The sequence below is a fragment of the Danio rerio genome, chromosome 1, assembly GCF_049306965.1.
Source record: "Danio rerio strain Tuebingen ecotype United States chromosome 1, GRCz12tu, whole genome shotgun sequence".
NCBI classification, from domain to species: domain Eukaryota; kingdom Metazoa; phylum Chordata; class Actinopteri; order Cypriniformes; family Danionidae; genus Danio; species Danio rerio.
Window position 1 is genome coordinate 61,393,545 of NC_133176.1, and position 140,578 is coordinate 61,534,122.

Here is a 140,578-nt window from a genome sequence, read left to right on the forward strand (position 1 = left end):
AGACTATAGGGAAAAAAAATATAGTTTAAAGGGCTAATATTGTCCTTAGAATGCTTATTAAAAAAAAATTAAAAACTGCTTTTATTCTAGCCGAAATAAATTAAATAAGACTTACTGCAGAAGAAAAAATATTATCAGACATACTGTGAACATTGAATCTGCTGAACATCATTTGGGAAATATAAAAAAAAGAAAATTCAAAGGGGGGCGAATAATTCTCACTATATATATATATTTGTGTGTTGTTGAACCTGTGATGATGTTCTGCACCACTAGAGGCAGCACAGGCTAGGTTTCATTTTGCATATCCTGTTAGAAATATAAATAAGGCACACCTTACACCAGGTAGAACTGAAAGTGAAAAGATCGCAGCATATGTACGCATGTATCCTCAATTAACCTGAACGTACATACATTTTGTGGTAAGTTCAAATAGCATATTCTTCATGTAACTACGCCATGTAAAAATGTGATGTTGCTGTTATTGTTTTACGTGGGATTATCCGAGTTAAAACGCGGATCATACGCTGAGTTACTACGCAACGCTACTAAACCAATAATGCGGAAGTGTTGACGTTCGTCGTCAGGCTTATGTATTCTAGTTTTTTTATGCCGCTCTCTTAGTTTTATATTTGAAGCATAATGAAATACTTCTAGCGTATTATACTATAGAGTACTAGACATTTCCAAGGTATGTAATGCACACAAAACTAGGAAGGTTTCATGGTAAGAATCGTGAATTGGAACGCATTTAAGATGATATATATGAAGGAGCACAATCAAAATAATATCACTATTTTGTATGTGTAAGAACACATCATAGCGAGTTTAATGAATCTGTTGTGATTTAATGTTTTCCTATTCCAAACGAGATTGGGGCTTAACATGAATTCTTCATTAACAAAGTGCAAAGTCAATGTTAAAATGGATTCAAATGACCAGTTTTAACTCCAATAAGCAATTTAAAACGTGTAATTATATATATATATATATATATATATATATATATATATATATATATATATATATATATATATATATATATATATAAACTACAATTTTCATGTATAATTTTTCACACATTATAGACTTGTGAACTTTAGCTCTAACATTGTAAATATATAAAATGTATTTTCTGTTAAACGGAAAAAGAGAACTATATGTCTCTTTATAATGTTGTTGCACCAATTTAATGATTATTTTGTTAGTGTCATTTAGTTTTTAATCACGTTTTATTAGTTCTAATAATAATAAGGATGATGAGCTCTCTTCTATGATGTCTTCACCATTCATTATTATGCATGTATTTTACTGTGGATTTGTCTCTGAGGTTTGGCATGTGACCCTGTTTGTTTTTGTTCTTTTTTTATATTATTGGTAGCCATTATTAATGTTTACCATGACCAAACAAAGTTGTTATGAATGAACAGCTCCTTATATAATGAAAATGTAAAACATATGATATTTATTTTTAATGATTTGTGGATAGACGTTCAGCTGTTTGTGGATAAACCTAAGAGTTAAAGTAAAAGGCGTGAATAAAAAAAACTCAAACAAACAACCATTTCAGCAACAAATGTGTTTAAAATACAACTATTATCATCAAAGTTTTAAATATATAATTAAAAAATATATTACCTATATTTCTTTGGGTGACACGGTGGATCAGTGGTTTGCACTGTCTCGTCACAGCAAGAAGGACGCTGGTTCGAGTCATATGGCTTTCTTTGTGGAGTTTGCACGTTCTCCCCATGTTGGTGTGGGTTTCCTCCGGGTGCTCCGGTTTCCCCCACAGTCCAAACACATGCGCTATAGGCGAACTGATCAACTACATTGACTGTAGTGTATGAGTTTGTGAATGAGTGTATATGGGGTGTGGATTGTAGCTGGAAGGGCATCCGCTGTGGCGACCTCTGAAATAGAGACTAAGTCAAAGCAAAATTAATGAATGAATATTTCTTTGCTGTTGTTCACATTGACTAAGGAAATCTTGTGTTTCCACACAAAATGTCTTAAATTACCACCTCAATACTTTTTCAGTAAATGAAAGAAGGTGAACATTAAAATGAGTAAAAGGAAGAGAGAAGATGAGGATGCTGCCTCTGAAATAAGTTCTGCATCTCCCGGATCAAGCTGTGTGTCTGTGAAGAGTGATCAGTCCATGAAAAAAAATCTTCCTGACTTCAGCGATGCATCAGTGACCTCTGACCTCAGGTAAGACACTGGTCAATTTTTTTTCCAAAGAGTAAAAAGACAACAAATTTCAATTACAGTTTTTTCCCAATTGTTTACACACAATTACTTGCACTTCAGACACAATGACTACAACATGTAACTGATGCACCAACCCCCTGAACCAATTCTGCTCTGCTAAACTACAAGCACAATTCCTGCTTTACACTCAAATTGCAGGTTAAAAACACACTATTTTTCAAAACACTACACACAATTCTATGCATTTTGCACAATGTTCATGCAAAAAATCTTTTGTTTTCGCAAGGAACGCACTTTCATTCACAATTGTAAAGTCAGTTGTCCTACTTTACATACTAACTCATCACATAGGTAAACATCTGTCACACAGAATTGCAATTTAGAAATCAGAGCTCATCTGGTTCACAACTAGTTTACTGCCCACCCATGTTTTTAGTTGTGTATCTCCCCCTTCATATTCTCCATTCCTCAAACCTTTTGAGGAATTGTTTTTCTGCCTGGAGATGGAAAGTGTATGACCGAAATCCACACACACATATACTCCTTCTCCAAGCTATAGCAGTTGATGCTTTTCGTGGCTGGGTTCGCCATGCACGGTGACATTTCCCCCACTGCTTGGCCCGACCAAAACAAAAAAGAGGATGCAGTATAGCTGTTTTTTTTTTACTGTGACTGTATTTTAAATACTTCTGTTGATGTTATGTAGACCACGTTATCTGCAACTTTGTGTTGGTTGGGATGAACACTGTGTACACTGTATTTGTGAGGAAAATACAGTAAAATATATTTGATATTTGTTTGTTTTGTATAAAAACAATACTCTAAAATATTTTACAGTGCACTTCTGTAGGCCTACTGTCTAGTAAAGTGTAACATTGAACAAAAAAAGGCTTACAGAAAGTCATAATGATTAATGGAGAAGAAGTGGTCATAGTGTTTTACATTAAGCAAATCAGTGTTAAACTGATCTTATGAATGTCTATTGATGTGATGGTTTGTGTGTGTCATTTGAAAACAAAAGAGTATTTTGAGAAGAAATCACATTGTTTTGAACGTTGAGTTTCATTTTGCAGAAGAATTGAAAAGTTTCGCCCAATGTGTGTGTTTTGTGATTTGTGTGTAGAGTTCTGACAATACGAGACCTGCTCTTAGAAAATGTGTGTAAACAATTGGAAGAACTGTAATGTAGCTATTGTCTCTTTAATAATATTAATAACAAATATCTGTATTTATCTCTGCAATCCGTCAACCAATGCTTGAATTCATTTCGGTTCTAGCATGTACATTACTATTTTAGCTTGGTATTTCAGCACTTATCACTTGATTTTGCTCTGTTCATTATTTGTTAATAAATAAATGTAAATTTTTAGAGGATTGAAGATTTTTGCGGTCAGACTGTGTAAAAAATATCTTTTAATTCTGTCAGCATTAGCAAGACAATAAATCAAAGATCAGCGTCTCCAGAGTTCAGCGTTCTGTCAATGACGAGTAACAGATCCATCGGGCAACCTGAAAACTTCAGTGATGAACCAGTGACATTTGACTCAGTGCTGAGTGATGCATTGGACAAACCAGATTATGAGAAATTACACCGAATTAAAGACCAGCACAAAACCAGCATGAAAAACAAATATGAGAGATTATTTGAGGGACTCAAACTAGATGAGACTGGAACCCACCTGAACCGGATCTACACCCAGCTGTACATCCTAGAGGGAGAGAGTGAAGGAGTGAATGAAGAACATGAGGTTTTACAGATGGAGAAAACAGCCAGAACAAAACACTCCCAACACACTCCAATCTACTGCAATGACATCTTTAAAGAGGAGAAAGAGCAAATCAAGACTGTTCTTACTAAAGGCATCGCTGGAATCGGAAAAACCGTCTCTGTGCAGAAGTTCATTCTGGACTGGGCCGAGGGAAAAGCCAATCAGGATGTAGATTTCATGTTTGTGCTTCCATTTCGAGAGCTGAACTTGATCAGAGATCATCAGTACAGTCTTCACAGACTTCTGCTGGACTTTCATCCTGAACTTGAAGATCTGGAGCCCAAGATTTATGAGGAGTGTAAAGTTGTGTTCATCTTTGATGGTCTGGATGAAAGCAGAATCACACTGATGTTTTCAGACGCTCAGAAAGTTTGTGATGTGACTGAGACTTCATCAGTGGCTGTGTTGATGTCAAAGCTGATGAAAGGAGAGCTGCTTCCCTCTGCTCTCATCTGGATCACCTCCAGACCAGCAGCAGCCAATCAGATCCCCTCCAAATACATCAAGCGTCTGACAGAAATTCAGGGATTCACTGAGCCTCAGAAGGAGGAATATTTCAGGAAGAGAATCAGTGAGCAGCATCGAGCCAGCAGAATCATCTCACACATCAGAAGAGCAAGAAGCCTCCACATCATGTGCCACATACCCGTCTTCTGCTGGATCTCATCCACTGTGCTTCAGAAGCTCCTGGAAGAAGATCTGAGTGCAGAAATCCCTCAAACTCTGACTGAAATGTACATCCACTTCCTGCTGATTCAGATCAACATGAGGAATCAGAAGTATGAAGAGAGAGATCCAGAGAAACTCCTGCAGTCCAACAGAGAAGTGATTGTCAAACTTGCTGAAGTGGCTTTCAGACAGCTGATGAAGGGCAATGTGATGTTCTATGAGGAGGACCTGATTGAGAGCGGCGTAGACGTCTCTGACGCCTCAGTGTATTCTGGGATTTGCACTGAGATCTTTAAGGAGGAATCTGTGATTCAGCAGAGGAAAGTCTACAGCTTCATCCATCTGAGCGTTCAGGAGTTCCTCGCTGCTTTCCATGTGTTTTACTACCATGTGAACACAACTATGGATGGACTGAGGAATTTTGCCTCAGTAGAAAACCTGATTAAAGGTGCAGTAGATAAAGCCATTGAGAGTGAGAATGGTCATCTGGATCTGTTCCTGCGGTTCCTGCTGGGCGTCTCACTGGAGTCCAATCAGAGACTCTTCCAGGATCTACTGACACACACAGAGAAGAGCTCAGAGAGCATCAGGAGAAGCACACAGTACATTAAAGAGAAGATCAGAGATGGACATGGACTCTCCACTGAAAGATCCATCAATCTGTTCCTCTGTCTGCTGGAAGTGAAAGATCAGACTCTGTTCAGAGAGATTCAGGAGTTTGTGAAATCAGACAAACAGTCAGAGAAGAAACTCTCTCCTGCTCACTGCTCAACAATCGCCTACATGCTTCAGATGTCAGAGGAGGTGCTGGATGAGCTGGAGCTCCAGAAATACAACACATCAGATGAGGGCAGGAGAAGACTGATACCAGCCGTCAGCAACTGCACAAGAGCTCTGTGAGTGTCGAATCCAGTGTTACAGTGAAGAAACTTTTCTGAATGGAAATTCTTTCGTATAAATAGATCTTGTGTTTATTTTTGGTAAAATTTTATTTTCATTTGTTCTCCTCTTCTTCCAGTCTTGCTGGCTGTAATCTCTCTGCTCAGGATTGTGGAATTGTGTCGTCAGTTCTTCAATCCTCAAACTGTGTCCTGAGAGAGCTGGACCTGAGTAACAATGACCTGCAGGATTCAGGAGTGAAGCTGCTCTCTGATGGACTGAAGAGTCCAAACTGTCAGCTGGAGATACTGAGGTAATAAGAACATGTGAAGGAAAATGTACAGTCAGGTGGACATAATGTTGATCTTTAGATAATCAAACTGTCATCTAGAGATACTGCGGCATGTTAGAATTGATATTTGATACAACTTATTTTTTGATCAGTACTTTGTATTTTTAAGTTTGGATATTTAACGGCAAACATATTTTTAAGGATTTAAACCAAAATTATCACAAATGCCATTAATTCAAATTGAATGACCTAGAAGTTTAACAAGTTAAAGCAATTAAAAATGTCACACACCGCCTTCAGCATTGATTATGGCATGCATTCCTCATAGCATCGTTTTAATATGATTTTTAAGTGTCACAACATTTATCCACATCCCGAGTTTCATATATTTTTTGCTATAACCTTTTTTTTTTTTTTTTTGATGGGAGAGATGGGCCACTGTACAACATGTACTCCAGCACATTCTAAAGATTCTCAATAAGGTTAAGGACTTTGTGGTGGCCAATCCATTGTATGTCTAATAATTAAATAGTAAAAAAGTATGTCTAATTGCTCCTTAAACCATCTTTAAGCTGTCTTTCACAACTTGAGCCACATGAATCTTGACATTGGCATCTATGATTATGCCCATGCCATCAGGGAATAAAAAAATCCATTGATTCAATAGCTTGGTCATTTAGTATATCCAAGAGGTATTAAATAGGATTGGGCATCATTAAAATGTTATCTTGTTATCAATGTCGATTCCAATTTTGATTCCCAGTTTTGATTGCATTCTAGTAAAACAAATCAGGCCCTGTTGACACTAGTATTCGGATGCATTTGTCAATCTGGTCTCAAGTGTAAAAATGTTAACAATAAAACCCCTTAAATTCGAGTGGCACGATGGCTTAGTGGTTAGCACTGCCGCCTCACAGCAAGAAGGTTGGTGGTTCAAGTCCCAGCTGGGCCATTTGGTATTTCTGTGTGGAGTTTGCATATTGGGTGTTCCGGTTTTCCCCACAGTCCAAACACATACTGTATAAGTAAGTTGGGTTGACAAAATTGGCTGTTGTGTGTGTGTCTGCTACAATCTTGTCTATCATAACGATAACAAAAAAAAGTGCTCTGTACTACAGGACAAAGTCTGACAGTATTCTGGATTTTGGCTTCGCTTTTATGGTGGCTTTGAATTGTCAAAACACTTCACAAATGCCTTGCTATGCATGCAAAATCAAACCTGATGAATATTTTAAAATGAAAAATGACTATTTCTAAGGTGTATAAACATCAAAAATGTTTACTATGTTTACGATGTTTATTTTAAAAAATCTGTACCCCAAAAAAAAATAAAAAATAAATACTAATACTACTAATACTTTCCTTCTTAGACTATACAGACCTGAAACTTGCCTACAGCACTTGTTCATTGTTGCTCTTATAGTTGTGTAAATTGCATCCTTGTCCTCATTTATAAGTCGCTTTGAATAAAAGCGTCTGCTAAATGACTAAATGTAAATGTAAATGTAAAAATGGATATCAGAGCAGAACCGCTGCTTTTACAACATCAAAATAAGTATTCATACCAACAACCTTAAATTGTATAGCTGGAACATTTGGAGAAAGAAACTAAAGTGCAAAATAAATTAAAATTCTTTCATACTTTCATATGTTTTATTCTATCAATAAAATAAAAAAATGGAAGAATATCTCTCGGTTGTTAGAGAAGATACTTACCAAGTATAGGCTCAATGAGCATAGTCTAGCCAAGACTCAATATAGTTAACCTAAATTTATGTATGAATACAGTTTAGCTAATGGAAATTAGTGGTGTTCACTGGAAATGTAGACACCAAGAGACACTATTTTTTAGACATTAGTAGATGTTCAAGTTATCTGGCTCATTAAACATACAATTTTCAATATGTGTGTCTGCAGGTTGTCTGGCTGTATGGTGACAGAGGAAGGCTGTGGTTTTCTATCTTCAGCTCTGAGTTCAAACCCCTCACACCTGAGAGAGCTGAATCTGAGCTACAATCACCCAGGACAATCAGGAGTCCAGCTGCTCCAACACACACTGGAGGATCCACACTACACACGGCAGAAACTCAAGTATGTGTTGCAGTCATGAGATATTATACTAGAAATGTCCAATGCTCACTCACCCTAGATAAGCAGCTGCATCGCTTTCCCACCAAGAGGTCAAATATTGCTTTTCTCTGCATTGCATGTTGTCTCTGCTTACAGGTTGAGTGCTGTAATGCACTGAAACACTTTGTCTGGAAAATGTGTCTTGTCATTTAGTCCCTCTATGCCTTCATCATTCAATTTCATTGGGTTTTGGCAGAACATCTGGGTTTTCATCTATTTGTGACAATTGTATCATCTGTACTAAGGCAAGAAATCCATTCAGGGTTATGTTCTTGAATTTCATCCATTTTGTACATCTAGGACTTGAAGGCTATCTCTGACTACATCACTCAGCCTATGATGACACCAACTTTCTATCCATATCACTAAATAAATTAAGGGATATGTGGAAAGCTCTTTATACCATGGCGAGCCCATACAGGTTCACCACTCCATTCTTCTCTGGACTGAGCATCATTGTCAGCTGATCCAAGGATTATGGTTATATTGTAGTCAAAAAAGGCATGTCACCTAGATGTTCCCCTATCTGTCCTTCATGTCCTTTGGTGAGAGTAGTTTCATACTCTACTGCAAAATTGCATCATCCCACTATTATTGTGCAGCTTATTAATCCATATCGCTTTGTTACAGTTTATGCCCTTCTTAACTCGGGCAGCAAATATTTTTCCAAAGACCTCTGCAAGCATCACTGTTTCAAAAAAAGGGAAAAAAAATTCCACTCGTCAAGGAAAAGTATTGTGTGTTCCTAACCTAGCTTTAGGACTGTCAGTTCTACACTGAAGATAACTCCACCACTGGGAGGAAATCTGAATGTCTAGAAAGACTGCTTTTCCTGATGTTTCCCTTTCCTACCACTTTGCACCACAGCCACTTCATTGTTCCATGTCTAATCCACATCAATTGAGAGCCCTATTGGTAAGCAGTCCATGGAAATCCCAGCTGCTATGCCCATGATGTCTTCGGCCTGAAACAAAGCTTTCAATTACAACCTCATGGACCATGGGAATGTGCTATAGACCTGCTTCTTAGTGAACCAAGGCTCAGAGGTTTACTTTCTGTCCGTTTCAGAGCTGATGCAATGGAGGAGTACATCAAGGAGTATATGATATTATATATTAACCCACTCTAGCAGGTTTATATCTTTACATTTTATCCCCTGCTGCTTCCAGTTTCTTCTTTGTCTGCAAAATGGACAGGGCCTTTTTTGCCAAATTGCCATTCTATTCCATGTCTATAACATAAGCTCCAAGGGTATCTGCATTCATGAGAGGAAGGTAGAAGTGATCACTGTACAACAACTGTAAAAGAAACCTAATTACCGTGGCCTTTAGAACCTCCTAAGAAAGCTGTGTTGATATATCAACCAGAATTGTCTTTCTAATTGAATATTCTCCCAACCTCACCTACATGCACAAATGAATTTGCCTTAACCTCATGCACTCCATCCACGCTGCCATGGTCACTGGTCACCCTTGGACCAATCAAATCTTTGGGGTTGTAACACAAGAGTGAGAGTATACCTCAACATCTACCTTCATTAAAAATGCTATTTCTTTCTACTTCTCAGTTTCCTTGGTCACATGTAGGATTGGACTTTGTGATAGTTCTGCGTTTCTCCAATGGATTCACTTGCATCCTAGTTGCAATCTATCGATTTTTTAAAAGTCTTTTTACTCGGACCCCTAAAGGCCTGCATTGAAGACTGAACATATTTGTTCCAACACATATTGCCTAAGTTTGGTATATCAGAGGGTAAGGTTTCTGACAAAGTCCTCAATTCATCTAGATCTTTTTTTCTCAATCCAAGGTGTGACTATCAGCCTGTCTTTTGAATACAATTTCCAAAACAATTGCCAAACTGAAAGAAAAATCTGTGAGATTCCTGGAATCACTACACCACATGGGCTGAGTACATACAGAACTCCGTCTGTCAACCGTTTATGGATCTAACAATCATCTATTGCTTTATTGGCTACCAACCTCCTTGGGAAGATCAGGAAAACCATCAGAGTTTCCATCTATGACTCATTGGTTCCAGGTGACTGAGAGGTTCTGGAACACTGCCCACCAAAATGTTTGGTGGATAGCATGAGAAGCAAGACATCACTATGATAGCTGGAGAACCTCCACTCTTGTCTTCTAACCAGAACATAAAGTTTAACTCTCCACCATGGACATCTGGCTGCACATCCCTGTAGGAAGTTGAGCTTCATTAGCCCCCCAACTCCATCACCACTACATAAATAATTCTATATTTCAAATTTTACTCCTCAACCCATACCACTCACCTGCTCCTCCTTTGATGACTGATTTTATCCAATGGAGGATCCCCCTCTTCCCAAACTGTAATAAGGAAGATACTGTAAGATACTGTACTGTATGATGGAATTGCCTGCACAGTAAAGATTCTGAGCTGTTGTCGCTGTGGAACGTTTACGGCCCAGAGGAAAGATCATTGAATTCTAGAGATGACATTGTAGGTACTAATCTTAACTTTAAATTCCACACAACCATCCTCAGTGTTCAGCACCCCATTATCCACCACCACACAGGTTAGCGGCCCTTTGGAGTGAGCCATGAAAGTTCTGTCATTGGTAAACCAGTCTCCATCATCATCATACTCGTACTCCACTGGCTTCTGGCAATGTTCATACCCTCCCTTATTGTACCCCTCAGACCAGTAACAAAAATATATTCTCCATCAGTCTATTGGATTTTCATTAAGTCTATTGGATATCATTTATCCTTTTTGATACTCGCCATATTTTAAAGGGTCATGAAACCCCCGACTCAGCAGGGTGTTTTTACACCTTTAGTTTGAAAAAAAGTCTAAAAGGTGAGTGTATCCAGCTTTGTTTAGGTGAGAGTGTAAAGTGGTCCCAGGTAAAAGAAAAAAAAAAGTGCACTAAAATGCACTTTATTTAAGTATACTTAGTACACTTTTCAGTAATGTACTAAAAGTGCTCTATTTTCGCACACTAATTTTGTACTTAATGTACTAAAAGATGGTATTAAGTATATGTTAAGATAAACTTAATACCATCTAAGTGTACTCAACTGCTATTATGCTATTATGCATTTTTATCACTAACACTTAAGAAGATTTTGAGTTTAAGTTTACATTAAATTGACTTTATTAAAAATCATATCAATATCATACTACAATCAATAATGCATTGTAGTAGAAGAAAATTTTCCCAAAATGTCTTTACATTTCATATATGTGCTGTAATGTTGCATCTTATTTATATTCTTGTGTTCTCAGTTTTTGTTCCCTCCCATAAGGTATTTTTGGACTTGTGGTTTATTGCACTAAAAGATTAAAGTGTTTTGATGAAGCACAGATTTTTATTTTTTTTTACACACAGTATCCCTTCAAAATATATTCTTTAATTAAATGTTTAGTATGTTAAAAGCACATTTTAGTTCAATTTCAGGATGTCTCATAATAGCAGTTGAGTACACTTAGATGGTATTAAGCTTATCTTAACATATACTTACTACTATCTTTTAGTACATTAAGTACAAAATTAGTGTGCGAAAATAGAGCACTTTTAGTACATTACTGAAAAGTGTACTAAGTATACTTAAATAAAGTGCATTTTAGCACACTTTTTTTTCACCTGGGATACTGTGTGTACAAAGAAAACAGCATCTGTGCTTCATCAAAACACTTTAATCTCTTTGTGCAATAAACCACAAGCCAAAAATACCTTATGGGAGGGAACAAAAACTTAGCAAAAACTGAGAACACAAAAATATAAATAAGATGCAACATTACAGCACATGTATGAAAAGTAAAGACATTTTGGGTAAATGTTCTTCTACTACAATACATTACTAATAGATTTTTAATAAAGTCAATTTAATGTAAACTTAAATTACCACACTCAAAATAAATTTAAGTTTTAGTGATAATATTGCATTCACATTAAGTGTACTTAAGTACAACTTTTGGGAAAATGTACTTCTACTACAATACATTACTAATAGATTTTTTATATATTAACTTATTTTAAACTTAGGATTAGTATGTAAACAGTGTACTAAAAATCAACTTATGTTTAAAGCATTTAAAGTACACTTTTGAAAAACACTAATAAAAGTCTTTTGGATGTTTTTTTTCTGTAGTGTACTTTATTGTAGTACACTAAAAATTATTTAAGTATTACTGGTATTTGGTATACTTTTGTCAAGTGTACTAAAGTCCTACTGAAGTATAAACATACTTTTAATTAGTATATTTATAGTGTAAAATCATCAAACTTTTATTTAACACAAAAACATAACAATGTACTAAAAATGTATTTGCGGTTATTTAAGTGTATTTTAAATGCATTTAATTATATATTTTTTTCACCTGGGGTGAAAGAGGGAATGGTTTGTGTAAAAAGGGGATTATTGTTACATGTGTAAAAATAGCTGATTTGCAAACACCGATGCAGGGGATATGGACAGTGATTGGGTGAGCAACATTTACAGCAGACCTGAGAATTAGGTCCATCTAGCTTTGCACAGAATGAATGCACAGACATGCTGAAAACTCAGTGACGTCACTGTGTAATTGCCAGTAGTGATGACCAATGACAATTTACACAATGACCTTATCATCGAGACATTGCTTCAAAAAGTGTTTTTAGCAACGTGGCACCTACCACTTTATTAGGTACACCTGTCCAAATGTTTGTTAATGCAAATGTCTGATCAGCTAATCACATGGCAGCAACTTAAGGCATTTAGGCATGTAGACATGGTCAAGATGATCTGCTGCAGTTTAAAGCGAGCATCAGAATAGGAAAGAAAAGGGATTTAAGAGACTTTGAACGTGGCATGGTTGTTGCTGCCAGACGGGCTGCTCTGAGTATTTCAGAAACTGCTGATCTACTGGGATTTTCACGCACAACCATCTCTAGGCTTTACAGAGAATGCTCCGACAAAGAGGAAATATCCAGTGAGCGGCAGTTCTATGGACGCAAATGCCTTGTTGGTGAGGTCAGAGGAGAATGGCCAGACTGGTTCCAGCTGATAGAAAGGCAACAGTAACTCAAATAAGCACTCGTTACAACCGAGCTCTGCAGAAGAGCATCTCTGAACACACAACACGTCCAACCTTGAGGCGGATGGGCTACAGCAGCAGAAGAGCACACCGGGTGCCGCTCCTGTCAGCTAAGAACAGGAAACTGAGGCTACAATTCACACAGACTCACCAAAACTGGACAATAGAAGATTGGAGAAACGTTGCTGCTCTGATGAGTCTCCATTTCTGCTGACACATTCGGATGCTCGGCTCACAATTTGGCCTCAACAACATGAAAGCATGGATCATCCTGCCTTGTATCAGCGGTTCAGGCTGGTGGTGGTGGTGTAATGGTGTGGGGGAGATTTTCTTTGGGTCCATTAGTACCAATTGAGCATCAACGCCACAGCCTACCTGAGTATTGCTGCTGACCATGTCCATCCCTTTATGAGCACAGTGTCTCCATCTTCTGATGGCTACTTCCAGCAGGATAACACTTTGTTTGGGTTAACTGCCACCTTTTCTTCAGTCTACTGTTTCATTAAACTAAGTAATGGTGTTTTTTCTATGTAATATGTAAATCTGTGTTTAGTTTCTGCATTTTTTATTTCTAATTGCCTTTTTTTAAATATACATATACATATTGTATATTTACATATTTGGTTACATATTTACATATTTACATATTTAATAGTCAATCTTTCATCATTTATGTTTTATATTTATCTCTTCTAGTTGGGATCATGGAGGCCATTTCAGAATCACACCAGGACTGAGAAAATGTAGGTCTTTTCTGTCTTACACACACTCTCACACTCTGTTCACACTCTCACAGAAACTGTCCTTTGTAGAGTTTTCATCTCTCTTCTTGTGTTCAGATGCATGTTTTCTGACACTGGATCCAAACACAGCACACAATCAACTCATCCTGTCTGAGGATAAAAGAAAGGTGACACATGTCAAAGACCCTCAGCAATATACTGATTATCCTGAGAAATTTGTGCACCAAGAGCAGGTTCTGTGTAAAGAGACTCTGACTGGACGCTGTTACTGGGAGGTTGAATGGAGTGGTGAGGGCACTGATATAGCCGTGGCCTATAAAGGAATTCGGAGGAAAGCAGGAAGTGACTGTTGGTTTGGATACAGTGAAAAGTCCTGGAGTCTCTTCTACACTGGCAATGGGTTCAATGTCTGGCACAATAATAAGAGCCAAATCATACCAGCCCCTTCACCTCTGTCTAATAGAGTAGGAGTGTATCTGGACACTGAGTCTGGCTCTCTGTCCTTCTACAGTGTCTCTGACACACACACACTCACACACTTACACACATTCAACACCACATTCACTGAACCCCTCTATGCTGGATTCAGAGTGTTTGATTCCTCACTGTCTTTGTGCAACATTTAGAAGCCTGATGTGAGAAATATCTGAGATGTCACAAACATATGTCTTCAATCTCCAGCTGTTTTGTAGGGTAAAGTATGTTAAAGTAGTATAGACCAAATCAGTGTAGTAATGTGAATATATTTGAGAGTACTTGAGGAAGAAGAAACAATGAAAGAAGGTCATTGTTGTCAGGAGTGCTCCTGTCCTTATTGCAGGGTTACCTTCTCCTAGGCTGTGTTTGAAATTCAATAATATCACACTACTCACTATTTCATAGTATGCACATTTCTGCATGCATGGAATATGCGGATGACCAACAATATTTGCCAGTATCTGCTAAATGTAATTCAAATTAGTACTGTATTTGAATTGCATACTGCTAACCAACTTGTACTATATTGACAGATGTCTGGATACCTTTTCTATTAGTTTCTTAATGTATAATGTCAATGTTGGTAACCTGTTACAACAAACTCTGAGTAGACTATAATCTTATATAAATATATATGTGTGTGTGTGTGTGTTTGTGTTGTGTTTAAAAAAAAATTTCTCCAATAAACAGAACTTGAGGAAACTATGTGAAGTTTATTCATAAACTAATTTCGAGAGGATCACGTGCTTATGACTGACACGGCTGACTCCGAGTCAAGCTAATGTACGAACCACCAATCAGACTACTCCTAACCAAGTATAAATAACCAAACACCTTACCTTTAGTCATCTTTGTCTTGAAGAATCCCCCCTTCCACCCCTTCGCCTCCTCCTTTGTCTACAGGGCAGCAAGGTGGCCCAGTGGCTAGCACTGCAGCCTCACAGCAAAATGCCTCCAGTTCGGGCATCTACCCAAACGGTCAGCATTTTCGTGTGGAGTTCATGTTCTCCCCGTGCTTGCGTGGGTTTTCCCCGGGTCCTCCGGTTTCCTCCCACACTCCCAAAAACATGACACTTAAGTACATTGACTAATCCAAATTAGCACCAAATTTGATTTAATTCTGTCAGCAACCCTCACGCAGCAGGAGGGAGGGGGGTTCTCGAGATCTACCCGAGCTCAAACTCCCCTCTCGCCCTGCAACGGGAGGGAGCCCCGGGCTCGAGGCTCTCATGAGCTCGGGGCTCTCTCTCTGGACAGCATGCCAAACTAGCTTATTACCAATCATCAGCTAAGTGTGAACTCTTGAAAAAGGGATTAAAATTTAACAGAAGGGTTAATAATTCTGACTTCAACTGAATTTCTAAGGTCACGATTTAGCAGCTCTGCTGCATTAACAATGCGCAGGCTTGTCATGTGACAACATTATAGCACACTACCCTTTGAAAAATGTTTGCATATTGTATATACTGCTTTATGCACTATTCTTAAAAATGTAGTACAGAGTTCTTTTGTATACTGGGGCAGTAAGCAAGTATGCCATTTCGAACACAACCTCTGTGATCTTAGAGTAGGAGTTCATTCAATTGCATGTAGCTTCAGATAGTCTTGACTACTGGAGATAAATGTTCATTTTTGGAGTAACAAGAAGTTTAATTATCTACATTTTCAATGACCTTTTTTATATTCCTGACCATGATTGACAAGACAGATAAAACTGGTCTTTGCATCTTACCAGGTATAATCCCATTGGACTGTTATTCTTTAGTTTAGAGTCAGAGTGTAAAATCTGTGGCAGTGGTGTGTAGACATTTCTAAAGCCAGTTTAATTTAATTGGTGAAAGTCAATCTTGTTAATGTCATATGTGTAAAGTGTAATACACTGTTTTAGTCTACGGTTCACTCACATATCATATGAGAAGCACTTCTCACAAAAAAGAGGCCTCATACACATAAATACTGTATGAATGTTTATTCCTAACCTTTCTACCAATATGATTTGATTATAACTGCAGATCAATGATGTGAAATAACCTACGGTAATGTCTGCAATCATATAAAATAAATAAAAAATTGCAGCATACATGAACCCACAATGAGCATTGCAGTTTCTCATATCCTTCCCAATCATCCCCGTCCACTGATCTGGCTCTATCACAGTCTCTCCACTCCCCTTGTAGCTGTTGTGTGGTGAACCACTGGTGCTGTTGTCCTGTGGCTGTCGTCGCATCATGCAAGTGGAGCTGCACACTAGCATGATTGTGAAGCACTTTGGGTGTATGGCCATACACGATAAATGCGCTATATAAATACACATTACATTACATTACGTTACAATACATAACCAATTACAGAAAAAACGACACACAGCATACATTTAGTCCTTACTTAGGTTCAAAAACAGCACACAACATATAGCCACCATCTTCAGCAGCACATGTAGCCTCTGTTAGAGAGTAATTCTGTAATTCACAGTTCATAATAGTTCAAAACACGATGATAAACATGGCAGTTTATTCATGGTTTAGGTTGGTTTTTTCAGGCTTCTCCTTTGTTAATTTTTTTTTGCGCTTCACTCTCACTTTTATTTGTTTCTGAAAGGATCGGATTTTAGAGCGCTTCAATAATCATGCGCACGTTATTATCATCAGCTCAAGAAGTTTGTTATTTCAAATACAGACATTCACATGAGCAATCGCAAGCGTCCTGGAGAAAGTGAAACCACTCGCACTTTTAGTCGGCCTCGTGAAACAAAAACAGAACACTGCAGGTTTTGTTCTTCTTGGCTTTGTGGCTGTTCATCAAGACATGGTTTGTTTGAGCTTGGGTCGACTATAGAACGTTATTATATGCATATAGTATTGCGATTTAATGTCTCGGCTGTGTTTTTAAAAATGGTGGTTTCTTTGTCTTCATTATTCTGCTTGTGTATGTACGAGTGACGTTTCTCTGTAAACCAATAGCGTTCAGCTGCGCGTCTAGCTCCACTTTTTGGTACCCTTTTCCTGTGCTAGGTACCCTTTGCAAAGGATACACACAAAGTGGTAGGGCACAGTTCGCTTTTTGGTACCTTTCTACAGTGAAAACGGCCATAAAGCGTACCAAATCACACTGTACCACTCAGGCCATATGAGGACTCCACATAGCTGTAATAATGTTTCTATGGCTGTATATTCTCTCCCCCTACCCAAGCTCTACCCCTAAACCCAACCCCTCACAGAAAACACTCAAAGTACTCCATTCTGTGTGATTTATTAGATATTTTCCTCATAGGGTTAAAAAAACAAAGTTAAAAATGACTGGTATTACTATGTTTGTGGGGACATTTTTGTTCATTCATTCATTCATTTTCTTGTTGGCTTAGTCCCTTTATTAATCCGGGGTCGCCACAGCGGAATGAACCACCAACTTATCCAGCAAGTTTTTACGCAGCGGATGCCCTTCCAGTCACAACCCATCTTGAGGAAACATCCACATTCACACACACACTCATACACTCATAGGGTATATATATTGTTTGGGTAGAGATTTGTGCTCTTGTAAAAAGCTCTTTTAGATGTCTTCAATGTTTCAGGGGATCCACAGACTAATATTAATCCACATGGGCTGCATGAACTGTTACATTTTGCTCAGTTTATGCTGCTCATAATATTAAACAAAAGGTTTTCTCCATACCTGATATTTTGCTTTATTGTACAGTCCTTGTCATTCATTCATTCATTTTCTTTTTGGCTTAGTCCCATTATTAATCAGGGATTGCCAAAGCAGAAGGAACTGCTGTAACATAATGCCAGATTATTAATTGTAGATTAATGAATTTTAAACTACAACTAATTTTAAAATTAATTTTGAATACAACTAAAAATGATAAATATATATTTTTCAAATTTGACTGCTGGTCCATGATTGATATTTTATTTGGTAATATTATTATTATTACATAAAATTACATTATTATGATTATATAATATTTGGTTGCATTCTAAATGATATTTAATCATGTTAAAATTGTATTTGTTTAATCGCGTACTCACACTATGTACAGTTGCCTTGAACCTGGCCAAAGCACACTTGTCCCCACTCCCGTCTCCCCCGACGGCCCGGACTCACATGATGTAAGCGAGCCTGGGCATGCTTACATCACCGATGATGCGCTGTTCAGTAAGCGCTCTAGTTCAGCACAGTGGACATTACTTTAGTTATATCGTTTAGTGGTTTGGGATGCGATGACATCCAGTGAAATATTTCGCAGAACAGATCCTCCACTTTTGCTGCTCATAAACTGACATAAAGTCCTCGTGCTGCAAGAATGAGGAGGTTTGCTGAAGGTGCAGCTGTCGTGCAGTGAGGGGTTTGCGTCATAAATAAGCTACGACAATTTGCTTTGATAGAACAGTAAGATTGATTAATAAATCCATATCAAACAGTCCCTTAAAAGTCACGTCTCATCTTCAGTTTCGGGCTCAGGTGCGTTTTACACTCACACTACAAGCGTACCCCACCAAAGCCGCACTCTGGCACACCTCTTCCAACCAGGCCAGGGCCGGCCAAGTGAACCACGCCTGAGCCAGATTCAGCGCACACACTTCTGAAACAATCTAGGAAACGGACCTTGGCACGGTTCGGATAGCATAGTGTGAGTACGCCCTAAATCTCACCATAAAAAATAGTGTAGAAAATAACATTATATATAGTTTATAGGTATAATTTATATATTTAGATATTTATTGTGGCCCCCCAGATTTCCTGGGGCCCTAAGCGACCGCTTACCTCGCTAACTGGTTAAATCCGCCCCTGCTGATTGGGTGGGGTGAATGATCATAATCTTACAAAAAAGTCAAACGGCCCTTCTCTGTAAAGTTGATTCAGGCCTGAGAGATTTAGAGGACTGTGTTTGAGTCCATTAAACACTATGGTGAAGCAGTGAGAGAGTTTTTGGTATAAGCTTTTGGTATAAGCAGAGTTTACACATCTTACTTTGAACAGCCACAAGTTAACGCACACACATTAATGAGTCTTGCTCTGCACTAGAGGAAGTAAAACCTGTGTTGATGTGGGTGGAGTAAAAGGAAACAAGACTAGAACTAATATAGTGAAGCACAAGGAAGAGTCTTTCACATTTTTAACATTTTGTTTTGTAACGTAATCAGATAAAGATGAGCTGCTGTTTTACTCTTGGCCTTCTATATGTGTATTGCCAAACTGGAAACACAACATGTCAACAGCTGTTACAGAGCAAAATGGCATATTTTTAATGTATGATGTGTACTTTACATGAAAGTACAAAATAAAAACACAAACTAAATTATATTGTGAAATGTTCTGTGAAAATATTTGACTTCCCATTTTTTATGCAGTTTACTAATAAAAAAAAAAGAAGTTTACATATGTGTTCATCAAGTACTGCTATTAAGAATTCTCTACCTGAGCATCTGCTGTGTAAAATATATGCTGGATAAGTTAGCGGTTCATTCTGTTGGGGCGACCATTGATTAATAAAGGGACTAAGCTGTAAAAAAAAAAAAAAAAAATTAATGATTTTTTTTTATAATCATGAAGAGAAGTGTACACTGAGTGAACAGTCAAAGGAAGATGTATGGAATCATTGTCTTTTGCATTGTTGTCCTTGTTCCAAAAGCAGTTTAGTTTTTTATATGTGTTTGTTGTAAATAAATGATGTAGATTTGACCTATGCAGTGCTGTTCAACAGCTTTGCTTGTTGCAGTGTAGTAGCCTAGTTTGATTTGCATATCCTGCTTAAAAAATGAAGATGACACACCTTAACCAGGTGAAGAAGTGAAAGAGAAAAGGGTAGAGGACGACATTCTGTGGCTTTCCCTGTATTATTACCCTCAGTGAACCTGTATGGACACACATTTTGGGGTAAGTTCAAAAAGCCTTTCTTCATGTAACCACATCACAAAAGTGTGCTGATGCTTCATTTGTTGTCTTCTCATGGGATTTAAATTGTGAATAATAACCTTAGTTATTCCTTAGTGCAAGTTAAATCAAAGTGGCTTGATTGTGAGCTGTGATTGTGAAAGTGTTGCGCTCGACATGTTTATATAGTATGTTTTATCACACTCTCTTTGTTTTATATAAGTACCTATAGTGTGTTGTAATTTAGAATTATTCCAAGCTGTGAGGTTTATATTTATCATTTTATATAGCCTTTCATGCACCGTATAGACTTTAGAACTTAAGCTGTAATATTGAAAATATATAAAGAAATGTATTTCCTACATAAACATAATAAATAAATAAAAAAATAGATTTGATCTTTATTTTTAGACGTTATCTCTGAGGTTTTTGCATTTCTTACAGGTTTGTTTATTTCAATATAAATAATAATGATGGCCATTAATGTTTGCGATGACCAGCAGAAGATTGGAGTAGACAGCTTCTTTTACTGTGTTTTGTTAAATATTTAAAAAGGTACAGGATAATCAATTGGAAAGAAAAGAGCAGGAAGTAAAAAACCCTCAACACACCAACAATTTTGGTGCAAACGTGTTCTAAATTAAACTAATCAGAAATAATTTTTAATTATTATAAAAACTATTATTATACAACCCCAAATGAGAAAAAGTTGGAACCATGTGGAAAATGCAAATACAAAAGAAAGAAATGTTTTCTAAATATACTTTGATTGTGTTTCATTGCAGACAGTACAACAGACATTATTTAATGTGTTTTTATTTTAATTTAGGTTATTGCAGCACAATTATACACAGTTGTATCAGCAAAGCATTTACCACTTTGTAATGTTGTCATTCCTCTTCACAACACTTAAAAGACGTTTAGAGACTCTTCCTCCACAGCAGGACTCTGTAATGTGTGCAGAATGTGGTTTAGCATTGTCGTGATGAAATATTCACAGGCGTCCATGGAAAATAAGGCAGCATATTGTGCTCCAAAATCTTTGTGTACTTTTCAGCAATAATAGTGCCATACACAGAGGTGCAGGTTACCTTTACCAAGGTCACAGACACAACCCCAGAACATGACAGAGCCTGGCTTTTGGACTTGTTGCTAGGAACAGTCTGGATGATCCTTTTCTTCTTTGTTCCAGAGCACACACTGTCCATTTCTCCCAAAAAATACCTGATATACTGATTAATCTGAGCACAGTACATGTTTCCACTGTGTGATGGTCCATCCCAGATACCTCCGAGTCCAGAGAAGTCAACAACGCTTTGGGACACTGTTAACATAGGGCTTCTTTTTGGCATAGTACAGTTTTAATTGGCATTTGTGGATGTAACTCTGTACTGTGGTACTTATGATCTGCCACGGTAGTCCTGAACCCATGTGCTGATCTGGCTTATAGATGAATTAGGTCTCTTGATGCAGCGCCCCCTGAGGGGTCGAAGATCACGGTTGTTCAGCTTAGGCTTGTGCTCTTGTCCTTTACGCACTGAAACTCCTCCAGATTCCTTCAATCTTGTGATGATGTTCTGCACTGTTGAAGGTGAAATATCCACGTCTTCCTCTCTTTCTTTGAGGAACATTGTGTTTTAACATTTCAGTCATTTTCTCATATAGGAACTAAAGGACTAGACCTTTCTTGGAAGCAAGTAAATCTAAAAAATCACCTTTTTTGATTTGAGTTTTCCACACTGTCCCAACCCTTTCTGATTTGAGAAATTAATTAACCTGTTCATATGTCCTTGTTATTATGGGGTTGGTAATTATTAAACTGTAAACTGTCATTCACATTAAGTTGTACCTTGGTACCAAGAGAACTCATGTGTTTCCAAATATATTGTCTAACATCAGTGTCTCAATACTCTTTCAGTAAATGACAGCAGGTGAACACTAAAATGAGTCTAAAGAAGAGAGAAGATGAGGACTCTGACTCTGAAATGAGTTCTGCATCTCCTGGATCAATCTGTGGATCTGTAGAGAGTGATGGGTCCATTGAGAAAACTCCTCCTGCCCTCAATAATGCATCAGTGACCTCTGACCTCAGGTAGTTTGAAGTAATTTTTGTCAGAGAATGGAAAAAAAACAGTGATATGAAAAACGGGTTTTGCATGTTTGTGGCAGTCATCAGGCCTGGGTGTGACTAAAAAATGTAACTCTGGTATGATAACACTTTTACACACACAATTTTGTTCCCCCCTTTAACGATGAATCATGTGTAAAAGGTTGTTTGTTTGGAAAATATTTGGGTTGTCAGATGCTTTAGATGAGTCTAAAACGTATTATTTCTTTTGTCAGTGTAATCAGGAGGAAGAGACCGAGATCAGAGTCTCCAAAGCCCAGTGGTGTTTCTCTGAAGAGTGACAGATCTATGAATTTTCCTCCGCTATTAAGTGTTGAACCAGTGACCTCTGACCCGCAGTTAGTATTACTTATTATAATATTTCTTACACACTGTAGGATAAATCAGACTAATAACTGTTTTAAAACAATAAACCCTTAATACACCTCAAAATGTTTATTAATTAAAAATTCCTCTTCCTTAAAGGAGAAAAAAGATACGTAAGCTGATCACACCAGTTCCAAACTCAACACCCAACTATCAGACTCCCATTATACAGGACAACACTGATGCACACATGCTAGAGACTGGAGACCTGCAGAGAGTCAAAGACCAGCACAAAACCAACATGAAGAATAAATATGAGAGATTATTTGAGGGAATCAAACTCCAAGAGAATCAAACCCTCCTGAACCGCATCTACACCCAGCTGTACATCATAGAGGGAGAGAGTGAAGGAGTGAATGAAGAACATGAGGTTTTACAGATGGAGAAAACAGCCAGAACAAAACACTCCCAACACACTCCAATCTACTGCAATGACATCTTTAAAGAGGAGAAAGAGCAAATCAAGACTGTTCTTACTAAAGGCATCGCTGGAATCGGAAAAACCGTCTCTGTGCAGAAGTTCATTCTGGACTGGGCCGAGGGAAAAGCCAATCAGGATGTAGATTTCATGTTTGTGCTTCCATTTCGAGAGCTGAACTTGATCAGAGATCATCAGTACAGTCTTCACAGACTTCTGCTGGACTTTCATCCTGAACTTGAAGATCTGGAGCCCAAGATTTATGAGGAGTGTAAAGTTGTGTTCATCTTTGATGGTCTGGATGAAAGCAGAATCACACTGATGTTTTCAGACGCTCAGAAAGTTTGTGATGTGACTGAGACTTCATCAGTGGCTGTGTTGATGTCAAAGCTGATGAAAGGAGAGCTGCTTCCCTCTGCTCTCATCTGGATCACCTCCAGACCAGCAGCAGCCAATCAGATCCCCTCCAAATACATCAAGCGTCTGACAGAAATTCAGGGATTCACTGAGCCTCAGAAGGAGGAATATTTCAGGAAGAGAATCAGTGAGCAGCATCAAGCCAGCAGAATCATCTCACACATCAGAAGAGCAAGAAGCCTCCACATCATGTGCCACATACCCGTCTTCTGCTGGATCTCATCCACTGTGCTTCAGAAGCTTCTGGAAGAAGATCTGAGTGCAGAAATCCCTCAAACTCTGACTGAAATGTACATCCACTTCCTGCTGATTCAGATCAACATGAGGAATCAGAAGTATGAAGAGAGAGATCCAGAGAAACTCCTGCAGTCCAACAGAGAAGTGATTGTCAAACTTGCTGAAGTGGCTTTCAGACAGCTGATGAAGGGCAATGTGATGTTCTATGAGGAGGACCTGATTGAGAGCGGCGTAAATGTCACTTATGCCTCAGTGTATTCTGGGATTTGCACTGAGATCTTAAGGGAAGAATCTGTGTATCAGCAGAGGAAAGTCTACAGCTTCATCCATCTGAGTGTTCAGGAGTTCCTCGCTGCTTTCTATGTGTTTTACCACAACATAAGCAACACCACAGAGGCATGTTTAGATTCACTGCATGATTTACAGAGAAGAGCAGTAGATAAAGCCACTGAGGGTAAGAGTGGTCATCTGGATCTGTTCCTGCGGTTCCTGCTGGGCGTCTCACTGGAGTCCAATCAGAGACTCTTCCAGGATCTACTGACACACACAGAGAAGAGCTCAGAGAGCATCAGGAGAAGCACACAGTACATTAAAGAGAAGATCAGAGATGGACATGGACTCTCCACTGAAAGATCCATCAATCTGTTCCTCTGTCTGCTGGAAGTGAAAGATCAGACTCTGTCCAGAGAGATTCAGGAGTTTGTGAAATCAGACAAACAGTCAGAGAAGAAACTCTCTCCTGCTCACTGCTCAACAATCGCCTACATGCTTCAGATGTCAGAGGAGGTGCTGGATGAGCTGGAGCTCCAGAAATACAACACATCAGATGAGGGCAGAAGAAGACTGATACCAGCCGTCAGCAACTGCACAAGAGCTCTGTGAGTGTTTAATGATGTGTTACTTCTTTAGTTTCTTGTGTATATTTATCTTGTTTTCAATTCTCTTGTTCTTCTCTCTTCCAGTCTTGCTGGCTGTAATCTCTCTGCTCAGGATTGTGAAATTGTGTCGTCAGTTCTTCAATCCTCAAACTGTGTCCTGAGAGAGCTGGACCTGAGTAACAATGACCTGCAGGATTCAGGAGTGAAGCTGCTCTCTGATGGACTGAAGAGTCCAAACTGTCAGCTGGAGATACTGAGGTGCGACTTTCCGGCCGGGTCATTAATATTTAAAGTTATGGATTCTATACTATATTATAATTTGCACTCTGGTCTGTGTCTGCAGGTTGTCTGGCTGTATGGTGACAGAGGAAGGCTGTGGTTTTCTATCTTCAGCTCTGAGTTCAAACCCCTCACACCTGAGAGAGCTGGATCTGAGCTACAATCACCCAGGACAATCAGGAGTCCAGCTGCTCCAACACACACTGGAGGATCCACACTACACACTGCAGAAACTCAAGTATGAAACTAAACTAAAGTAAACTACTTAACTCTCAGTAGTCTGTAATTTTCAAGTAATCCTAAAGAAGCGATATATTCTGCTGGAATAATTAAAATGGGTGATTATCATAGTGTAGCACTACAATTCAGTAGGTCTATAAGTGAAGTTTATGTATAAACTAATGTCGAGAGGATCACGTGCTTATGATTGCTAGAGGCTGGATCTGCATTATCCAATTCACAATGCTCCAATCAGACGATTCCTAAACTCCTAAATACCCTGGGTTTCATTCCACAGCTATCTTCATTTTGAAGAGTCCCTTCTTCCACCCCTACTCCTCCTCCATCCTAGATGGGTGACATGGTAGCCCAGTGGTTAGCACTATTACCTCACAGCAAGAATGTCTCTGGTTCTAGGCTTTACCGAACCAGCAGACATTTCTGTGTAGAGTTTGCACTTTCTCCCCGAGATCACGTTGGTTTCCCCCGGGTTCCCCGGTTTCCTCCCACCGTCCAAAAACATGCAAATTAAGTTAATTGGCTAATCCAAATCGGCACCATAGACATGCTCCTAGTATATAGTTATCTCCAAGAACAATCACTTACTGTTTATTGGTTACTACAGCAGGGGAGTTCTTGAGATCTACCTGAGCTCAAACTCCCCTCTCGCCTTGCAACGGGAGGGAGCCCTGGGCTTGAGGATCTCATGAGCTCAGGGCTCTCTCCCGGGACAGCATGCCAAACAAGCTTTATAATCAATCATCAGCTAAGTGTCGACTCTTGAATTAGAATTTAATACTTTCTGTGAACAAAGATATGTGGTCTGGAGTAGGGATGAATAGAAAATTTAAAATACATGTGAATGCAGAAAATGTGCATTAAGATATTTAGTGTTTTAAGAGGCAGGTGATACATAATGATGATGATGTAACTGCAGTGGTTTGTCTTTGTTAACTAGTATGTGAATTAGCTTATACTTTAACTAACTTCCTATGTGGAAAGAATAAACAAAGAACCTCAACATCAGTGACACCTATTAATTGAAAATACTTTACAGATGATGGCTAGTTCTGTGATGCCGCGTTTCAGCAAGTCTTTTGTGGCAATTAAAGCAGTGAGATGACCCACTTCTGACCTCAGAGCATTCCATTTCCATGCCTGTTTAGCACTGATTCTTCTATGAGTGTTTATTTAATCGTGACAGTATCATTTTAAATCAAAAAAAGATTAAAAACAAACACTGTGTGTTTATACAATCATTTTACACTTTATTAGGTACACCTTACTAGTACTGGGTTGGACCCCCTTTAGCCTTAATCCTTTGTGGCGTAGATTCAACAAGCTACTGGAAATATTCCTCAGAGATATTCCTCCATATTGTCATGATAGCATCACACAGTTGCTGCAGATTTGTCGGCTGCACATCCATGATGCCAATCTCCCGTCCCACCACATCCCAAAGCTGCTCTATTGCATTGAGCTCTGGGGACTGTGGAGGATTTGAGTACAGTGAACTCATCGTCATGTTCACCAGTCTGAGATGATTGAGCTTTTTGACATGCTGCGTTATCCTGCTGGAAGTAGCCATCAGAAGATGGAGACACTGTGCTCATAAAGGGATGGACATGGTCAGCAGCAATACTCAGGTAGGCTGTGGCGTTGATGCTCAATTGGTACTAATGGACCCAAAGAAAATCTCCCCCACACCATTACACCACCACCACCAGCCTGAACCGCTGATACAAGGCAGGATGATCCATGCTTTCATGTTGTTGAGGCCAAATTGTGAGCCGAGCATCTGAATGTGTCAGCAGAAATGGAGACTCATCAGAGCAGCAACGTTTCTCCAATCTTCTATTGTCCAGTTTTGGTGAGTCTGTGTGAATTGTAGCCTCAGTTTCCTGTTCTTAGCTGACAGGAGTGGCACCCGGTGTGCTCTTCTGCTGCTGTAGCCCATCCGCCTCAAGGTTGGCCGTGTTGTGTGTTCAGAGATGCTCTTCTGCAGAGCTCGGTTGTAACGAGTGCTTATTTGAGTTACTGTTGCCTTTCTATCAGCTTGAACCAGTCTGGCCATTCTCCTCTGACCTGTGGCCTCATCAATAAGGCTTTTGCGCCCACAGAACTGCCGCTCACTGGATATTTCCTCTTTGCCGGAGCATTCTCTGTAAAGCCTAGAGATGGTTGTGCGTGAACATCCCAGTAGATCAACAGTTTCTGAAATACTCAGAGCAGCCCGTCTGGCAGCAACAACAAAAACCATTTTGCTAGTAATAATGCTGTTCAACATTCTTTGCTGTTTGTGTCCCCATTTAGTTTAGAGAGTGGAGGAGACTTCAGAATCACATCAGGATTAAGAAAATGTAAGTCAAAAACACATGCATGCTTTTGCATTTCCATCATTAGTTTCTAAAGCAGTACTTCTGAAAGTGTTTCAAAATGTAACATGGGGCAACATAGAAACATAGTTGTTGTAACTCGCCTTACTGTTAGCTCTTTAAGAAAGACATAATTGTTGGCATAGAGCACATAATCTAAATTGGATTTCAGCAGAACCAGAAACACACACCATCTATAATGCTTATATAAAAATGTTAAGCTTACCATTGATTCCCTCTGCAATTCCTTTTCAGCGAACCATTTTGTCTATGTTAAATCAGGCTGATGGAAACTTATCGACTTGTTTTCGCCTTTTTGTGTTCAGATGCTTGTCGCCTCTCACTGGATCCAAATACTACACATAGTCGTCTCATCTTGTCTGAAGGGAACAGAAGAACATCACGTGTGAAAGATCATCAAATTTATCCTGATTATCCAGAGAGATTCGAGCACTATGAGCAGGTTCTGTGTAAAGAGACTCTGACTGGACGCTGTTACTGGGAGGCTGAATGGAGCGGCTGGGGTCATGTTGCATTGTCATATAAAGGAATCTGCAGGAAAGGAGGAAGCGACTGTCGGTTTGGACTCAATGAAAAGTCCTGGAGTCTCTATTGTTGTGATGATAGTTACACTTTTTGGCACAAAAATAAGAGCACAAACATCCCTGCTCCATCATCTCGTACTAATAGAGTAGGAGTGTATGTGGACGTGCCGTCCGGTTCTATGTCTTTCTACAGCATCTCTGACACAAACACACTCACACACTTACACACATTCAACACCACATTCACTGAAGACCTCTATGCAGGATTCAGAGTTCATCCTGATTCTTCAGTGACTCTGTGTGAGCTTTAAAAAACACTTTAAAGACATGAAGAAGTAGAAACAAAGAAATGTTTGTATAGAGTAGTAGTTCTTAGCATGTTCAATTCAATGGGTAGCATGCAACTCATGATTAATTAATTTAATAACCCTACACCCTTGTGGAATAACTGAAAACACAGCAATCAGTGCTATAGCGCAAATACATTTTTTTAATGTGCAGCATGTAGGATTGACCATGTGGTTGAAGTAGGTATTGCAGTCCAAATTCAATGTATTGGAGAGGGTTCTTTTCCAGGTTTTTTTTGCCAGGTAGACAACATAAACATGATCGAGCATGCCTGACAACCAAGTCTTACATTGTAAGCTGCTCAGCTAATGTTTACATTTGTAATTTTTGAATTGTTTGCTAAATAAAAAAAACACCTCATGTGGATTTAAATAACTGAATCTCATTTCGGAGACTGCTACTGCCTTCTGAAGGTGGGCATTTTCGGCTGCGTCTGCATACATTGATGCATCCTTAATGACTGAAATGTAATACGGTGCGTTTTCCATCAGGGCAACCCAGGGTGCTTAAAGGTGCTGTAAGTTTTTGACTCTTCTAAAGCATGCTCAGTGAACTTTCTTGTTTGTCTGAAAACTGTGCTGAAGTCTTTTTTCTGTGCCAGAACGTTGTCTTTGTTTTGGTCATTTTAACCTGCCCAATGATTGTTTAGCCAGTTATACTTCAGCACCCCGGGTTGCCTTGGTGGAAAACTGCATATTTAATTAATTAATTAATTATTCATTCATTCATTCATTCATTCATTCAATAATTAATTCATTCATTCATTCATTCATTCAGAAAGGCTCTGAAACCATGCGTCCGTGATCGAAATGTGACCTCCGGTGGACAATAGCAGACTCCAAAATGAGACAGATTCTGTCCATGTGAGGTTATTATTTAGCAAATTATATAAATATTATGACTGTAAACATTAAGTGAGCAGGTTACATTGTAATCTCGTGTCCTAACAGCACGCTACACTACAAGATACACAGTGAGCAGCAATTTGACTGTTTGCACAAGACGAAACATGACAGAAATGTAAATACAGTCATTCAGAAGCACAGAATACTGCACCTAAAAAAAAATAGTAAGATTTATAATCTATTTAGTACATATTCATCCTCTTTATCATTGTTAAATGTAGATGCAGAATCACGGATGTGTTTAGTTCTAAAGTTGAATTTCAGATGTTTTTTTTTTTTTTCCAGATCTGAGGTGAACTATCTGCTGCTGTTTTCAGTAGTCTGACTCTATTATGACTCTAAATTATTAGCTAACACTTTTTGTAAGCACTTAATATTGTTTTATTCAATTTCTACATAGCTGTCTTAAAGTAAATAAAAAGATATATATTTCTGTATAACAGAGATTTTTTTCAACACATTTAATAACTCATCTCTAATTACTGATTTATTTTCTCTTTGTCATGATGACAGTAAATAATATTAGGCTAGATATTCTTCAAGACACTTCTATACAGCTTAAAGTGACATTTAAAGGCTTAACTGGGTTAATTAGGGTAACTAGGCAGGTTAGGGTAATTAGGCAAGTTATTGTATAATGTGGCTAGCACTGTTGCCTCACAGCAAGAACACCGCCGGTCCAACCTATCGGGCCGGTTGGTGTTTCTGTGTGGAGTTTGCATGTTATCCCCGTGTTTGCGTGAGTTTTCCCCGGTTTCCCCCCACCGTCCAAAAACATAAACCATAGCCAATCGACTAAAACAAATTATCACCCAATACAACCTGAGTTTACACTTCTCACGGTGACCAGCAGGGGAGTTCTCGAGACCTACCTGACCTCGAATTCCCCTCTCGCCCTTCTAACGGGAGGGAGCCCCGGGCTCGAGGATATTACGAGCTCAGGGCTCTCTCCCAGGACAGCATGCCAAATACGCTTTATTGAGTATCAGCTAAGTTTGAACTCTTGAAAGGGGCTAAAAATATTGACCTTAAAATGATGATTAAAAAAATGTAAACGGCTTTTATTCTAGCCTAAATAAATCAAATAAGACTTACTGCAGAAGAAAAAATATTATCAGGCATACTGTGAAAATTTCTTTGCTCTGCTAAACATCATTTGAAAAATATTTAAAAATATTCAAAGGGGCTAATAATTCTGACTTCAACTGTGTATATATATATATATATATCAGGAACTAAAGGAGAATGAATGAATGACTTTCTGAATGTTGCTTTTGGTTATTAAGATTTTATAATTTTTTAATGAGAAATGATGATGATGAAAGCAATACTACTACTACTACTACTACTAATAATAATAATAAAGAAAACAAAAACTCCAGTCTTCTGTTATGTCTTCATTATTCCTCTTTTTACATTATCTCTATTAATATCTTTTGGTATGTGACCGATCGTGTTTGTTTCTCACATGACCAAAACAGGTTGTTGTGAATGGACTTTTTTTTTTTTTTTTTTACAAAGACTGATGAAAAACACAGAATATTTAGCTTTAATGATTTGTGTCCCAACACAAATAATCATTTTGCAAAAACTGGTTCTAAATATATATATACAAATATTACAGTACTTACACACTTCTTGTGTTCAGATGCCTTTCTCACAATGGATCCAAACACAGCACACACTCCTGTCTGATGGGAACAAAACAGCATGTCTGAAAGTTCTTCAGTCGTATCCTGATCATCCAGACAGGTTTAATCAACAGGAGCAGGTTCTGTGTAGAGAGACTCTGACTGGACGCTGTTACTGGGAGGCTGAATGGAGTGGATTGGTTCATGTAGCAGTGGCTTATAAGAGCATCCAGAGGAAAGGTGGAAGTGACTGCAGGTTTGGACTCTGAAAAATGCTGAAATATTTACTGCTGTGATTCAAATTACTTTGTCTGGCACAATAATATGAGCACAAACATTCACATTTAGGATACATGTGAATGCAGATAATGTGCATTAAGGTGTTTGGTGTTTTAAGAGGCAGGTGATTCATAGTGATGATGTACCTGTAGTGGTTTGTCTTTGTTAAGTTACTCCCATGATTTGACAAGTATGTGCTGAAAAGTTGACCATCAGTTTAGTTATGGAAGGCAGAAGCTCTAATGAGGACATTAAACAAGGCAGACTCCCTGTCAAGTTTATAGAGCACATTTCATACACAATGTTAATTCAAAGTGCTTTACATAAACAAGAATAAACAAAACAAGCTGTATGCCTTCTAGTAAAAACCTAGCAAAACATCTTGGCGAAGAAACGCAAACACTCAAAAACTTTATTTTTCCTTGCACCCAGTATTTTACCCATTATCACGCCTCTTCCGGGTCTCTGTAAAGCAGGGGTCATCAATCTCGGGCCAGGAGGGCCGGTGTCCTTGCAGGTTTTAGCTCTAGCTTGCCTCAACACACCTGCCTGGGTGTTTCAAGTATATCTAGTAAGAGCTTGATTAGCTTGTTCAGGTATGTTTGATTAGGGTTGGAGCTAAAATCTGCAGGACACCTGCGCTCCAGGAACAGGTTTGGTGACCCCTGCTTTAAAGTGTAAACCTGTGATGATGCTCTGAGCCACTAGAGGGAGCAGTTTAGTTTGATTTCAGCCTGTTTAAAAAAAGATGACACACCTCAACCAGGTGAAGTAAAGTGAGAGGAAGATTACATTCCGTGTCTTTACATGAAATATTAACCTCCGTGAACATGAACGGACACACATTTTGAGGTAAGTTTAAATAGCCTATTATTTACGTAACCACGTCAGATAAAACGTGCTGATGCTTTATTTTTCGCATTTTCATTAGATTTAAAATGCAAATCATATCTGTGTAGTTATTCCTTGGTGCAAACTAAATCAAAATGGCTGAAGTGCTGGCGCTCGACATGTTTATATAATGTGTTTTTATTCCACTCTCTTTGCATTATATTGAAAACATCAAGAAGTGCCAACAGCGTGTTGTAATATAGAAATATTCCAAGGTAACAGTTATGTGGTTTACCTTTGCCATTTGTGTAGCCTTTCATGCACTGTATTTTGAACTTTAGCTCTATAATTGTAAATATATAAAGAAATGTATTTTCCATATTTAGAAAAATGTGTTTTCTGTATTTATAATGCTGCTGTAAGATTAGTGTAATTAAGTTTTTAGCACTTTTTATATGTACTAATAATAATGATAATATTAAAAAGTAAGTTAAAAAACCCTCTTTCACGATTCAATATTATGCATGTATTTTAGTGCATATTATCTGTTGACTTTTTTATTATTTATTTATTTATTTTTTTATTTTTTTATTTATTTTTTGCATTTGTGACCAGAAGATGCTTTATATTGACAGCTTATTTTATAATGTTTGGTTTATTATAAAACACTTGAAAAGAGAAAAATGCTACAGTATAATCAATTGTAAAGAAAAGAGCAGGAATGAAAAACCCCTCAACAAACCAACCATTTTGGTGCAAATGGATTTTAAATGGAACTTTAATCAGAAATCAGTTTTATTTTTAATTTTTATTATTATTTTTATTCTTATTATATTAACCTTTTAAAATGTCCTTGTTAATATGGGGTTGGTAATTATTAAATGGTAGTGTCATTCACATTAAGTTGTACTATTGTGCCAAGAAATAGTGTTTCCAAATAAAAGAAATTATTTTTTTCCTAATATAATGTCTAAAATCAGTGTCTCAACATTCTTTCAGTAACGGAGAAAAGGTGAAAGCTGAAATGAGTCAAAACAAGAGAGAAGATGTGGACCCCACTTTTGAAATGAGTTCTGCATCTCCTGGATCAGGCTGTGTGTCTCTGAAGAGTGATCGGTCCATGGAGAAAGCTCCTCTTGCCCTCAATGATGAATCGGTGACTTCTGAACTCAGGTAAGACACACTAGTCATTTCAGCATTGACAGAGGAGAACTTGTATAATTTGTATAATCTGCATTAAATGTGTTTCAGAGGGCATTTACACTTGTACATATTATTATTGGATAGCTATTCCATAGCTTGGTTGAATGTGGTGTGAAAAAAGGGCTAATCGATAGCGTTTTTCAACCCCTTCTTCCCTTTTATGCCAGTAAGGGCCCACATCATGTTTAAATATGATGTCACTGCTTATTTAAATTATGAGTGTGAAGTGAGTGACACTTAGCATCTGGTTAGGATTCAGTGTTTTAGTCATTCATCTTGGTGAACATACTATTAAAATATAACACATTAGAGATTTCTGTCAATCTGATGACTGGGCCGAATTTTATTTATAATCCATCCGAGTAATAAATGCATGCTGAGAATGATCTAATTCATTATTTAAACTAGCTTTAATTTAAGCTTGTGTAAGATATTTGTTCTGTATTTATTAGGTTTTGGGGATGTGGGCTTTTAAAGGAGGAACGTAATCATTAACTTGTACTTCAAACATGTGTAATAGGCCATTTGTTTAGCAGATATTTGGGAAACCAAATGCTTAGATGTGTCTAAAATGCTGTTTTATTTCTTTTGTCAGTGTAATCAGGAGGAAGACACCGAGATCAGAGTCTCCAAAACCCAGTTGTGTTTCCCTGAAGAGTGACAGATCTGTCAGGCATCCTCCTGAATTCAGTGATGAACCAGTGACCCCTGACCCTCAGTTAGTATCACTTAGTATAATATTTCTTACACACTGTAGGACAACGGAATATTTAAATATTTATAAACAATTAACACTTAATACAATTTAAATATTAACAAATATAAAATAGTGTAAACATTTTGCTTTTTTACTTCTTAAAGGAGGAAAAAGACACATAAACCCATTACATCCAACTATCAGACTCACATTATACAGGACAATACTGAAGCACACACACTGGAGACTGGAGACCTACAGAGAGTCAAAGACCAGCACAAAACCAGCATGAAGAACAAATATGAGAGACTATTTGAGGGAAACAAACTACAAGAAACCCAAACCCTCCTGAACCGTATCTACACCCAGCTGTACATCCTAGAGGGAGAGAGTGAAGGAGTGAATGAAGAACATGAGGTTTTACAGATGGAGAAAACAGCCAGAACAAAACACTCCCAACACACTCCAATCTACTGCAATGACATCTTTAAAGAGGAGAAAGAGCAAATCAAAACTGTTCTTACTAAAGGCATCGCTGGAATCGGAAAAACCGTCTCTGTGCAGAAGTTCATTCTGGACTGGGCCGAGGGAAAAGCCAATCAGGATGTAGATTTCATGTTTGTGCTTCCATTTCGAGAGCTGAACTTGATCAGAGATCATCAGTACAGTCTTCACACACTTCTGCTGGACTTTCATCCTGAACTTGAAGATCTGGAGCCCAAGATTTATGAGGAGTGTAAAGTTGTGTTCATCTTTGATGGTCTGGATGAAAGCAGAATCACACTGATGTTTTCAGACGCTCAGAAAGTTTGTGATGTGACTGAGACTTCATCAGTGGCTGTGTTGATGTCAAAGCTGATGAAAGGAGAGCTGCTTCCCTCTGCTCTCATCTGGATCACCTCCAGACCAGCAGCAGCCAATCAGATCCCCTCCAAATACATCAAGCGTCTGACAGAAATTCAGGGATTCACTGAGCCTCAGAAGGAGGAATATTTCAGGAAGAGAATCAGTGAGCAGCATCAAGCCAGCAGAATCATCTCACACATCAGAAGAGCAAGAAGCCTCCACATCATGTGCCACATACCCGTCTTCTGCTGGATCTCATCCACTGTGCTTCAGAAGCTCCTGGAAGAAGATCTGAGTGCAGAAATCCCTCAAACTCTGACTGAAATGTACATCCACTTCCTGCTGATTCAGATCAACATGAGGAATCAGAAGTATGAAGAGAGAGATCCAGAGAAACTCCTGCAGTCCAACAGAGAAGTGATTGTCAAACTTGCTGAAGTGGCTTTCAGACAGCTGATGAAGGGCAATGTGATGTTCTATGAGGAGGACCTGATTGAGAGCGGCGTAGACGTCTCTGACGCCTCAGTGTATTCTGGGATTTGCACTGAGATCTTTAAGGAGGAATCTGTGATTCAGCAGAGGAAAGTCTACAGCTTCATCCATCTGAGTGTTCAGGAGTTCCTCGCTGCTTTCTATGTGTTTTATTATTATGTAATGAAAAATGTGGACACGTTGCAATTTTGTGATGTGATGCATGATCTGCATAAGAATGCAGTAGATAAAGCCATTGAGAGTGAGAATGGGCATCTGGATCTGTTCCTGCGGTTCCTGCTGGGCGTCTCACTGGAGTCCAATCAGAGACTCTTCCAGGATCTACTGACACACACAGAGAAGAGCTCAGAGAGCATCAGGAGAAGCACACAGTACATTAAAGAGAAGATCAGAGATGGACATGGACTCTCCACTGAAAGATCCATCAATCTGTTCCTCTGTCTGCTGGAAGTGAAAGATCAGACTCTGTCCAGAGAGATTCAGGAGTTTGTGAAATCAGACAAACAGTCAGAGAAGAAACTCTCTCCTGCTCACTGCTCAACAATCGCCTACATGCTTCAGATGTCAGAGGAGGTGCTGGATGAGCTGGAGCTCCAGAAATACAACACATCAGATGAGGGCAGAAGAAGACTGATACCAGCCGTCAGCAACTGCACAAGAGCTCTGTGAGTGTCTAATCCAGTGTTACTTCTTTAGTTTCTTGTGCATATTTAGTTTGTTTTCAATTCTCTTGTTCTCCTCTTCTTTCAGTCTTGCTGGCTGTAATCTCTCTGCTCAGGATTGTGAAATTGTGTCGTCAGTTCTTCAATCCTCAAACTGTGTCCTGAGAGAGCTGGACCTGAGTAACAATGACCTGCAGGATTCAGGAGTGAAGCTGCTCTCTGATGGACTGAAGAGTCCAAACTGTCAGCTGGAGATACTGAGGTGTGTAGTAATATCTGTCAGTGTCTAATATCTTGAGGAGTATTATAAGATACTAAGGTGAGTCATGTCTATGTGTCTGCAGGTTGTCTGGCTGTATGGTGACAGAGGAAGGCTGTGGTTTTCTATCTTCAGCTCTGAGTTCAAACCCCTCACACCTGAGAGAGCTGGATCTGAGCTACAATCACCCAGGACAATCAGGAGTCCAGCTGCTCCAACACACACTGGAGGATCCACACTACACACTGCAGAAACTCAAGTATGTGGGGCAGTAAACACTTAAAAAACACTTATTAGCTCCAGTTCAGTGAGCATGATCTGTCTTTTTTCAGTTTGGATCATGGTGGACATTTCAGGAATACACCAGGGCTGAGAAAATGTGAGTCTTTTAAACACACAAACACACACACACACACACACACACACACACACACACACACACACACACACACACACACACACACACACACATCAATGTAGTTTAATGTTTCTACTGTTCCACTGTATTTTCTCTTCCCCTGCCCCAATTCCACTACTTAAACCAACCCTTTGCTAATATTATTTATGATTTTAATTTATTATTTGTGAATGATTTATGAGGTTTTATCATGAGGACCAAAAACAAAATTCCCACAAATTCAAAAGTATGGGTATTAGTATACTTGTGGGAATTTTTTTTTGTTAAAGTATAAAAATACCAGAAACCAGGAGAAGATAAAGTATCCAAAATTTGTACTCAAATAAAAGTACACGAACTTAAGAAAATATATACTCAGGTAAAAGTATAAATCTTAAAAAAAAGTCTTAAAAGTTGCTTAAGAACAACAACAAAAAAAACAACTCAAAGAGCTAGTTACCAGCTTAAAGATCCCTCGTGTAGAATGTTGTCACATTAATTGCTCAGGTGTGATTCCAAAAAAGAGTAAAAAATCTGGATGATTCTGTGGGTCTCATCAATCTTTATTCTGTATTCTCTATTGGATCTGGGTCAGGTGATTGGCTGGGCCATTCTACAGCTTAATTTTCTTTCTCTTACTTAAAGCATCTGAGAGTCTCCTTGGCTGTGTTTTGGATCATTGCCTTGCTGAAATGTCCACCCTGGTTTCATCTTCATCCTCCTGCTAATGTAGATGTTAAAGATTTGTTTTCTTTGCCTATTTGGATTTCTTTGGTTGTTATCAACATCTAGTGAAAATTCCAAGTCAAAGACACCTTTTAGAAATGTTTTTTTAAATGGTTACTTATTCAATACTTAATTCCATCATTGTAAAATCTATCTATCTGTCTGTCTGTCCGTCCGTCCGTCCGTCCGTCCGTCCGTCCGTCCGTCCGTCCGTCCGTCCGTCCGTCCGTCTGTCTATCCGTCTGTCTGTATTATTATTATTATTAGGAAGGTTGCTGGTTCGAGCCTCAGTTGGCATTTCTGTGTGGAGTTTGCATGTTCTCCCTGTGTTGGTGAGGGTTTCCACCGGGTGCTCCGGTTTCCCTCATAGTCCAAAGACATGTGGTACAGATGAATTGGGTAGGCTAAATTATCTGTAGTATATGAGTGTGAATGGATTTTTCCCAGTGATGGGTTGCAGCTGGAAGGGCATCAAAAACGTGCTGGATAAGTTGGCGGTTCCTTAACCCCAGATTAATAAAGGGACTAAGCCGAAACGAAAATGAATGAATGCAAGTCCTCGTACTGGGCGTGTTTAGCAACGTCACAACAAACCGAATGGAGTTGCTGCACACACTTGGGTTTTATTTAAAAACATAACCTATAAACAACTTTTTGAACCTGCTAAACCGATTCCAAATCCACCCAAATGTTGTCAACACACCTAACATTTGTTTGCCCACACAATTCAAAACTGCCCAGTCTTGCAGTAAGGAGGACACCTGCTGGTTACAAGGGGAAATGCAGAATGACAAGCATGAAAAGTGAACTTTTTTCTGTCATTTGTTCTTTGATATCGGTATTATGCTTGGTGTGCATTTATTATCAATTGACAGTAATAAAGAAACACTGCAAAATGTGGCTAAATAAAAGTTTGTTTGTTTTTTCCTACAAAATGTACTAGTAATAATAAACATCTTTAAATGTACTCTAAACTGAAAAGTTACCCAAACATTGTAATAAGTAATTGTTATGAATTATTAGCCATCTCTGTAGCAAACTCATGCACAACAGATCAATCAGTGGATGTTTAATGATGTCAGTGTTATTCAGATTCTCATCTCTCTTCTTGTGTTCAGATGCCTGTTTACTCACACTGGATCCAAACACGGCTCACACTCAACTCCAGCTGTCTGAGGAGAACAGAAAAGCAACACGAGGTGAACACAGTCAGCCGTATCTTGATCATCCAGACAGATTTGAGAACATTGAGCAGGTTCTGTGTAAAGCGACTCTGACTGGACGCTGTTACTGGGAGTCTGAATGGAGCGGTTTGGTTCATGTAGCAGTGTCCTATAAGAGCATTGAGAGGAAAGGTGGGAGTGACTGCAGGTTTGGTCTCAATGATAAATCCTGGAATATTTACTGCTGTGAGTCAAATTACTCTGTCTGGCACAATAATAAGAGCACAAACATTCCCACACCTTCACCACAGTCTAATAGAGTAGGAGTGTATGTGGACGTGCCGTCCGGCTCTCTGTCCTTCTACAGTGTCTCTGACACAAACACACTCACACACATACACACATTCAACACCATATTCACTGAACCCCTCTATGCTGGATTTTTGGTCTATCCTGACTCCTCTGTGTCTCTGTGTCAGATTTAACATCCTCCTGTGAGGAACCACAAACACATCAATGTAAAGACAGACTGAACATATAAACTACTTGGAGCTTAATGTAGTAGCTGTTAGGATTTAAACCGTTTAGATAGACTTATTATTTAATTCAATTCAAGTTCATCTGTATAGCGCTTTTTACAATGATTATAGTTTTAAAGCAGCTTTAAAACAGGAGCACATTAGTGTATTACTACCAATCTAAGTTAAAGTTACAATCAAATATAAATTATTGTGTATAAAAATAGTTAAACTACCGTTATATAATATATTAGATTTAATGCAACTTTATTAAATTTACTGCTAATCAAGCTCGTACTAGGCTTTCTAGAAACATCCTCGCAGGTGAAGAAGACTGACAGAACAGCTCTGTGAGAGTTTATTAGTGTTAAAAATAGTTTTGAATAGAAAAGACCTCTCATTAGTGTGTTAAAACAAATTAGCATAAAACAAATGTCTTGTATGGCGACACAGTGGCTCAGTGGTTAGCATTGTGGCCTTTCAGCAAGAAGGTCGCTGGTTCGAGCCTTGGCTGGGTTAGTTGGCATTTCCGTGTGGAGTTTGCATGTTATCCCTGTGTTGGTGTGGGTTTACTCCTGGTTTCCCCCATAGTCCAAACACATGCGCTATAGGGGAACTGATCAACTAAATTGTCCATAGTGTATGTGTGTGTGTGAATGAATGAAAGTTACAATCAAATATAAATTATAATGTAGAAAAATAGTTAAAGTGCCGTTATATAATATATTAGATTAGATTTGATGCAACTTTATTATATTTACAGCTAATCAAGCTCGTACTAGGCTTACTAGAAACATCCTCGCAGGTGTGTTGAGACAAGTTGGAGCTAAAATCTGCAGGACACCAGCCCTCCAGCAGCGAGTTTGCACACCCCTGGTCTAGAAACAGCCCTACTCTGTAAAGATAAGATTCACGCCTGAGAGATTGAAAGGACTGTGTTTGATGAGTCCATTAAACACTGAGGCGAACAATGAGAGAGTTTTTGGTATAAGCTTTTGGTATAAGCAGAGTTTACACATCATACTTTGAACAAGTTAACACACACACATTATGAAAGTGTCTTGCTCTGCAATAGAGGAAGTAAAACTTGTGTTGATGTGGGTGGAGTAAAAGGAAACAAGACTAACAATTATAGTAACACACAAGGAAGAGGCACATTTTTAACATTTTGTTTTGTAACGTAATCAGATAAAGATGAGCCGCTGTTTTGATTTTGGCCTTCTCTGTGTGTATTGCCAAACTGGAAACACAACATGTCAACAGCTGTCAGAGCAAAATGTTAACGTATGATGTGTACTTTACATAAAAGTACAAAATAAAAACACAAACTACTTTATATTGTGAAATATTCTGTGAAAATATTTGACTTGCCATTTTTAAATGCAGTTTACTAATAAACAAAATTAAAGTCTACATATGTGTTCATCAAGTACTGCTATTAAGAATTCTGTACAAATGAGGTGCTGGATGAGCTCCAGAAATACAACACGTCAGACGAGGGAAGAAGAAGACTGACAGAACAGCTCTGTGAGAGTTTATTAGTGTTAAAAAATAGTTTTGAATAGAAAAGACCTCTCATTAGTGTGTTAAAACAAATTAGCATAAAACAAAAGTTTTGCATGGCAACACAGTGGCTCAGTTGTTAGCATTGTGGCCTTTCAGCAAGAAGGTCGCTGGTTCGAGCCTCGGCTGGGTCAGTTGGTGTTTCTGTGTGGAGTTTGCATGTTCTCCCCGTGTTGGCGTAGGTTTACTCCAGGGTGCTCTGGTTTCCCCCACAGTCCAAACACATGTGCTATAGGGGAATTGATCAACTAAATTGTCCATAATGTATGAGTGTGTATGGGTTTCCCAGTACTGGGTTGCAGCTGGAAGGGCATCCACTGTGTAAAACGTATGCTGGAATGATTGGCGGTTCACTCTGCTGTGGCAACCCCTTATGAATAAAGGAACTAAGCTGAAAGAAAATTAATTAATGAAATTTCTTATAATCATGAGGAGAAGTGTACGCTGAGTGAACAGTCTAAAAAAAGAAAGGAATCATTGTCTTTTGTATTGTTGTCCATGTTCCAATCACAGTTTAGTTTTTATATGTGTTTGTTGTAAATAAATGATGTAGATTTGAGCTATGCAGTGCTGTTCAACAGCTTCATTTGTTGCAGTGTAGTAGCCTAGTTTGATTTGCATATCCTGCTTAAAAATGAAGATGACACACCTTAACCAGGTGAAGAAGTGAAAGAGAAAAGGGTAGAGGACGACATTCTGTGGCTTTACCTGTATTATTACCCTCAGTGAACATGAACAGACACACATTTTGAGGTAAGTTTAAATAGCCAATTCTTCATGTAATCATCAGATAAAAGTGTGCTGATGCTTCATTTCTTGTATTAATAATAACCTTAGTTATTCCTTACTGCAAGTTAAATCAAAGTGGCTTGATTGTGAGCTGTGATTGTGAAAGTGCTGCGCTCGACATGTTTATATAGTATGTTTAATCACACTGTCTTTGTTTTATATTGAAAATGTGAAGTACCTATAGTGTGTTGTAATATAGAATTATTCCAAGCTGTGAGGTTTATATTTACCATTTTATGTAGCCTTTCATGAACCGTATAGACTTTAGAACTTAAGCTGTAATATTAAAAATATATAAAGAAATGTATTTCCTACATAAACATAATAAATTGTAAAAAAATAAATAGATTTTATCTTTACTTTTAGATGTTATCTTTGAGGTTTTTTTTTTTTTTTTTTTTTTTTTTTTGCATTTGTTACTGGTTTGTTTCAATATAAATAATTGTTTTAAATATTGATGGCCATTAATGTTTGCAATGACCAGCAGAAGATTGGAGTGGACAGCTTCTTTTACAGTGTTTTGTTAAATATAAAACACCTAATAGGAGGAAAAAAAAAGGTACAGGATAATCAATTAGTAAAAGAAAAGAGCAGGAAGTAAAAAATCCTCAACACACCAACCATTTTGGTGCAAACATGTTCTAAATTAAACTAATCAGAAATAATTTTTTAATTATAATAACTATTATTATACAACCCAAATGATAAAAAGCTGGAACCATGTGGAAAATGCAAATACAAAAGAAAGAAAAGTTTTGTAAATATACTTTGATTGTATTTCATTACAGACAGTACAACAGACATTATTTAATGTGTGCAGAATGTGGTTTAACATTATCGTGATAAAATATTCACAGGCGTCCATGGAAAATAAGGCAGCATATTGTGCTCCAAAATCTCTGTGTTCTTTTCAGCAATAATAGTACATCACAGAAGTGCAGGTTACCTTTACCAAGCACACTGACACAACCCCAGAACATGACAAAGCCTGGCTTTTGCACTTGTTGCTGGGAACAGTCTGGATGATCCTTTTCTTCTTTGGTCCAGTCCATTTCTCCCCAAAAAATACCTGATATACTGATTTATCTGAGCACAGTACATGTTTCCACTGTGTGATGGTCCATCCCAGATGCCTCCGAGCCCAGAAAAGTCAACAACGCTTTGGGACACTGTTAACATAGGGCTTCTTTTTGGCATAGTACAGTTTTAATTGGCATTTGTGGATGTAACTCTGTACTGTGGTACTTATGGTCTGCCACGGTAGTCCTGAACCCATGTGGTGATCTGGCTTATAGATGAATTAGGTCTCTTGATGCAGCGCCCCCTGAGGGATCGGAGATCACCATTGTTCAGCTTAGGCTTGCGCTCTTGTCCTTTACGCACTGAAACTCCTCCAGATTCCTTCAATCTTGTGATGATGTTCTGCACTGTTGAAGGTGAAATATCCACATGTCTTCCTCTCTTTCTTTGAGGAACATTGTGTTTTAACATTTCAGTCATTTTCTCATATAGGAACTAAAGGACTAGACCTTTCTTGGAAGCAAGTAAATCTAAAAAATCACCTTTTTTTGATTTGAGTTTCCCACACTGTCCCAACCCTTTCTGATTTGAGAATTTATTAACCTGTTCAAATGTCCTTGTTAATATGGGGTTGGTAATTATTAAACTGTAAACTGTCATTCACATTAAGTTGTACCTTGGTACCAAGAGAACTCGTTTGTTTCTAAATATAATGTCTAACATCAGTGTCTTAATACTCTTTCAGTAAATGACAGCAGGTGAACACTAAAATGAGTCTAAAGAAGAGAGAAGATGAGGACTCTGACTCTGAAATGTGTTGTGCATCTCCTGGATCAGGCTATGTGTCTCCAAAGAGTGATCGGTCCATGGAGAAAGCTCCTCCTGCCCTCAATAATGCATCAGTGACCTCTGACCTCAGGTAGTTTGAAGTAATTTTTGTCAGAGAATGGAAAAAAAAATCAGTGATATGAAAAACGGGTTTTGCATGTTTGTGGCAGTAATCAGGCCAAGGTGTGACTAAAAAATGTAACTCTGGTATGATAACACTTTTACAAACACACACACACACACAAACACACACACACACACACACACACACAAACACACACATTGTTAAAGTCAGAATTATTAGCCCTTTTGAATTATTCGCCCCCGTTTATTTTTTCCCCCAGTTTCTGTTTTATCGGAGAGCAGATTTCTCCAGCACATTTGTAATCATAATAGTGTTAATAACTCATCTCTAATAACTGATTTATTTTATCTTTGTCATGATGACAGTAAATAATATTAGACTAGATATTCTTCAAGACACTTCTATACAGCCTAAAGTGACATTTAAAGGCTTCACTAGGGTAATTAGATTAACTAGGCTGGTTAGGGTAATTAGGCAAGTTATTGTATAATGATTGATCTGTAGACTATCAGGAAAAAATCGCCTAAAGGGGCTAATCATTTTGTCCAAAAAATGGTGTTTAAAAATTAAAAACGGCTTTTATTCTAGCCGAAATAAAACAAATACGACTTTCTCCAGAAGAAAAAATATTATCAGACATACTGTGAACATTTCCAGAATCTGTTCAACATAATTTGGGAAATATTTAGCAAAGAAAAAAATTCAAAGGGGGGCGAATAATGCTGACTTCAACTATATAATTTTCATTTTCATATTAATGATTCAATGACTCTCTTATAATGTTTGCACGCTTCATCAGATTCATCATTTTTAAAGGATTAATGAAGTGACACATTTGGAAAATTGTCGCCACCTATATGTTCTTTCTAAAACCTAAAACATTTTGACGGTTAATGCTGCAAAATGAAGCAAACAACTGTCAGCTGTGTCCTGCCATTGCTTTTATGCTTGTGAAAACAGTAGTTGTACCGAGTATCATGTATATATAGATATTATTATTTATCTATTAAATTACCCAATAATTTGTATTTTAACGCCTACCCCCACCCCACCCCAACCCTAAACCCAACCACCACAGTACTGTTAAAATATGAATTATTGTTATACAGTATCATAAAAATGCTGTTATATTAATATGCATATCGCAAGTCTGGCCGGCCACATATCCAATCTAGACTTTAGCGCCCCTAGTGGCATTGCTTGCAGCAGAAGTTGGGACTTTCAAGCGCAGACGGAAGCATCAACCAATCAGATCGCTGTATACAAACACACCAGCTCAGACAGTAGTCAATTGCTAATTAATTTCATTGGCTGACGATGCTATGACGATCGCAGTTCCAACTTCAGACACGCCCTCTGTCAAGCGTTGACGCTGAAGCCCCGTGTGAATGGGGCATAGTGGCCACATCATATTAAATATGACGCTACTGCTTGAAGAAAGTATGAGCCTGGAGCAAGTGACACTTAGCATCTGGTTAAGATTCAGTGTTACACTTACTAATCTTCCATCAAGATTTCCATCAATTTTTTGGTCACACTTTATTTTGATGGTGTGTTTGTTGAATTTGAGTTACACTGCATCTACATGCCGACTAATTCTCATTGGATTATTATAATTAGTAGATTGTTGGGGTTTGTGTAATTGACATTCACTTGCAAAGTTTCTTATAGTCAGTTAAATGTCTGTTGGAGCAGAATCAGCAGATATTAAGCAGACAGTCTACTAATACTCAGATGGACCAACAAAATAAAGTGAAATCATTTTTTCTATAGGAGTAAAAATGCATCCTAAAAATAATGTAATCGGTTGTTTAATTTAGCTTTAATAAGGATTTATGGACATTTTACTGTATTTATTTATTAGGTTTTGGGAATGTTGACTTTGAAGTACAAGTTAGCAATTTTGTTCCCCCCTTTAAAGATGAATCATGTGTAAAAGGTTGCTTGTTTGGAAAAATTTGGCATGTCAGATGCCTTAGATGAGTCTAAAATGTATTATTTCTTTTGTCAGTGTAATCAGGAGGAAGAGACCGAGATCAGAGTCTCCAAAGCCCAGTGGTGTTTCTCTGAAGAGTGGCAATTCTATGAATTTTCCTCCGCTATTGAGTGATGAACCAGTGACCTCTGACCCGCAGTTAGTATTACTTAGTATAATATTTCTTACACACTGTAGGACAAATCAGACTAATAACTGTTTTTAAACAATAAACCCTTAATACACCTCAAATTGTTTACTAATTTAAAATTCCTGCTCCTTTAAGGAGGACAAAGATACTTAAGCTGATCACACCAGTGCCAAACTCGACACCCAACTATCAGACTCACAATATACAGGACAACACTGATGCACACATGCTAGAGACTGGAGACCTGCAGAGAGTCAAAGACCAGCACAAAACCAGCATGAAGATCAAATATGAGAGATTATTTGAGGGAAACACACTCCAAGAGAACCAAACCCTCCTGAACCAGATCTACACCCAGCTGTACATCATAGAGGGAGAGAGTGAAGGAGTGAATGAAGAACATGAGGTTTTACAGATGGAGAAAACAGCCAGAACAAAACACTCCCAACACACTCCAATCTACTGCAATGACATCTTTAAAGAGGAGAAAGAGCAAATCAAGACTGTTCTTACTAAAGGCATCGCTGGAATCGGAAAAACCGTCTCTGTGCAGAAGTTCATTCTGGACTGGGCCGAGGGAAAAGCCAATCAGGATGTAGATTTCATGTTTGTGCTTCCATTTCGAGAGCTGAACTTGATCAGAGATCATCAGTACAGTCTTCACACACTTCTGCTGGACTTTCATCCTGAACTTGAAGATCTGGAGCCCAAGATTTATGAGGAGTGTAAAGTTGTGTTCATCTTTGATGGTCTGGATGAAAGCAGAATCACACTGATGTTTTCAGACGCTCAGAAAGTTTGTGATGTGACTGAGACTTCATCAGTGGCTGTGTTGATGTCAAAGCTGATGAAAGGAGAGCTGCTTCCCTCTGCTCTCATCTGGATCACCTCCAGACCAGCAGCAGCCAATCAGATCCCCTCCAAATACATCAAGCGTCTGACAGAAATTCAGGGATTCACTGAGCCTCAGAAGGAGGAATATTTCAGGAAGAGAATCAGTGAGCAGCATCAAGCCAGCAGAATCATCTCACACATCAGAAGAGCAAGAAGCCTCCACATCATGTGCCACATACCCGTCTTCTGCTGGATCTCATCCACTGTGCTTCAGAAGCTCCTGGAAGAAGATCTGAGTGCAGAAATCCCTCAAACTCTGACTGAAATGTACATCCACTTCCTGCTGATTCAGATCAACATGAGGAATCAGAAGTATGAAGAGAGAGAACCAGAGAAACTCCTGCAGTCCAACAGAGAAGTGATTGTCAAACTTGCTGAAGTGGCTTTCAGACAGCTGATGAAGGGCAATGTGATGTTCTATGAGGAGGACCTGATTGAGAGCGGCGTAGACGTCTCTGACGCCTCAGTGTATTCTGGGATTTGCACTGAGATCTTTAAGGAGGAATCTGTGATTCAGCAGAGGAAAGTCTACAGCTTCATCCATCTGAGTGTTCAGGAGTTCCTCGCTGCTTTCTATGTGTTTTATGTTCATGTAAGCAGCACTACAGAAGCATCTTTTGATTCACTAGAAAATCTCCATAAAAGAATCATTGATAAAGCTACTGAGGGTAAGAGTGCTCATCTGGATCTGTTCCTGCGGTTCCTGCTGGGCGTCTCACTGGAGTCCAATCAGAGACTCTTGCAGGATCTACTGACACACACAGAGAAGAGCTCAGAGAGCATCAGCAGAAGCACACAGTACATTAAAGAGAAGATCAGAGATGGACATGGACTCTCCACTGAAAGATCCATCAATCTGTTCCTCTGTCTGCTGGAAGTGAAAGATCAGACTCTGTCCAGAGAGATTCAGGAGTTTGTGAAATCAGACAAACAGTCAGAGAAGAAACTCTCTCCTGCTCACTGCTCAACAATCGCCTACATGCTTCAGATGTCAGAGGAAGTGCTGGATGAGCTGAAGCTTCAGAAATACAACACATCAGATGAGGGCAGAAGAAGACTGATACCAGCCGTCAGCAACTGCACAAGAGCTCTGTGAGGGTTTGACCAAGTTTTTAGTGTTGAAACTTGTTTTGGGAGAAATTTATTTACTGTGTGTTCTCCTCTTTTTTCAGTCTTGCTGGCTGTAATCTCTCTGCTCAGGATTGTGAAATTGTGTCGTCAGTTCTTCAATCCTCAAACTGTGTCCTGAGAGAGCTGGACCTGAGTAACAATGACCTGCAGGATTCAGGAGTGAAGCTGCTCTCTGATGGACTGAAGAGTCCAAACTGTCAGCTGGAGATACTGAGGTTCGAGTTTCATATTATGTCATGATCATTTCATGCTTCAGATTCAATACTGTCTTTAAAATTGACCTGCAGTGTGCATTTCTGCAGGTTGTCTGGCTGTATGGTGACAGAGGAAGGCTGTGGTTTTCTATCTTCAGCTCTGAGTTCTATAGGAGCCATATTACTTTTCATTTAATTATAATGTTTATTTGTATACTGATTGGTTTGGGTTTCACAGTGACGTTTTATGTTTTGGTCACGTGGGCATAATTGGCACCTGCTCAAACATAAAGCGCGTGCACAATCACACAGGTGATGAGGAGAGAAGGAGAGTGGGGTAGCCGTATTTTTTGTTGACCGCAAACAGCCACGCAAACAGCAGCGCAAACAGCCACGCAAACAGCCACGCAAACAGCAGCGCAAACCAAGCAACGCAAAACTGTATCACAACGGCACACGCAACAATCATCACACCAACGCAATAATCGGCACCATACAGGTATTCAAAGACACAAATTGCTGTATTGTTTTTTCATGCTTCAAGTTACATAAAGTCTTTCCATATAACATCTTGGGCTCAGTGTCTCTGTCTAAAGCCACCAGCGCGTCACAAATATAAAGGACCCTCACTGCCTCTCGAGCGACTTATAGGAGGCATCAGGAAGTCGCAATATTTTGTCAACAAAAAACGGCATCTTATCAGGAAAATCATCGCTCGCAAAATCAGCGCACAGACGAATCAGGAAGACGCCAAGTAAGTGATGCGATTGCAAACCAAATGGGCCACGTCATGTGTTCGTTTTCATAGGACAGATAAGTTTATCTGGATATATGTGTGGATGAGGAATCTGGTTGGCATTGGTGCATGTTAAAGTTGTTTGGAATGCAAATCGGATGCGCGAGGTCGCGCGACTTACTTTGGTGTCTGTAGGAAGTCTGCACTTTGCGGCTTGTTTGTGTGATGCCGTGATGTTGTTTGGAAGGAAAATGAACTGCTGTTGAATTGAATCGAATCGTTTGAGCGTGTTCAAACGTTGCATTGTGTTTGGATGTTGTGATTCACTGAACACTGAATCAAAAGAGTCACTATGAGTCAAACTGGTGGTACCCCGTGCTCGGTTGAAGAGATGGGAAAGAAAAGGGAAAGCAAACTCACTCAAAAGGCCTTGCTGAATAAAATTGAGAGATTGCAATGTGAACGTAAACGTGCTGTTGATAAAATCAAAGGGTTGATACCAAAAATGAAAGAATATATGAAACAAAAGGCAAACATCCTTCAAATAAAGCAATGTTTAATGACTTTAAACACAATGTGTGAGAGTGCTGTTAATGCACATGATGAACTTATGCCATTACTTCCTGAGGATGAATTTCTTAAACAAAAGGAATGGTTTTTAAGCATAATGAATTACAGCAGTGTGTTTCAAAACCAAACCGAGCAATGGATCAGTGAAACTGAGCAAACCCAGGGTGTTTCACAGAATGCAACAGAAATGAACGAAAATGTGATTTCTGCAAAATCAAATGAAGTTGAAAATGAGGATGAAATTAATCCACGTGATAGTGTCTCAAACATAAGCTGTAACAAATCATCACTGTCAAAACATTCTTCAACCTCATCTGCACGTTTAAAAGCCCAAGCCGAGTTGGCTGCTTTAGCCATGAAGAAAAAATTATTAGAAGAAAGACATGCACTGGAAGAAGAGGAGGAAAAGTTGCGTAAAAGGAAAGAAAGATTGCAACTGGATGCTGAAATTGCAGGAGAACAGGCAAAACTTGAGGTTCTCAAAACACACAGTACAACAACAAGCGTGATACTGACATCAAATGTTTCAGATGGGATGAACTCTTATGTGGCAAAACAGTCTAAACAACCACTTAATGTTGATGCAGGTGAATTTATTCCATCAGATTCAAATAAGGAGAGATATTTAGGAGCTAAACCCAAAGTCAAGCTTGTGTTGGACAATATAACTCCATCAAACATCATTGACCCACCATTTTCGCAAAACCACCTGAATTCTTTCGACATGCAAGATTCACAAGGACCACATGATTTCAATACAGATATTTTCATGGATTCGGAAACCAAAAATTGTGTTCTTGGTCTCATGAAGAAACAGAATGAGGTAACAACACTGTTGATGCAGCAACAGGGGCTTTCAGCTTTACCAAAAAGAGAAATACCCATATTTGATGGTGACCCACTGAAATACCACTCTTTTATTAGAGCTTTTGAGAATGGTATTGAGAAAAATATAAATGACAACTGTGACCGTTTGTATTTCTTGGAGCAATATACAAGGGGCCATGCTAAAGCACTTGTGGGGAGCTGTCATTATATGAATCTAGATCGAGGATATTTGAAAGCAAAAACTTTGTTGAAGGAACAGTTTGGGGACGAACAGAAAGTGGCCTCTGCTTATATGGACAAAGCCCTTTTATGGTCTCCAATTAAAACCGAGGATGTGAAGGCTCTGCAGGATTTCAGTTTCTTTCTCAGAGGCTGTTGTAATGCAATGGAGGATGTGCAGTATCTTCATGACTTAGACATGCCTTCTAATATGTTGTGTATTATTAAAAAACTTCCATATAAACTCAGAGATCGATGGAGGAGCCAGGTTTGTGAGCTGCAGGAAAGAAATAAACAGAGAGTTAAGTTCAAAGACATTGCTGATTTCATTGAGAAGCAAGTGAAAATACTCACAGATCCGGTGTTTGGTAACATACAAGACACTACATCAGTAAGTGGAAATAAAGGAATGAACAAACTTAAGTCACAATATCGATCAGGAAACAAAGGAATCAGCTTTGCGACCAGTGTGGGCACTGTGGAAAGTAAATGTCAGTCTGAAAAGAAAAGGAAGGAAATTATAAAAACAGATAAGAAAGTGTGTATGTGCTGTGGAGGAGGACACACCCTAGATATGTGTGTACAGCTGGGGAAGATGGTACACGAGAAGAAGATAGGCTTCTTGAGGGAAAATGGTATATGTTTTGGCTGTTTGTGTACAGGAGGACACATCAGTAAAAATTGCCGTAAAAGGATTTCCTGTTCAAAGTGTAACCTTAAGCATCCTACAGTACTTCATAGGGAACCTGCACATGTTACTGAGCAGACTGAGAGGAACACAGTGGTGCCTGTTGACAACATGCTGGTGTCAAGTGGTCTTACAGGGGCTGGAGATGAGGACTGCAAGCTACCCATAGTACCGGTTCAGGTAAAATCTAATAAAGGAAGCAAAATTATTAATACCTATGCATTTTTGGACCAAGGGAGCACTGCAGTGTTTTGTACAGAGAACTTGATGCACAAGCTTCACCTTACAGGAAGGAAGGGGCGTATTCTTCTACGAACCATGGGGCAGGAGAAGGTTGTGAGTAGCAACATTATATCTGGTTTGGAGGTTGCAGCTCTGGAAGGAGATCGTTTTCTTGAGCTGCCAAAAGTTTATACACAAGAGTCCATGCCAGTGCACCGAGGAAATATTCCAACTAATAGGGATATTAAAAGATGGTCTTACTTAAAACACATTCATTTACCTCAGATCGATTCCGAAATAGAACTCCTGATAGGAACCAATGTCCCTAAAGCACTGGAACCATTACAAGTGGTATGCAGTGTAAATGATGGACCATATGCCATTAGAACCATGTTGGGCTGGACTGTTAATGGACCACTGATGGGAGACAGTGGAGAAAGGGTTAACTGGAAACAGCCCCTGGTAATGGTTAATAGAGTGTCAGCTGTAAATCTGGATGAGATTTGGCACCAACAGTTTAAAACTGACTTCCCTGAAAACCGTCTCGATGATTATGCTGGTATGTCAAGAGAAGATCAAAAATTCCTAGAACTAGTGAGTAATTCAGTAAAACATGTGAATGGGCACTACCAAATTGCATTACCATTAAGGAGCATTGACGTCAGCATGCCAAAAAACAAGAACATTGTCGAACAGCGTTTGCATCATCTGAAAAGGAGGTTTCAGAAAGATTCATTATTTCATGCTGAATATAACAACTTTATGAATGATCTGCTTCTTAAAGATTATGCTGAGAAGGTGCCTGTAGAGGAACTAGACCGCAGTGATGGAAAGGTATGGTATATACCACACCATGGAGTGTTTCATCCCACCAAGGGAAAGATGAGAGTTGTGTTTGACTGTGCAGCGAGTTATCAAGGAACATCGTTGAATGCTCAGCTCTTACAGGGCCCAGATCTTACGAGTTCTTTGATAGGAGTCATGACTCGTTTTAGAAAGGAACCAGTAGTAATCATGGCTGATGTTGAATCCATGTTTTACCAGGTACGGGTCTCTTCGGAGTACTCAGACCTGCTTAGGTTTCTTTGGTGGCCTAATGGAGATGTGGAACAACAACCTGTTGAATACCGTATGAAGGTGCATTTGTTTGGGGCAGCATCATCACCTAGTTGTGCCAATTATGCCCTCAGAAGGTGTGCAGAGGATTATGGATGTCACTACAGTGAGAATGCAGTAGACAAATTATTGAACTCTTTTTATGTAGATGACTGCCTTGTGTCAGTTGTTACAGAGAAGGAAGCAGTGTCACTTTACCAGGAGCTGGTTTCTCTGTGTGCCAGGGGTGGGTTTTCCCTCACAAAATGGATAACCAACAGGCCTGGTGTATTGGAAGCTATCCCTGAAAGTCACAGAGCAAGAGGCATGGAAGGGTTAAACATGGAGTTGGATTCATTACCTGTGGAGAGAGTGCTGGGTTTGGAATGGTGCATAAAATCAGACTGTTTTAAGTTCAAGATTGTACTAAAGGATAGACCACTCACCAGAAGAGGAATTCTCTCTACTATCAGTTCAATTTATGACCCTTTGGGAATGCTAAGCCCTGTCATTTTAACAGCAAAGAAAATTCTGAGAGATTTGTGCAGGAGACAAATTGGCTGGGATGACACTGTGCCGGAGTCCGTATCAAAGGATTGGCTGAAATGGCTGCAGCAGCTGCATTTGTTGGATGTGTTTAAGGTGGACCGATGTGTGAAACCATCATGCTTTGGAGATGTTGTTACAGCCCAGTTACACCATTTCAGTGATGCCAGTCAGGATGGGTATGGAACAGTGTCTTACCTGTTGCTGAAGAACCAGCATTCAGTAACGCACAGTGCTTTCATCATGGGGAAGGCAAGAGTGGCTCCGTTAAAATCCGTAACCATCCCTAGAATGGAGCTTATTGCTGCTACCATGGCCAGTCGCATGGACATTCTTTGGAGGAAAGAGATGCATATGGATCTTTTGGATTCTGTGTTTTGGACGGACAGTACATCTGTGCTCAAATACATCCGAAATGAAACCTCACGATTCAAAGTTTTAGTTTCTAATCGGGTCTCTCAAATCCTGAAAGTTTCCAGTCCTGAGCAGTGGAGGTATGTGGACACTGCAAGCAATCCAGCTGATATGGCATCTAGAGGTGTTAAGGTGAATGTGTTTATTCAAAACACTACATGGGTGTCAGGGCCTCACTTTCTTTTACATCCGGAGAGTGAGTGGCCTGTAAACAAGGAGGACGTCAACTACCTTTCATCTGAAGACCCCGAGGTCAAAAATGTTGCTGCAACAAACGTTACACAACTCAAAGAAGATCCAGTCACTTACCTGATCAAGTATTTTTCTTCCTGGACACGCCTTAAGAAATCTGTAGCATGGTTCTTGAGGATCAAGGACTGGCTCATGTCTTGTTTAAAGGAAACAAGGCACTTTCATCAGACCGTTGTACAGTCTGGCAACAATGCACAGCAGAGCTCCTCCGTGGCAGAGGAGATTGATTATTTTAAAAGGACAAGCAGTAAACTTACAGTGGAGGACTTGGACCGGGCTGAGCTTGCCATCATTAAATTCTGTCAGGGACAGAGATTTCCTGAAGAGCTAGCCAGTCTGGAGAAAGGGCAACATATTAAAATATCCAGTCACCTCCATAAACTCTGTCCACAGCTGCAAGATGGAATCCTGAGAGTTGGTGGTCGTCTCTGTAGGTTGGCTATGCCTGTGGAAGTTAAACACCCTATAATATTAACAAAAGATCTTCACATTTCAGAACTCTTGCTGAGACATATCCATCAGGAAGTGGGGCATGGTGGACGGAACCATATGCTGTCCAAATTGAGGGAGAAGTACTGGATAACTGGTGTCAGTGTAGCCATAAGGAAAGTACTGTCCAAATGCATCGTCTGTCGCCGTCTAAATGCTCTGCCAGTTTACCAGCAAATGGCAGACTTGCCACACGAAAGAATAGTCCCAGATGAACCACCATTTACTCGAGTGGGAGTGGACTATTTTGGACCTTTTGAGGTTAAGAGCCGAAGGAGCATGGTAAAGCGGTATGGGGTTATATTTACCTGTCTTGCCATCAGAGCTGTACACCTTGAGGTTGCTCCATCACTGGATACGGACTCATTCATTAATGCACTCAGGCGTTTCATTTCCAGAAGGGGACAGGTGCGAGAGATCCGTTCAGATAACGGAACTAATTTTGTAGGTGCAGAACGTGAGTTGAAAGCTGCCATTAAACAGTGGAACCAGGGGCAGATCAATGATCTTTTGCTGCAGAAGGGAATCAGATGGAGTTTTAACCCACCAGCTGGCTCTCATCATGGAGGATCATGGGAGAGGTTAATAAGATCAGTGCGTAAAGTCCTTAATTCAATGTTTAAGGTGCAAAACCTGGATGAAGAAGGTCTTCACACAGTGCTCTGTGAGATTGAAGCCATCATCAACAGCCGTCCAATCACCAAGGCTTCCATGGATCCAAATGACCTGGAAGCACTAACTCCAAACCACTTGTTGCAGTTAAAGACTTCACCATCATTACCCCCAGGGTTGTTCCAACCGACAGACATGTATGCACTTAGGAGGTGGAAACAGGTACAATACATGTCCGATCTATTCTGGAAGAGATGGGTTAAGGAATACTTACCTCAGCTACAGGAGCGTCAGAGATGGATTGGAGTTAAGAGGAACCTCGTTGTGGGAGATCTTGTGATCATTATGGACAGCACAGCTCCTAGAAATTCTTGGCCAACAGGTCGAGTGATCCAAACCTTCCCAGACCGAAGAGGATTTGTCCGTCAAGTACGGATTAAAACAAAAACCAGCTGTTTGGAAAGACCTATTACCAAGGTCTGCTTGCTGCAGGAGGCTGAGTTTGATTAAATATGAACTACAGTTAAATTATTTTCTTTTTTTTTGATAATGCCTTTTGTGGATTATTTTTTTTGCTTTTTTGTGGATTTTGCCATTAGGACACAAAGAAGAAAAGTATGGACATTTTACTGTTGGACTTTACAGTTGAACTTTTGTGTGTCTGATTTATGTCTCCTATCTGTAATTTTGGATAATTATTATGTGGTGATCTAATAATTAGGGGCTGGTGTATAGGAGCCATATTACTTTTCATTTAATTATAATGTTTATTTGTATACTGATTGGTTTGGGTTTCACAGTGACGTTTTATGTTTTGGTCACGTGGGCATAATTGGCACCTGCTCAAACATAAAGCGCGTGCACAATCACACAGGTGATGAGGAGAGAAGGAGAGTGGGGTAGCCGTATTTTTTGTTGACCGCAAACAGCCACGCAAACAGCAGCGCAAACAGCCACGCAAACAGCCACGCAAACAGCAGCGCAAACCAAGCAACGCAAAACTGTATCACAACGGCACACGCAACAATCATCACACCAACGCAATAATCGGCACCATACAGGTATTCAAAGACACAAATTGCTGTATTGTTTTTTCATGCTTCAAGTTACATAAAGTCTTTCCATATAACATCTTGGGCTCAGTGTCTCTGTCTAAAGCCACCAGCGCGTCACAAATATAAAGGACCCTCACTGCCTCTCGAGCGACTTATAGGAGGCATCAGGAAGTCGCAATAAGTTCAAACCCCTCACACCTGAGAGAGCTGGATCTGAGCTACAATCACCCAGGACAATCAGGAGTCCAGCTGCTCCAACACACACTGGAGGATCCACACTACACACTGCAGAAACTCAAGTATGTGGCGTCATCTAATAGGGATCTTATGTCATAGCCCTGTCACACACTACACAGAGAGGCTTCAATGGAAATGCCTAACAATTCATTCATTTTCTATTCGGCTTTTTCCCCATACACTACGGCCAATTTAGCTCACCCAATTCACCTATACCAGATGTTTTTTTGGACTTTGGGGGAAATGCTTAACAATTTTAAGTTATTAAATGTTTTTAAAAATGAATTTATTCTTTATGTTGTTGGTTTTGTGCCTGTATAGTTTGGACCATGGAGGACCTTTTAGCATGACACCTGGATTGAGAAAATGCAAGTTCTTTCTCCTTCTCTTTCACACAGACACACACACATGCATACAGTATATGATAAATAGATGATGTTATTTGTGCTCTTGTGTTCAGATGCCTGTTTTCTCACACTGGATCCAAACACAGCACATGATCACCTCGTGATGTCTAAGAATATAAAGGCAACATATGTGAAAGATCCTCAGCCGTATACTGATCATCCAGAGAGATTTCAGTTCTTTGGGCAGGTGCTGTGTAGAGAGCCTCTGACTGGACGCTGTTACTGGGAGGTGAAATGGAGCGGCTCTGGTCATATAGCGGTGGCTTATAAAGTAATCAAGAGGAAAAGTGGGCTTGACTCTTGGTTTGGACTCAATGAAAACTCCTGGAGTCTGCACTGCAGTGATAGAAATTACACCGCCTGGCACAACCATAAGAGCACTGATATTATTGCTCCTTCAGCTTGTATTAATAGTGTAGGAGTGTATGTGGACGTGCCGTCTGGCTCTCTGTCCTTCTACAGTGTCTCTGACACACACACACTCACACACATACACACATTCAACACCACATTCACTGAAGAGCTCTATGCTGGATTTAGCGTTTATCCTGAATCTTCAGTGACTCTGTGTCAGATTTAACTTTAATGGAAGCACATCTCCACCATCTCATCCCAGTTTTCTGATAGATGTCTGCTCCAGGATGAAGTAACTTTCTTATGACCTTATCACTATTAATAATGTTGAATGTGAGTTCAAGGGCCTAGATTATATGGGGAAATTAGTGTCATCTCTTTTCAGAGTAAAACTGGAATGATGTGTGTGTCATTGCTTTTTTTTGTATGCCAAGTTATATGTCCTCAGAATCTTCAGGCCCAGTCAAGAAGTCATTGAAAACTCTTGTTGGAATTGAACATTTGACTTTGACTTATTAGTAAATTTTTTTAAGATTCTGAGGCAGTGGTGCCCAATCTCGGTCCTGGAGGGCTGGTGTCCTGCAGATTTTAGCTCCAACTTGTCTTATTACACCTGCATGGATGTTTTAGAAAGCCTAGAGCTTGATTAGCTATCCCAGGTGTGTCTGATTGAGGTTGGAACTAAACTTTGCAGGACACCGGCCCTCCAGGGCCGAGTGTGGACACCCCTGTTCTAAGGTAATCAATTTATTTCAAGTTCAGTTAAATTGCGCTTTTCACAATAATTATTGGTGCAAATTGCACATTATTCCACAACAGTCAAGTTTGGAAAAGTTATGGTTATTGCCCAGTGCTTAATCTGTAAATTGCAAGGCCTTGGAGCAGATCGGGTAACGGATCTGGCATGCTACCAGAGGAGGGAGAGGTGTTGCGGATGAAAGTGAAGAGCGGGGTGGGGTGGGGGGTGTGTGTGAGGAGGGGGATCAGTGCCAGATCTGGCTTGTTCCGCCACAAATTAAGCCCTGTTATTGCCATAAAATTTTGTTTAGACGGTGACCAATTATTTGTTAGTTTATCAATGGTGTTAAATACAAATCTAGGATTGTTATGAATATTTTCTATCCATTTGCAGAGGTGCTCAGCCTTGGCGGACTTTAGGGCCCTCTTATAGATGGAAACACTATCTCTGTACGCAGTTCTAAAGACCTCTGTTGTGACTATCCTTGATCAAGGTTTCAGATTAGTCACATCTTGGGTCTGCTGAGGGGTTTAGACGCTTCCTTTGCAAACAATACATAAAACATCAAGTCTTCATTTGTTGCCGTTTACTGCAGAAGTTGTTGAACAAAAAACTGATATGAAATAAAGTAAATCAAACAAATTTGGCCATCAAACACTTAAGGTAAGGTCTAAAGACCATGTGCTCCCAGCAGGCCCTTCTCCAGTAGGCCCCACCCACCCACTCTCTCTCTCTCTCTCTCTCTCTCTCTTCTTTATATGTATATTTGATATTTTTGGTATTTGTGTTACGAAGTGTTCATTGTAAAAGCGGAAGTCTTTTATTTTGAATGAATTACCATTACGGATATAAACAGACACACAGAAAGATCGCACATGATCATGACGTCTCATCTGTGCGGTCTGCTATGGACTAAAGCTTCTGGCTTGATTGGAGAACAAGGTACTGACACTTCGTTTAATATGTTTGTTTGTTTGTATTGAATTTGTATATTGAGTTAAAGTAATGTCTGTTTGTTTGTATACGGTTTTCATATTTGCTTACATTTGGTTTCATTTTCTCTTTGTATACAAGCTCTTACGGTGTTTGCCGTATGGTGTATGGTGCAAGGTGTTCGGTGTATGGTGCAAGGTGTTTGGCCTACAATGTAAGGATTTTGATGTAGATGACGGCGTCACTGAAGTGAATGCTGCACTGAAAATAAATCATGGGAAAACACCAGTGAAAGAGTCAACCTTTAAATAAAATAAACAAATGGCTCGTACAACCTCTAAATTAGTTTTCTTCCCACTTGCGTTCAAGTGTTGCTTGTTTTGAGAGTGAGAGTATGACTATTATACCATGGTGCCATATTAGTCTCTGTGGCCTTTTATTATTTTGATGGGTGCCACAGTATTTAGTGTGCTAGTAAAGGTAGCATCCATCCATGCGAGTTACTACATCAAGGTTGTTTGTAGCTATGTAGTTTGAAAGTAAGAGTGGTCTGGAATATCATCACGTTGTGGTATAATGTCTACATCAATGACTTCAATTCCTTGAGACAAAAATGAGATCTAATATATGCTTCAAGTGATGTGTTGGACGAATGACGTTTTTCTTTCTCACGAGTGATTGTAATAAATTTGTTAAAGCACATCATAATGTATTATTAGTGTCCTCTACCTGAATGTTGAAGTCTCCTACAATTAGTATTTTATCAGTTTTAATTATACAAAAGTTTTCTAATAAAAATCTGATAACTCTATTAGGAAATTGACACAGGGTCCTTGGGGTTATTTTCTCTGTCAATAGGCTATTGCTGCTAAACTGATTCTGCTAACACACTTTTACAAACTATAAATGTTTTGCCTTGTAGCCTCAACCGCTGAACAATAAAACAGATGCCAATCACAATTCTCAGTTTTAAACTTGCCTCTATTTGTCATCCATCTGAGTGTTCAGGAGTTCCTCGCTGCTTTCTATGTGTTTTACTATCACGTAAGCAACACTGCAGACGCATGTTTGGATTCTCTGCATAATTTACAGAAAAGAGCAGTAGATAAAGCCATTGAGAGTGAGAATGGTCATCTGGATCTGTTCCTGCGGTTCCTGCTGGGCGTCTCACTGGAGTCCAATCAGAGACTCTTCCAGGATCTACTGACACACACAGAGAAGAGCTCAGAGAGCATCAGGAGAAGCACACAGTACATTAAAGAGAAGATCAGAGATGGACATGGACTCTCCACTGAAAGATCCATCAATCTGTTCCTCTGTCTGCTGGAAGTGAAAGATCAGACTCTGTCCAGAGAGATTCAGGAGTTTGTGAAATCAGACAAACAGTCAGAGAAGAAACTCTCTCCTGCTCACTGCTCAACAATCGCCTACATGCTTCAGATGTCAGAGGAGGTGCTGGATGAGCTGGAGCTCCAGAAATACAACACATCAGATGAGGGCAGAAGAAGACTGATACCAGCCGTCAGCATCTGCAGAAGAGCTCTGTGAGTGTTTAACCAAGTGTTAGTGTTAAAAAATTTTTTTGGGAGAAATTTATTTACTGTGTGTTCTTCTCTTTTTTTCAGTCTTGCTGGCTGTAATCTCTCTGCTCAGGATTGTGAAATTGTGTCGTCAGTTCTTCAATCCTCAAACTGTGTCCTGAGAGAGCTGGACCTGAGTAACAATGACCTGCAGGATTCAGGAGTGAAGCTGCTCTCTGATGGACTGAAGAGTCCAAACTGTCAGCTGGAGATACTGGGGTTTGAGTTTCATGTTGTGTCATGATCATTTAAAGCTTCAGATTCAATACTGTCTTAAAATTTGAACCCCAGTGTTTGTGTGTGCAGGTTGTCTGGCTGTATGGTGACAGAGGAAGGCTGTGGTTTTCTATCTTCAGCTCTGAGTTCAAACCCCTCACACCTGAGAGAGCTGGATCTGAGCTACAATCACCCAGGACAATCAGGAGTCCAGCTGCTCCAACACACACTGGAGGATCCACACTACACACTGCAGATACTCAAGTATGTGGGGCTGTCAGGGAATGCTATTCTAGAAATGTGCTTTTAATCGTACTTAATTATATACAAGTATATATGTTGCCTACATCTTTGGGACACCTTTAAAATCATTAAATTCAGGTATTCCAATCACTTCCATAGCGACAGGCGTATAAAACCAAGCACTAGGCATGCAGATGCTTCTACCAACATTAGTAAAAGTCTATTTGTGAGATCACTACTTAATATTCCACTCACAACTGTTAGTGGTAATATAACAAACTGGAAGAAAAAGGAAGCAGCATCAACTGAGCCACAAAGTGGTAGGCCACATAAAATCGCAGAGCGGGGTCAATGTTTGCTGAGGCACACAGTATTACAGACCTCCAACCATTAAGTGGCCTTCAGACAAGCTCAAAGAGCTCCAGGACTGGGTTTCCTGGAGCGAGAAGCTGCCTTAGTGGTCACCAAACTTGTTCCTAGAGGGCCAATGTCCTGCAGATTTTCAAACACACCTGAACAAGCTAATCAAGGTGTTACTAGGTATACTTGAAACACCCAGGACGGTGTGGTGACCGAGAGGACCTCCGAGAGGACTCAAGGATCGAGATTGGTGACCCCTGCCATACATCATCATCAAGTGCACAGAAAACTGTTGGATGCAATGGTTTAAAGCAGTGGTCACCAAATTTGCTCCTGGAGGGCTGGTGTCCTGCAGATTTTAGCTCCAACCCTAATCAAACACACCTGAACAAGCTAATCAAGGTCTTACTAGGTATACTTGAAACATCCTGGCAGGTGTGTAGAGGCAAGTTGGAGATAAACCCTGCAGGGACACCGGCCCTCCAGGACTGAGATTGGTGACCCCTGGTGTAAAGAGATCGCATTTGACTCCTGAGCATCGTTTGATGGACAAGTCTGGGTTTGGTTAGTGTCTAAAGAATGAGACTTGCCTGACTGAATTGTGTCAAGTGTAATGTTTGGTCGAGGGGGTTATGAGAGTCCATTACTGAGGGTCCAAACACTGAAGAGCAAATTCATTTTTGAGTAGCTTTTCAGATCCTGAACCATGCAAGCTAGTGGCGACAGCAGAGAGGGAAAAAAAAAACTTCACCAATAGGAGACTGAAGAAAAAAAATTCTTGAGAGAACCAGACTCTGTTGGGCACGACCATTTTAATTTCTCCGCTGGCCAACAGTCTTGTGCAAAGCTGCAGTCTCAGCAGTGGAGGCTGGAAGCTGGCCTCAGCGAAGACTCGTCTGTCCCTGGAGCGTCAGTGGAATCAGTCTCATACTCTCCACTCCCCCATGACCAACAACGCAGCAGCAGCTGCTCAGGATACGGCCTGGTCCCGGATATGGACACCTTGGGATCATCTCGTCGCTGGTCTTGGATCCAATCAGTGACTCTGCATAATCGGAAGACCTCGGGATGAGTATGCCCAGTTGGAAATGATGATGTGATTATGTGGGCTTGTTTTTTAGGGGTTGGGGTAGGGCCATTAGTTTAACAAACTTATGCTCCCAAATTTGTGAGAACAGATTTCGTGAGTGTTTTTGGTTTGGAGGACTGGACTGGATCTCACCTCAGAGTCATGACCTCAACCCGAAAACATTTAGGTAGATTTGGAGACTCTGAACTGTGCCTTCTTGTCCAACATCAGTTCCTAACCTCGACAAATGCCCTTCTGTAAGAATATAGAAGGTCAACAATGGTCAGAAGTTCTCATAAGCACACTGCTAAACTTTATGGAAAGCTTTCGGAGAAGAGAGGAAGTTAATATAGCTGCAAAGGTCGATCCATGCTTATTAAATCCTATGGATTAGGACTGTGATGCCATTGAAGTTTGTGTGGATCTAGAGGAAGATGTCCCAGAACTTTTGGCAATGCATTGTTAAACATTTATCATTAGCCATTATTCATTTGTGATTCATTGTTCCTTTCTAGTTTGGACCATGCTGCATATTTCCGAATCACCCCAGGACTGAGAAAATGTAGGCCATTTCTGCCCTTTTTCACTCTGTCTTTCTTTATGTGCACTGTATTTGCATGCATGATTTGTCCAACTTATGCTCATGTATAATCAGTGGTGTCAGGCTTAAAGTACATTTTAATTGGTGTACAGCTGTAATTGTCATCTCATACCCTCTTCTTGTGTTCAGATGCAGTTGAGCTTACGCTGGATCCAAACACAGCGCACAATCAACTCCAGATATCCGAGGAGAACAGGAAGATCACATATGTGGAGGAGCGTCAGGCATATCCTGATCATCCAGAGAGATTTGAGCGCCATCCTCAGGTTCTGTGTAGAGAGATTCTGACTGGACGCTGTTACTGGGAGGCTGAATGGAGCAGCTGGGGTCATATAGCAGTGTCGTATAAAGAAATGGCCAGAAATGTAGTGACTGATTGTCGGTTTGGATTCAGTGATAAATCCTGGAGTCTGTTCTGCTCTGCTAATGGATTCACTGTCTGGCACAATAATGTGAGCACTAGCTTATCTACCTCTACACCACTGTCTAATAGAGTAGGAGTGTATGTGGACGTGTCGTCCGGCTCTCTATCCTTCTACAGTGTCTCTGATACACTCACACACTTACACACATTTAACACCACATTTACTGAAGACCTCTACGCTGGGTTCAGAGTGTTTGATTCCTCACTCGCTCTGTGTCAGATTGAAAAAACAGCTGGGGGAGACGATTGCGACATCACAAACACAGAGCTACACACGTTTGTTCAAAGTGTAGTTTAGTAAAGGTGAAGTGTGGATTTTCAGTGAAATATATATTTTTTTATATTTGTTGTAGGCCTGATAATTGACCAAAACATGGTTGTTGCTTGTTTTTTTCACTAGTCTGTATTTATGTGGCCAATTTAACATTTATTCTGTTAAAAAATCCAACCTGATGTTGTAGAATGTTTATTTTTAATTGAAATACATTGTATTGAATGATGTTGCAGCGGTGACACGGCGGCTCAATGATTAGCACTGTGGCCTCACAGCAGGAAAGTCGCTGGTTCTAGTCCCGGCTGGCTCAGTTGGTGTTTTTTTGTATGGAGTTTGCATGTTCTCCCCGTGTTGGCGTGGGTTTCCTCTGGGTGCTCCGATTTACCACACAGTCCAAACACATGCGCTATAGGGGAATTGATGAACCAAGTAGTGTATGTGTGTGTGCATCTGAGAGTGTATTGGTGTTTCCCATTACTGGGTTGCAGCTGGAAGGGCATCCGCTGCGTAAAACATATGCTGGATAAGTTGGCGGTTCATTCCGCTGTGGTAAACCCTGGTGAAAAAAGGGAGTAAGCAGACGGAAAATTAATGAATGAATGATGTTGCTAACATCCCCCTTCTCAGGGTCAGTAGCAGCAACTCACTCAGTCTGTTCAAGTTTAAATCCTGCATATATTATCATATGCAAACATATTAAAGGAGTGTGGGTGGGTGTCTGATAGATATGGGGATTTATTTTATTAAAGTTTGGGGTTTCCACAAAAAACTCTCTATGAAAAACTAAAGGAAATGGAAACAGTGTCTCCACTCTCCTCTTGCATTAAATATGTAATCTTTAGCATTATGTCTCCGTGTTAAGCTAAATAGGCTTGCAAATAATATAGAGTAAACTGTAATGCCATTAAACAACATTAAAGAAGAACATGAAATTTGGCCAAATAATGTTTTATAAACCCACTGCACATAAATGGTTTACTGATATATATTCAGACTGATTAAATGGAAAAAAGAAAATCACAAGTGAATTTGAGTTGATGAATATTAAAGAAGTAAAACAGAGTAACATGAATAGATTTTGACCCTGGTAAGACGTTAAAACAACATTGCAGAAAAACAACATATAGTTCAAGAAGTGTACATATGAGAGAATAATCAGGAAAGATGTATGAAATCATTTCTTCTGCATTTCTTGTCTTTTCAATGAAGTTTAAAATAAATTGAGACCTGATAGTGAGCCCTGCAGTGCTGTTGAACCTGTGATGATGCTCAGTGCCACTAGGTGGAGCAGATTAGACTGATTTTTATGTCCGGTTTAAAAAGAAAGAAGACACACCTCAAACAAGATAATGAAACGATGCCATTCTGTTTGTACTTCAAACCTTAATGGAGCAGTAAACCTGTCAGACACACATTCTGTGGTAAGTGCAAACAGTTTATTCTTTATTTAATCACGTCATGTACAAATGAGCTGATTTTTAAAATGCATTTATTTATTCCTCTGATTCTTTTATTTTGATTCTAAATGCGAGTCATATATTTAGTTAATCCTTAGAGTAAACCAAATAAACTGAGGGAAGTGTTGACGTTCATTCTTTATTTTTTATGTGTTTAATAATATACTTTAAATTAAAAATAAAATATGAATAAAAATAAATAGTAAAATATTCAAAACTGTTAAAATAATCTTTGCTACTGTTGTTGATAATGCTAAATGTGTAGATTTATGTTATAATATTCTAGAACAACACATATTTTTTTTTAGGTCTCCATATCAAGTTATGATTTAAAACCTCAGTCATAAACCTGAATATTTTAATACCAGATGTATCATTATTAAATAATTATTCAGTGACATGTTTATGATGGCCGGTTGTTTTCCAACTTTTATTTTGAGCTTCAAGTTGCTTTAAACACTGATTTTAATCTCAACCAGAGGTGATTTTCAGCTCTCAGGGGACCAAGGGAGGTGGTGGTGTGGTGGAGAGGGTTGGAAAAGGATGGGATTTGACTGGTATTGAAGAGCCTTGACCTTGTGTAGTCAGTGTATAGGGCAGATCGGTAATGATATTTACTATAAACATCAGTGTTTGTATCTGAACTATGAACTGTTTCGTCAGTATTTCTGTGTTTGTATATTAGAGATATTACTAGGCAAAATACTGAAACTGTTCCTTGATCAAACACAGATTTGTCTGTAATGCATCAAAGGGTTAATAAACATATACAAAAATTAAATAATTTAATATTTAACATTTAATATTTAAAAAGATTATGCACAGGATGCAGTGTTATATTTGACTATATTATTCAGTTTCTCTACCTGAAAACCTCTGTTTGTTTTGCTTGTGTCTCTATATCGTACTGATTCGTGCTTTTGCTTATAGAGTTTGTCTTTTTTTTATTAGACAGTGTCCTGTTGATTTTACTAAACATATCATATTCCAAACTGCACTGAAATCTGACCCTGAAATCAAAAACTGAAGCAAACCGTATGGAAAACACCTACTATTGACCTTTGTTTCTTTGTTCATATGGGTTGGAATTATTATACGGCTGTGACATCCACATTAAGGTCATTGTAACAACAGAGCTCTTGTGTTTCCACATCAATATGTCTGTCAGTGTTTCAATACTCTCAGAAAATACAAGAAGGTGAACACTAAAATGAGTCTTCAAAAGAAGAATGAGGATGAGGATGAGGAATCTGCTTCTGAAATGAGCTATCCACCTCCTGAATCAAGCTGTGTGTCTATGAAGAGTGATTGGTCCATGGTGTATCCTCCTGACCTCAGTGATGCATCGGTGACCTCTGACCCCAAGTAAGACACTGGTCATATTGTCTGAAGTTAATTTTCACAAAGGATAAAATCACACAACTAATTTCTATGAACTAATTCCTTTCTGGTCATGCTAATCACACCGGTGTGATTGCATGTGTGAAAGGGGTCCCTTTCACACGTACAATCACACCGGTGCGATTAGCATGTTTAAAGTACACATCTTCAACTGCAAAAATTCTGACAACAGCATGAGTATTTAAAACTTGCATGTGAAAGGGTTAATGCAGCTCGTTTCTCTATATATAAAAATTTAAATAAACATGTCAAACTATTTCTTACATTTATTTCAATTCCAGTTTGTACCCCACTGTTTTATCACTTATCACATGGTTCCTTATTTGTTAATAAATACACATAGATGAGAAGAGCATTTAAGATTTAATTGTGTAAAAAAATGTTTTTTTAATTTGTGTCCTATCAGCAACAGCAAGAGAAAGGGACAGCATTTAGAGTTTAAAGAGTCCAGCTGTGTATCTGTAATGAGTAACCGATCCATCACCCCACCTGAAATGAAAAAAATTGGATTAAAATCAGAAGACAATATGTTAGAGAAAATTAAAAACAAGCACAAAACCAGCATGAAGCACAAATATGAGAGATTATTTGAAGGAGTCAAACTCCATGAGAATCAAACCCTGCTGAACCGGATCTACACCCAGCTGTACATCCTAGAGGGAGAGAGTGAAGGAGTGAATGAAGAACATGAGGTTTTACAGATGGAGAAAACAGCCAGAACAAAACACTCCCAACACACTCCAATCTACTGCAATGACATCTTTAAAGAGGAGAAAGAGCAAATCAAGACTGTTCTTACTAAAGGCATCGCTGGAATCGGAAAAACCGTCTCTGTGCAGAAGTTCATTCTGGACTGGGCCGAGGGAAAAGCCAATCAGGATGTAGATTTCATGTTTGTGCTTCCATTTCGAGAGCTGAACTTGATCAGAGATCATCAGTACAGTCTTCACACACTTCTGCTGGACTTTCATCCTGAACTTGAAGATCTGGAGCCCAAGATTTATGAGGAGTGTAAAGTTGTGTTCATCTTTGATGGTCTGGATGAAAGCAGAATCACACTGATGTTTTCAGACGCTCAGAAAGTTTGTGATGTGACTGAGACTTCATCAGTGGCTGTGTTGATGTCAAAGCTGATGAAAGGAGAGCTGCTTCCCTCTGCTCTCATCTGGATCACCTCCAGACCAGCAGCAGCCAATCAGATCCCCTCCAAATACATCAAGCGTCTGACAGAAATTCAGGGATTCACTGAGCCTCAGAAGGAGGAATATTTCAGGAAGAGAATCAGTGAGCAGCATCAAGCCAGCAGAATCATCTCACACATCAGAAGAGCAAGAAGCCTCCACATCATGTGCCACATACCCGTCTTCTGCTGGATCTCATCCACTGTGCTTCAGAAGCTCCTGGAAGAAGATCTGAGTGCAGAAATCCCTCAAACTCTGACTGAAATGTACATCCACTTCCTGCTGATTCAGATCAACATGAGGAATCAGAAGTATGAAGAGAGAGATCCAGAGAAACTCCTGCAGTCCAACAGAGAAGTGATTGTCAAACTTGCTGAAGTGGCTTTCAGACAGCTGATGAAGGGCAATGTGATGTTCTATGAGGAGGACCTGATTGAGAGCGGCGTAGGCGTCTCTGACGCCTCAGTGTATTCTGGGATTTGCACTGAGATCTTTAAGGAGGAATCTGTGATTCAGCAGAGGAAAGTTTACAGCTTCACCCATCTCAGCATTCAGGAGTTCCTCGCTGCTTTCTATGTGTTTTACTACCACATAACCTGCTCCACAGAGGCATGTTTTGATTCACTGCATGATTTACAAAGAAGAGCAGTAGATAAAGCCATTGAGAGTGAGAATGGGCGTCTGGATCTGTTCCTGCGGTTCCTGCTGGGCGTCTCACTGGAGTCCAATCAGAGACTCTTCCAGGATCTACTGACACACACAGAGAAGAGCTCAGAGAGCATCAGGAGAAGCACACAGTACATTAAAGAGAAGATCAGAGATGGACATGGACTCTCCACTGAAAGATCCATCAATCTGTTCCTCTGTCTGCTGGAAGTGAAAGATCAGACTCTGTCCAGAGAGATTCAGGAGTTTGTGAAATCAGACAAACAGTCAGAGAAGAAACTCTCTCCTGCTCACTGCTCAACAATCGCCTACATGCTTCAGATGTCAGAGGAGGTGCTGGATGAGCTGGAGCTCCAGAAATACAACACATCAGATGAGGGCAGAAGAAGACTGATACCAGCCGTCAGCAACTGCACAAGAGCTCTGTGAGTGTCTAATCCAGTGTTACTTCTTTAGTTTCTTGTGCACATTTAGTTTGTTTTCAATTCTCATTTGTTCTCCTCTTCTTCCAGTCTTGCTGGCTGTAATCTCTCTGCTCAGGATTGTGAAATTGTGTCGTCAGTTCTTCAATCCTCAAACTGTGTCCTGAGAGAGCTGGACCTGAGTAACAATGACCTGCAGGATTCAGGAGTGAAGCTGCTCTCTGATGGACTGAAGAGTCCAAACTGTCAGCTGGAGATACTGAGGTGAGACTTTCCTGTCGAGTCATGATTATTTAAAGTTACAGATTCTATATTATAATTTGCACTCTGGTCTGTGTCTGCAGGTTGTCTGGCTGTATGGTGACAGAGGAAGGCTGTGGTTTTCTATCTTCAGCTCTGAGTTCAAACCCCTCACACCTGAGAGAGCTGGATCTGAGCTACAATCACCCAGGACAATCAGGAGTCCAGCTGCTCCAACACACACTGGAGGATCCACACTACACACTGCAGAAACTCAAGTAAGTTGGGCAGTCAGACAATTATATGGTTTTGCATTAGATTGTAAATTCTCCTTAACTCAGTAGACAGTCCCAGTGTGTGTTGATGATGAAGAACAGGGAAATGTCCGAGTCTGAGTTGAAGATTAAGAGTAAGGGCGATGTGCAAGTGTGTGTGTTGAAGATGAAGAATAGGGAGGGTCTGGGGTGTCAGAGTGTTTGTTGAAGATGATGAATTGGGTAGATGTCTCAGTGAGAACTAGTTTTGTGAGTCTCATGGTGATTTTGTTTGTCAAAAAGATGATATTAATAGAAATACCATGTTCGCCTATGCACAGATAGGTATTTTTCATGAGGTTAGCTGATCAATACAATAAGAAAGAACATGATGTGTCTATTAATCAAGAGTTTGTGCTGTTACTGATGTCCTTGCAGAGTTGGCATCATCTCTTCACAACTGTCTTGAATCTGATCAACAAGATTTGCAGGTGCCTTGGCATGTTGATCCAAATAAAAAAATTAAAAAAGACAGAATTGACAGGCGATCTGGCCAATCATGCTGATATTCTGTGCCCCCGTCACAGCGCTCAACTTTCTCAGACAAGCAGAACAGCTAGACTAACCAGGCATAGTGTAGAAACACCAGCGCTAAACATGAATCATTGTAATAGTGTGCTCATTCAGGCCTTACAAGCAGGTACCAAGAAGGCTAGGCCTATATTTTTGCATTTGTTTGTAAATTATGTGTTAGGGAATCAATTTGTTTCATTTTTTTATCACATTCAAATAATCTAAACACACTTCAGCTGTAGCACAGATTTGTAGGGGAGTGCCAAGGCATAGTGAAAGCACATTGGAGAGTGAAAAGGGGGACAGGGTTTTGCTGGGTCAATTGAGCCCAATCCCAATTCTACTTTATAACCCTACATCTTCCCCTTGGCCCTTGAAAAAAAGAGTGTGTGGGGGTAGGGATGGAAATATTTCTCTAAGAAGGGGACACCACTACATATGCACATAGTATCATAGGTCATGTCATTTTAATGTCTGTCTGTATGTTTTTGTAATTTTCAGTTTGGACCATGGAGGACATTTCAGGATCACATCTGGATTGAGAAAATGTAAGCACACACAAATACAGACATAATTTCTGTGCATAATCCATAATTGATTCATCTGATTTCTCTCTTTGTCTTCAGATGCCTGTTTTCTCACACTGGATCCAATCACAGCACATACTCAGCTCCAGCTGTCTGAGGAGAACAGGAAAGCAAGTATTGTGACAGATCCTCAGCCGTATCCTGATCATCCAGACAGATTTGATCAACAGGAGCAGGTTCTGTGTAGAGAGACTCTGACTGGACGCTGTTACTGGGAGGTAAAATGGAGCGGCTCTGGTCTTGTAGCGGTGGCGTATAAAGGAATTGGCAGGAAAAGTGGATTTGACTGTTGTTTTGGACATAATGAACACTCCTGGTGTCTGTACTGCAGTGATGAGGTTTACTCTGTCTGGGACAATAATAAGAGCGTTGATGTATTTGGTCCTTCATCTCGTACTAATAGAGTGGGAGTGTATGTGGACGTGCCGTCCGGCTGTCTGTCTTTCTACAGTGTCTCTGACACAAACACACTCACACACATACACACATTCAACACCACATTCACTGAAGAGCTCTATGCTGGATTTAAGGTTTATCCTGGATCTTCGGTGTCTCTGTGTCCTGTTAAACCTGCTGAAGTTCCTCCCTAAGTTCCAACCTAACCCCAAAACCCCAATTACACACAAAACCACAGGCAGTTTCTGTTATTTTCTTTTCGGCTTAGTCCGTTTTTTAATCAGGGGTCGCCACAGCGGAATGAACCACCATACACTACGGCCAATTTAGTTTGCTCAATTCCCCTATAGAGTAGTGTATGTGTGTGGACTCTGGGGGAAACCGGAGCACTCGGAAGAAACCTTTGCCAACATGGGGAGAACATGCAAACTTCACACAGAAACACCAACTGACCCAGCCGGGACTCGAACCAGCGACCTTCTTGCTGTAAGGCCACAGTGCTAACCACTGTGCCACTGTGTCGCCCCTATGATTTTTTCCTGATTCCATTCCACTATGTTATCAGCTACCATATAAGATATAATTTTTAAACTTTATTTTTATTATTATAGTTACAAGAAGAAAACAGTGATTTTGACACATATACAGAGGTTGAAAAATGAAGAATTCACAAAGATATGTTTAAAGGGGTTTAATTGTGAGGTTTATTAATTCATTTTGTTGTCGGGTTAGTCCCTTTATTAATCCAGGGTCACCACAGCGGAATGAACCGCCAACTTATCCAGCACGTTTTTATGCAGTGGATGCCCTTCCAGCAGCAACCCATCTCTGGGAAATTAATTGTGAGGTTAAAAAAGAAAAAGGAATTTGACCAAAATTCTATATGTATTTTTAAAGATATAACCAACTATCTAAAAGTGCCCTCAGTCGAAGAATCACCCTAGCACAAAATGCAAGGGATGCTTTGTAAAATGTATTATGATGTCTTGTAAAATTAAGAAGTCTTTTTTGAGTAAAAAAAAAAAAAATATATATATATATATATATATATATATATATATATATATATATATATATATATATATGAAATAATTTTACTGTGTAATTTTTGTTCTCATTTTAATTAAGTTACAGTACATGTGTTTGCTGTGCAAAAACAATTATAGTGAACATCTGCATAGGCAAGGCAAGTTTATATCTATAGCACATGTCATACACAGTGGCAATTCAAAGTGCTTTACATGAACAGAAATAAAAGAGACAAGTGTAAGAAAATAAAAACAAACAATAAAAATGATTAAAAACAGATTTAATGTGTTAAACAGGTTGTAAAAGAATGAAAAAAGAGAAAAACATACTGACGTAGCATGGTGCTCATTCAGTAAAGGCTCAGCTAAACAGATGTGTGTTCAGACTTGATTTGAATGCGCCTAATGTTGGAGCACATCTGATCATTTCTGGAAGATGATTCCAGCAGTGGGGGGCGCTGTTAGTAGCTGAAGCTGATTCACTCTTGGAGTTTTTAGTTTAAATGATCCAAAAGATCTGAGTGATCTGTAATGTATTAAGGTCCTAGGCCATTTAGTGATTTATGGACAAGTAGTAATACTTTAAAGTAAAGAATATATAATATATAAAAGATTCCTCCCATGGTTGGGGTATGCACAGAACTTTCTTAGCTAAAATACCACCAGCCTCACACCTTTTCAGAACATACTTGACAACCTGTAACTGGGAGCCAGTGTAAAGACCTGAGGACAGGTGTGATGTGCTCTGATTTCCTGGTTCTGGTCAGAATCCTGGCCGCAGCATTCTGGATGAGCTGCAACTGTGTCTTGGGAGGGTCAGTGAGGAGTCCATTACAGTAATCCACCCTGCTGCTGATGAAAGCATGAACAAGTTTCTCAAGTCTTCACTGGAAACAAAGCATCTGATTCCTGCAATGTTTTTGAGATGATAGTATGCTGATTTACTGACTGCTTTGACATGACTACTGAAACTGACTCCAGAGTCACACCAAGATTCTTGATCTTATTTTTTGTTGTTTGACCTTTCTCCACCTTGAGAAGCTCATCTCTGTTCCCAAACGCAATCACTGCAGTTTTCTCTTTGTTTAAATGAAGATAATTTTGGCACATCCAACTGTTCATTTCATCAATGCACTGTCAAAGGGTGTCAATGGGGCTGTAGTCATTAGCCAGTAAGGCTAGGTAGATCTGAGTGTCATCAGCAGAGCTGTGGTAGGAGATTTGGTCATTATTTGGTTCAGAGGGAGCATGTAAAGGTTGAACAGGAGAGGTGCCAGAATCGAGCCTTGTGGAACTCCACACGTCATGGGTGTCCACCTCGAGCTATGGTCACCTATACTGACACAGTAACCTACTTCAAGGTAAGATCTAAGCCATTTGAGGACCGTGCCAGACAGCCCAACCCAGTTTTCCAGCCTATCCACATGTATGCTGTGATGGACAGTGTCAAATGCAGCACTGAGATCCAACAATACCAGCACTGTTATTTTACCTGAATCTGTATTTAGGCGTATATCATTGATTATCTTTATAAGAGCGCTCTCTGTACTGTGATGTGCTCTGAAACCAGACTTATAATTGTTTAAACACCCCTTGAAGTTTAAGAACTTGTCAACCTGGTTGAAAACAAATTTTTTAATGATTTTGCCAATGAAAGGGAGATTTGAGATTGGCCTGTAATTGCTCAATAGGGTGTTATCCAGTTTGCTCTTCTTCAAGAGGGGTTTAACAACTGCAGTTTTAAATGAGTTTGGAAAATTCTCTAAGAGAAGTGAAGCATTTACCACTTTAGAAGATCCATTTCTAAACAGGTAAACACAGTAGAGGATAGAGCTTGTTTGTTTTTCACATATCCGGTTTAAAAACAAACACAACACACCTTACAGGTAAGTGAAAGCGAAAGGGTGGAACGACACCATTCTGTGGCTTATAAGAATACGTGGGGTTTATTTATAACCTGATTTCGAGAGGATCGCACACTTATGATTTACCACATAGAGTCCCACATTATCTAAGCATATATTATCATATTGTTACTATATACAACCACAGTCTTCAGTCCACATTTATCTTCCTCTGGAAGAATTTCCCCTTCCTCGCTTTTTTTTTCTTTCTCATTGATTGGGCGGCACGGCAAGCCAGTGGTTAGTACTGTTGCCCCACAGCAAGAACACTGCAGGCTCTGGTCCTTGCCGGGCCGGTGGGTGTTTCTGTGCAGAGTTTGTATGTTCTCTCCGTGTCCGCATGGGTTTTCCCTGGATTCTCCAGTTTCCTCCCACCGTCCAAAGATATGCATCATGCGTAACAGATTATGCAAAGCAGGCACTTTATCTAGCTCCCTGCATCAGTATCTTTCCTTCTCAAAGTAGTTCACCTTTACTTCTTCAGCTGGAGAGTTTTTGAGATCTACCTGGGCTCAATCTTTCCTCTTTTATGATAAATCATTAGCTGAGTGTGAAATCTTGAATGGACCTTTTCACAAGACCATTATAAAAGCATCTTAAGTTCTCGAAAGTTTTTAATATTTATATATATATTTGTTTAAATGTATGTACATTCATGGTGGGAGAAATAAGTATTCGACATGACGTGTTTTTTTTTTCCTGGGAATAATATTTGTAAAGGAGCTGTTGACATGGAATTGAAGATAGTTTTGGTAAAAACCCAAACAATATAAAGACAAAAATAAAACCTGAAAATGAGTTCTGTACAATAGGAATGGAACGACACAAGGAGAAAGTGCTAAACTACTGAAATGCATTTAATACTTTGTCTAAAAGTGTTTTTTGGTGCCGCACCTTAAAGACGCCTCTCATATGAAGAATGAAGCCTCATGCATTGCTCAGGTGCGAGTTGCTTCTGTGGATCTCGTCTATCAAATCTGAGCCTTATTCTGTATTCTCTATTGGATTCAGGTTAGGTGATTGGCTGGGCCATTCTGCAGCTTGATTCTCTTTCTCTGAAAGCACTTGAGAGTCTCCTTAGTTCATTGTCTTGCTGGTGTCATCTTCATCCTCCTGCTAATGTAGATGTTGGAGTGAAGCAGCTGATGTTCATTTACACAGAGGAAGGGCAGAGGCTTGCTGAAGAACTACTGAGAGATTTCAGCTGCTGTCTGGGCTTTCACTGCCAAACCACACCTCCCTTTTTTCACGTGTTCAATACTTTTCTCTTTGTCATTGCATTTTGTTACACAGAACTTAATTTGTAAACTCATTAGATTTGTTTTCTTTGCATATTTGGCTTTCTTTGGTTGTTACCAACATCTGGTGAAAATTCCATGTCAAAGACACCTTTAGAAATATTTTTCCTGAGAAAAAAGTGACGGGTTCAATTCTTATTCCTCCACTTTATATGTATTCATGTATGTATCATCTTTGCATCAAACAACAAAATTCCCGCTTGTGCGATACAATTGTAGTGCAGCGCCTATGGGACAGGACAGTAAATTTGACATTATTCTCTCTTCTGGCTGCTGTTGTAAGTCTGACACTAGGTTTGATAACACCATTGACACATTTTTCTTTTGATATTTCAGTGAATAGGATTGTTTATTTGTTGTATTCTCACGTTCACTGTACTCTGTGAGAAACCAGGAAATGTGAAAAGGGTCCATTTATGATTATCTCCCATCATCTCTGTCTTTACCACTCAATATTATGCTTGCATTTTGGTGTAACATTCCCTCTGAGTGTTACCACGTGACCCTGTTTGTTTGTTTCTGTTTATAAAAGTATTGATGATCATTCATGAGTAAAAAAAAGCTTCTTTTACAATAACTTAAAGAAAGTTGGAAATTCTAGCAAGATGGGTCATCATCTCAATATTATGGTTTGTTTAATTTTTAAAAAGAAAAAAAGGAGAGAAAGAGTACTACTGAGAAAAAAGCCTGGTTAGCACTGTCGCCTCACAGCAAGAATGTTGCTGGTTCGAGTCCCAGCTGGGTCAGTTGGCGTTTTTTGTGTGGAGTTTGCATGTTCTCCCGGTGTTGGCGTGGGTTTCCTTATGGTGCTCCGGTTTCCCCCACAGTCCAAACACGTGCGCTATAGGGGGGTTTCCACAAAAAACTCCCTCTGAGAAACTGAAGGAAATGCAAAAAGTGTCTCCACTCTCCCCAACACTGAATGAGTTCTTGCATTGAATATGTAATATTTAGCATTATTTCTCCATGTTAAGTTAAATAGGCTTGCAAATATGATAGAGTATACTGTTATGCCGTTAAACAACATTAAAGAAGAACATGAAATTTGGACTATGTCTCTCGGTTGGCCTGGGAACGCCTCGGGATCCCCCCGGAGGAGCTGGAGGAAGTGTCTGGAGATAGGGAAGTCTGGGGTTCTCTCCTAAGACTGCTGCCCCCGCGACCCGGCCCCGGAAAAGCGGCAGAAGATGAATGAATGAATGAATGAATGAATGAATGAAATTTGGCCAAATAATGTTTTATAGACCAACTGTACATAAATGGTTTACTGATATATATTCTGACTGATTAAATGGAAAAATAAAATCACAAGTGAATTTGAGTTGATGAATATTAAAGAAGTAAAACAGAGTAACATGAATAGATTTTGACACTGGTAGGATGTTAAAACAACATTGCAGAAAAACAACATATAGATCAAGAAGTGTACATATGAGGGAATAATCAGCAAAGATGTATGAAATCATTTCTTCTGCATTTTTTTTTTAACTAGAGACCTGATAGTGAGCCCTGCAGTGCTGTTGAACCTGTGATGATGCTCAGTGCCTTTAGAGGGAGCAGGTTAGATTCTCATGTCCGGTTTAAAAAGAAAGAAGACACACCTCAAACAGGACAGTGTAAGCGAGATAATGAAACGATGCCATTCTGTTTGTACTTCAAACCTTAATGGAGCAGTAAACCTGTCAGACACACATTCTGTGGTAAGTGCAAACAGTTTATTCTTCATTTAATCACGTCTTATACAAATGAGCTGATTTTTAAAATGAATTTATTTATTCCTCTGATTCTTTTCTTTTGATTCTAAATGCGAGTCATTTATTTAGTTAATCCTTAGAGTAAACCAAATAAACTGAGGGAAGTGTTGACGTTCACTTTTATGCTTTATGTGTTAAATATACTTTAAATTAAAAAAGAAATCAAGAAATAAGCAGCTGAATAAAAATAAATGGTAAAATGTTCAAAACTGTTAAAATAATCTTTGCTGCTGTTGTTGATAATGCTAAATGTGTAGATTTATGTTATAATCTTCTACAACAACACATATTCATTTATTTAGTCTCCGTGTCAAGTTATGATTCAAAACCTCAGTCATGAAACCTTCATGTTTTAATACCAGAGGTATCATTATTGAAGTATTATTCAGTGACACATTTATGATGGCCGGTTGTCTTTCAACTTTTATTTTGAGCTTCAAGTTGCTTTAAACACTGATTTTAATCTTTGCCAGATGTGTTTATCCAGCCTGATCTCAAGTATTTTACGTTTTGCCAGTTTAGTGGCTAATTCGTATGAATTCGTACGATTTCAGTCATACGAAATGATACGATTTTAAAAAGGAGGCATGGCACCTAACTCCAACCATCATTGGGGGATAAGCAAATCGTACTAAATTGTACGAATTAGATCGTACGAATTTATACAAATTAGCCACTAAATGAAAAAGTTACGAACTGCCATGAGATTGTGTTGGATTATCGGCTCTCTGGGGTCCTATGGAGGTGATAGTGTGGGGTGGAAAAGGATGGGATTTGACTAATATTGAAGAGTGGGAGCCTATGACCTTGTGTAGTCAGTGTATAGGGCAGATCGGTACTGATATTTACCATAAACATCAGTGTTTGTATCTGAACTATGAACTGTTTTCCCAATACTTCTGTTTTGATTGTTGGTCGCTAATAAATAATACTGGCTAAAAGACTGAATCTCTTTCTTGATCAAACTCAGATTTGTCTGTAATGAATCAAAGGGTTAATAAGCATAGGCAAATGACCCTCATTCAATGCCTGATCTTTTACTCATTAATAGTACAGCTTTACACTGAATGCATACACAAGCCTTCATTACATGTGCCAAACTGTGGGTCATGATGATCCAAATCAACTTATTTCTTGCATCTCTAACTATGACCAATAGTTATGTCATCATGTCCAATGGCTTGAATGTAGATATTTGAGAAACTGTGTTGTCTGTTTTTTCTAGTTTTGAACCAGCAACTTTCGACTTCAGGTAGAAGAGAACAATTGGAGTCAAAGCAATGGATAATATGTTACAGAGAATTAAAAATCAGCACAAAACCAGCCTGAAAAATAAGTATGAGAGATTATTTGAAGGAATCGAAGTAAAAGAGACTGGAACCCACCTGAACCGGATCTACACCCAGCTGTACATCATAGAGGGAGAGAGTGAAGGAGTGAATGAAGAACATGAGGTTTTACAGATGGAGAAAACAGCCAGAACAAAACACTCCCAACACACTCCAATCTACTGCAATGACATCTTTAAAGAGGAGAAAGAGCAAATCAAGACTGTTCTTACTAAAGGCATCGCTGGAATCGGAAAAACCGTCTCTGTGCAAAAGTTCATTCTGGACTGGGCCGAGGGAAAAGCCAATCAGGATGTAGATTTCATGTTTGTGCTTCCATTTCGAGAGCTGAACTTGATCAGAGATCATCAGTACAGTCTTCACACACTTCTGCTGGACTTTCATCCTGAACTTGAAGATCTGGAGCCCAAGATTTATGAGGAGTGTAAAGTTGTGTTCATCTTTGATGGTCTGGATGAAAGCAGAATCACACTGATGTTTTCAGACGCTCAGAAAGTTTGTGATGTGACTGAGACTTCATCAGTGGCTGTGTTGATGTCAAAGCTGATGAAAGGAGAGCTGCTTCCCTCTGCTCTCATCTGGATCACCTCCAGACCAGCAGCAGCCAATCAGATCCCCTCCAAATACATCAAGCGTCTGACAGAAATTCAGGGATTCACTGAGCCTCAGAAGGAGGAATATTTCAGGAAGAGAATCAGTGAGCAGCATCAAGCCAGCAGAATCATCTCACACATCAGAAGAGCAAGAAGCCTCCACATCATGTGCCACATACCCGTCTTCTGCTGGATCTCATCCACTGTGCTTCAGAAGCTCCTGGAAGAAGATCTGAGTGCAGAAATCCCTCAAACTCTGACTGAAATGTACATCCACTTCCTGCTGATTCAGATCAACATGAGGAATCAGAAGTATGAAGAGAGAGATCCAGAGAAACTCCTGCAGTCCAACAGAGAAGTGATTGTCAAACTTGCTGAAGTGGCTTTCAGACAGCTGATGAAGGGCAATGTGATGTTCTATGAGGAGGACCTGATTGAGAGCGGCGTAGACGTCTCTGACGCCTCAGTGTATTCTGGGATTTGCACTGAGATCTTTAAGGAGGAATCTGTGATTCACCAGAGGAAAGTCTACAGCTTCATCCATCTGAGCTTCCAGGAGTTCCTCGCTGCTTTCCATGTGTTTTACTACCACATAACCTGCTCCACAGAGGCAAGTTTAGATTCACTGCATGATTTGCAGAAAAGAATTATAAATAAATCCATTGAGAGTGAGAACGGGCATCTGGGTCTGTTCCTGCGGTTCCTGCTGGGCGTCTCACTGGAGTCCAATCAGAGACTCTTCCAGGATCTACTGACACACACAGAGAAGAGCTCAGAGAGCATCAGGAGAAGCACACAGTACATTAAAGAGAAGATCAGAGATGGACATGGACTCTCCACTGAAAGATCCATCAATCTGTTCCTCTGTCTGCTGGAAGTGAAAGATCAGACTCTGTCCAGAGAGATTCAGGAGTTTGTGAAATCAGACAAACAGTCAGAGAAGAAACTCTCTCCTGCTCACTGCTCAACAATCGCCTACATGCTTCAGATGTCAGAGGAGGTGCTGGATGAGCTGGAGCTCCAGAAATACAACACATCAGATGAGGGCAGAAGAAGACTGATACCAGCCGTCAGCAACTGCACAAGAGCTCTGTGAGTGATTATTTGTGCTACTCTGTTGTTTCTTGCATATATTTACCTTGTATTAAATTCCCTTGTTCTGCTCTTCTTTCAGTCTTGCTGGCTGTAATCTCTCTGCTCAGGATTGTGAAATTGTGTCGTCAGTTCTTCAATCCTCAAACTGTGTCCTGAGAGAGCTGGACCTGAGTAACAATGACCTGCAGGATTCAGGAGTGAAGCTGCTCTCTGATGGACTGAAGAGTCCAAACTGTCAGCTGGAGATACTGAGGTGAGACTTTCATGTTTAGTAATTATTATTTAAAGTTATGGATTCTATACTATATTATAATTTGCACTCTGGTCTGTGTCTGCAGGTTGTCTGGCTGTATGGTGACAGAGGAAGGCTGTGGTTTTCTATCTTCAGCTCTGAGTTCAAACCCCTCACACCTGAGAGAGCTGGATCTGAGCTACAATCACCCAGGACAATCAGGAGTCCAGCTGCTCCAACACACACTGCAGAAACTCAAGTAAGTCGAATATTCATTTGTCTGTACATAATGGGTCACATTAGAAGGGTGTTTTTGCATATATAAATTGTAGCACAAGACTAGTTGCCAACTGAAGCTAGATAGGGTCAAGGATACTAGTTAGATAGTAGTTAGATAGTACTATATAGATACTAGTTGGATACTAGTTCTACTTTATCTAAATTTTTAGCGTAATATTTATTTATTCATTTACTTATGTTTTCGTCTCTGTATAGTTTGGATCATGGAGGACATTTTAGGATCACACCAGGCCTAAGAAAATGTAAGTTCTTTCTCTCTCTCACACACACACTCACACACCTATGTATATTAAATGATGCTATAGATGATGTGATCTGTGCTCTTGTGTTCAGATGCCTGTGTTCTCACTCTGGATCCAAACACAGCACACACTCATCTTGTTCTGTCTGAAAAGAACAGAGAGGCCAGAAATGTGACAGATCCTCAGCCGTATCCTGATCATCCAGAGAGATTTAAGATCAATGAGCAGGTTCTGTGTAGAGAGCCTCTGACTGGACGCTGTTACTGGGAAGTGAAATGGAGCGGCTCTGGTCATATTGGGGTGGCTTATAAAGCCATCGACAGGAAAAGTGGGCTTGACTCTTGGTTTGGGCTCAATGAAAACTCTTGGAGTCTGTACAGCTGTGATACGATTTACACAGTCTGGCACAATAATAAGAGCGCTGATATTATTGCTCCTTCAGCTTGTACCAATAGAGTAGGAGTGTATGTGGATGTGCCATCTGGCTCTCTGTCTTTTTACAGTGTCTCTGACACAAACACACTCACACACATACACACATTCAACACCACATTCACTAAAGAGCTCTATACAGGATTTGGGATTTATCCTGAAGCTTCAGTGTCTCTGTGTCAGATTTAACAAACACTTCAAAGCAATTCAGAGACATACAACATATAAAAAAAGGTCAATATTTCACCTGTTATTAACATTCTGATATGCACGCAAGGTCCAAAAACACCTTCATTGTCTTATAACATGCTTTTACTGTTATCTAATTATACAGATGACTCTCAGTTGATTTGTTCAGCGATTCATTTATTTTTTTCCATGATGCTAATCTGCGGTGATTGGTTCATTGACTCAATGAGTCTGTTGTGATTGGTCCACCACAGTTTATCAGCAGGCATATGTGTGAGGCCAATGCAGGAAATCATTAAAGCAATGCAGTTAAACACCAGCATATTGCTCTTAACATAACCCCAAGTAATGACAATAACATTCATTCAGTATTGATCCATACTGCTGCAAAAGTTGAACTATTTTGAAAATTGCGCAGCTGAGGTGTGTTCTTGGCAAGGATCAAACCGTTGAAATGAAAGTTAAATCGGTGCTTTCTGTGTCTGGTGTTTAAGAACAGTTGATGAAGGACAAAGACAAACGGCAAAGGATCTCGAGCACAGAACCGGGTTTAAACTAGCGGCTACACACTTTGTATGTTTCATGTGGTTTTAGATGTGATATGTGAATAGCCCCTTAAAGAGTTAACTAGAGAGATATAATAACAAAGAGGCAACTGTTAAATTCACATTTACAGGTTGTGATCCAGACGATGAAACGGGTCAATGTAAACTGTGTACTGACAGTGCCATACATTGGTAGTTTTTGGTGCTGATTCTTTTTTTAATAAAAAAGCTTGCTTTATACTGTTGAAGTCATCAATAAAATGACAGGAACACAGCAAAAGGTTGGTTATAATGCAATCCAGGCTTCTGAAAACGTACCTTTATATACATTTCTTGAGAGCACCAAATACGTCCCAGGAGCTAAGTTTTTTTTATTTTTATTTTTTGCAGTTTTTTATTTATTTAATTTTTTTTTTTTGCAGTTTTTAAAATTGTTTTATTTTCATACACACGCTACTGTGTATAAATCCAACCAATAGTGTTTTAAAAAGCACCGATTGACAGACTTACCTAAACTCAACCAACAGCTTTATAAAGCAATCCAGAAAAATAAAAGCCCTTGCCTGATTTTTACCACGTTTTTTTAGATTTTACCACAGTCTCACCATGTTATTTACTTGTTTATTTGACCTCCTTTCTGGAACCGTTTTTTGCCAGACTCAAACCTCATTTTTGTGGTCAACTCCTCTCTGCATCTCAAGTCCACCGACAAACACATCGAGCTAACTGGACAAACTGGTAACAGCGGGAAAGCCATCCACACCGAGGTAAGCAGTCAGCTGGTAAATGCGAAAAGGAATGGCATCATACCACCCCATAGCGTTCGTTTTTAAAACAAAATTCAGCCATACGTATTTCGGGCTACATAATTCTCGATCTCCAAAAAGGTATATAGGGTTACGTTTTCAGAATGAGCCTATGTTGCTATAAAGAGATATTGTTGTGAAAATGAACTTTATTTAATTTTTATTTTCCTCACACCCTCATCTTTAGGTATCTCAGTAATCACTCATTTTCACGTCATGATCAGTTATATCCCCCAGCAATCTGCTATAGTGTTTGAGAGTAAGAGGATTTGAGTTTTCCCAAGTCTGCGCATGTAACACTTGTTCAGGTGTCACAATGAAATGGCTAAAGAGACAAGATCTTGATAAATCATTCAAATGACTTGGTCTAATCTTTAATTGAGAACTTGAGTACTTGTATACACGTTGTACTATCAGGTTTAACCCTCAGCAGGATGTTTTCACACGGCATGGAAGCTCATTTTCAAAAAAAACATAACAAGGGCTCTTTAAATGAAGTTTCACAAACTAATTTCTAGAGGAGCACGTGATATGATTGACTGCAGCCGGCCACTCATCTACACTCATTGGTTAGCCAATCAGATTGATCCAAACTCACTATAAATAACCTAGCTAAGATCTACTCCCTTATCTTCGTTTCCGAAGAAACCCCCCATCCACCCCTTCTCCTCCTTTCCTCTTTTGCCGAGGGGAGCTCTCGAGAACACCTGACCTCGTACTCCCCTCACATGCTTTATGGACGTGGCGGGAGCCCTGGGCTCAACTATCTCCGAGCTCAGGGTTCTCTCCCGGGACAGCATGCCAAACCTGCTAACTTGCTAACAAGTTGTCAAACAGTATCTAAGTGTGAATAGGCATCATTTAAATATAATGTGCTTGCATGTGAATTGCTGATGTTAGATTTTCAGGGCAGGGCTCACATTTAATGCATCAGCAAGTTTTCCAAGCAATGAAAGGCAACTTGAACAAGAGCAAATAAATGATGTCTCTGGTTTCTGTCTTAACTCATGTTTGCAATGTTATTTTAATAACCTGTTTAGTGGTTAATTTGCTCTTGTATTTAAGTGTATTTCGAGTGTTTCAGGCTTGTTTGTGTCTATTTCAAAAGAATAAAAGAAGATAAGTGAAAACCTGCTACCTGTGTTTGCCCAATCTTGTGTCTACAAAGCAACTAAATCAACAATGCCTGTATGGACATTTCAGAGCAGGAACAAAAAGCAAAAGAGAGGATTTGCATTACAGGATATAGCGTGTATTGTTATAGGATGCACTGTGTATGTTTTGCTAAAGAGATTTGTCTGTAATTTAGTTTTAAACTGAGAGAATGTGTCTCAGCTTCAAAAATAGTGGGAAATGCTAAATTTGTTGCACATTTCCGGTCTGTCGCATTCATATGAATATAACTCTATAGATGAAGAAGTGCAGTGTGACTGCGGCTTTAATCTAAACGTCTGTTTAGTTCAAATGTTTATTACTTACATTATCTCTCAGCCATTGTGTGAATGTTCAATGCAGTCTCAGATGACAGTCTCGATTAAACACGATACTCAACAGTCTACTGATGTTTGCTGCCTCATTACAAACATACGCATTATAAATTGATGAAACATTGATCAATTAACAAGATATATACTCTTACTCCTCTTAGGGGTGGCACTGGAGTCCCACATATAGGGGCAGCTAGCTCTTAGCAACTCTCACATGGTTGCCCACTGAAGCTGAGTACCTGGATGGAAGAGCACATGGGAACACTAGGTTGCTGCCGGAAGTGGTGTTAGTAAGGCCAGCAGGGGGCGCCTAACCTGCAGTTTGTGTGGGTCCTAATGCCCCAGTATAGTGACGGGGACTCTATACTGCTCAGTGAGCCCTGTCTTTCGGATAAGACGTTAAACCCAGCTCCTGACTCTGAGCTCAGGATGTCCTTCGAAAAAGAGTAGGGGTTTAACCTCGGCATCCTGGCCAAATCTGCCCACTGGCCTCTGTCCATCATGTCCTCCTAATCCTCCCCATATCATAATTGGCTTCATCACTCTGTCTCCTCTCCACCAATCAGCTGGTGTGTGGTGTGTGTTCTGGCGCAAAATGGATGCCGTCACGCCATCCATGTAGATGCTGCACACTGGTGGTGGATGAGGAGATTCCCCCATGTTTAAAGCGCTTTGAGTGCCCAGAAAAGCGCTATATAAATGTAAGGAATTATTATTATTATTACATACATAGTATATTTAGTATAAACTTAGATAGACTTAAGGAAAACGATCGTTGTTGTTGCACCAGGAAACATTGTGGTTTATTAAACACAGTCTGGGCATGCATTAATGATCTTGTGTACATCATATCAGTCTGTGTTTTGGCTGATGAACTTTTGATGACTCTAAAGCTCATGTATTCTGGCTGACGGAAAACGTGACCTAAAGTACATGCAAATGTTGAGAGTATGTTAGCGAATAGCCCCATAACAACATAACAGTCTTGTGTTCTGATTGGCCTGTTTTTCACTGCCCAGGTAGCAAATAATTCTGGCCCAGATTTGGCATGAAGCTGGCACAGCAGGCATTTATCTGGCATTGGCATACAGCATGTGGGCCAAACATAAGGTAGTATTTGGTCCAGTTGTTCAAAACTGATATGTGGGCCACCAAAGTTTTCCCTATCTTGACCCACATTTAAAATGCTTTTGAATTATTTTTTTAGTAAAGAACAAAATTTTAGGTCACTTTGGGGAAAAAACACACCCATAAAGCACCATGCTCCCTAGGTTTATCAATTTCATTGCAGTTTGGACACAACAAAATATCTGGCCCAATTATGGGTTATTATCTTGGCTGAGTCTTGGCCCAGATATGGTCCATGTTTGGCCATTGTCTGGAAGCCAGGCTTGGTCCAGTCATGTACCATAATTCACTGCAACAAGTGGGCCAAGCAAAAGCTGATTGTGTGGGCCAGAGCTGGGCCAGAAATATTTTGCTATGTACGTGGCGTTTTTACTCATGGAATTTACATGGGAATGAGGTAACAATGGTGTTTGAGGCCATTTAATGATTTTGTAATATTCAACAAGGCACATTTTAAACTTATTTAGTATTGCAATTATTTTATAAAGCAAAATCTGGTCACCCTATATTTTGGTAGTCCATTTAGTTACATTGCATCTACATGCCGCCTAATTCTCATTACATTATAAGTAGACTGTTAGGGTTGGGGTTTGGGTTAGTGTAAGTTGACATGTACTTGCGACGTTTCTTATAGTCAGTTAAATGTCTGTTAAAGGAGCAGAATCAGCAGATATTAAGCAGACAGTCTACTAATACTCAAATGGACCATCAAAATACATTTTTACCCAAAATCTCCATCTATATTTAATATACCTTCTTTAGACCCCTAAATGACCAGCATATCCCCTGAGATACAAATATTTAGATACAGATTATAAAAAAAAGTTCAAAATTATTTATTAATTTGCATAAACGTAATACGTTAACACTTTACAACTTAAAAAAGACACGTTAACTCATTGTAAATATGTTAAATACATCAACTTGTACCTGGATTTGAGTAGTTTCGATTTCAGTGCAGCCTGTTGACTAAACAGAATACATCAACAATGTCACCCGGTTTAAGCATTCACAACAAATAACTTCAAATCGATACCAAGAAATAAGACTCAGTTTCTCAGCCTTACTGGACAGCCTCTAAAAATATACATGGCAGCAAACTTATCTGCGTAAGCCATTTTCACTTTTCAGATAAACATGGTATAGTATGGTTCAGACTGCCTAGCATCCTATGCCTTTACAGGCTGTTTGGATTAAAACTGTGTTGTTTGCATAGAAAACAATGTGACAGAATAAAATCAAACAGTACAGACTGGCTTGGGCAGTTTGTCTTTGACAGATCACTATATATTACAAACACAGACAGCCTCTAGTGGCTAATATAGGACATAAGAAGTTGGTGTCATTTTTTCTTGATTTAAAGTAGGTGGATAGTTCCAGAAAGGAGCACTTGGACTATAAAACACCAGTAAGTATGAGGCTAATTCAGATTTTTTCACTTTCCTATTGACAGGTGTATTTCTTCTTTAAATAATTAAAAGTTGTTTGTGGCGCTGTTAACATTTAGCACAGTTTAATGAGCTGGGTCAATTCAAGGCAGGGTTAAATGCTCAACTGTAATTAATGTAATATCTAATGATCTAACATATTCATGTATATTTAAAATTTTTACTTTAGCTAATCTACTATATTTAGATATTGTTTGAGTTGTTTGATTACAAGATTTATTGGATATAAAAAAGCATTGGTAAGTTTGAGGCTGTTTTTTTCTTATTGAGAAGTGCAACTTTTCTTTAAATAATGCATCAATTAAAATTTGTTTATGGCACTGTCACCATTTAGCACAATATGTTGAGTGAGCAGGGTAATTTCTAGGCAGTGTTTAATGCCCCAAAGATGCTTAATGCATTATTAATGATCTAACAAATCTGTAATTTTCAACAAATCTTTATGTCTTTTTTGTAGCCATTTGCATCAGCAAGTTTCTGTTAGAAAAGTGTTTCATTCTGCTGTTCCTGTTTTATTCTATTTTACAATCAGAAATGGAGCAATAAAACACTTTTATTTGCTAAAAACTGGATGTTTTGTGTTGATGATACATTGTTGCTCTGTTTCTGACAGATTCTATAAATCCAGTCCAGTCATGTCTATAAACATGAGTAGCAGATTTGGAAATCAGGACGTCTTGCCTCGAGAGATTTTATCTGGTTCCTTGAGTTTCGTTTTACGGTATATATCTGTCTGTTTGTCTGTCTGTCTGTCTGTCTGTCTGTCTGACTATCTATCTATCTATCTATCTATCTATCTATCTATCTATCTATCTATCTATCTATCTATCTATCTATCTATCTATCTATCTATCTATCTATCTATCTATCTATCTGACTGTATGATTTGTCTGTCTATCCAGTAAAAAAAAATCAATTGATGCATAAATACATTTATAGACTTGCAGTTGTTAAATGTTAAACAGATAAATATAGTGCGGGTCAACCTTTTTCTGAACCACTGTGACCTAAAACCTAAAGAAGCTTGTTTGTTTTGTTTTTAAATTAATTTAGTGCGAATCGATTCACATCTGCTAGAATAGTTTTTAAGTACATACAAATTCAAGGAACAGGAACATCACACACACAAAAAAAACAATCATCACAGGAGGGTGAGATTAACAAAGGGAGGGGCCAGGAGAGGCAGCAGGGTGGAGAAGATGAAGGCTTAGGCTAAGGGTGCACTGAGGGGTTTATTGGAAAAGTTAGGTGTATTGTTGAGTCGGCAGGGCTTGAGGTCTGAAGGGAACCAGCGGGACTGGAGGTCTGAGGGGAAATTGCAGGGCTGGAGGTCTGAATGGAAATGGCAAAGCTGGAGGTCTGAGGGGAACTAGCAGGACTGTAGGTCTGGAGGGAAATAGCAGGCCTGTAGGTCTGAGGGGAACCAACAAGGCTGTAGGTCTGAGGGGAAATGGAAGGGCTGTAGGTCTGAGGGTAGCTGGCAGGGCAAGAGGTCTGAAAGAAAGCAGCAGGGATGGAGGTCTGATGGGAAATTGCAGGGCTGGAGCTCTGAAGAGAAATGGCAGGGCTGAAGGTCTGAGGGAAACCAGCAGGGCTTGTAGGTCTGAGTGGAACCGACAGGGCAGTAGGTCTGAAGGGAACCGGCAGGGCAGTAGGTCTGAGGACAAATGGCAAAGCTGCAGGTCTGAGGGGAACCAGCAGGGCTGTATGTCTGAGGGAAAATAGCAGGGCTGTAGGTCTAAGGGGAAATGGCAGGGCTGGAGGTCTGAGGGGAAATGGCAGGGCTGGAGGTATAAGGGGAACCGGCGGCGCTTCAGGTCTGAGGGGACCCGGCAGGGCTGTATGTCTGAGGGAAAATAGCAGGGCTGGAGGTCTTAGGGGAAATGGCAGGGCTGGAGGTCTGAGGGGAAATGGCAGGGCTGGAGGTATTAGGGGAACCAGCGGCGCTTCAGGTCTGAGGGGACCCGGCAGGGCTGTATGTCTGAGGGAAAATGGCAGGGCTGGAGGTCTTAGGGGAAATGGCAGGGCTGGAGGTCTTAGGGGAAATGGCAGGGCTGGAGGTCTTAGGGGAAATGGCAGGGCTGGAGGTCTGAGGGGAAATGTCAGGGCTGTAGGTCTGAGGGAAAATGGCAGGGCTGGAGGTCTGAGGGGAAATGGCAGGGCTGGAGGTATAAGGGGAACCGGCGGCACTTCAGGTCTGAGGGGACCCGGCAGGGCTGTATGTCTGAGGGAAAATGGCAGGGCTGGAGGTCTTAGGGGAAATGGCAGGGCTGGAGGTCTGAGGGGAAATGTCAGGGCTGTAGGTCTGAGGGAAAATGGCAGGGCTGGAGGTCTGAGGGAAAATGGCAGGGCTGGAGGTCTGAGGGTAAATGTCAGGGCTGTAGGTCTGAGGGAAAATGGCAGGGCTGTAAGTCTGAGGGTGTGGGTGTAAGTCTGAGGGTGTGGGTGTGAGAAGAAATGTGTTTGACAATCCTCACATGACTTTTGGCACAAAATGATGAGCCACAATCCTTTTTCACATGCAATGACTGAAGCCCTCACGTATCACCAGTTCACCTGTTTATTATGGACTGCTTCAAAAGTTTGCTTTTTGGAGTGTATAGCAAGCATCAGAATATTTTTAACGTGTTTAACAACAGTCAGTTTACAGTGTTCAACAACAGTCGGTGCTGTACATACACATCCAAGGAACAAAAACACAATCATGGGGATGATGAAAGGACCCAACAAAGAACTGAATGTTCTGAATGTTATCTTCCATCATTCTCAAGTTAATTTGTTTTAACATACATTGTTTAACATTTTTGTTGTTTCCTTTGTTGTTGTAGTGCCTTTAATGAGCTATATTCAAGCAGGCCAAAAAGGTAATGTGCACAAACACACCTAGAGCTTCATAGAACGTTAAAAAATAATTTACCAAAAAATATCAAAGAATATTAGAACAAAATGTCCAACTCTGGTGTCTTTCTTTCAGGTATATATCGATCGCTTTTGTGATTGCAATGGTTTTATTCCTGACACTGACTCAGAGATCTACTGTGACACACACTCGACGCTCTTTACCCTCTGTGAAACTCAATACACCCATTATGACACCCATTGTAAACTGCAATGAAAAAGCAGCAGTGGCAGCAGATGCAGAAATTTGCTCAAAAATTGGAAGGTATGATTTTAAAGAGCTTCTACATTTATGTTTCCACATGTATCCTAAGGGATTCATTTTGTGAGCAGTGATAATTCTGCTACCTTCGACTATGCATTTTAAGGTTAATTATTTTCAAAGATTTTAGAACTATTAGGTTCCTAGTGATGTGTAATAAGCCACCAGGAAGGTATTGGGAAAAATGAGCCTTGGGTAACTGGCCTTATGACTAATTTTCGTAATTTAGTTCTTATAACCAAAGGATGTTCTTAGAACATACAGTTTGAATATGTTTGAACTATACTGGCCAAAAAAACACACCTTGAAAAATACATTCTTTATTAGAAACCCAGTTCTTTACTGCATACTTTATTCTTGCAAGCAGGAAAAATGTATTTGCATAAGCTAAGTATAATTAGTTATGCTGTACTGAAGATGTTTATTACGCTGCTGCCAGCTTAGCTTTACTCATACTCAGACTGCATCATAAAGGCTGTATCCAGATACTAATGGATCACTCTTCTGTCTTTGCAGGGACATTCTGGGACGCAACGGTTCAGCAGTGGATGCTGCTATCGCTGCTCTGCTGTGTGTGAGTGTGATTAACCCACAGAGTATGGGCATCGGTGGAGGAAGCGTGTTCACCATATACAATGCAATAAACGGTAGTTTTCAGTTGACTCTTTGTTTTAAAGAAAAGACTTTAATACTGCACAAAACTAAGAAGCTGTTTCTCTGAAGCACCCATAAAAAAGGGATAAAGATGCGTTGATACAGCCTTCCACCAGCTAATTTTGGTAACTATAGGCTGCGCTTCCCCACTCAACTGATTTTAAATCTGCCCCGAAAACATGTTCAACTTGGACAAGGAGATTTAAGTTCAGGCGTTAATGAGCAACTAATTCAGAAGCAAGCAACACCTTGACCAAGTAAATGTGAACATCATCCAGCATTTCTCTGTATGATTTCTAATCATGAATTGTGTTTCTGGGTTAAGGATAGGACTGAAATAGTAGCATGTACACCATTGCAACCAGTAGTGATGGGAAAAATTAAGCTTTTCAAAGATTCAAATCAATTAATCTAATTGCTCAAAAAATATTCACCATATGAAAGAGACATCTGCTGGTCAAAATTATGTTGTTGCAACAAAAACATTCATTAAAATTGGGTTTTACAAACACATTGGAAACAATTAAATGCATAACCTGTTTAATACACTCAGTGTATTATCTATTGTCATTAACTGTAATTTTCAAGGCTTATATTTTGAAAATAACTTGATATAAACATGTTTCCAGTGCATGTTAGGCTCTGGCAGGGCTACCCCTTGTCACCAATTCTGTTCATATTTTTTATGAATAGAATTTTAAAGTGCAGCCTTGGGCTGGAGGGGGTTCGCTTAGGGAACCACAGGATTCCTTCTCTGTTATTCGCAGACGTTTTTGATCTGTTGGCTTCATCAAACATGGACCTTCAGCATGCACTGGAGCGGTTTGCTGCAGAGTTTGACATAGCTGGGATGAGAAGCAGCACCTCCAAGTCCGAAGCGGAAAAAGGTGGTTCGGAGGCGGATCAGTACATCCGCAGCAGTAATGTGGTTAATGTAACGGTCCGTTGTGGTAAAGAAGGAGCTGAGCCGAAAGGGAAAGCTCGCGATTTATCGGTTAATCTACGTTCCTACTCTCACCTGTGGTCATGAGCTTTGGGTCATGACTGAAAGGACAAGATCTTGGATACAAGTGGCTGAATTGAGTTTCCTTCGAAGGGTGGCAGGGCGCACCCTTATTGATAGGATGAGGAGCTCTGACACCCGGGAGGAGCTCAGAGTAGAGCCGCTGCTCCTCCTCATCGAGAGAAGTCAGCTGAGCTGGCTCGGACATCTGTTTCAAATACCTCCTGGACGCCTATCTAGGGAAATATTCCAGGCATGTTCCACCTGGAGTAGGACTTGGGGAGGACCCAGGACACGCTGGAGGGACTAAGTTTCTCGGCTGGCTTGGGAACACCTCTTTAACCCCCAAAGGAGCTGGAGGAAGTGTCTGGGGAGAGGAGAGTCAGGAGTTCTCTCCTAAGACTGCTGCCCCCATGACCCGTCCCCGGATAAGCAGACGAAAATGAGATGAGAGATGAGAACTACTATTTTTCTTTTCATTTATATAATTTTAACATGAAATCATAACAATGTCTACAAATCAGTTAAACTGATCTGAGGTCATGTTAAAAGTTGTACACCATGTCACCACTGGGAGATGATCTGAGTAAACAAATATTCGTAAAGATTTTAAAGTTTTATGAAACAGTTCTACAAAAGCAGACATCCCAGTTACCAACCTATTGATGTTACAGGTAGGTTATGCCTTGGCTAAATTAGACTTTGCAGCTTTGACAGAAATACTGATCCAGGACATAAAAAGGTGCTGATCCAGTAACCACATTAACCTAATTGATCTGAGGGCTATGATCAGCATCTCATTGTGGTAAATGAAAACTTAAAGTTTGATGTCTTCACCCACAGGAACCGTGGAGATAATTAATGCTCGAGAGACTGCCCCGATGAGTGCTACAGCAAACATGTTTGACAATAACACCCAAAAAGAGAATCCAGGTATCAACCACCATACATAATTATACCTTTACAACACAGATTTAATAAGCACATTACCTGTTAATGATAATTAGGTCCACACAGAATCTATGTGTGCAGAAATGTGTATTTTTTGTCCATCTAATTTACTGTAAATATATGTATTTATTTTTTATATTAATTGCAGTAATATTATGGACTAACATGCATATGTTTTATGACTGATTTATAATACAGTTTGTAAAGTATTTGTTTCTGTCTTTTAGTAGACATATGAGTTTATGACTTGTTTACCAAACAAATGGATCTAATTGGAATTGGGTTGTAAACCTTAATTAAATAAAAGTTTAAAAGTTATTATTTTTTGTTTCACTTTTTAGGTTTTTAGGTATTATACTTTCAAAATTCATTGTGGATAAATCCACAGATTTAATTTTTTTTTTAATTCTGCGCAGAAATAACAAAAAAATGTTTGGAGGTTCTGTATGGTTCTAATGATAATCCAAAATAAACAACAAACTGAATATTTCTTCCAGTGTAGGATCATAAATGACTTGATTTTCTCCTTGTTTTTGTCCTGAATGTCAGGATTATTAATAGCTGTACCAGGAGAACTGCGTGGTTATAAAATGGCTCATGATAGGTACGGGAAACTCCCATGGAAAGATCTGTTTGAGCCCAGTATAAAGCTGGCATCGGAGGGATTTAACATTAGCAAAGGCCTGGCCTATGCCATCAATATGGAAGAAAGGAAAATTCGGAAAAATATAGCATTGCGGTGAGAATATTTATGTACCACATAAACCAAGCCAAGCTCGTCCCGAGGACGTTTCTGGAGACCGCAATTTACGAAGCCGGAGGTACATATGGCATTTAAGCGAACGCTATGGGGCGGTGTGATACCGCTCCTCTTCTTCGCGCTCTCCCGCTGACAGCTCACCTCCGTGTGGAAGGCTTTCCTGCCGCAACCAGTTTGTCCGGTTAGCTCGTCATATAAGTCAGCGAAGGGGAGACCGGGAAAGGAGCTGACCACGACGACCAGAAATCAGCTAAGACAAAAACAGAGTCCAAAAAATAAAGTGAACAAATTCATAACAGGGTGAGAATGTGATCAAATTGAAAATGTGGTCAAATCAGACAAGGGCTTTTCTTTTTCTAGATGGCTTATGTAAATCGTTGCTTGGGTTTAGGGAAGCAAGCGGGCTGGCGTGCAGGTCAATCGGTAAAACCGGTTGGTTTTAGAGAAGAAGGAGGAGGAGGGTGGGTCAGCCGATTGGCCGGTCACCCAGTCAATCATTCAGTCATTTAGTCAGTTGGACCAATGGTCACTCGACAGCGGCCTCCGGCGGCTTTACGTTTGGGCACGAGTTGCGTGGATTCACGAAAACAAAAACTGCACGATTACTTACCTCCCGGGATGTATTTTGTGGTCTCCATAACGTCTGCGGGACTAAGTTTTTGCCACAAATCAACATAATTCCTAATACTGTCATAATGCAAATTGTATCTGTAATAATTATAACATCATCTTAATTGTGCTCTTGTCTTTCTCTTCAGTGAAGTGTTTTGCGACTCAGACAATAAGCCCTTGAAGGAAAGCAATTTTACCAGATTTCCCAAGCTAGCTAAAACCTACCGGACAATAGCAGAAGAAGGACCAGATGCATTTTACGATGGGTCCCTGACTCAGAGTATACTGGATGAAATCACAGTTGCTGGTTATTTCATACCTTAAACTTTTTCCCATATTTGAGTTTCTACTGAACTCATTTGTTTCAGCCAGGGGTCACCAATCCCAGTTCATTAGGGCCGGTGTGCCCTGCAGGGTTTAGCTCCAACTTGCCTCAACACACCTGCCAGGATGTTTCAAGTGTACCTAGTAAGACCTTGATTAGCTTGTTCAGGTGTGTTGGATTAGGGTTAGAGCTAAAATCAGCAGGACATCGGCCCTCCGGGAACAAGTTTGGTGACCATTGGTTTAAGCTAACAACTTGTTTCTGACAACACAGGAGGAAACATCACACGTGAAGACCTTAAGCGTTATAAGCCAGATCTGCAAAAGTATGCATTGAACTTTACAGTGGGGAAATACATATTTTTTGCTCCTACTGCTCCATTCGGTGGACCTGTGCTCGCTCTGATAATGAAAATACTCCTGGGCAACGGTACAGCAGGTAGTAGCAAATCACATTTACTTCATTGCATTTTGTAAAAGTTACTTTGCTTTAGAAACAACATCTAATTTAGATAAGTTGCTAGTTAGGTTTGAAACCAGTTACATGATGTCTTGTTAGAGAGTTCAACAATGTTTGAATTATGGTAATAACCTGTTTATTGTCACAACAACTGAGCAATTTTCACAAATTTTTCAAGAGTTCACACTTAGCTGATGATTGATTATAAAGCTTGTTTGCAAGCTGCAAACGATTGATTATAAAGCACACTGTCCCGAGAGAGAGCCTTGAGTTTCTTGAGCCCAGGGCTCTCTCCTGTTTGCAGGGTTAGAGGGGAGTTTGAGCTCAGGTAGCTCTTAAGAACTTAAGAAATGAATTGCTATACAGAGATAAACTGCTGGTTAAGAGCTCATCTATAGTGCTAATTTAGATTGACTTATTCATTTATGATGCATGTTTTTGATTATGACTAATGTTTTATGGAATTAGATTGGCTGGATCCTTTGCAGTCAAATTACTCCATGCTGTTGGAATGTTATAGATCAGAGGACAGACGAGAGGTCTAAGACAGTAATGGCCACTGTGTTCATGTCTTAAAATGGATTAAATCATTCTAGTCACATGAGTCTCTGGGCCTACTTACACTATGCTATCCGAACCGTGCCCAGGCCCGTTTCCCGGATCGTTTGAGAAGTGTGAGTGCGCTGAATCGGGCTCAGGCAAGGTTCACTTGGCCGGCCCTGGCCTGGTTGGAAGAGGTGGGCCTGAGTGCGGTTCACTTGGGCTTTGGCGCAGTACATTTGTAGTGTGAGTGCAAAACGCGCCAAAGCCCGAAACTGAAAGCGAGACGTGACTTTTAAGTGACTGTTTCATATGGATGTATTAATCATTCTTGCTGTTCAGTGAACGCAAACTGCCGTCGTTTATTAAAGATGCAACCCCCTCACTGCACGACAGCTGCACACCTTCAGCAGACCTCCTCGTTCCTGCAGCACGAGGGCTTTATGATTGCTTATGAGCGCCAAAAGTGGTGAATCTGTTCGGCGAAATATTTGACTGCGTGTCACTGCATATAACGACTGAAGCGATATAACTAGAGAAATCTCCACTGTGCTGCTGAGTGAGAGCGCTTCTCACTGAACAGCGCAGCAGCGATGACGGAAGCATGCCGAGGCCCGATTGTGGTGTGAGTGCCGGCTGTCGGGGGAGACGGGAGAGGGGACAAGCGTGCTTTGGCCTGGTTCGAGGCAACTGTACCTAGTGTGAGTACAGCCTTAGCTTTTGTTTAGTCTTTGTTGGGGAGTCGTTATTTTCACAAGGTTTCCCTTAAAGCATGCTATGTATAGCGAGTGAAATGGTAAGGGGTGAGATTTCAGCTTCCTTGTGATAGCTTGAAGTGTGGATACTGGCCTTTTAGAGTTCAAACGGAGTTTGTGGACTGTGATCTTCTTGGAGATTTGTGTTAAAGACATGGCGGATGCATTGAGTAAGGGTGTTTGATAGAAGTGTGAACTTACACTGCCCTCACGGTTTGGTGAGCTTGGAGTGATGGGATTGGGGTCTGCAATGTCAGAGGAAATATAGCCCAAAGGGTTTTGAGTAGAATCCCTTCACTCCCCACTAACAGTTTGTGTTCCTAGAAAGGATACAATAGTGACTGTCAGCGCTGGCTTGAGAGAGCAAATTTCTCCCTCTTAGCAACCTCTAAAGTTTGTATTTAGGGACTTGAATCGGAATTCAATCTGTTGTTTGGCTAGCTGTGCTTGAAGCCCAGGAGAAAGAACTGCAAAGGCTTCCTTAAGATTATCTCTCTCCTCCTGTAAAATTGGTGCCGTCATCTGATGTATGTTCAAAGAGGGTTCTATGACTGGCAGTGAATGGGCCTGTACAGACTGACTTTGTTGACTTCTGTTGTTGTGAAACGTTGCAGACAATTTTCTACATAAAAGGACATGTCTCACATCATTCTTAATGTTAACTGTTGTCCAAGACGTGCCTTGAAGAGCATACATACACTGCACAACAGGTGGGACAAGCAGTTCCAAAAGGAAGAACTTGCCACACAATCACTCTGGGTGGTTCTTATACCTTGAGATTTCAGCTGTGATAATGCAGCATTTGGCGAGGCAGTGGCGCAGTAGGTAGTGCTGTTGCCTTACAGCAAGAAGGTCGCTGGTTCGAGCCACTGCTCAGTTGGCATTTCTGTGTGGAGTTTGCATGTTCTCCCTGCGTTTGTGTGGGTTTCCTCCGGGTGCTCCGGTTTCCCCCACAGTCCAAACACATGCGGTACAGGTGAATTGTGTAGGCTAAATTGTCCGTAGTGTATGAGTGTGTGTGTGGATATTTCCCAGAGAAGGGCATCCGCTGCGTAAAAACGTGCTGGATAAGTTGCCGGTTCATTCCGCTGTGGCGACCCCGGATTAATAAAGGGACTAAGCCGACAAAAAAATGAATGAATGAATAATGCAGCATCGGTTTGTCTTCTGGGAGCAACCGGATCTGTTGGAACATTCCTTATATATTGCCGTTGACTGAAAGGAGTAGGTAGTAACAATCATTTGTAACTTAATTTTGTATTTTAAATGTAAAATGTGAGTAACTTTCTTCACAGTTTCATTTTAAATGGGTATTAAACAAATTACAGTTAAATCTGAAAAGTATTTTAAACCAAAAAAGCGATTACTTTTAAAGGTACCATAGAATGCACTGATTGGGTATGTTTAAATTGTCTGATATCAACATAATAGGGATGTGTCTTAGGTAAGTGCTAAACATTTAACTAAAATCCAACAAAACATGAATAATAAAACATTAAGTTATTAGTTAATTTAGTTAATAATTAAACATCTGATTTCAGATTACTCAGGTTTCAACCTCTCAAACAAAAGTGTGTCCACACCAGAGAATATGACTTTGACCTATCATCGCATCATAGAGGCTTTCCGCTTTGCTAATGCTCAGAAGGCAAAACTGGCAGACCCACTTCATGAAAAAAACGTCACTGAGGTCAGTTTAACCATACTGATGGATTTCTTTGTGGTGGGGAGTTATTATGAGATTTAAAGACATTTAGTTTGACTCACAGTGTTTTCACAGTGTATTTAGGAAATGGCCTGGCAAATGGTACAGTCCTCTGCCAATCATGTTCCTTGTTTTTCTCTGATTATGTGATATTATAATTATTATTATTATTAATAATATTATTTACTTATGATGCTTCCTAACACACAATTAACCAAGGGTGAAAGGTGCCACATAAGTCTGAAAGATTGACCAGATCTCTCAGAGACATATCTGATGTGATTTACTCTAATGCTCCTGTTCTGATTTTCTCTGTTTTACTGTTCCTATATTTATATATTTTGCTATTTTTATTGCACAGTTTGTTAAATACATGACCTCAGACAGCTTTGCGGACAACATCAGGAATAAGATTAAAGATGACATCAAACAAACCAGCTATGATGAGCAGGGCATTAAAATTGTACCTGACGACCACGGTACATCTCATCTATCAGTTATCGCTAAAGACGGCAGTGCAGTGGCGGTGACCAGCAGCATTAATAACTTGTAAGTTATCTAAAACACCCAGTTTAAGCTATTTAGTTAGACCAACAAAGCTCGCTAGAGAGCATTTAGCATCCCGCTCAGTTTCAAGACAAATCTGAACATGTGAAATACTGTAGGTAACTGTCTTTAGAAATTTTTGTTATTCAATTCAGCTTTATTTGTACAGCACTTTCACAACGTAGATTGTGTCAAAGCAGCTTCACATAAAAGATCATCGTAAATTGAAACAGTGTAGAGCAAATCCATCCAACCATATCTTGTTGCCAAATTAGTTGTGTAGATGGCAGATGAATCAAAACAAGACATGATTGTTGGCTTTGCTCCAGAGGATCTTTGCACACTGAAGTCTGAAATTTGCATTTGCATTTTTTTCATGTATATAAATCAAAAAGAAATCGTCACACATGCAAACCTTGCACACGATGCATATTACTTAATCGGTTGTAAAAGAAACCACAAAACAATACAAAATAAAGTCTTAGAGTAGTGAAGATTATTTTGTTGTCCTCTCCCTGTTTAACAAAAGAAAAAAGAAGGAAATATTGGGTCCATCACATCCTTAGATCATGGAGAGTGGAAAGAGATCTACCTCTTTATCAAAGAGCTGCAGGATTGTCCTGACACATTCAACATTTACTTCAGGGTGTTCAGACTTTGCTAGTGATACTGGAAAAACATATTAAAAAGAACACCCCTGATTTCCGTGAACCACAGACATGCCTTTTGGATTTTGCCTTTTGCTTGTATGACTTTAGAAGTTATTCCAGTAAACAGGTAAAATTTTCAAGTAGAGTTTATGATGACACCATGGTAGTGGGTTTTTCATGATGCATTGTTCCTTGACTCTTTTTAATTGTGCATGTGTGCATGTGTGTTCTCCCAGTTTCGGTTCAGGTGTGATGTCATGCTTAAGAGGTATTATATTTAATGATCAGATGTCGGATTACACTAGTCCTGAAATGAAAAATGGACCTAATGCAATCAAACCAGGTGAAGAAAAAATACATTTGAGGAGTTTAAATGATTGCAATATTAAAACTGCCGGTATAAATGAATATTTTGGCATATTTTTACCAGGTAAAAGGCCACTTTCATCAATGTGTCCCACAATAATACTGGACAAAGACAGCAGAAAAGTGAGAATGGTAGCTGGAGGTGCAGGAGGGACCAACATCACCACATCTGTTGCTCAGGTGAGACAAATATATCAACAGATTACAACTATTTAAGCATTACTCAACTTTACACCACATGCCTACATCACCACATAATGGAAATCAAATCAGTATAGTCATATTTGATTCATTATATTTGTGTGATTTTTAAAATATATTTATCTTTTATCTATTTCTGTCTTTACAGGTTATCCTGGACCACCTGTACTTTGACTATAACCTGCAGAAGGCTGTTGCAGAACCCAGAGTTCAGGTCCCACCCAATGTGACAAATGTGGAGGAGGGATTTGATTCGGTAGGATCTCCACACTTCATGACAACATTTTATTATGCAAATTAGATTCACTATATCAAAAAAGTGATGATGATGTTACTAAATTTGTCTATGTTGTATTTATGAACGCAGACAGTAATGGGTTGGCTGTCGAGGAAGTATCATAATATTTCTCAGTATACTTCATTAACAATGGTCCAGGTGGTTGAAAAGGAAGGGAGCCAAGTCTGTGCTGTATCTGACACCAGGGATGCTGTATACTACAGGCCGAGCACTGCTTCTGTGAAAGGGCTGTCCAGTGACAGCTACATAATCATTTGTTTGGGTGTTTTGTGGATGCTATTAAACGGGGCTTAAAATTAACATTTACCATGCACAAATGCGCCATGGCAAGGTGGTAAGATACAACATGATTTTTGTATTATTACTAATTCTGACATTATATAAATCACATATTACCTAATACACTGAAAAAATTTATTCAAAGATGATTCCTTGAATTTACTAAATTTTTTTACGTTAAGTTCTAAACAATTTATTTGTGTTGAATTTAAACAAACAAATTAAGTTGAACATTATTAAACTAAATTTGTTTGTTTAAATTCAACACAAATAAATTGTTTGCAGCAGTTCTGCATGCAACACTTTTTTCAGTGTACTTTAATCTGAACTAATAATGATTTTGAATCATTTTAATTGATATTTCTTGATCATGAATGATTATCCAAATGCTATCAGCGTAATTAATACTAATAGTGGTAAATAGTATAATTAACATTTTATTTTAAATTGATAAGTTACATTAAGGATTAATAATGAAAGGTCAGGGTTCGGATAGTCACCCTGCATTCAGATGATGATGGTGATGGTGATTATGATCATGATGCACTAGTCACGCTAGAGGAAGATGTTTGTTTACCCATAAACACTGAGATACAGACACCTTGTCTGACCAAGATGTGAAACTGAAGACAGTCAGGAGATATAAAACAAACACTCTCCAACAGTGCATGTAAAACCTGTATGTTTATGCCAGTTCAACCATTCACTTCACTTTACAAAACACACAAGACCAAAGTGCACCTTCACCAGGTCAGTAGAAACAAGGTGAAAGAAGGAAGTGTAAATATTTCAACTCTTTGTTTAATCTATCTCTCGTTTTATGGTAAGATATTTGTGATGTACCACCTGGACTTTTAACATCTGCTTATTAAATGTCTTTATTCTCTTTTACTCAATTGCAATTTATTATGTTGATCTTTGTTAGCTTATATATTAAAAGCAAACTAAAAGACTTCTGTAACATGCTTCATTCAGTTTTCATAATTTTATTCTTCTTTAAATGTATGCTATGATGAGTGCAGCGTAGTGACTTCATAATATGCCCCATTATACATCAGTCCCACTGAGGAGCTCCAGAAGGAGAACAGAAGTGAATCCTCATCTTGCTTGGATAAAAGCATGCTAAATAAATAGAGGGAATGTAAATGAGAAGTGAAGGATGAGAGAGAATCAGGATATTTGCATTGCTGTTTTGTTTTATTTTTATTTTTAATTAATTGGATATTTGGATATTATTGTTTTAATATTGCCCTGTCCAGGGACTGCAGGTGGAAATTAGCAATCCTGCTACAACCTGGCACAATGCATCTTTCCTCCTTGAGGTTAATGCAATTTTTTATGTATTGTCCTTGTTAAATAAATAAGTTCCTTCATTCATTCATTCATTCATTCATTCATTCATTCATTCATTCATATATTCATTAATTTGTTCATTTTTGTGTAGCAATCATTTAAAGCAGTGTTTCTCAACCACATTTTTGGAGAAGCACCAGCACTGCATGCGTTGGATGTCTCCTTTGCCTGTCACACTCATTACAGGTCTTTCTGTTTCTACTATGATGATGATCTCAATCAGGTGTGTTTAGTTAAGGAGACACGGAAAATGTGCAGAGCTGGTGCTCTTCCAGGAACGTGGTTGAGAAACACTAAAGGGTCTTAACTAAATTTGTATGTTGTTTTCATATTTTATGATTGAAGTCTTCATCTTTCCCTCAAATTTGAGCTAAGTAAAAATAGAGGCTTCCACACTGCAGACTAATGCACTCTATTCATATGATCCTTTCTCAATACTCAAGGACAATAAGTTATGAAACAAAGCATTAAAACAACAGACACATTATATATGTACAACATATGCAAGCACATTTGCAGTGAGATTGTGAGTGTGAGACTTGACCAATAGGAATTTAATACAATCAGGAGAGAAAAAAAAATATTTTTGTTTTAGCCTTTTAGGGAACTAATCTAGTTACAAAATCACTCACATTTGTCAACGTTAAAAACAATAACAATAAAACGATGACGATAATAATAAAAATAATAATAATAATAATAATAATAACAATAATAAATTAAAGATAATCTGTTTTCATGGCACACAAAATTAAAAAAAAAATGTTGAGGCAAATGATCTGTATTTATTTAATTTGTAGTTATTTTTAAAACAAGAAATGTTATATTTAAAAAATCTTATAAATTGATCAGAAGGTACCACCATTTAATCTGACAAATGTACACAATTATAGAAGTTTAGTAGAGCTACAATGGAAGCAATGACATATTTAAAAACAGCTAGCAATAAAAAAATTAATTAGTTTTTAATAAGTTTTACACAGTAGAACCACACAGTGCCACAGTTATAGTGTATTAAGAGTATAATGATGTAGCTTCTCTGTATACCAAGGTTATTTTAGTTTTGGATTTTTAAAATGAGTTTATATTTTGATACTGTTTTAAATTTACTGTACATTTTAGTTGAGTTGTTGTTTGGTTCATTGAAAATTTAGTTTGTTTAAGTTCAGTTTTTTTTTTTTTTTTTTTTTTGGTGATGACATTGCTATTTAGTTTCACTTTTAGTTTTAGTAATTTTAGTTTATCAGAGTGAATGGAGGACGTCCAGTGTCAGCCAAAACACAGTGTAATGTTTGCAAAGTTTATATTAACACTTGTGAAAACCTCATAGTGATAATAAATAAATGAACAAACATTCATTTTAAAACCACACAAATACAACCAAAAATTAAAATTATTCAATAATTTTTTTTAATAGTTTTATAGCTTTTAAATCAAGAAACAATTATTAAAATTCAGTAAAAATACTGAAACAGTATAGACATTTAAATGAGGGATTTGTGTATAATAATGCAAAATTATAAAAGTCATGTATGAAATAGTCACTTATTAGGTTTATTAAAATTGCTTTCAGTTTATTTAAACAGCAATTCCATTTATTTACTTACTTGGGCTTTTACTTTATTTTTTATTAATAATTCTCAACTGTGTTTCCCAGTGTTGGGTTGCGACTAGAAGGCCATCCACTTTGTAAAACATATGTTTTAAAATTTGGCGGTTCATTCCGCTGTAGCCACCCTTGATAAATTAGGGACTAAGCCAGAAAAAAAAAAACTGAATGATTTGTTATTTTTAATATTTAATATTTATTTACAACAAATACAGAATTGTACAGTATTATACAAAAATATATGCCAGAGTCTACATAAAAAAACATTCAGTAATTAAAAATCTTATATCCCATTAGAATAGAGTCTTTAAAGAGTCATAAAGAGTCTTTTTTGCTTTTTTTATTAACAACATTCTCCAAACTTGTAGTAGTCTATAGTCTCATTGAACGAAGTTAACAAAATTTGGCTCTGATCCAGTCCATTTTTTGTGTATCAGTCTTTCCCATAATAAAATAAGATTGTGCTGGAAAGATGTGTTTTCTACACGTGTAGACATAATAAAAACAAATTTCAACTGAATGATTTCTGGATGTTGTGTCTGTGTACGTGACGGTGATGACTCTGTGCGCCGCTAGAGGGAGTATAAATAGGCTCGAGTCCAAAAGCGAAACTGAAAGAAGGCGGAAGCGTTAAAAGGTAAGCTATTGTCTTGATTACATTACGGATTTATTTTAACAGCCTTATAATTTGTGGCAAGTTCATACCACACATTAATGTGAGCTACCTAGTAGTTGTGAAGTTTGCTGAAACTTGGGGTTTTGGTTCCTCATTTGTTTCCTCATATTTTCTCAATAGCAGCGCTGACAGGAAAAAAAGCAGAAATACAGTGTTGAAACCAGAAACACCGTCATGTTTAGCGTTATACTTGAGTAACAGGCTCAGCTGTTTGTTTAAAAATACTTCTCTACGGATGTGTTTTGTGAATGAGGGTTTATTGTAGTCGTACAGCAACAATATGAACACAAGCACAGACTGAAGTGAAGTGATGGAACAGATTCGCCATGATTGTTTATCTGCGCCATTATTAAAATAACGGTTTTAACCAGTAGCGAAGCACTCGACACAGTACAGAGGAGCTGACCAAAACATGAAGCAGATGTGATTTAAACAGCAGTGAAAGTTTTAGTTTCTGTAACATCTGCATTGGCTCAGTGATTGTAGTGTCTTTTTTTCCTTTGAGTGTAGTAAACCGGACTGCAGACACAATACTGTACGCAATAGTTATAATAGCCTATATCCTTATTGTATTAAATGATTGTTTCCATAATCTATAATAGTCGTCATATTATGAAGGGTGAATATAGGCTAACACACATTTCTACAGTTATAGTAAGAGGATACATTGATGTAGCTTCTCTGTATACCAAGGTTATTATAGTTTTCCATTTTTCAAAAATAGTGTATATTTTGATACTGTTTTTAAATTTACTGTATATTTCAGTTGAGTTGTTGTTTGGTTCATTAATAATTTAGTTTGTTTAGATTAGTTTTTATTTTGTGAAGACATTTCTATTTAGTTTTTATACATTTAGTTTCACTTTTAGTTTGAGTAGTTTATCAGAATGAACGGAAGACGTCCAGTGTCAGCCAGAACACAGTGTAATGTTTGCAAAGTTTATATTAACGCTTGTGCAAACCTCATAGTAATAAATAAATGAACAAACATTCAATAAATCACAAAAATACAAACTAATTTTGAAATGATGAATTCAGACTAGTTAACCTAATTACCCTAGTGAAGCCTTTACATGTCACTTTAAGCTGTGTAGAAGTGTCTTGAAGAATATCTAGTCTAATATTATGTGCTGTCATCTTGACAAAGAGAAAATAAATCAGTTATTAGAGATGAGTTATTAACACTATTATGATTAGAAATGTGTTGAAGAAATCTGCTCTCCGTTAAACAAAAATTGTGGAAAAAATAAACAGGGTGGCGAATAATGCTGACTTCAACTAATATATATATATAATTATTATTATTATTTTATTTCAGTTATTTTTTCAGCGACTTTTTTTTTTTTTTTTAGTTTGAGTTTATTTTATTGTTGCATTTATTGTATTTCTTTCATTTCAGTTAACGCAAATGTTTTTGACCAAAAATTGTAATCTTATTTCTAGTTGTAGTTTACTAAAACAATTTTGACGTGGTTTAATGAAAGCATTTTTATAAGCGCAGCTTCTCATTCATTAGAGAACATTGTATCACACAAGTGTAAATCTCTGCTTTCACACAACAGGTCTGAAATCAATCGCTCAGCACTCTGATGACTGAGAGCTGGAGGACACGGGCTCTAATATGAGTGCTCCGTCAAGTCATGATCATCCTTCCACCTGTGATGAAAACATGACCTCTGACCCCAGGTAAGACACCAGACACTTTTACATTTTCAAATCAGAGAGACACAGTTTCACTTGCCTTGAAATTGTCCTTCATTGACTAAATCAATTTAATGAAAATATACAAGCCTGATTGGAATTAGCACTTGAAATTATTTTTGTTCATAAATAAAAACATGCAGTCTGATTTCGGCATTACAGAAATTGTATCTGGGCTTGGGTCTACTAGGCCCTCCAAGGCTGTAGTACTGACTTTCGGGGTTTTATGCTTGGAATGAGACATTGATGTGATTGGAATGAGTTTAATGATAACATTTGGTGAATATTTCCAATGCTTATTTGTTTGTTTTATCAGGGTAACTCTGAGAAAAACACCAAGATTAGAGTCTTCTGGACCCAGTGGTGTGTCTGTGAAGAGTGACTGGTCCATGGAGCGACCTCCTGCATTGAGCAATCAACCAGTGACCTCTGATCCTCGGTTAGTACAGTTAGTACACTTAAATTTCTACAGTTGTCAACATTTGCATGTAGAGATGGATGTGTAACTAGGAACAATTGCTAAATATTTGAGAACCCAAATGCATTAGATGTGTCTAAAATGTTTATTTATTTGTTTTGTCAGTGTAAATCAGAGAAAGACACCAAGGTTGGAGTCTCCAGAACTCAGTGGTGTGTCTGTGAAGAGTGACTGGTCTAAAGAGCGACCTCCTGCATTCAGTGATGAACCAGTGACCTCTGACCCTCGGTTAGTACAGTTAGTACACTTACATTTCTACAGTTGTTAACATTTGCATGTAGAGATGGATGTGTAATTGAGAACAATTGCTAAATATTTGAGAACCCAAATGCATTAGATGTGTCTAAAATGTTTATTTATTTGTTTTGTCAGTGTAAATCAGAGAAAGACACCAAGGTTGGAGTCTCCAGAACTCAGTGGTGTGTCTGTGAAGAGTGACTGGTCCATAGAGCGACCTCCTGCATTCAGTAATGAACCTGTGACCTCTGACCCTCGGTTAGTACAGTTGTTTACTTGCATATGTACTGCAGGTCATGGTGTCAATATCTCATGATATGCACATTTCTGAATCTGTTTGGTTTTGTTGACACTTCTATCAGGAGGTGTGATATACATGAGCGATGTGTGAACATTACACAGAGCAACATTGGATCACAAACACTGAAGACAAGAGACCTACAGAGAGTCAAAGACCAGCTCAAAGCCAGCATGAAGAACAAGTATGAGCTGTTATCTGAAGGAATTAAAGTAAAAGAGAATCAAACCCACCTGAACCGTATCTACACCCAGCTGTACATCATAGAAGGAGAGAGTGAAGGAGTGAATGAAGAACATGAGGTTTTACAGATGGAGAAAACAGCCAGAACAAAACACTCCCAACACACTCCAATCTACTGCAATGACATCTTTAAAGAGGAGAAAGAGCAAATCAAGACTGTTCTTACTAAAGGCATCGCTGGAATCGGAAAAACCGTCTCTGTGCAGAAGTTCATTCTGGACTGGGCCGAGGGAAAAGCCAATCAGGATGTAGATTTCATGTTTGTGCTTCCATTTCGAGAGCTGAACTTGATCAGAGATCATCAGTACAGTCTTCACACACTTCTGCTGGACTTTCATCCTGAACTTGAAGATCTGGAGCCCAAGATTTATGAGAAGTGTAAAGTTGTGTTCATCTTTGATGGTCTGGATGAAAGCAGAATCACACTGATGTTTTCAGACGCTCAGAAAGTTTGTGATGTGACTGAGACTTCATCAGTGGCTGTGTTGATGTCAAAGCTGATGAAAGGAGAGCTGCTTCCCTCTGCTCTCATCTGGATCACCTCCAGACCAGCAGCAGCCAATCAGATCCCCTCCAAATACATCAAGCGTCTGACAGAAATTCAGGGATTCACTGAGCCTCAGAAGGAGGAATATTTCAGGAAGAGAATCAATGAGAAGCATCAAGCCAGCAGAATCATCTCACACATCAGAAGAGCAAGAAGCCTCCACATCATGTGCCACATACCCGTCTTCTGCTGGATCTCATCCACTGTGCTTCAGAAGCTCCTGGAAGAAGATCTGAGTGCAGAAATCCCTCAAACTCTGACTGAAATGTACATCCACTTCCTGCTGATTCAGATCAACATGAGGAATCAGAAGTATGAAGAGAGAGATCCAGAGAAACTCCTGCAGTCTAACAGAGAAGTGATTGTCAAACTTGCTGAAGTGGCTTTCAGACAGCTGATGAAGGGCAATGTGATGTTCTATGAGGAGGACCTGATTGAGAGCGGCATCGACATCTGTGAGGCCTCAGTGTGTACTGGGATTTGCACTGAGATCTTTAAGGAGGAATCTGTGATTCTTCTGACGAAAGTCTACAGCTTCATCCATCTGAGTGTTCAGGAATTTCTGGCTGCTTTCTATGTGTTTTACGTTCATGTAAGCAGCACTACAGAAGCATCTTTTGATTCACTAGAAAATCTCCATAAAAGAATCATTGATAAAGCCATTGAGAGTGAGAATGGTCATCTGGATCTGTTCCTGCGGTTCCTGCTGGGCGTCTCACTGGAGTCCAATCAGAGACTCTTCCAGGATCTACTGACACACACAGAGAAGAGCTCAGAGAGCATCAGGAGAAGCACACAGTACATTAAAGAGAAGATCAGAGATGGACATGGACTCTCCACTGAAAGATCCATCAATCTGTTCCTCTGTCTGCTGGAAGTGAAAGATCAGACTCTGTCCAGAGAGATTCAGGAGTTTGTGAAATCAGACAAACAGTCAGAGAAGAAACTCTCTCCTGCTCACTGCTCAACAATAGCCTACATGCTTCAGATGTCAGAGGAGGTGCTGGATGAGCTGGAGCTCCAGAAATACAACACATCAGATGAGGGTAGAAGAAGACTGATACCAGCCGTCAGCAACTGCACAAGAGCTCTGTGAGTATCTAATCCAGTGTTACTTCTTTAGTTTCTTGTGCATATTTAGCTTGTTTTACATTCTCTTGTTCTGCTCTTCTTTCAGTCTTGCTGGCTGTAATCTCTCTGCTCAGGATTGTGAAATTGTGTCGTCAGTTCTTCAATCCTCAAACTGTGTCCTGAGAGAGCTGGACCTGAGTAACAATGACTTGCAGGATTCAGGAGTGAAGCTGCTCTCTGATGGACTGAAGAGTCCAAACTGTCAGCTGGAGATACTGAGGTGTGTAATACTTGATGTATGTCTGTAGATGATCTGCGTGTGTTTGTAGATCAGGGATATCAAACCTTATTCGTAGCACGAACCTGTGTTTGTATTGATCGTTTTGTCTTGGACCAGGGTGGATTTGAGAGGCAATTTAGAAGAAGAAGTGAGTGGCACACCATGCATGGTGTGGTGCCCATCTTTGCATTGTTTTCTATACACTACTACGCAACATGAATAATGCTGAATGGCGACACTAGTGTGCATAGTGTGCAAGTGGGATTGCATATAGCCTAATTTTGTGTTCTTGTGGCCCAGTAGCTACTCTTTCACAACCCACTACTAGGCCATGATCCCTGCTATAGATGATCTCTGTCTGTGTGTGCAGGTTGTCTGGCTGTATGGTGACAGAGGAAGGCTGTGGTTTTCTATCTTCAGCACTGAGTTCAAACCCCTCACACCTGAGAGAGCTGGATCTGAGCTACAATCACCCAGGACAATCAGGAGTCCAGCTGCTCCAACACACACTGGAGGATCCACACTACACACTGCAGAAACTCAAGTATGTGGGGGAGATTTGAATTTCCTTAAATGATTGAGGCCACAGAAGATATGATGAAAACATCTATAGTGAAATTAATTTATAGTCTCATTACTTTTTATAAGGCTTTATCTGATTATCCACAAATTATAAAATAGAAGAACAGTTCATTTATACCAGGGGTGTCAAACTCAATTCCTGGAGGGCTGAAGCCCTGCACAGTTTAGTTCCAACCCTGCTCCAACACACGTACCTGTAGCTTTCAAACAAGCCTGAAGGACTCAATTAGTTTGATCAGTTGTGTTTAATTAGGGTTGGATCTAAACTGTGCAGAGCTGCGGCCCTTTTGGAACTGAGTCTGACACCTGTGATTTATACCTATTACTAATTTCATGAAAAAAATGACTAAACTCTATATTTATATAACTCATATTGCTTGAATATGGCACCCTAAGCAAACCTGCCCATGGGGCTCAGGATGTTTGCTCGTATATTGCCCATAAATAAATCCACAACTGCTCGTGTCAAATAATTTTAGTTCTTTTTGCTTATTTTGTATTTTTAGTTTGGACCATGGAGGACATTTGAGGATCAAGCAAGGATTTCTGAAATGTAAGTCATCCATTTACACACACACACACACACACACACACACACACACACACTCTCTCTCTCCTGTGCATATTTAACAATGGCATTGGTGATTTCTGTGTTCAGATGCCTGCTTTCTCACACTGGATCCAAACACAGCACACAATCAACTTCAAGTGTCTGATGGAAACAGAAAGGCAGTGCATATGAAAGATCCTCAGCCGTATCCTGATCATCCAGAGAGATTTGAGCTACAGGAGCAGGTTCTGTGTAGAGAGACTCTGACTGGACGCTGTTACTGGGAGTCTAAATGGAGTGGATCTGGTTATGTAGCAGTGGCCTATAAAGCGATCGACAGGAAAGGAGGGCTTGAATCTTGGTTTGGACTCAACGAAAGGTCCTGGAGTATTTACTGCTCCAATATAAATTACACCGCCTGGCACAATAACGAGGGCACTGATATTATTGCTCCTTCCTCTCGCAATAATAGAGTAGGAGTGTATGTGGACGTGCCGTCCGGTTCTATGTCCTTCTACAGTGTCTCTGACACACACACACTCACACACTTACACACATTCAACACCACATTCACTGAAGACATCTATGCAGGATTCAGGATATATCCTAAATCTTCAGTGTCTCTGTGTCAGATTTAACAAACACTGCAGAGGAAACTCAGGGACCAATGCACATTTCCTCTATTCCAGAAGAATCAGATTGAAAAGGTCATCATATAAAAGTATTTATATTTTAATAAATATGCTATTTTTACTATATTTTGAAGGTTAAAAGGGAAGAAACAGAATGTTCTCTAGAGTTACATTATAATGTATGATGACGTCAGATTGTAATCTAAATGAGCAGAGTAAGATTTAAAGCTGTTGTAGAGAAGTAGCTGTGATTTTGAGATTTAGAGTTAATTGAGGTAAAGTTTGCGTTTATATTCACACATTCAATATAATTAGTATGGAGGCAGCTAGCTCTTTGCAACTCTCACATGGTTGCCCACTGACGCTAAGCAGGGCTGCGCCCGGTCAGTACCTGGATGGGAGACCACATGGGAAAGCTAGGCTGCTGCTGGAAGTAGTGTTAGTGAGGCCAGCAGGGGGCGCTCAACCTGCATTCTGTATGGGTCCTAATGCCCCAGTATAGTGATGGGGACTCTATACTGGTCAGTGAGAGCCGTCTTTCGGATAAGAAGTTAAACCGAGGTCCTGACTCTCTGTGCTCATTAAAAGTCCCAGGATGTCCTTCGAAGAGTAGGGTTTAATTTAAGGTGCCAAATTTGCCCACTGGCCTCTGTCCATTATGGCCTCCCATATCTCAAGAGCGGTGGTATGTGTGCGCGCAACGTATCTGAAGAGCGGTTGGGGGCGTGTGCGTGCGATGTATCTGAAGAACGGTGGGGTTGAGTCATGCCTGACGTACCTGAAGAGCTGGGAGGGATGCTGTGGAGACTATTTAAGGACCGGACGGAGATTATCATTCGTTTGCGCGCCAGCGGGAGTCTCTATGCATTTGCGGGAGACTCCCGGAACGTCAGGGAGACTTGGGATGTCTGTTTGAGTGTCCAGAAAAGCGCTTTATAAATGTAAGGAATTATTATTAGTTACAGAAAATAAGTATTATTTACAAATTCTAAATAGTGAAACCATGTTAGCAACCAATCACTACCCTGCTAAGAAATCCAGCTTAAACCACTCTAGGCTGGTTTTAGCTGGTCGACCAGCCTGGTTTTAGAGGGGTTTTGGCCACTTCCAGGCTGGTTTTCAGCCATTTCCAGCCTGGTTTTAGCTGGCCAGGCTGGGAGCCCAGCTAAAAATAGCTATATCCAGCTTAAACCAGGATGATCAAGCTGGTTTTAGATGGTTTTAGCTGGTCACTTTCCAGCCTGACCAGCTAAAACCAGGCTGGAAACCAGCCTGGAAGTGGCCAAAACCTTTCTAAAACCAGGCTGGTTGACCAGCTAAAACCAGCCAACTATCCAAGGCTGGTTTAAGCTGGGTTTTTAGCAGGGTATTAAAGTACAACAACGATGCTAATGATGCTTTGACGTCATACTTGCATGCTAATTCAGACCCATTATTTAAAGTAGTGTGGTAAATAGTGTGGGGACTGTTAATTAACTGAATGTGCAAATATAAAACCAACTTTACCTCAATGTAAAGTTACACTGCACAAGTGACAACTGCCAGAAATGTATTAACAATGATAATTTCATTAAGACGGTCACTTGTGGAAGAAGTCAGCTAAATATAATCTGCTTGCATGTGTATTTCACTGGGCTGTTACACTGAGTGTCATTTAAAGGGACAGTTCACCCAAAAAAATGACTTTCATTTACTCATCCTTCACTTGCTCACTTGCACTTGTCTTGTTTTTGCTGTTGACCACAAAATATGATATTTTGAAGAAGCCTGTATCCTTTCTTCCTTTGTATTTGTTTTTTTCTACAATCAAAGTCAATAGTTACAGATTTCTAACAGCTAAATAACTTAATTTGTGTTAAACTCGCAAAGATTTGAAACCACTTGAGGGAGCTATATCCATTTAACTCGTGTTTACAATGTTATTTTAATACCTTTTTAAAAATATGAAAATATATACAAATGTTTTATATGTATTATATGTCGTAGCACATGGTGAAGCTGTTGCAAACTTTTATTTTTATATCAAAACCAAGAATAAAACAGATAAATGAAAACCTGCTGCCCGTGATTAAACATATGACACACATACAGAACAAGAGAGAGAGACTTCACACGCTATTTGCTCTCAATGTCTTTTTCGGTTCACCCACCTGTATGTTATTATCGCCAATAGAGGACGCCTACAGGCTGCAGTCAAACAGAAAGTGGAAAGAATCCGGAAGCGTTAAACAGGTAAACAATGGGCTTTATATAATACTGTTTTATTTAAAAAGGTGCATAATTATGTGGCAGATTCTTATCATATCGTTAATGTAACCAGTCAAGAAGTTAGCTGCTAAAACTGTTAGCTGAAATCTGGGGTTTGGACTTCCTTCTTATTTCTCGACTGTACACTAATGAAGTAAACTAATTCAAGTAAAGTATAGTGTTTTGCCTTATGCTTGAGTTAATACGTTTGTTCTAAATGTAAAAACCCATATATAGAAATGCCATGTGTTTTACGTACGCGGTTTTATTGTATGTACAGAAACAAACCAAGAAAGAAAAATATGAAGACGAACTGCGATTACAGCCGATTAAACAATGAGTGCTCGCCATGTTTGTTTATATGCGCCATTAATAAATTACTGACGCGTAACACTTTGCAGAAGATCCTACCGAAAACACGAAACAGCTGTCTTAAACTGATGTTCAGTTCATTTGAAAGCTAGCTTACAGTTCTACAACTGTATTTGCGTATTATCAGTTTCAGTTTTAAGTTTATGTAAATGTACTGCAGCTGTAAAACTCGACATGCACAATCTATAGTTAGTGTAAGGGCAATAAAGGTGATTTATACTACATAAATTAAATATGATTATACTTCATAGCTTATATGCATAGTTAATGTTAGACTTTCACTTTCATATATGACTCTATATAACTATAACTCACTTTCACTTCGATGTATATGTATTGCTGTATTCTGTAGTTGAAGCATTAATTTTGACTGCAGCGGCTGGATACGTTTGTGAACATCCTTCAGTCAGTGATGAAAACCTGAGTTTTGACCCCAGGTAACACACTGGACAGCTTTATTTTTTACATTTACACACTGCACAAAATCATTTTCAATTCTTTTGTTATATTAAAAAAAATATTAAATCAAGAAGCATTTTCCAGATGAGCAAAACATAGTTTGTTTTCAGCAATATGTCAAAATGTTAAAACTAGCAAACGTATCTGCCTGTGGGGTAAAGCAGAATAATCAAATGTCAAAAAAAAAAAAAAAAAAAAAAAAAAAACGACAGGCAGATTATTTGCATATTTTAAGAAAAAACTTACCTAATTTAGGTATATTATTTCTGAAAACAACACAATATGGTATGCTTGTCTAAAACTTTTAGATGTTTGAACTAGAACCAAGACAAAAAAATCTAAGTAAGAAAATCATTTTTCAGTGCATTTTAACCCACAGGAACTTAAAGGGCACGTCTGTCATGAGTCTGTCACACAGTGAGCCGAACAATCAGTTCCCTGAATTTTTTTTCTGTTCCTATTTGGCATTTAAATTAATTAAACTATACCATAAAATTCTGTTTGCATCATGTTATATAATTATAAATTTATACTTTGAATTTTTCCTTTAGTAGTTCAAACATTTAAAGTGATAAAGTGCAGTGTTACATGATTTTTTTTTCCCTTCAGTTTCTTACATTTTTTTTCTCTCTTTCACATCCTGAGGTTTCAGTTCCTTTTGTAGACTAACCCCCAACGTACATCTTAAACTGCCTTTTGTTTGGCATTATCAGCAAGATGAAGAGACCGGAGTCTCCAGAATCCAGCAGTGTGTCTATGAAGAGCGGCAGATCCATGGAGCAACCCATGAGATTCAGTGATGATCCAGTGACCTCTGACCCTCGGTACAACCATTTATTTTTGTTTTAGTCGTCATTTTATAAAGTATACATTTATCTGTACACTCTACAGGAGTGCAGGTTGATGAGAGGTGCTAAAATCCAACATCTCTGATAACCAAAATAGTTCTCATGGTCTCTCAAAGTCTGGTTCTGATTAAGAATGTACAGCAGTTCTGTTCACATCAAGGACTATAAGTAGAAATACTTTACTCGCTTACTTTGCTTCTGCTTATTCCCTTTTTAATCAGGGGGTTGCCAATGTATATACACGTTTAATTACTGATTAAAAAAAGTAACAATAGACCACACTGCAGTACTATACAATTTATTCTTAGATATCTACGTTATATTGTAATTTCTTCCACCATTTTCTTAATCATTTACTCTACCAAGTCAAAAACCACTCATCTTTTTTTAAAAATGAAAGCCATTTTTAAATGAAGCTGAGAGGTTTCAATTCCCTTCTTATGTGGACTAACCATTGAAGTGTGAATTGAAACAGTTTTGCTTTTTTTGTGCAGGATAAAGAGACAGAGGTTAGAGTCTTCAGAAATCAGCGATGTGTCTGTGAAGAGTGGCAGGTCCATGGAGCAACCCATGAGATTCAGTGATGCACCAGTGACCTCTAACCCTCAGTTAGTACAATGATTTCCTTTCTGATTTACTGTACAGTGCGTCTAAGATAAGTAATGATTTTATAATTTGTACAAAACTATAAACTCTACATTATACTAATAAGCTACACTACAAGTCAACATAAATAGAATTAAGAAATGTGGAGTAAAGGGGCACAGACTGAACCTGGATTAGATAAAGATTTTCGCCCACTGTAGGATGGCTTGCTTCAGGTTGGCAAATACCAGAGGCCAGTTGCACCAGCAGTGCTCAAGTTAAAAGGTAGCCTAGGTGTGATGTAAAAGACTTATGCACTACTAGTAATGTTGTTGCACCACTGAACTTGGTATTCACTGCATACTCCAGAGAGGAGGGGATATGAGTTGCCTTTACATTTAATTTTTTAGCAGATGCTTTTATCCAAAGCGACACCCATGAACGCATACCCGGAGCAGTGGGCTACCCGGAGAGCAGTTAAAGGTTCAGTGTCTTGCTAAAGTAACTCACCTCAGCCATGGTATTGAAGGTAGAAGAGTGCTGTTTATTCACTCCGCCACATACAATCCCTGCCGATGACAGGACTGGATCCTGTGATCTTGGATCACAAGTCCTGTGGGTATTCAGGCTAACCCACTGGATCAGAGTGGAGACTCGTCTGTCAATGTGGTTTTTCAGGAATCAGTCTCATGCTCTCTACTCATCCATGACCACCACAGCTTCTGCTCAGGATACGGGCTGAGTCCAGGATTATGTAGACCTCATGATAAGTAGAAAGAGACTAATTTAAGTGTAAATGCCATTCAAATTTAATGTCTTTTTGGGAAGTTTTCCCAGCTCCGGTTGCCCATATGGCTCAACGTATTTTCTTGCGGGTCCATCTTATTCAGCACCGAGTGACCACGGAAGGTTTAAATATAGTAGGAATTTAGGAGGGAGTCATGGTTGGATGTGTGGACACTCATGGCTCTTTTTATAAGGTTCACAGTTCCCCAAAAAAAGTTGTGTCATGTGCATATCAATCAAACAAATCCACAACACTAACATAAAGTCTGTCGGCCTATGAGCTCTCTGTCTGTCTCTTTCTTTCTTCTTTTTGTGGATTTTTTAATTCCAAGCACTGTGATACCTTATTTCCACTGAGCAACATAGTTCTGTAGAGTTTGGTTGGTACATGGTACCCTAATCAGAACATTCATGTCTTTTGCAAACTCAAAATCATTAATTTAAATGTAGACATATGTTACTTATTCAAAACTCTTTTTTTATGAAAGCCATGTTTAATGAAACCTGAGATGTTTTTTTTTCTTTTCTTATGTGTATGTTTTGTATCTTATGTTTTGTTTTTATTTTGTGCAGGATGCGGAGAGAGAGATTGGAGTCTCCAGAATTCAGTAATGTGTCTGTGAAGAGCAGCAGGTCCATGGAGCAACCCATGAGATTCAGTGGTGAACCAGTGACCTCTGACCCTCAGTTAGTACAATCATTTCCTTTTTGATTTACTGTACAGTGCGTCTGTGATAAGTAACGATTTTATAAACCATACAAAACTCTATACTATACATTATACTAATGAAATACACAAGTCAATATAAATCAAAATAAGAGATGTGGAGTAAAAAGAGCAGAGACCGCACCTAGATTAGATAAAGATGCCCCCTTGCACTCTCTCTAGTTTGGCTCTCTTCAGGTCAGCATGAAGGAAATAGTAGCCTAGTTGGGATGTAAAGGGACACAAACTATTAAGAAGGTTTGTGTTGCACCACTAAACTTAGTTTAAATAAAACTACTTAAAGGAGAATGTAATTTTCTTTCAATAAGTGTTTTGTGTTATTAGTGTTTATCAATTGAAATGAGAATTTCTTTTTTGCTGAGTTTAGTTCAAGAGTTCACACTTAGCTGATAATCAATAAAACGTATTTGGCATGCTGTCCCGGGAGAGAGCCCTGAGCTCGTAATATCCTCGAGCCCGGGGCTCCCTCCCGTTAGAAGGGCGAGAGGGGAATTCGAGGTCAGGTAGGTCTCGAGAACTCTCCTGCTTGTCACCGTGAGAAGTGTAAACTCGGGTTGTATTGGGTGATAATTTGTTTTAGTCGATTGGCTATGGTTTATGTTTTTGGACGGTGGGAGGAACCCGGGGAAAACCCACGCGAACACGGGGAGAACATGCAAACTCCACACAGAAACACCAACCAGCCCGATGGGTTGGACTGGCGGTGTTCTTGCTGTGAGGCAACAGTGCTAGCCACTGGGCCTCCGTGTCGCCCGATCAGAAAAAGTGGGAGGATGTAGGGGTGGAAAGGGGGGGAGCTTCAAGACAAAGATAACTGGAGTGAAAAAGTCAGGTTATTTATAATGCTTCCATAATCATCTAATAGGGCTGATTACGGAGCTAACAAGGAGCCAGTCGTGTTGATTATAAGCACGTGATCCTCTCGAAATTAGTTTATGAATAAACCACACTTCTTTGCTGATTTGGGGCCACCCATATGTAAAGGAGTCCTGTTAGTAAAGTGCTGTGCGGGTAAACCTTACTTCTCTAATCTCAAAGAATGCTTTAGCGACTGACACTAGAGCAGTCAGTGCCATTCTTGCTCCAAGAATAAAGCCATTCAACATTCAAGCAGATTAGACATTCTTGAATTCAGAAGACATTAAGCTTTGTTTGAGCAAAGATCATTTCTGTTGCTTAAACAATTCTTGAGATCAGGGGTGGGAGGTTTTACCTAAACAGCATCAGCTAGCCTCAGTTACACATGAAAACATTCCAATTGTCATTAAATTGCTGCTCCTGTGTTTTTCATTTCAGCATGATGGGATTTACATCATCCTTTCACTATAAAAATCAAGGTCACATCAGTCAGGATAACACAGCAACAATCCTGCAGATGCAAACATTAGAGACTGTAAACCTGCAGAGAGTCAAAGACCAGCACAAAACTAGCATGAGGAAGAAGTATGAGCTGTTATCTGAAGGAATTAAAGTAAAAGAGACTGGAACCCACCTGAGCCGTATCTACACCCAGCTGTACATCATAGAGGGAGAGAGTGAAGGAGTGAATGAAGAACATGAGGTTTTACAGATGGAGAAAACAGCCAGAACAAAACACTCCCAACACACTCCAATCTACTGCAATGACATCTTTAAAGAGGAGAAAGAGCAAATCAAGACTGTTCTTACTAAAGGCATCGCTGGAATCGGAAAAACCGTCTCTGTGCAGAAGTTCATTCTGGACTGGGCCGAGGGAAAAGCCAATCAGGATGTAGATTTCATGTTTGTGCTTCCATTTCGAGAGCTGAACTTGATCAGAGATCATCAGTACAGTCTTCACACACTTCTGCTGGACTTTCATCCTGAACTTGAAGATCTGGAGCCCAAGATTTATGAGGAGTGTAAAGTTGTGTTCATCTTTGATGGTCTGGATGAAAGCAGAATCACACTGATGTTTTCAGACGCTCAGAAAGTTTGTGATGGGACTGAGACTTCATCAGTGGCTGTGTTGATGTCAAAGCTGATGAAAGGAGAGCTGCTTCCCTCTGCTCTCATCTGGATCACCTCCAGACCAGCAGCAGCCAATCAGATCCCCTCCAAATACATCAAGCGTCTGACAGAAATTCAGGGATTCACTGAGCCTCAGAAGGAGGAATATTTCAGGAAGAGAATCAGTGAGCAGCATCAAGCCAGCAGAATCATCTCACACATCAGAAGAGCAAGAAGCCTCCACATCATGTGCCACATACCCGTCTTCTGCTGGATCTCATCCACTGTGCTTCAGAAGCTCCTGGAAGAAGATCTGAGTGCAGAAATCCCTCAAACTCTGACTGAAATGTACATCCACTTCCTGCTGATTCAGATCAACATGAGGAATCAGAAGTATGAAGAGAGAGATCCAGAGAAACTCCTGCAGTCCAACAGAGAAGTGATTGTCAAACTTGCTGAAGTGGCTTTCAGACAGCTGATGAAGGGCAATGTGATGTTCTATGAGGAGGACCTGATTGAGAGTGGCGTAGACGTCTCTGACGCCTCAGTGTATTCTGGGATTTGCACTGAGATCTTTAAGGAGGAATCTGTGATTCAGCAGAGGAAAGTCTACAGCTTCATCCATCTGAGTGTTCAGGAGTTCCTCGCTGCTTTACATGTGTTTTACTACCACATAACCTGCTCCACAGAGGCATGTTTAGATTCACTGCATGATTTACAAAGAAGAGCAGTAGATAAAGCCATTGAGAGTGAGAATGGGCGTCTGGATCTGTTCCTGCGGTTCCTGCTGGGCGTCTCACTGGAGTCCAATCAGAGACTCTTCCAGGATCTACTGACACACACAGAGAAGAGCTCAAAGAGCATCAGGAGAAGCACACAGTACATTAAAGAGAAGATCAGAGATGGACATGGACTCTCCACTGAAAGATCCATCAATCTGTTCCTCTGTCTGCTGGAAGTGAAAGATCAGACTCTGTCCAGAGAGATTCAGGAGTTTGTGAAATCAGACAAACAGTCAGAGAAGAAACTCTCTCCTGCTCACTGCTCAACAATCGCCTACATGCTTCAGATGTCAGAGGAGGTGCTGGATGAGCTGGAGCTCCAGAAATACAACACATCAGATGAGGGCAGGAAAAGACTGATACCAGCCGTCAGCAACTGCACAAGAGCTCTGTGAGTGATTATGTTACTGCTTTGTTTCTTGCATATATTTACCTTGTATTAAATTCCCTTGTGCTTGTCTTCTTTCAGTCTTGCTGGCTGTAATCTCTCTGCTCAGGATTGTGAAATTGTGTCGTCAGTTCTTCAATCCTCAAACTGTGTCCTGAGAGAGCTGGACCTGAGTAACAATGACCTGCAGGATTCAGGAGTGAAGCTGCTCTCTGATGGACTGAAGAGTCCAAACTGTCAGCTGGAGATTCTGAGGTTTGAGTTTTACTTTGGGCCATGATCAGGTAAAGCTTCAGGTTCAATACTTTCTTTAAAATTGACCCCTGTGTGTGCATTTCTGCAGGTTGTCTGGCTGTATGGTGACAGAGGAAGGCTGTGGTTTTCTATCTTCAGCTCTGAGTTCAAACCCCTCACACCTGAGAGAGCTGGATCTGAGCTACAATCACCCAGGACAATCAGGAGTCCAGCTGCTCCAACACACACTGGAGGATCCACACTACACACTGCAGAAACTCAAGTAAGTGGGGTAGTGGGGTATTTATGGTAGTGTGGGGTAGTTTCATGTATTTAACTACTGTTAAGATACATAAAAGCACTATTTATTATGTTAGTATATTTGCTACATTGCATTCATTTGGTTTTGTTTGTGCTCACTTAGTTTTTATCTTTTATTTTGATTTGACAGTGTTATTTACTTAACATATTATACCCAAACTGTAACATAATATACCAAACCAACCTGAAACTATGTTTTGAAAACAGAAAAAAACTCTGAGTCTGATTTTTTTGAACCCATGTTATGAATACATTAACTTTTTGTGAGTGGAACGACAGCAATGCTTGACAAAGACACAAATACCATCTTATCTTCTATGCTTTTCACACTTTACAATTTTAAATCACCTAAAGGTTCAGATATTTAGCATGCCAAAGTGTTTCTAAGGCCTCACTGGCATGTGATTTCTCTCTGATCTCATTTTTGATAATTCACACTATTCATCGCACTTGTTGGTGATTTCAGAAACCCTGTTGGCAAATCAAAATTAGTGCTAAATTTGTTCATTACACAAAGATAATTTAACTGCTTCCTATCAGAAATCTGCATTTGCCTCCTGTTTTTACTGTTTGAATGCTTCACGTTTAGCAGATGTGGTTCATATCTGTGTCTTTCTAGTTTGGATCATGGAGGACATTTAAGAATCATACGAGGACTAAGAAAATGTAGGTGTTTTCTCCTTTAGACACACGGATCTAAAATAATCCTTCGTGTAAAGTTGATCTTATTTTTATTCTTGTGTTCAGATGCTGTTTTTCTCACTCTGGATCCAAACACAGCACACAATCAACTCATCCTGTCTGAGGGAAACAGAAAGGCAAAATTTGAGAAAGAGCATCAGCCGTATCCTGATCATCCTGACAGATTTGAGCACCATGAGCAGGTTCTGTGTAAAGAGACTCTGACTGGACGCTGTTACTGGGAGGCTGAATGGAGCAGTTGGTCTTATATAGCAGTCACCTATAGAGGAATCAACAGGAAAGGAGGGAGTGACTCTTGGTTTGGGTACAATGATAAATCCTGGAGCATGTACTGCACTGATGACAGATTCACAGTCTGGCATAATAATAACAAAACTGACATCCCAGCTCCTTTATCCAAGTTAAAAAGATTAGGAGTGTATGTCGACGTTCCATCCGGCTCTTTGTCCTTCTACAGTGTCTCTGACACACACACACTCACACTCATACACACACTCAACACCACATTCACTGAACCCCTCTATGCTGGATTCAGAGTGTTTGAAACGACATTGACTCTGTGTCAGATTTAACAACAACACGATACACAATGATACATTGACAGAGCATCACAAAATAACATGCTGAAAACACCTGCCGTGAAGCTAAAGGAAAATTTGCCTAATACTAATTTCTCGGTTTGCAGGTCAAAAAGGCAATGCAGTTAACCCCATTCACTCATAGCTATATTTTTATATTTTTTTAAATATTTTTAAATCATCCTGAAATGACTTTGATTTGTTTTGACTGTTAGTAGCGAAGTGTTAGCCTTTGTTATAAGCTAGTGTGATAGAAGATATTAGCATTAAGATCTTGCATTTTCTCACTTTAGTAAGACGTAATCTGCATGTAAACTGTAGTTTCTCATCAAATCTTCTGACCAAGCAAATGTTCTCTAGTATCTGGAACATCCCGCCCCCTTCAAGACACTAAAATGCAGCCAAAATGCTCATTTCAAGAGTTTACACTTAGCTCATGGTTTATAGCTTGTTTGGCGTGCTGTCCAGGGAGAAAGCTCTGAGCTCAAGGAATCCTCAGGCCCAAGGCTCCCCTATTTTGCAGGGCGCTGGGAGATTGAGCTCAGGGCGATCTCTAACTCCCCCGCTGCTGAGGCCAAGTTGAACTTCCTGAGAGTAAGACATTAGAAAAAAGATAAGGCTTATTTTATTTATAATATAGAGCATATTTGGATGGTGGAGGAAACTGGGGAACCTGGGGGAAACCTATGCGGACACGGGGAGAACATGCAAACTCCGCACAGAAATACCAGATGACCCAGCGAGGGCATTGGTATTTTTGCTGTGAGGCAACAGTGCTAGTCACTGGGCCACCATGGCGCCAATTCTGGATAAAGGTGGATAAAGCTGCGGTCACACTAGAGTTTGATAATGCGAAATTCTGTCGTGCGGCGATGCGAAAAGGGGCGGGAATAAACAAGATTATTAGGCATTAAATAAGCAAGCGATTGCTCCATGTTTTAAATTTCTATCCACAGAGGTCATGTTTTGATCCTCGATTAGTCTCACGCAGTCAAGTGATGCGATTTGGCTAGTCAGAGTTCACCAAGCTTGAACTTTGCACCGCAGCAACCTGCGAAACTTAACGCATGACCCTGTGTTTCCGATCTGACGCATTCCCGTGCGTATGAATGGAAGTCTATGGGAGGAAAAGCCAAGTGTGACCGCAGCTTAAAGGGGAGGAGGGGGGTTTCTTAAAGATGAAGAACGATGTAGAAAAGAAATGAGGATATGTAAAGTGACTTGGGATCCTTTAATTGGAGGATCATGGTTGGCTAATGTGGGCCAGCTGGGTCAATCATGAGCACGCGCTCCTCTCGAAATGAGTTTAAAATTAAACTTCACTTACTAGAGTTTGTGTGTGCGAAATTCTGTTGTGCGGCGTTGCGAAAATGGGCGGGATTAAACAAGCTTATTAGACATTAAAATAGCGAGCGATTGGTCCATATTTTAATTTTCTGTACAGAGAGGTCATGTTTTGATCCGTGATTGGTCTCACACAGTCTAGTGATGCAAAAAATATAATAAAAAACGGAAAAAAAAAGTGAAGTGATGAGATTTCGCTGGTCAGAGTTCACCAAGCTTAACCTTTGCACCGCAGCATACTTGACGCATGACCCTGCGTTTTCGGTCTGACGCATTCGCGTGCGTATGAATGGAAGTCTATAGGAGGAAAAGCCCAGTGTGACCACAGCTTAAAGGGGAGGAGGAGGGTTTCTTAAAGATGAAGAACGTTGTAGAAAAGAAATGATGTATAGTGACTTGGGATCCTTAAATTGGAGGATTATGATTAGCTAATGTGGGCCAGCTGGGTCAATCATGAGCACGCGCTCCTCGCGAAATGAGTTTAAAATTAAACTTCACTTAAGCTGCGGTCACACTAGAGTTTTTGTGTGCGAAATTCTGTTGTGCGGCGTTGCGAAAATGGGCGGGATTAAACAAGCTTATTAGACATTAAAATAGCGAGCGATTGGTCCATATTTTAATTTTCTGTACAGAGAGGTCATGTTTTGATCTTCGATTGGTCTCACACACTCAAGTGATGCAAAAAAATTTGCGTGTGTATGAATGGAAGTCTATGGGAGAAAAATCCCAATGTGACCGCAGCTTCATTCACATGGGGACTGGATGGTTTGTGGATACATTTGTATGTATAAAAATATGCATCAATCAACAGTATTGATCTGAACTCTAATTTACTTTTTAAGCATTAATTTTCTACACGCTGACTCTGATGAAGCAGTGCTTTATATAATGAACATTCACAATGATGTGTGCCAGGATAAAGCTTTAGGCTAAAATCTAACTACATTAAACCATTCTCAACAGAATAAAACACATGCTCAAATTATATTTCCATACTGTTTTTAGTAGTCTTCTAGCTTTTTCACTTGACATTTGTGTGTATTTACAAGTTTGTGCATGGTTTTGTAAGAAAAATAAAACTTTTTACATTTTTATATTCCACACCAGTGTGCTGTCAGCTTTCATTGGAGTTTCAATGTGGATTCAACATAGTTTTAATATTAAATATCCATTTCAAAATTGCATCAATCTCACCATGATATCTGTGTGTTGATCATCTTTCTGATCCACAAGTTTCTGATTTATTGCAGAGTTTAATTCTTTGCGCCACTAAAGGAAGTATTGAGTGTGTCCTTATTTGACCCCGTGTTGGTTTAAAACAACCCAGTATGTTTTTAAGTGTTATACTTAAATTAATCAATGCAAAACAATATAATAGCTGTACTTTTAAAACTCAGAAGAGAAGCTGATTTAAAAAAAAGAAATGTATACATACTAATGGAATTGAGAGATCTGTGTAACAATGTGATTATAGTCATTACTGTAAGTAAATGGTCACTTCACTTGGTTGGAAAATTGCTTGCGGTGTATTTGGTCAGCTGTTCAGTTTATTTTACAGTTGTTGTTTTTTCATGCTGTGTGTTTACTCATTTTCATTGCGTCTCTGTAAGTGTAATGATGCTGTGCGCCGCTAGAGGGAGTCCTTTTTAAAACGTCGACGGAGTTAAAAACGAAAGTGAAAGAAACATTTTGTGGTGAGTTCCTTTCTATATGCTTCATTGTACTATCTAATCTAGCTGTTAAAACTGTTAGCTGAAATCAGAGATCGGTGCCAAGCAAGCCTAGCACTCTACAGTTTTAATATTTCATATTTTTAAACACTTAAAAATAAAAGATCTAAATATTCATATTAGAAACATCCTAAATAGGTTAGATTTGTACACCCCCTGCTGAAAAATCCAGCTTAAACCAGCCTATGCTGGTTGGCTGGTTTAAGCTGGTTGACCAGCCTGGTTTTAAAGGGGTTTTGGCCACCTCTCGGCTGGTTTCCAGCCATTTCCAGCCTGGTCGTAGCTGGTCAGACCAGCTAAAACCAGCCAGCCATCCTAGGCTGGTTTAAGCTGTATTTTTCAGCAGGGCGATTTCAGAAGTTTTACTGCTAATGCATGCATGTTAGCACACCACCACCAAAAGCAATGCATGCCTGCTTACAAGTTAGTCAACTACACTGAGAACTGTGAGGAAGCATCAAACCTTTTTAAACATGAGCCACCCTGCAGAAAATCCTGGTAAGGTATGTTTTGATGCTGGCATGCAGTTCTTGCTGGTTTCTATACTGGTCTTGCTAGTTTTTTATGCTGGTTTTAATGCTGATCGTGCTCGTTTTAATGCAGGTCTTTAAGGAGGAATCTGTGATTCATCAGAGGAAAGTCTACAGCTTCATCCTTCTGAGTGTTCAGGAGTTTCTCGCTGCTTTTTATTTGTTTCTCCTTTATGTGATGCAGAATGTGGACACATCTCTTTTTTTAGATGTAATTCATCTGCATAGGGAAGCAGTAGATAAAGCCATTGAGAGTGAGAATGGTCATCTGGATCTGTTCCTGCGGTTCCTGCTGGGCGTCTCACTGGAGTCCAATCAGAGACTCTTCCAGGATCTACTGACACACACAGAGAAGAGCTCAGAGAGCATCAGGAGAAGCACACAGTACATTAAAGAGAAGATCAGAGATGGACATGGACTCTCCACTGAAAGATCCATCAATCTGTTCCTCTGTCTGCTGGAAGTGAAAGATCAGACTCTGTCCAGAGAGATTCAGGAGTTTGTGAAATCAGACAAACAGTCAGAGAAGAAACTCTCTCCTGCTCACTGCTCAACAATCGCCTACATGCTTCAGATGTCAGAGGAGGTGCTGGATGAGCTGGAGCTCCAGAAATACAACACATCAGATGAGGGCAGAAGAAGACTGATACCAGCCGTCAGCAACTGCACAAGAGCTCTGTGAGTGTTTATGTTACTGCTTTGTTTCTTGCATATATTTACCTTGTATTAAATTCCCTTGTGCTTTTCTTCTTTCAGTCTTGCTGGCTGTAATCTCTCTGCTCAGGATTGTGAAATTGTGTCGTCAGTTCTTCAATCCTCAAACTGTGTCCTGAGAGAGCTGGACCTGAGTAACAATGACCTGCAGGATTCAGGAGTGAAGCTGCTCTCTGATGGACTGAAGAGTCCAAACTGTCAGCTGGTGATACTGAGGTGAGACTTTCATGTTTAGTAATTATTATTTAAAGTTATGGATTCTATACTATATTATAATTTGCACTCTGGTCTGTGTCTGCAGGTTGTCTGGCTGTATGGTGACAGAGGAAGGCTGTGGTTTTCTATCTTCAGCTTTGAGTTCAAACCCCTCACACCTGAGAGAGCTGGATCTGAGCTACAATCACCCAGGACAATCAGGAGTCCAGCTGCTCCAACACACACTGGAGGATCCACACTACACACTGCAGAAACTCAAGTATGTTCACAAGTAAAGCCTTGAATGTGACTTTAAATAATGAGTGTCACCTATGACTGTTTAAATATCTTTCTTTCATTATATACTGTGTCCAAATATCTTTTATGTGACAGAATACTGCAGCATCCTGTTATTTGTGTCAAATTATTGAATGTCACAAAATTGGTGGGTCATTTCCCCAGCCAAGGCTTGAACCAGTTGTTGCTGTGAGGTGAACGTGCAACCCACTGCGCCACCATGACGGCCAAATTTATATCATGTTTTATATAAAAATGCAATACAATTTGAATTAAAGCCAAATAGATTTACGAAATCAAAGCACTTCGCAGCAGCAGGCATGAGCAGGAAGCAGTATAACAGGAAGTGGCATTTTCAGCAGTGCTGTGGTTGTCGTGTACTGATGAACCGTCTGTTTGCAAGTCAATTATAATTTAGACAGCGATCTGATTTAGCAGCTCTCTTTCAGCTCCTCCTGCCACGGTAATATATTTTATATTTTAATTAATTAATTTCATTATTTATGATTTTTTTTAAATAGATAGAGTCAGATTTGTAAATACTTTTATATCAATATTTTTATTTCATTAGGTTCAGTTTTAAAAAAGTCAACAATATACATACTGCTCATAAACCATCTACATCAGGGAGCCCAAACTCAGTCCTGGAGGGTCGGTGTCCTGCATAGCTTAACTCCAACTTCCTTCAACACTCCTGCCTGGACGTTTCGAGTATACCAAGAAAGAGCTTGATTAGCTGATTCAGGTGTGTTTAATTGGGGTTGGAACTAAAATATGCAGGACACCGGCCCTCCAGGACCGAGTTTGGACACCCTTGCTCTAGATGTATACTGTTAACTTTATTTTCCACTTTATTTAATGTCCTTCTGTCTTATTGTGTTGATTTGTGTGATGTGATATTGATTAACATGACTCTGATTCTCATCAAACCCGAGTGGGATAAAACTATAGACATAGTCAAATGAAAGTCAGAGTTTGCCTATTGTTTCTGTACTGTTACACAAATTGATGAGGTAGACGACCTGAAATATTAACTCTCGTTCCTTGTGGTTTTGAACGTGTGTGCTTTTTTTGTGTGGAATATAAAGTGAACATTTTGGGAAATTGTTTATTTATTAATGCTCATATTTCCCCTAACATCTAGTGCATTCATTTCACCAATTGGAGAAATCCACACCAGTTTGTGTATGACGTTAAATGTTCATTTTTAATTTGGTTTGAACTGTCCACCAGTCCCATCCATCATATCCAAAACAGCTCTCTCTCTCTATAAGAAATAGGTTTATCACCTGTTGGACATGTGCCCTGCTGAAAAATCCAGCTTAAACCAGTCTAGGATGGCTGGCTGGTTTTAGCTGGTCGACCAGCCTGGTTTTAGAGAGGTTTTGGCCTGGTTTCCTGCCCTTTCCAGCCTGGTTTTAGCTGGACAGGCTGGGAGATGACCAGCTAAAACCAGCTTGAACAGCCTAGCCAAGCTGGGAGTCCAGCCAAAACCAGCTATGTCCAGCTTAAACCAGGCTGGTCAAGCTGGATTTGGCTGGTCATTTTCCAGCCTGACCAGCTAAGACCAAGCTAGAAATGGCTGGAAACCAGCCTGAAACTGGCCAAAACCTCTCTAAAACCAGGCTGGTCAACCATCTAAAACCAGCCAACCAGCCTAGGCTGGTTTAAGCTGGATTTTTCAGCAGGAAACAGTTCAAACAAAGATAAACACTGACCAGAAACCCGTTTGCATCAGAAAATGTAATTGATTTAATATAATCACCGTCTTTCTACATTTCCTTCTTGCTTAACAATAGACTATAGGCCAAAGAGCAACAGAGCAAACCTCAAGAACAAACAGGCACGCGTGCACAGACACCTCATCCTTTAAACTCAGACCACAGTAACCATGGCAACCAAACAAAGTCATACTTTATATAATAAACAATCAGTAAGCCAGTGACAAACAACCAATTACCAGGTAACAAAACACAGACACACACACACAAACGCACACACACACACACACACACACACGCACACACACACACACACAATATCAATAAATGCAGCACACGGAGATAAAAATAATAATAATTATTTGTACGAATCACAGAGTCACTATAATAATCCACCAATTCTCAGAATCAGAGAGCTTTATAGGCAGGTATGTTCGAGGAATTTGTTTTACGTGACAGAGCTTCTACAGTGCAACAGAACTACAGAGACAGGACAATAAACAGATAATAAATATATAAAAAAGCAGCAAGTAGTGAATGCAAACATACAAATTGACAAGTGCACTGCAAAAAATGCTTTTCTTGCTTAGATTTTTTGTCTTGTTTCTACTCTAAATATCTAAAATTTCTTATATCAAGAAGCATTTTTTAGAAAAGCAAAATATATTGCCTTGTTTTGAGAAATAATATGCCAATATTAAGTCAGTTTTTCCTTAAAACAAGCAAAATAATCTGCTAATGGGGTGAGCAAATTAATCTTGTTTTTTCTTTTGACATAAGATTATTTTGCTTACCCCATTGGCAGATTATTTCTCAAAACAAGGCAATATGTTTTGCTTGTTTAGAAAATTCTTCTTGATTTGGGAATTTTTAGATATTTGGACGAGAAACAGGACAAAAAATCTAAGTAAGAAAATTTACTTTTTTGCAGTGTGTATGTAGAGCTATATTAAAACCTAGAGCTATATTCTATATGCTGTAGAGCTTTATTCTAAAGCCTTCCTCAGTTTGTCAGACAGCAAAAGGAAAATAGATCGCAGAGATGGAGACTTTACTGCTGTTTACACACTTTGTGTGTGGTAAATAGTGGTTACTGTGATTTTACTGTTGGTGTAAGCAAAATAATCTTATTTTAAACTGAATACAGGTTTATTATGCGTTATTCTGCTTGTTTTAAGCAAAAACTCACTTAATTTTGATTTATTATTTCTGATAATATTGCTATATTTTTTGCTTTTTCTAACAAATTCTTCTTGATGTAAGAATTATTTAAATATTTCGACTACAAACAAGACAAAAACTAGTAAGAAAAGCTTTTTTTTTTTTTCTTAGCTTGAAGGGGCTTATATACTGTACATTTCAGGGTTTGTGATGTCACTAATCCCAGGAAGGATTCACTCATCTATAGCTACAAAGGTGAAATCCTAATCTATATGCCCCTAAGTGACATGTGGTCTGATATATATAGTCGCCAAACATGTGTATGTAACATAACTATTTAATATAGATATTTTCTGCCACACTAATAAGTGCTTAAGAATATATTCGTCTCTATGCAGCGAGCTTTAAATACACTGAATGTCAGCGATTTTGGTATTACAGCTTATACCTTAGCATTTAGCATGTAGCATTTGTTGTGCGATCATTTGAAGTCTTAGGCTGCGTCCGAAACTGCATACTTCCATACTGTATAGTACACTAAAATCAGTATGTGAGCCGAGTAGTATGTCCGAATTTTTAAAATTGGTAAAATCAGTATGCGAGAAGTACCCAGATAACTTGCTACTTCCAGTGAGATTCTGGAGTGCGCATCCCATGCATGCTGCGCTATCCCATGATGCCCCACGAGCGAATTCATGAATGGGAGTGAGGCGACGCAACTGACGCAAGTACGTCACGTGACCATGACAAAATGGCGAATGTAGTACATCCGAATTCCATTCATGCTTTTCACACATACTGTATAAAACGTACTTTTCTAACAGCCGAGTAGTACGTTTACATTCAAATGCAGTACCTACCGAGTAGTAGGCGGTTTCGGACGCAGCCTAAGTGTATGTCTGTGAATGTGTGCATGACAGTGTGAGTGTATAATTTCTTTCTCTTTTTTTCTCTTCAAACTTGTAGACAACGACTATTCAATAATGGCTCGTTGTCTCAAAAGCAATTCAGCAAGGTGATGATACACACACACACACACACACACACTTTTTTCTACATCTCAGTGGGGACTAATAGACATCATGATGTTTCTACTGTACATTATTATCTCCCTCTATACCCTAAACTCACCTACCCCTTACCACAAAAAAATGTTTACTTTTCCTAAATACTCAATTTTGTTTGATTTATAAGCATGTTCGCCAATGAGAACCTTGAATTTCATTCCCACGGTGTGGCACAAGTCCCCATGAGTCTGTGTGCATTCATGTATAAGTCCCCACTGGGATATAAAAACAAGTACACACACATGTCCAATAGTTAAATCTCAGACTAATCAATGCTTTTGTACTTCTCAAATCTGACTGCAGTGCTCTTCTTTCAGATGTATGGTTGCTTCCCTTGTGATCATTGTGATAGTGATACTCATTGTTGTGCGCATTGTGTTATCCAATACCTGCTATGATAATGCAGCAGTGGCGGCTGATGCCAGGAAGTGCTCTGAGATCGGAAGGTATGATTTAAAGAGCTATTACAAAAATACAAGTCTGCATTATTAATATTTAAAGCCAATACAGTAGTACACTTTGCAATTTTAATAATACTTTTACATTTAGGTATTGTAAAGAGCATGCATTATATTTAGAAATTTACTATCAGAGACTGTGCAAACATAATCCCCATGTCACACTGTAACATCTCAATCAAACACGAGATTTATCTGTGAATCTGATGTCATGAATGTGCATGTTTAGTAACTTCATGCTGAAATGATCCCCCACAACAAATATAAACAATCTGTAGCCTTAGTTTAGCTCATAACATGTCTTGAGGATTAGAAAAAGACAATATTTGGACATTTCCCCCCATGTCTTTTAGTTGCTGTGCTGATTGTATCATCAACTTTGGCGCTATTATTGATTATTGGTTTGACGCTGATAATAGTTGAAGTCAATCTGCAGAGAAGCATCTCAAATCTTTAATCAGAAGGAAAATGTGATCACAAAGACCATGAATCGACTGTTGTTCAACATGTCAAACCAACAATCAAAGACCAGAGACTAGTTTAATATTATATGCATCTTCGGGATTTCCAAAGATTTGTCTCAGACAACCCAATGATGGCCAAAATTGCACAGTGTGATTTGGGCTTTAAAGAAATAGTTTACCCAAACCTAAAAAAAAAATTTTTTTATTAATTATTCACCATTGTGTAGTTTCAATACCAAAACTTTAGTCTGTCTTCGAAACACAAATTACGATCTTTTAGATGAAATCAGAGAGCTCCCTCATCCTCCATAGACAGCAAGGGTCCCACTCAGGGCGTGCTCGCAGTATGTATGGTTGCCTTGAACCGGGCCAAAGCATTCTTGTCTCTGTCTTCCCTGACGGCCTGCACTCACATTGCATTCACACCCTTACGTCATCGATGATGCGCTGTTCACTAGAGAAGTGCTCTCGCTCAGCACAGTGGACATTTCTTTAGTTATATCTTTTAGTTGTTTGGGATGCGGTGAAATTTTTCGCTGAACAGATTAGCCACTTTTGACGCTCATAAACAATCACAAAGTCCTCATGCAGCAGGAATAAGGAGGTCTGCTGAAGGTGCAGCTGTGGTGCAGTGACGGGTTTGTGTCTTAATTAATAAACACAGTTTAATAAACACAGTCACTTAAAAGTCACGTTTCGTCTTCAGTTTTGGGTTCTGATCCCAAGTGAACCGCACTCTGGCACACCTCTTCCAACCGGGCCAGGGCCGGCCAACTGAACCGTGCCTGAGCCCAATTCAGAGCATTCAGACTTCTCAAATGATCCGGGAAACAGGCCTGGGCATGGTTTGGACAGCATAGTGTGAATATGCCCTTAAAGTCCAAAATAGGAAACAAAAACAGTGTCAAAACAGTCCATGTGACTTCAACTGAAGCTCCAAGAACTCTTATGCGCACCAAATAAAAAACTTCTTATGCCACAGGACTGGGTGCACGTTTACTATGAGTAATATGACAGATTTCCCATTATAATCAGCAGTGAAACATGCTAGTGTTATATTGTCTGTAATAGAAATGCACCCTGACCTGACATGGATGACATAGATTACAGGTGTCAAACTCAATTCTTGGAGGGCTGCAGCTCTGCACAATTTAGCTTTAACCCTCATTAAACACACCTGATCAAACTAATTGAGTCCTTCAGGCTTCATTGAAACCTCCAGGTAAGTGTATTGAATGAAGGTTTTAACTAAACTGTGCAGAGCTGCGGCTCTCCAGGAACTGAGTTTGACAGCTCTGACATAGATGACCTCATGTTTTTATGATTCCAGTTGAATCATTACAGTCACATGGAATATTTTGACACTGCTTTAGGTCTCTTCTGTAATTTGAGCATCTCTGGACTCTTACTGTCTTGGGAGGATGAGATCTAAAATATCTTAATTTGTTTCAAAGATGAACTAAAGTCTTTGGATCGGAACGATACAATGGTGAATGATTATTAGCAGAACTTTCATTTTTGGGTGAACTAACCATTTAAGATACACCATTGTTTTGATTCTCTCTGTCTGTCTTTGCAGGGATATCCTGCAGCGCAATGGTTCAGCAGTGGATGCTGCTATCGCTGCTCTGCTGTGTGTGAGTCTGGTTAATGCTCAGAGTATGGGCATCGGTGGAGGACTGGTGTTCACCATATACAATGCTCCATCAGGTACAGTATGTGGATTAACCAGACTCAAACAGAAGTCAGAAGTCTATATGAAAGGCTTATAAAAAAAATAATAACCTGAGCATGTTGTGGACTATCAGATGTTCATGTTTTGACCCTCAGGAAAAGTGGAGACCATTAACTCTAGAGAAACTGCTCCGATGAGCGCTTCGGAGAACATGTTTGGTACAAACCCAGAGAAAGCAAAACCAGGTAAACCACAGTAAATCTGCCAATCCAGTTTCCAGAATGGCTTTACAAGAGAGATCCAGTAAACACAGTTCAGAGAAAAGTTAATTTGCGAATAAGATTTATCTAATGATACCTGGATGTTTTGGTTCTTGAAGGAGCTGATCACTCCTCTTCGTTTTGTCCTGATTGGCAGGGTTGTTCATAGCTGTACCAGGAGAACTGCGCGGCTATGCATTGGCACACAAAAGACACGGGAAACTACCATGGAAAGAGCTGTTTCAGCCCAGCATTAAGCTGGCATCAGAGGGATTTAAGATTGGCAAGGCCCTGGCCAATGCCATCAATGAAACAAGAGCCACAATTCAGAGAAATGCAACTCTGTGGTAAGTAAAAACCATTAGCAACATTTATTAAAGTAATTATCACTGTGTAATACACAATACAACATTTACAATACAACAAGTACAATTATTGAAGTATCCAAGAGCCAGATTCACTCCCTTCTCTTTAATTATAACATCATCTTGCTTCTGCTCATTCTCTTTGTTTTCCAGTGAAGTGTTTTGCGACTCAAACAACATCGTCTTGAAGGAAAATGATACTATCAGATTTCCCAAACTAGCTGAAACCTACAGGAAGATATCAGAAGAAGGTCCAGATGCATTTTACAATGGGTCCCTGACTCAGAGCATAGTGGATGATATCAAAGCTGCAGGTTGCTTTATTATTCAATTTTAATATATTAAATCTGACCTGATATGATCAAAGTATGCAATTCTGTCCAAATCTTTGCTTCTGCAGGAGGAATCATCACTCGTGAGGACCTGAAGGCTTATGGGCCAGTGTTGACAGAGCATGCGTTGAACTTTACAGTGGGGAAATACATATTTCATGCTCCTGGTGCTCCTTTTGGTGGACCTGTGCTGGCTCTGATCCTTAAAGTAATGAAGGGTGAGTGAATATGTGTTTATGCCACATTCACACATTTCAGATATTTACAGCAGCATATATAAACAAATATAGTATACAATAGGGAGTCACGTTGGCACAGTGGGTAGCACGATTGCCTTAAAGCAAGAAGGTCACTGGTTCGAGCCTTAGCTGGGCCAATTGGTGTTTCTGCTTGGAGTTTTCATGTTCTCCCCGTGTTGGCGTGGGTTTCCTCCGGGTGCTCCGGTTTCCTCCACAGTCCAAACACATGCACTATAAGGCTATAAGGGGAATAGGGTAAACTAAATTGTGTGTAGTGTATGATGAGTGTGTATAGGTATTTCCCAGTACTTGGTTGCAGCTGGAAGGGTATTTGATGTGTAAAACATATGCTGTATATGTTGGTGGTTCATTCCATTGTGGCGACCTCAGATAAATAAAGGGACTAAGCTGAAAATAAAATGAATGAATGAATAGTATACAATAGTCATGCATATATTTCAACACAGGCTCATTCTGAAAACGTAGCCCTGTATACTGTACATTTCTGGAGGTCGTAAATTATGTAGCCAGAGCCACATGTGGCAGCCTTTCGTCTTTAAAACGAATGCTACGGCACGGTATGACGCCGTTCCTTTTCCAACTTACCAGCTGACCCCTTACCTTCATATGGATGGCTTTCCCGCTGTTAACAGTTTGTCCGGTAGCTCGATATGTATGTTGGCAAACTTGAGACGCAGAGCGGAGTTGACTGTGACAACCGGGTTCTAATCCTGTAAAAAACAGTTTCAGAAAGAAACATAAACAAGTAAATAACAGGGTAAGAATGTGATAAAATCTGAAAACGTGGTAGAAATCACTGGGCTTTTCTTTTTCTGGATTACTATTTAAAACACTGAAGTTGGGTTTAGGTAAGGGTGAGGGTAAGGGATTGGTCAGTTGGTCAGTCAGTAAATCAGTCACCATTATAATCAGTCAACAGCAGCCTCTGGTGGATTTTAGTGAGAACAGCAGCCATGAATGGCACTCACAAGAGAAATTTGAGATTTGAAAAAAGCATACACAGCGGCCTTTGGTGGACTCGCAAAAACAAAAACTGCAAAAAAAAAAAAAAAAAAAAGTAGCTCCTGGGATATATTTGGTGCTCTCCAGAAATGTATATAGAGGTACATTTTCAGAATGAGCCTGGGTTGATATATTTCTAAAATGTTAGTGTATATATATACATACAGTAGACACAGATGCATTTTGTAAATCTGAACTTTTATATTAGATGTGAATAATCGTGATCGTTTGACAGCTCTAACTTTATAAAAACCTAACAAACACACTTAAGTCTTTCATTTTTCTTAAAATAAGTGAGGTTTCACTAACTAATTTTGAGAGGAGCACGTGATATGACTGATTGCAGCTGGCCAATCAGATTAATCCAAACTTACTATAAGTATAGCCTGGCTAAAATTACTCACTTACCTTCGAAACCCCCCATCCACCCCAGATCCCCCTTTCCTCCTTTACCAGGGGGAGCTCTCAAGAACTACCTGATCTCGTACTCCCATAACATGTTCTATTGACCAGGCGAAAGCCCTATAGGCTCAATTATCTCCAAACTCAGGGTTCACTCGGGACAGCATGCCAAACCTGCTATTATTACCAAGCAGTATCTAAGTGTGAACTGTTGAAATTGAAATTTAAAATGATTAAACATTTGTTTTCAGGTTACAACATCTCCTGGAAAAGTATGGCCACAACAGGGAATAAGACTTTGACCTATCATCGCCTAATAGAGGCTTTCCGCTTCGCTGATGTCCAGAAGAGCAAACTTGGAGACCCGCTCTTTGAAAACATCACTGAGGTGAATTTAACTATACTTATCCACTTCATGGCTCTTTATCACAGCTACCAGGACATTATTAGAGCTTTGACCCTAAAAATCATTACATTTTGGAATCCTTGGATCACTTTTTCCCCAAACTTGATCAAGAATGTACCACAGATTTTCAAGAAACATTTTTAAAAATCTAATATATGTTTCTTTATTTAACCAGATAAAAACCCATTGAGATCAAGATCTCATTTACAAGGGGGACCTGGCCAAGACGTCTGCAACACACCACTTATGAAAAAAAAAAATAATAATAACAAATAGAAAATATAAAAAATACAGTTTAGTTGATCAGCTATACCACATGACAATATAATAAAAACACATACTTTGAGAAATGGACTCTTCGCTTTATCCTTTTTAACAAACAACAAAAGACGTAATTGGGATGAGCTCAGACATTTTTAGTTCAGACTGAAGAGTTTTCCAGGATGAGGGAGCGGCATGATTATAGGCTCGCTTCTTTTTGACTTATGAAGAAAGGAACCTAGGTTTTAAGGCACCAGTCCCAGAAGAGCTTTGCATGATAGCTAAATTTATATCCAAAGACTAGTGCGCAAAACTGCATAAATAATGCATAACACATTTGCGAATAAAGCAGTATTTCCAATCAATGAGAAACAGAAGAGAGCAAAATCATCACTTCTTGATAAACCTGCACACATATGAGCCAGAGAAGTGTAGGTTGCTGCACTGTTGGGATTCTCCACTGTGATGTTTGTTCTCCTCTAATAAATGAGTTGCACCCCAGAAGACCAAGACCAAACGCATTGAATGCGGTGGCTTTTGGAGGTGTGAGTTGAGCAGACAGATGCTCAAGACAGTTCTGGAGGGAATAATAATAGAATAATAATGATACTGAAGCGCTGTGATGACGAACTGACGGAGGGCTGAAGCCTTTTACAATCAGCACAACAACATTTCACATCTGCAACAATGGAAAGCTGGAAACATGGAGAGCTGCAGCCCAACATTAATGACGCAAATACCCTCACACACACATTTACTGTTTATCTGCAGACCAACATTAATGACGCAAACACCCTCACACACATTTATTTCTGTCAAAATTTTGTCTTCTTCATTGACTTTCATAACATTCCCTTTCAATGCAAAGAGACTTAACTTTTCTCAAAGCCTTTCGCTGCACTTTTATTTACATATTTTGCTTATTTTATTTCTCAGCATGTCAAAAACATGGTCTCAGACAGCTTTGCGGACCACATCAGGAGTAAGATTAAAGATGACCTCAAACAGACCAGCTATGATGAGCAGGAGGACATTAACACTGTACCTGAAGACCACGGCACATCTCACGTCTCTGTCCTGGCTAAAGACGGCAGTGCGGTGGCGGTGACCAGCAGCATTAATAACTAGTACGTTTTCTGAAACACCCAGTTTGCATTGGATTTAGCTGTAAATCACAGATTTAGGCACACAGTTGATTATTTTTAGCTGTCCTTTCAGTCATGAGACAACCGTGCATGTTGTCTATGGTGAATCAGGTGGAATGTAAATGATCATATGTGTGTTTCAGTAGAGAAATGTTAACGGCACACTCCACTTTTTAAAAAAAGACTAATTTCATACATTTAATCCATTCAGCCAAACTGGTGGAGCATTTTTAGCTTAGCTTAGCATAGTCTATTAAATCAGATTAGACCATTAGCATCTCGCTCAAAATTTTCTAAAAATGAGTTTAGATAAATTTTACATTTAAAGCTTGATTTTTTTGTATTTACATTGTTTATTAAGACTGATGGGAAATGTAAAGGTGCTATATTCTTGGCCAGGGGTCACCAATCTCATTCCTGGAGGTCCGGTGCCCTGCAGGGTTTAGCTCCAACCTGCCTCAACACACCTGCCTGGGTGTTTCAAGTATACCTAGCAAGCCCTTGATTAGCTCATTCAGGTGTGTTTGATTAGGGTTAGAGTTAAAATCCGCAGGACACCAGACCTCCTGGAACAAGTTTGGTGACCCCTAATCTAGGCTTTTAAATTTTGATTATCACGCCAGAATCAGAGTATAGTTCCTGCTATATAGAAAATAGCAACTTGTATTTTTTCTGTTAGTCTTAATACATGATGTAACTACAGTATAAAGTTTAACTTTAAATAGGAAAATTAGCTAAACTGTTTTTTTAGTGTGATGCTAATGGTCTAATCCAATTCAATGATCTATGCTAAGCTAAGCTAAAAGTGACTAGACCCTACTAGACACATAGATCAGCTGAATGTATTAAAAATGGTAAAACTCATCTGTTTACTATCGAAGAGCTGCTAAATTGGTCTATTTCCAATAAATAAAATGGAGTATTGCTTTAAGGCCTAGTTTTACAGACTTCTCAAGACAAAACAAAGGCAGTGATATATTTTAGGATCAGTCAGTGCTTTTCTTTAGTTTCAATAGGTCAGAATTAAGTTTTAGTCTGGGTCTAGTAAGTAAAGCCAATGGCATATAACATTAATAACATGTTGAAAGTGGTCAGGCAGATTTGGCAGAGTCATTAACTCTCGGGCAAATATCAACATGTCGAAATACCTCATGCATATTTGTATGGCGATGTTCCTGCATGAAGGCCATTTTAATGTTTGAGAATTACATTTTACATTTAATACACTTATTTACAAGTGCTCTGATTATTTTCAACGTGTGTGTGTGTTTGCATGCATGTTTTTGTGTGTGCATGAATGTGTGTGTGTGTGTGTGTGTGTGTGTGTGTGTGTGTGTGTGTGTGTGTGTGTGTGTGTGTGTGTGTGTGTGTGTGCGTGTGTGTGTGTGCGTGTGTGTGTGTGTGTGTGTGTGTGTGTGTGTGTGTGTGTGTGTGTGTGTCTGTGTCTGTGTTTGCATATATGCATCTCTGTTTGCACGTGTGTGTTTGCATGTGTGCTTGTGTCTGTGTGTTTGCATGCATGTGTGTGTTTGCATGTGTGTGTCCTCCCAGTTTCGGTTCTGGTGTGATGTCACGCTCCACTGGCATTATATTTAATGATCAGATGTGGGATTTCATTGAACCTGAGCTGATGAGTGGACCCAACAAAAACAACAAAATTAAACCAGGTACTGAGACTATTTCAGGAGTTTAAAGTACAATCCTCTACATCAGTGGTTCTTAAACTTTTTTTCATCAAGTACCACCCCAGAATATAAATGTCTCTCCAAGTACCACCATAAAGAGCAGTATTGAAATACAGTAGCGTAGCAGGCCTGATGAAGCAGCTACAGCTCTACACAGCTCAAAATGAGGCAGATTAATTCCTATTATTAAAAATATTTATTATTGTCAGCCACTTTAAACATTATAAATAGTTTGAACATTAACACTGGACTGTGCTTAAATGTAAAAAACAAATAAAAATAAAACGTTTCAATTAAAATGTGCTTTTAAAAGTTAAAAATGAAAGATAACTGTTCTTAAAAAGTAGAGAGTACTTAAATGTAAAGTATTAACATATAGTAGCCATATCATCAACACCTGGAAATGTTACCTGGACCTTAGAAATATAGACCATACTGTATGTCATCATATTCATATATAAATAATGTTTGATAAATTTATGTAGCATGTACATGTGACTTATTTGATTCATCCGCGTACCACTATATAAGAAAGCCCATGTACCACAGTTCAAGAACCACTGCTCTACATGAATGCATATGTTGACATGTTTTTGACCAGGTAAAAGGCCACTGTCATCAATGTGTCCCACAATAATATTTGAGAAAGACGACCGCAAAAACAAAGTGAGAATGGTGGTCGGAGGTGCAGGAGGGACCAACATCACCACATCTGTGGCTCAGGTGATGCAAACATATCAACAGATTACAATAAGATATGAATTAAACAATGTCTTATTAAACACAAATTGGAAATCAATATTAATACATCATAATAATATGATGATATGATAATATGATATTTATTTAATTATTCTGAACTTAAAAAGTATTTATTTATTAATGGACTATACAGTTGAAGTCAGAATTTTTCACCGTATTGTTCAATTTTAGTTCTTTTATATTTTTCCCTAAATCAAATTCTGTTTAATGGAGTTAATTTGGTGAATTAGGAAAGTTATGGTAATTATGACAGTGCTGTATTAGGAACCACTGTTATACAATGACTTGCCTAATTACCCTAACTGTACTCTAATTACCCTAGTGAAGCCTTCAAATGTCACTTTAAGCTGTATAGAAGTGTCTTTAACAATAGCTAGTCTAATATGATGTATATGTGCTGTCATCATGGTACCCTTATGCAACAAAAATATATCTCTCAATACGTTACATGACTATATTCAGTTGAAGTCAGAATTATTCGCCCCCTTGTTTATTTTTTCCCCAATTTCTGTTTAAGGGAGAGCAGATGTCTTCAGCACATTTCTAATCATAACAGTATTAATAACTCATCTCTAATAACTGATTTATTTTCTCTTTGTCATGATGACAGTAAATAATATTAGTCTAGATATTCTTCAAGACACTTCCATACAGCTTAAAGTGACATTTAAAGGCTTCACTAGGGTAATTAGGGTAACTAGGCAGGTTAGGGTAATTAGGCAAGTTATTGTATAACGATGGTTTGTTCTGTAGACAGTCGGAAAATATATGTAGCTTAAAGGGGCTAATAAATTTGTCCTTAAAATGGTTTTTAAAAATTAAAAATTGCTTTTATTCTAGCCGAAATAAAACAAATAAGACTTTCTCCAGAAAAACAAATATTATCAGACATACAGTGATCATTTCCTTGCTCTGTTAAACATCACTTGAGAAATATTTAAAAATAAAATAAATTAATTAATTAATTAATTAATTAATTAATTAATTAATTAATTAATTAATTAATTAATTAATTAATTAATTAATTAATTAATTAATTAATTAATTAATTAATTAATTAATTAATAAAAGGGGGCTAATAATTCTGACTTCAACTTTATATATGTGAGTGTAAATATATATGTTAAATTATGAGTTAATATACCTCAATGTACAAGATAATAAACAGATTTAAATGAGAACATATGTCTTAAATATATAAAAAAATATATTGATTTATATTATTATAACATTATGTATATATAATTATTATATTATATATTGTATACATGGTAAATATAAAATAATCTAATGTACAATGTCTTATATTTTAAAATATAATAGATTGAATAAGACGTCAATATAGCTCACATTAACTGAATGAGGCAATCTGGTTTTCTAAGAGGGATGTGCCATATATGCCACATAATGATTAATTATATTGCATATATGGCACATATGTTTAATCGAGTTAATTAATTAGGCAAGTTATGGTAATTAGGCAAGTCAGTGGTTTGTTCTGGAGACAATCCAACACTAATATTGCTGAAGGGGTGATTAATATTGACCTTAAATGGCTTTAAAACAATTAATAACTGCTTTTATTCTAGCCCAAATAAAACAAATAAGACTTTCTCCAGAAGAACAAATATTAGAGGAAATACTGTGAACAACTCCTGAATCTGTTCAACATCATTTGGAAAATATTTTTAATAATACAAAACGTAATAATAATTCACAGGACATACAGAGAATGGAATTTGCGTTACTCTCAGACCCTGTCTGCGTAAGAGATAATATTAACACAAAAAATAAAGTTTTAAAAAGAAATTGCAATAAATACAATTACACATATAATATAATCTAAAAATAGAAGTCAAAATAAATCTTGTAAGCTATGCAATTACAATTAAGGGCTCACGGCAATGAGTGTAAAGCAGAGTTGCCTACATGCAAAACAGTATAGAGTGCAAAAAGTACAGTATAATGCAAAACAGTGCCAAACACATATAAACATGATTGTGCCATCGTACGTAAAGCTGCTTCTGTTTCTCTTATTCCAGGTGATCTTAAACCACCTGTTCTTTGGCTTTGACCTGCAGAAGTCTGTTAATACATCC

The 140,578-nt window shown here is 39.2% G+C and overlaps 13 protein-coding genes across 21 annotated transcripts in view; all 13 read left to right on the forward strand.

Moving 5' to 3' along the window:
- Window positions 1–268: 268 nt before the first annotated feature.
- Window positions 269–14,932, forward strand: si:ch211-15j1.5. Its single transcript, XM_009295700.5, has 7 exons — window positions 269–422; window positions 2,041–2,214; window positions 3,641–5,548; window positions 5,671–5,844; window positions 7,741–7,914; window positions 13,706–13,752; window positions 13,849–14,932. The coding sequence occupies exons 2-7, from the start codon at window positions 2,066–2,068 to the stop codon at window positions 14,376–14,378; spliced, it is 2,982 nt and encodes a 993-aa protein (XP_009293975.2). The 5' UTR covers window positions 269–422; window positions 2,041–2,065; the 3' UTR covers window positions 14,379–14,932.
- A 5,084-nt stretch (window positions 14,933–20,016) lies between these two features.
- Window positions 20,017–30,601, forward strand: si:ch211-15j1.4. The gene is made up of 8 exons (XM_073908103.1): window positions 20,017–20,109; window positions 22,025–22,198; window positions 22,450–22,572; window positions 22,700–24,550; window positions 24,635–24,808; window positions 24,894–25,067; window positions 27,362–27,408; window positions 27,750–30,601. Exons 2-8 carry the CDS (start codon window positions 22,050–22,052, stop codon window positions 28,277–28,279), a joined length of 3,048 nt encoding a protein of 1,015 aa, XP_073764204.1. The 5' UTR covers window positions 20,017–20,109; window positions 22,025–22,049; the 3' UTR covers window positions 28,280–30,601.
- Window positions 30,602–31,865: 1,264 nt separating this feature from the next.
- On the forward strand, window positions 31,866–41,042 carry LOC137495358 (protein NLRC3-like). Of its 2 annotated transcripts, XM_073908112.1 has the most exons (8): window positions 31,866–31,983; window positions 32,962–33,135; window positions 33,761–33,883; window positions 34,027–35,865; window positions 35,951–36,124; window positions 36,207–36,380; window positions 36,454–36,500; window positions 38,363–41,042. In XM_073908112.1, exons 2-8 carry the CDS (start codon window positions 32,987–32,989, stop codon window positions 38,890–38,892), a joined length of 3,036 nt encoding a protein of 1,011 aa, XP_073764213.1. In that variant the 5' UTR covers window positions 31,866–31,983; window positions 32,962–32,986; the 3' UTR covers window positions 38,893–41,042. The 2 variants fall into 2 exon arrangements, with proteins under 2 accessions (XP_073764213.1, XP_073764216.1); XM_073908115.1 differs by lacking the exon at window positions 36,454–36,500 and having other exon boundaries at window positions 31,887–31,983; window positions 36,207–36,392; window positions 38,120–38,648.
- Window positions 41,043–41,135: 93 nt separating this feature from the next.
- On the forward strand, window positions 41,136–58,909 carry LOC103908614 (protein NLRC3-like). Its single transcript, XM_073908221.1, has 7 exons — window positions 41,136–41,241; window positions 43,043–43,216; window positions 45,222–45,344; window positions 45,472–47,322; window positions 47,403–47,576; window positions 55,840–55,886; window positions 55,979–58,909. The coding sequence occupies exons 2-7, from the start codon at window positions 43,068–43,070 to the stop codon at window positions 56,503–56,505; spliced, it is 2,871 nt and encodes a 956-aa protein (XP_073764322.1). The 5' UTR covers window positions 41,136–41,241; window positions 43,043–43,067; the 3' UTR covers window positions 56,506–58,909.
- On the forward strand, window positions 58,894–59,775 carry LOC108184853 (NLR family CARD domain-containing protein 3-like; the record flags this gene model as incomplete). Its single annotated transcript, XM_073909101.1, has 2 exons — window positions 58,894–59,495; window positions 59,577–59,775. Coding segments are annotated over 2 exons (801 nt in total), but the record flags the coding sequence as incomplete, so codon positions are not given.
- Window positions 59,776–59,836: 61 nt separating this feature from the next.
- On the forward strand, window positions 59,837–63,634 carry LOC137495359 (stonustoxin subunit beta-like). The gene is made up of 3 exons (XM_073908371.1): window positions 59,837–60,011; window positions 61,935–61,981; window positions 62,150–63,634. Exons 1-3 carry the CDS (start codon window positions 59,851–59,853, stop codon window positions 62,740–62,742), a joined length of 801 nt encoding a protein of 266 aa, XP_073764472.1. The 5' UTR covers window positions 59,837–59,850; the 3' UTR covers window positions 62,743–63,634.
- Window positions 63,635–64,102: 468 nt separating this feature from the next.
- Window positions 64,103–70,200, forward strand: si:ch211-15j1.1. Its single transcript, XM_021477861.3, has 7 exons — window positions 64,103–64,139; window positions 65,344–65,540; window positions 65,983–67,848; window positions 67,936–68,109; window positions 68,190–68,363; window positions 69,414–69,460; window positions 69,539–70,200. Exons 2-7 carry the CDS (start codon window positions 65,386–65,388, stop codon window positions 70,087–70,089), a joined length of 2,967 nt encoding a protein of 988 aa, XP_021333536.1. The 5' UTR covers window positions 64,103–64,139; window positions 65,344–65,385; the 3' UTR covers window positions 70,090–70,200.
- A 5,534-nt stretch (window positions 70,201–75,734) lies between these two features.
- On the forward strand, window positions 75,735–81,152 carry si:dkey-222h21.11. The gene is made up of 6 exons (XM_009295973.5): window positions 75,735–75,825; window positions 77,105–78,913; window positions 78,996–79,169; window positions 79,255–79,407; window positions 79,644–79,690; window positions 79,782–81,152. Exons 2-6 carry the CDS (start codon window positions 77,160–77,162, stop codon window positions 80,309–80,311), a joined length of 2,658 nt encoding a protein of 885 aa, XP_009294248.2. The 5' UTR covers window positions 75,735–75,825; window positions 77,105–77,159; the 3' UTR covers window positions 80,312–81,152.
- Window positions 81,153–85,649: 4,497 nt separating this feature from the next.
- Window positions 85,650–99,878, forward strand: si:dkey-222h21.12. Its single transcript, XM_021478190.3, has 15 exons — window positions 85,650–85,685; window positions 86,339–86,446; window positions 88,554–88,589; window positions 88,700–88,888; window positions 89,402–89,532; window positions 91,386–91,475; window positions 92,043–92,232; window positions 93,012–93,172; window positions 93,464–93,628; window positions 96,486–96,634; window positions 97,011–97,198; window positions 98,082–98,188; window positions 98,276–98,391; window positions 98,561–98,668; window positions 98,780–99,878. The coding sequence occupies exons 2-15, from the start codon at window positions 86,361–86,363 to the stop codon at window positions 99,002–99,004; spliced, it is 1,941 nt and encodes a 646-aa protein (XP_021333865.3). The 5' UTR covers window positions 85,650–85,685; window positions 86,339–86,360; the 3' UTR covers window positions 99,005–99,878.
- Window positions 99,879–102,522: 2,644 nt separating this feature from the next.
- On the forward strand, window positions 102,523–111,297 carry si:dkey-222h21.10. Of its 5 annotated transcripts, none has more exons than XR_012383112.1 (11): window positions 102,523–102,588; window positions 104,190–104,313; window positions 104,645–104,767; window positions 104,912–105,034; window positions 105,179–105,301; window positions 105,406–107,223; window positions 107,309–107,482; window positions 107,853–108,026; window positions 108,571–108,617; window positions 108,723–110,340; window positions 110,526–111,270. XR_012383112.1 is itself a non-coding variant. In XM_017356848.4 (10 exons), exons 2-10 carry the CDS (start codon window positions 104,249–104,251, stop codon window positions 109,250–109,252), a joined length of 3,177 nt encoding a protein of 1,058 aa, XP_017212337.1. In that variant the 5' UTR covers window positions 102,523–102,588; window positions 104,190–104,248; the 3' UTR covers window positions 109,253–111,297. The 5 variants fall into 5 exon arrangements, 1 of the variants encoding a protein (XP_017212337.1); XR_012383117.1 differs by having other exon boundaries at window positions 108,723–110,302; window positions 110,550–111,270; XR_012383115.1 differs by having other exon boundaries at window positions 108,723–110,273; window positions 110,550–111,270.
- Window positions 111,298–111,376: 79 nt separating this feature from the next.
- Window positions 111,377–122,688, forward strand: si:dkey-222h21.9. Of its 3 annotated transcripts, none has more exons than XM_073908067.1 (10): window positions 111,377–111,478; window positions 112,218–112,302; window positions 112,970–113,148; window positions 113,667–113,780; window positions 115,117–115,230; window positions 116,567–118,411; window positions 118,490–118,663; window positions 118,752–118,925; window positions 119,583–119,629; window positions 119,711–122,688. In XM_073908067.1, exons 3-10 carry the CDS (start codon window positions 113,042–113,044, stop codon window positions 120,235–120,237), a joined length of 3,102 nt encoding a protein of 1,033 aa, XP_073764168.1. In that variant the 5' UTR covers window positions 111,377–111,478; window positions 112,218–112,302; window positions 112,970–113,041; the 3' UTR covers window positions 120,238–122,688. The 3 variants fall into 3 exon arrangements, with proteins under 3 accessions (XP_073764168.1, XP_073764175.1, XP_073764176.1); XM_073908074.1 differs by having other exon boundaries at window positions 111,403–111,478; window positions 113,038–113,148; XM_073908075.1 differs by having other exon boundaries at window positions 111,475–112,302.
- A 1,102-nt stretch (window positions 122,689–123,790) lies between these two features.
- Window positions 123,791–125,052, forward strand: LOC108186899 (NLR family CARD domain-containing protein 3-like). Its single transcript, XM_073909103.1, has 4 exons — window positions 123,791–123,820; window positions 123,921–124,525; window positions 124,604–124,777; window positions 124,863–125,052. The coding sequence occupies exons 1-4, from the start codon at window positions 123,791–123,793 to the stop codon at window positions 125,050–125,052; spliced, it is 999 nt and encodes a 332-aa protein (XP_073765204.1).
- A 337-nt stretch (window positions 125,053–125,389) lies between these two features.
- Window positions 125,390–140,578, forward strand: part of ggt1l2.2 (gamma-glutamyltransferase 1 like 2.2) — a 15,720-nt gene continuing 531 nt past the window's right edge. The window contains exons 1-13 of one of the 2 annotated variants that reach the window (XM_009295754.4): window positions 125,390–125,516; window positions 128,902–128,950; window positions 129,320–129,448; window positions 131,504–131,634; window positions 131,755–131,844; window positions 132,017–132,206; window positions 132,378–132,538; window positions 132,625–132,774; window positions 134,472–134,608; window positions 135,824–136,014; window positions 137,584–137,699; window positions 138,319–138,440; window positions 140,522–140,578. The exon at window positions 140,522–140,578 is cut by the window's right edge and continues 51 nt beyond it. In XM_009295754.4, the coding sequence (XP_009294029.3) occupies window positions 128,919–128,950; window positions 129,320–129,448; window positions 131,504–131,634; window positions 131,755–131,844; window positions 132,017–132,206; window positions 132,378–132,538; window positions 132,625–132,774; window positions 134,472–134,608; window positions 135,824–136,014; window positions 137,584–137,699; window positions 138,319–138,440; window positions 140,522–140,578 (1,506 nt within the window). In that variant the 5' untranslated portion in view covers window positions 125,390–125,516; window positions 128,902–128,918. Of the gene's footprint in view, window positions 125,517–126,970; window positions 127,017–128,901; window positions 128,951–129,319; window positions 129,449–131,503; window positions 131,635–131,754; window positions 131,845–132,016; window positions 132,207–132,377; window positions 132,539–132,624; window positions 132,775–134,471; window positions 134,609–135,823; window positions 136,015–137,583; window positions 137,700–138,318; window positions 138,441–140,521 lie in introns of those variants that run through there. The other variant, XM_073908332.1, reaches the window with a different exon arrangement.

What these genes read in the sequence shown, in the direction of transcription:
- LOC108186899 (XM_073909103.1), top strand. Translation starts at nt 123,791, where the DNA reads ATGAGCCACCCTGCAGAAAATCCTGGTAAG. An exon ending in AGCAACTGCACAAGAGCTCT is followed by an intron (nt 124,526 to 124,603) that starts GTGAGTGTTTAT and finishes TTCTTCTTTCAG; the next exon opens with TCTTGCTGGCTGTAATCTCT. An exon ending in TGTCAGCTGGTGATACTGAG is followed by an intron (nt 124,778 to 124,862) that starts GTGAGACTTTCA and finishes CTGTGTCTGCAG; the next exon opens with GTTGTCTGGCTGTATGGTGA.
- LOC103908614 (XM_073908221.1), top strand. Translation starts at nt 43,068, where the DNA reads ATGAGTCTAAAGAAGAGAGAAGATGAGGACTCTGACTCTGAAATGTGT. An exon ending in CCAGTGACCTCTGACCCGCA is followed by an intron (nt 45,345 to 45,471) that starts GTTAGTATTACT and finishes TGCTCCTTTAAG; the next exon opens with GAGGACAAAGATACTTAAGC. An exon ending in GACACCTGGATTGAGAAAAT is followed by an intron (nt 55,887 to 55,978) that starts GCAAGTTCTTTC and finishes TCTTGTGTTCAG; the next exon opens with ATGCCTGTTTTCTCACACTG.
- si:ch211-15j1.5 (XM_009295700.5), top strand. Translation starts at nt 2,066, where the DNA reads ATGAGTAAAAGGAAGAGAGAAGATGAGGATGCTGCCTCTGAAATAAGT. An exon ending in AGCAACTGCACAAGAGCTCT is followed by an intron (nt 5,549 to 5,670) that starts GTGAGTGTCGAA and finishes CTCTTCTTCCAG; the next exon opens with TCTTGCTGGCTGTAATCTCT. An exon ending in CACACCAGGACTGAGAAAAT is followed by an intron (nt 13,753 to 13,848) that starts GTAGGTCTTTTC and finishes TCTTGTGTTCAG; the next exon opens with ATGCATGTTTTCTGACACTG.
- LOC137495358 (XM_073908112.1), top strand. Translation starts at nt 32,987, where the DNA reads ATGAGTCAAAACAAGAGAGAAGATGTGGACCCCACTTTTGAAATGAGT. An exon ending in TCGGTGACTTCTGAACTCAG is followed by an intron (nt 33,136 to 33,760) that starts GTAAGACACACT and finishes TTCTTTTGTCAG; the next exon opens with TGTAATCAGGAGGAAGACAC. An exon ending in CCAGTGACCCCTGACCCTCA is followed by an intron (nt 33,884 to 34,026) that starts GTTAGTATCACT and finishes TACTTCTTAAAG; the next exon opens with GAGGAAAAAGACACATAAAC.
- si:dkey-222h21.9 (XM_073908067.1), top strand. Translation starts at nt 113,042, where the DNA reads ATGAAGAGACCGGAGTCTCCAGAATCCAGCAGTGTGTCTATGAAGAGC. An exon ending in CCAGTGACCTCTGACCCTCG is followed by an intron (nt 113,149 to 113,666) that starts GTACAACCATTT and finishes TTTTTTGTGCAG; the next exon opens with GATAAAGAGACAGAGGTTAG. An exon ending in TGTCAGCTGGAGATTCTGAG is followed by an intron (nt 118,664 to 118,751) that starts GTTTGAGTTTTA and finishes GCATTTCTGCAG; the next exon opens with GTTGTCTGGCTGTATGGTGA.
- si:dkey-222h21.10 (XM_017356848.4), top strand. Translation starts at nt 104,249, where the DNA reads ATGAGTGCTCCGTCAAGTCATGATCATCCTTCCACCTGTGATGAAAAC. An exon ending in CCAGTGACCTCTGACCCTCG is followed by an intron (nt 105,035 to 105,178) that starts GTTAGTACAGTT and finishes TTGTTTTGTCAG; the next exon opens with TGTAAATCAGAGAAAGACAC. An exon ending in TGTCAGCTGGAGATACTGAG is followed by an intron (nt 107,483 to 107,852) that starts GTGTGTAATACT and finishes CTGTGTGTGCAG; the next exon opens with GTTGTCTGGCTGTATGGTGA.
- si:dkey-222h21.12 (XM_021478190.3), top strand. Translation starts at nt 86,361, where the DNA reads ATGTCTATAAACATGAGTAGCAGATTTGGAAATCAGGACGTCTTGCCT. An exon ending in CGGAAAAATATAGCATTGCG is followed by an intron (nt 92,233 to 93,011) that starts GTGAGAATATTT and finishes CTTTCTCTTCAG; the next exon opens with TGAAGTGTTTTGCGACTCAG. An exon ending in TCACCACATCTGTTGCTCAG is followed by an intron (nt 98,392 to 98,560) that starts GTGAGACAAATA and finishes CTGTCTTTACAG; the next exon opens with GTTATCCTGGACCACCTGTA.
- si:ch211-15j1.4 (XM_073908103.1), top strand. Translation starts at nt 22,050, where the DNA reads ATGAGTCTAAAGAAGAGAGAAGATGAGGACTCTGACTCTGAAATGAGT. An exon ending in TCAGTGACCTCTGACCTCAG is followed by an intron (nt 22,199 to 22,449) that starts GTAGTTTGAAGT and finishes TTCTTTTGTCAG; the next exon opens with TGTAATCAGGAGGAAGAGAC. An exon ending in CCAGTGACCTCTGACCCGCA is followed by an intron (nt 22,573 to 22,699) that starts GTTAGTATTACT and finishes TCTTCCTTAAAG; the next exon opens with GAGAAAAAAGATACGTAAGC.
- si:ch211-15j1.1 (XM_021477861.3), top strand. Translation starts at nt 65,386, where the DNA reads ATGAGTCTTCAAAAGAAGAATGAGGATGAGGATGAGGAATCTGCTTCT. An exon ending in TGTCAGCTGGAGATACTGAG is followed by an intron (nt 68,110 to 68,189) that starts GTGAGACTTTCC and finishes CTGTGTCTGCAG; the next exon opens with GTTGTCTGGCTGTATGGTGA. An exon ending in TACACACTGCAGAAACTCAA is followed by an intron (nt 68,364 to 69,413) that starts GTAAGTTGGGCA and finishes TGTAATTTTCAG; the next exon opens with TTTGGACCATGGAGGACATT.
- si:dkey-222h21.11 (XM_009295973.5), top strand. Translation starts at nt 77,160, where the DNA reads ATGGATAATATGTTACAGAGAATTAAAAATCAGCACAAAACCAGCCTG. An exon ending in AGCAACTGCACAAGAGCTCT is followed by an intron (nt 78,914 to 78,995) that starts GTGAGTGATTAT and finishes CTCTTCTTTCAG; the next exon opens with TCTTGCTGGCTGTAATCTCT. An exon ending in TGTCAGCTGGAGATACTGAG is followed by an intron (nt 79,170 to 79,254) that starts GTGAGACTTTCA and finishes CTGTGTCTGCAG; the next exon opens with GTTGTCTGGCTGTATGGTGA.
- LOC137495359 (XM_073908371.1), top strand. Translation starts at nt 59,851, where the DNA reads ATGGTGACAGAGGAAGGCTGTGGTTTTCTATCTTCAGCTCTGAGTTCA. An exon ending in TACACACTGCAGATACTCAA is followed by an intron (nt 60,012 to 61,934) that starts GTATGTGGGGCT and finishes GTTCCTTTCTAG; the next exon opens with TTTGGACCATGCTGCATATT. An exon ending in CACCCCAGGACTGAGAAAAT is followed by an intron (nt 61,982 to 62,149) that starts GTAGGCCATTTC and finishes TCTTGTGTTCAG; the next exon opens with ATGCAGTTGAGCTTACGCTG.